The 119,336-nt window shown below is 44.1% G+C and overlaps 1 protein-coding gene across 1 annotated transcript; it reads left to right on the forward strand.

The window, feature by feature from the left end:
* Positions 1-38,780: 38,780 nt before the first annotated feature.
* Positions 38,781-115,392, forward strand: LOC115192276 (tensin-3-like). The gene is made up of 16 exons (XM_029750589.1): positions 38,781-38,815; positions 56,091-57,164; positions 70,556-70,677; positions 71,133-71,250; positions 71,337-71,408; positions 96,836-96,995; positions 97,397-97,896; positions 107,826-107,912; positions 108,316-108,447; positions 108,844-108,942; positions 109,222-109,299; positions 109,392-109,469; positions 109,686-109,854; positions 112,583-112,651; positions 112,731-112,760; positions 113,124-115,392. The coding sequence occupies exons 2-16, from the start codon at positions 56,168-56,170 to the stop codon at positions 113,263-113,265; spliced, it is 2,853 nt and encodes a 950-aa protein (XP_029606449.1). The 5' UTR covers positions 38,781-38,815; positions 56,091-56,167; the 3' UTR covers positions 113,266-115,392.
* Positions 115,393-119,336: the final 3,944 nt, after the last annotated feature.

Consider the following 119,336-nt stretch of genomic DNA (forward strand, 5'->3'; position numbering starts at 1 on the left):
CAATACCTCTCACAAAGACAAGTAGTGATGCAGTCAATCTCCCCTCCGCTTTGAGCCGGGGGAGACATGCATATTTAAGGGCCAGCCGTGCTGCGCCTATCTGGGCCAACTGTAATTTGCCTATGTCCTTCTTTGTGGCACATGACTGGGCAGTAGCCCAGGCGCAACATAACTAGGGCCTGTAGGACTTGTTTTGTTGATAGAAATGTCAAGAAAGGAAATTAGTGCTTTATTACAGACAGAGCTCTCCCCATCTTGGCTACCGTTACATAAGTATGTTTTGACCATGACAGTTTACAATCCAGGGTTACACCAAGCAGTTTAGTCTCCTCAACTTGCTCAATTTCCACGTGATTCATTACAAGATTTAGTTGAGGTTTAGGGTTTAGTGAATGATTTTGTCCTGAATCCAATGCTTTTATTTGGTGTGGCCACTTGGAGACACCAGTATTGGTCCTCTTACTCAAACCCTTGTAATTTTCTGGTCTTATCCCACCTGTCCCACAATTTCCAGGAAATGTCCTATCATGTTCCTGAATGTATCCAGAGTATTTTCAGTTATCAACAAATGATGAAAAAGTACAATAAATGTGAAATGCACATAAAATCAACAGCGTAATGTTTGGAATCAGGTGAACAGTCAGGTGAACAATTTTTCCATAATCTCTAAACTGCTCCCTTTCAATTGTGACCATGGTTAAGCATATGCTTTTCACATTTCTTCATTATGTCATGCCCTTCTTGACTCTAGCTCACCATACTGTTCTGTTACAACCCCTTTACAGCACATTAGACAGGGCCTGTGAAGATTCCCTGCTATGGTTATTACAGAATGTCTGGAGAGGAGTTACAGTATGGTTGTGCTCCAAATGACAACCTATTCAATAAAATGCCAATTTTGACGCAAACAATGAATGAGATCAGAGATAGAGGAGTTACTGAGTCACTATTGGTGTGTGTACATGCACAGCCCCTCCCAAAACACACCCACCCTGACTGTCTGACTGTCCTCAAGATGCCTCATACCTGCTACCTGCTACAGACCATCAAGACTGTTGTTTTATTATTTTATTCTTTATATTATTTTATATTCCTTACTTCATGACCCCAGCCAGGAAATACAATGCATTTTTATCAACAGAAATTTGGTTTCGGGTCTTATTTACTGTATTATCTGTGTTTTTGCATTTACATTGATTGGTTAATACAGTTTATGCTACAGAAAATAAAAACAATTGTTTTTTAAACTAATCCAATGTGTTGGATGTATTGCACCTGTTACTGAGATGGTTGTTCCAGTTTAGTTGGTTGAGGTAGTCTCAGTATTCAATCTTCTCTACCCTGGCAGTCATTCTGAATGCAGGTTGCAGGTGATTAACAATTCCACTTGTTGGCTATCCTAACTCAGGCTGTGTAACGACTGCCGTGAGAGAGAGTGGACCAAAACGCAGCGGAGTTAGTGTTCATCATATTTAATTCTTAAACGGAACACTATACAATTACAAAACAAGAAACTGAAAGCCAAACAGTCCTGTCAGGTGAAACACAATGACAGAAACAATTACCCACAAAACCCCAATGGAAAAACATGCACTTATGTGTGACTCCCAATCAACAACAACAAACTTCAGCTGTGCCTGATTGGGAGCCACACATGGCCCAAAACAAAGAAATACAAAAACATAGAAACAGAACATAGAACGCCCACCCAATGTAACACCCTGGCCTAACCAAAATAAAGAACAAAAAACCCCTTGTCAGGTTTTGCTGCCGGAGTCCGCACCTTGGGGGGAGGACTGTAACCCCCCCCCCCCCCCAGTACCCTCCCCCCCCCAAGGTGCAGACTCCGGCTGCAAAACCTGACACTGAAGGGGAGGGTCTGGGTGGGCCTTCTTACGGTGGCGGCTCAGGTGCGGGACGTGGCCTCTGCCCCACCCTTGGCGTCGCCCTCTTAGGTGGCGCACCTGGCCACGCCGAAGGTCTGGTGGGCGACCCTGACTTCGCCCGGCTGGCGGACGACCCTTGTTGTGCCCGGCTGGCGGACGACCCTGGCTGCGCCCGGCTGGCGGACGGCGATGGCTGTGCCCGGCTGGCGGGTGTCCCTTGCTGTGCCCGGCTGGTGGGCGGCGATGGCTGCGGATGACCCTGGCTGCGCCCGGCTGGCGGGCGGCGATGGTTGCGCCCGGCTGGCGGGCGGCGATGGCTACGCCCGGCTGGAGGGTCTTTGAAGAACCGCACATAGAGGGTTCTAGATAGAACACTCTGCAAAGGGTTCTACCCAGCACCAAAAATGTTTCCCCTATGGGGACAAACCAAAGAACCCTGTAGAGGTCTACTTAGCACCTTTTTTTCTAAGAATGTAGGGTCAGTAGGAATCAGCCTTTCCTGACCTGTCATGGCATGTAGGACATTGGTCACCATCCCTGTTCTTGAAGAGACACGGGGTGTGCAGGCTTCTGTCCCAGCTAATACTATGAGAACTATTAGTACAATGGAGGGTTTGTGACCCCACTGCATATCCCACATCTCCACATGGTTGCAGGTAGGCATGCTAGAGTATGTAATTACTCTAACATAGCTACAGGTATAAGAGCAGGTATTGTAAGGAGACTAGGCCTACTTATTATAGGCACGGTTGGATGATGACCACTTCGTACCCGCAGGGCAGGTCATAAGTTACCTTGGCTTTAAAGTAAATTATAAACATGGTGGGTCGAGCCATGAATGCCGATTGGCTGAAAGCAGCCTGGCTATCAGACCATATACCACGGGTATGACAAAACATTTATTTTTACTGCTCTAATTACGTTGGTAACCAGTTTATAATAGCAGTAAGGAACCTCTGGGGTTTGTGGTATATTGCCAATACTCCATGGCTAAGGGCTGTGTCCAGGCACTCGTGTCGTGCATAAGAACAGCCCTTAGCCGTGATATATTGGCCATATACCACACCCCCCTTGTGACTTGTTGCTTAAGTAGCCTTGCACGAGCCTTGGCTTGTGCGAGCTTGAACGGCTCATAGGAGCGGGAGCCTATCTCTGTTTTCTGTAGCGTGATGCAGCTTGATGTACAAGTACACCCCCTGGACAGGATGCTAGTTTATCGCCAGTGGTGGAAAAAGTACCCAATAGTCATACTTGAGTAAAAGTAAAGATACTTTATCAAAAGTCAAAGTATTTAAAATGTCTTATATTAAGCAAATCAGACGGCACAATTTTCCTGTTCTTTCAATTTATAGGTAGCCAGGGGCACACTCCAACACTCAGACATACTTTACAGATGAAGCATTTGTGTTTAGTGAGATCAGAAGTAGTAGGGATTACCAGGGTTGTTCTCTTGATAAGTGTGTGAATTGTACCACTTTCCTTACCTGCTAAGCAATCAAAATGTAACAAGTACTTTTCGGTTTTAGGGAAAATGTATGGAGTAAAAAGTATATTATTTCCTTTAGGAATGTAGTGAAGTAAAAGTAAAACTTGTGAAAAATATAAATAGTAAAGTAAAGTACAGATGCCCCCCAAAACTACTTAAGTTGTAATTTAAAGTATTATCGCAGGGCCTTGGCTTTAAGGGGAGGGCAATATCTGCACTTGCAACGTCATCGTAAAATTAACAACAAAAGGAACATACATGCAGCATACGTTTAGGGAACTATTGTTGTTGATGTTGTCGTGTCTTTGGGGTACCATTAAACTGAAGACATGTTTATCTATTAACTCCCTGTAATTATTATCACGCGATTAAACTGATTAATCGTTTAATTGTAATTAACTAGGAGATCGGGGCACCAAGAAAAATATTCAGATTACAAAGTTATAATTTTCCTAATATAACTTTCCTATATTATAATATAGGCCGATTATCTTCTGGTTTAAATGATGTATTTTACCTCGAGTCCAGTCTCATTCCAAACGTCGTAAATTGTTGTATCTGCACGAACCCAGTCTTTACTAAAATCATCCATACATCAATTGTCTTAAAATCATTTATTTACTGCACTAAGTAATTAACAGAAAACATACAAACAGTAATTATCGTCACAAAGGATTGGTATAGTAATGTGCCCTAATGGCTAACAGGCATGGCTGGTCTGTTAGACAATGGGTCATAAACGGTCAGCTGAGAAGGTACACAGAGTTCATTAATATTAACAATTGACAATTGAAGGCTCACTCATTCGGGAACAATTGCAATCAATATATATTTACGCTCATGTGTCGTCGGGATCCTTGTTCGAGCGTCGTTCTGATGGAGAGTTCTCTCTCTCTCTCTCTCTCTCAGTTAGAATGGATCTTTCAAAGCGACATTCATTAATGTCGTTATAGAATGGATGTTTCGTTGGTCTTCGCATTCGATGATATAATTTACTTAGCTGCAGACTAATAATTAATATCAAAGACTTGTTCTTATTCTGTCGGTCTCGATAGTCTAAAAGTTAACCACGTGGTGTAGTTCACTTTCAGTAGAGGAATTGGATGGTAAAACCTATTGGCCATGGAGTGGAGCCTGGTCTGGAGAAATGTAAATCAGGGTATAGTTTTATAGTGACCCTAGAACAGGCTTGTCAAATGACGCCTGGTCCTGTCTGTGTCCCTGGGGGGGGCGTGCCGATGGCTGAGTGAAGCTTGGTACAGAAATCCAATTCTATCACATTAACATCAGTACATAGCATCTCAATGTATTACAAATAGCTTTATCCTTATTAATACATTTTATACAACCATTATGATGCAAGTCTCATCGCTGAGGCTATTATATAAACAGTTTTATGGTAATATGGCTATATTGTCTCTTCTGAGTATCACAAAATTGTACCAAGCGGACCAGTTCGTAGCTGGATTCTTCACCAATCTTCCATACCTTCTCCAGAACACACATGTCGCTCGGTTCTCCAATTCTATGAGTTGGAAGAATTTCCTTTGTCTCTCTATGAAACATGTGGTAGGAGATTCTCCTCTTAGAGGTTTTACAACCCTTTCACACAGGGCCTGGGTTGGGGGGGAAGGTAGGTTGGGGGATGGTACAAAGGGGAGGGGGCCAACTGTCCTCCCTGTACCCAAAGAGGCCAACGTCATGACAATGTTATGATTTGTTATTCAATAATTGAGTCATGTAGGGGGTGGATGATCTTTGAGATCATTCAGTTCTTGTTCTGACAGGTCTGAGTATGTGTGGTGTAGATGGTGACTAGGCCGGGTTTGGGAATGGAACCCACCATCCCGGCGTTGCATGCCTCATGGGCATGTTCTACCAACTAAGACACAGAGAACCACAAAGAGTTTCTGGTTACCATTTTCCACTTGCTGGTCCACCTCATGTCATCCTGGAACCCATCATTTTAATATCAGATGTTGTTTGCAGAATGTGTCTGTTTAGGTACAGGGGTTACAAAGGGGGTGGATTGTTGATAAAGCAAACATGCAGGAGTTTGCATTTGTTTGGGTTGAACTGCATGGAGTGCTCATCCACCTAGGAGCACAAATTTTCTAGACCATGTTGAAGGCTGGAGAGCTGGCCCATCCTAATGCCCTCTGCAATGAACATGTCGTCAATGAATTTCCACCTGTGATTGAACTTCTGAAGTGTGTGGTCGATGAGGGCCAGGAAGATAAGGGTCAGATGTTGCCATGGTGAAAGGGAGCCTTAGTAACTCACCCTCTGCTTCCTTTTGAAGATAAAGGTACAGACCTAGGTGATAAGGGACTCTCTGACTCCGAGCTGAATCAGGCACTTTGTCACCGCTGTAAGGTCTTTGTGGAAGACTTTGGCAAAATCTGCTGTTATTAAAGTGCAATGGTCTTACTTGCATAAGTGGATTTTACATCATGTCTAGGAGGCTGACCAATAAATCTGTGGTCAACTTGCCCATTTTGCATCCAAGCTGTCTTGGGTCAAGCTTGTGACCGATATCTTCCAGCATCCATTCGGTGGCAAAACTGTCAGCCACCAGAATTGTTCCAGTGTTCTACAGATGTAATATCTGTAGAACCATTCAGATTGTGTTCATGACGTTTCTTAATTATGTTTCTTAATTATATTGACTTCTGTCTCTAAAAAACCCAATTTCAATTGAAAAAAAGTAAATGTCATTATGACCATTACAATTCCACAGTAGTCTGTTAAGTACAATGTTATTTTGTTTTTTTGACAGATATAGTGACAATATAGGTCTGTAAAGAATTATAAATTAAGGATAACAGATCATTTTACTTTATCTAACTAAGAATATGTTCAAATTGAATAAAGCCTATATTTGTGACTTTCTAAGTGTATTTTGATCACTTCGATAAAAGGACAGGATATCTTGTGGTTCACTGAGCGGTGTCATGTATTGTATGTTACCTAGATAACTGTATGGTGTAGGGAAAGTGAGGAGAGGTATGGCCATTCACCTCTTGCACACATTCATTTTAATAACAATCATTAGATACACATTTCATATGGAAAGTCAAATCAACATAACATGTTGCCCAAATAGTATACTTTTAAAAGAAATAAGTGCTGTAATAAATTAGGTTTTATTTCCTTGGGAAATTACTTTCTTTTGCAGTTGTTCATACTGCAATGTTTAATCTGTTTGTGTTATTTGTTAATCCAGGCATTGTTCATGATAAACAGGGTCTTTGAAGGACATTTTTTACCCTTTTTGGTAATGTAGAATGGAAAAGCATTCACAAATTTCTCCAAATTCTCCAAATTAAGGCATGATCATTGTTGGGGTGAGGGTTTAGGGTGTAATAATGTAGAATATACTACAACATTTGCATTACATTTTGCCTTCATTTTAGCTACCTCTCTTTGTTGCCCCTAGGCTTGTTGAGTTGTTCTCGTTCCACAACCTTTTCTGCCAAATTTTATGATTTAGCTTTTTACCCCAAACCATATTGCCAGGTGCAGAGTGCCTGCAATCTTTCTGGACTTGCGAGAGGAAGAGCGACCTGAAAAGGGTGTTCCGCAACCAGAAAAGACTGTGCTTATCTGCTATGATTGCCTCATCCAAGATCAGCAATCTCTATAAGGTTTATCAACACCCCCAGCACAAAGAAAATGTAACCCTACTGGAACTGGAGTATTACCCATTCAGGTATGGAATGGTTTAAGCATCAAGGAGTAAAACTGTGGGTTAAGGCACTGCATCTCAGTGCAAGAGGCGTCACTACAGTCCCTGGTTCGAATCCAGTCTGAATCACATCCAGCTGTCATTGGGAGTCCCATAAAGCGGCGCACAATTGGCCCAGTGTCATCTGGGTTTGGCCGGGGTAGGCCGTCATGGTAAATAAGAATTTGTTCTTAACTGACATGCCTAGTTAAATAAAGGTTAAATATGAAAATGTTTATCTGCTCCTAGTAAAAGTGCTTTAGCTTCCTACTGTTCTTAGCTTTCGGTTGAGGAGTTCTATTTCAACTCATGTCACTTGAATTGCCTATTGCTTTCCCCCATGAGAAATCCATTCATTTTGTGTAATAGCAAGTGAAATTGAGATGGAATTGATCCAAACCGTGTTTCTAAATTGATAGAGAGAAGAACAGGCTATGGGACAGTCTTACTACCAACTTGTGCTATCCAGGGGCGGCATTCAGTCTGAATCAGAGGCGGTGATTCAGTCTGATTTCATCATCACAGGACACATGATATCATTGGCTCTGTAGGGTCCTCAGCACTGTAGGGTACTCAGTTTGTCTGAGGTCCAAGGACAGCCAGCGAACTAGCCTAGCACAGGCCACAGCTGGTTATGTTGCTTCTAGAGACGTTTTTAAAACGACCTTTATTAACACAATTGAACTGTATAACATACAAGAGAAACACAATTAAACCCACACATAGAAGAGAAACAAATCAAATCAAATGTTATTTGTCACATGCGCCAAATACAGCAGTGAAATGCTAACTTACAAGGCCTGAACCAACAATGCTATTTTAAGAAACAAGTGTTAAAGTATTTACAAAAATGAACTGAAGTAAAAAATAAATAAAATAAAAATAAAAAATTGAAAAATATCAAAAAATTAAAGGAGCAACAATAAAATAACAGTAGCAAGACTATATACAAGGGTACCGGTACAGAGTCAACGTGCACCGGGGGCACCGGTTAGTCGAGATAATTGCAGTAATATGTGTATGTAGGTAGAGGTAAAGTGATAATGCATGGATAATAAACAGAGTTGCAGCAGTGTAAAAATGGGGGTGGGGGGGGGGACAATGCAAATAGTCCGGATACACATTTGATTAGCTGTTCAGGAGTCTTATGGCTTGGAGGTAGGAGCTGTTAAAAAGACTTTTGGACCTAGACTTGGCGCTCCGGTACCACTTGCCTTGCAGTAGCAGAGAGAACAGTCTATGACTAGGGTGGCTGGAGTCTTTGGCAATTTTGTGAGCCTTCCACAGACAATGCCTGGTATAAAGGTCCTGGAAGGCAGGAAGCTTGGCCAAAGTGATGTACTGGGCCGTAAGTACTAACCTCTGTAGTGCCTTGTGGTCGGAGGCTGAGCAGTTGTCATACGGTGGTGATGCAACCAGTCAGGATGCTCTTGATGGTGTAGCTGTATAACTTTTTGAGGATCTGAGGACCCATGCCAAATCTTTACAGTCTCCTGAGGGGGAATAGGCTTTGTCGTGCCCTCTTTACAACTGTCTTGGTTTGTTTGGACCATGATAGTGTGTTGGTGATGTGGACACCAAGGAACTTGAAGCTCTCAACCTGTTCCACTACAGCCCCGTCGATGTTAATGGGGGCCTGTTCAGCCCGGCTTTTTCTGTAGTCCATGATCAGCTCCTTTGTCTTGATCACATTGAGGGAGAGGTTGTTGTCCTGGCACCACACTGCCTGTTCTCTGACCTCCTCCTTATAGGCTGTCTCATCGTTGTCGGTGATCAGGCCTACCACTGTTGTACCATCTGCAAACTTAATGATGGTGTTGGAGTTGTGTTTGACCACGCAGTCATGGGTGAACAGGGAGTACGGGAGGGGACTAAGTACACACCCTTGAGAGGCCACAGTGTTGAGGATCAGTGTGGCAGATGTGTTATTACCTACCCTTACCACCTGGGGGTGGCCGGTCAGGAAGTCCGGGATCCAGTTGCAGAGGGAGGTGTTTAGTCCCAGGGTCCTTAGCTTAGTAATGAGCTTTGAGGGCACCATGGTGTTGAACGCTGAACTGTAGTCAATGAATAGCATTCTCATGTAGGTGTTCCTTTTGTCCAGGTGGGAAAGGCCAGTGTGGAATGCAACAGAGATTGCATCATCTGTGGATCTGTTGGGGCGGTATTCAAATTGGAGTGAGTCCAGGGTTTCTTGGATAATGGTGTTGTGAGCCATGAATCTACTTTCAAAGCACTTCATGGCTACAGACATGAGTGCTTCGGGTCGGTAGTCATTTTAGGCAGGTTACCTTGGTGTTCTTGGGCATAGGGACTATGGTGGTCTGCTTGAAACATGTTGGTATTACAGACTTGGTCAGGGAGAGGTTGAAAATGTCAGTGAGTACACTTGCAAGTTGGTCAGCACATGTTTGGAGTATACGTCCTGGTAATCCGTCTGGCTTTGCGGCTTCGTGAATGTTGACCTGTTAAAAGGTCTTACTCACATCGGCTATGGAGAGCGTGATCACACAGTCGTCCGGAACAGCTGATGCTCTCATGCATGCTTCAGAGTTGCTTGCTTCAAAGCGAACATTGAAGTTACATAGCTCGTCTGGTAGGCTTGTGTCACTGGGCAGCTCACGGCTGTGCTTCCCTTTGTAGTCCGTAATAGTTTGCAAGCCCTCCCACATCCGACAAGTGTCAAAGCTGGTGTAGCACGATTCAGTCTTAATCCTGTGTTGACGCTTTGCCTGTTTCATGGTTCGTCGGAGGGCATAGCGGGATTTCTTATAAGCATCCGGGTTAGAGTCCTGCGCCTTGAAAGCGGCAGCCTTAACCTTTAGCTCAGTGCAGATGTTGCCTGTAATTCATGGCTTCTGGTTGGGGTATGTACGTATGGTCACTGTGGGGACGACGTCATCAATGTACTTATTGATGAAGCCAGTGAGTGATGTGGTGTACTCAATGCCATCGGAATAATCCTGGAACATTTTCCAGTCTGTGCTAGCAAAACAGTCTTGTAGCTTAGCATCTGCCTCATCTGACTACTTTCTTATTGCCCGAGTCACTGGTGCTTCCTGCTTTAGTTTTTGTTTGTAAGCAGGAATCAGGAGGGTACGCATCTCTGTGTGTGGGTGGAGTAAAGGTGGTCTTGAGTTTTTTTTCCCATGTGGTTGCACATTTAACATGCTTGTAGAAGTTAGATAAACGTATTTGAGTTTTCCTGTATTAAAGTCCCCGGCCACTAGGAGCGCTGACTCTGGGTGAGCGTTTTCTGTTTACTAATGGCTGTATACAGCTCATTGAGTGTGTTCTTAGTGCCAATATCAGTTTGTGGTTGTATTTAGACAGCTATGAAAGAAGAAAAAAAAAGGTAAATAGTATGGTCTACAGCTTATCATGAGATACTCTACCTCAGGCGAGCAAAACCTCGAGACTTCCTTAGATTTCATTGACCAGCTGTTGTTTACAAATATACATCGACCACCACCCCTTGTCTTACCAGAGGCCGCTGTTCTATCCTGCCGAAAAAGCTTAAAACCTACCAGCTGTATCTTATCCATGTTGTCATTCAGCCTCGACTCTGTGGCTAACTCTCATCATCACCCTTCCAGACACAGCCTCATCCGCATCTGCCTCAACTGACTGGAGGTGTGTGTGTGTGTGTGTGTGTGTGTGTGTGTGTGTGTGTGTGTGTGTGTGTGTGTGTGTGTGTGTGTGTGTGTGTGTGTGTGTGTGTGTGTGTGCGTGTGTGCGTGTGTGTGTGTGTGTGTGACTGTGTGTGCGTGTGAGTGTGTGTGCATGCATGCGTTATTGAATTAGTGAATAAGTAAATGAGAGAGGGAAAGGGTGAGTGAGGGGATGTCGAGGGTTATGACTAAGCTGTTACAGTAACACTAATCTTTTCCTTTTTAAGCCCCCAATTCCGCATTCATTGAACATCACTGTCCTTCAAAGGATTTAGGACTAAAGAATTAGCTAATACGCATGGCTGGATTTGAACTCAAATATCTCTGTGAGGACAAAAACATAACTTCCCGCAAGCATTGAGTTTCTGAGGGCATAATTCATGTGTCAAGCCTCAAATAATCTGGGTGTAGTGAACTTTTTATGAGGCTTCAATGCATATTTAAGTTTTTTATTTAACCTTTATTTAACTAGGCAAGTCAGTTAAAAATAGATCAGATCTTGCTACCATAGAAAGGAAAATACCTGTCTATTTGTGGAAAAATCACCCTGATTAACTCTTTAGTCATATCACAATTTACCTATTTGCTTATGGTTTTGCTACACCTAGTGACCTGCTTTTTAAATTATATGAACAAAAAATATTACATTTTTATTTGGAATGGCAAGCCAGACAAAATTAAATGGGCCTATTTATATAACAAATATGAATTCGGAGGGCAGAAAAATTAATATTAAAGCATTAGACCTCTCACTAAAGACATCAGTCAGTCAAAAGTTATACTTAAATCCGAAATGGTTCTCTAGTAAATTAGTAAGAATGTCTCACCCCATGTTGAAGAATGGCCTTTTTCCCTTTATTCAGATTACAACTGCTCACTTTCAGATTTTTTAAAACAAAATAATCTCCAAAATATTGTTATTTTTTTAAACAAGCCTTAGAAAGTTGTTTCAATTTCAGTTTAATCCACCTGAAAAGACAGAACAAATAATACAACCAATACTTTGATTAAACTCAAATATACTAATTGATTAAAAAAAGAAATACTTTTCGAAAAGAATTATAATAAAGATATCATTTTTGTAAATTATATCATAAATAGGACTGGTGGAGTTTTGTCACAATTGCAATTAACAGACATATGGAAATGTCTGCTCTACCCAAAATTACAACCAACTAATTGCAGCATTACCACAAAAATGGAAGAGGCAAGTGGAAGGGAGAAAAAGTAATAAACTTGTCTGTCAACCCTGCATTACAGACCAAAAATGGTTAAAGAAAATTGTGATAAATAAAATATATACCAATTTCATTTAAGGACCAAAAAAATGACAGCTGTGCCATATAAATTGCAAAATAGTTGGGAAGAGATTTTTGATGTACCGATTCCATGGCACATGATTTATGATTTGACATGTATAACAACATCAGATTCAAAACGTCAAATTATTAAATTTCAATTATTACACAAAATGCCTGCAACCAATAGAATGTTATATATATTAGGATACAATCTTCCCAGCTCTGCAGATTCTGCTGCGAGGAGGCAGAGTCATTAGATTAATTATTTTGGTACTGTCCATATGTAGCTCGTTTTGGTCACAGATCCAGGAATGGCTGAAGAATTGCAACATTTGCCTGGAACTAACGCTGCAGATAGCAATACTGGGTGATTTGAAAAGTCATAGTCAATCGATCAATAATATAATAATTATTTTAGCAAAAATGTTTATCTTTAATTTACAATCTGTAGAAGCTATGAGAATAGAAAGGTTCAGTACTTTTGTGAAGCATCACAGCACAGTTGAAGAATATATGGCAAATAGAAATCCAAAATGGATGGTGTTAAGAAATAGATGGGAGGGGTTGAATGGAGCTGAAGGGTGGGACTAATAACAACAAGATAACCAATGTAAAAAATACAGGGTCTGTAAAATGTATATAGGTTCAGACATTTTGTGAAATAGCACAGTTAACAGGATGGACATCAGAAATAGAGGAAGGACTAAAAACAAACTAAATATAACTATTGTAAAATAGATTGTGTCTGTAAAATGTGAATAGTATGTATAAACTGAAGGTAGAAGCTTAAGTGTTGTTTTTTATTAGTTTAGTCCAATTGGGGGAGGACTGGTAAGGCATGCGGGAAATAATAAAGGTATATTCTAAAAAAAGTGTTTATATGTATGTAGTATATACAGTTGAAGTCAGAAGTTTACATATACTTAGGTTGGAGTCACTAAAACGTGTTTTTCAACCACTCCACACATTTCTTGTCAACAAACTATAGTTTTGGCAAGTCGGTTAGCACATTAACTTTGTGCATGACACAAGTCATTTTTCCAACAATTGTTTACAGACAGATTATTTCACTTATAATTCATTGTATCACTATTCCAGAAAAATTATGGAAAATTCCAGAAAATTATGTCATGGCTTTAGAAGCTTCTGATAGGCTAATTGACATCATTTGAGTCAATTGGAGGTGTACCTGTTGATGTATTTCAAGACCTACCTTCAAACTCAGTGCCTCTTTGCTTGACATCATGGGAAAATCAAAAGAAATCAGCCAAGACCTCAGAAAGAAATTTGTAGACCTCCACAAGTCTGATTCATCCTTGGGAGCAATTTCCAAATGCCTGAGGGTACCACGTTCATCTGTACAAACAATAATACGCAAGTATAAACACCATAGGACCACACAGCCGTCATACCACTCAGGAAGGAGACACGTTCTGTCTCCTAGAGATTAACTTACTTTGGTGCGAAAAGTACAAATCAATCCCAGAACAACAGCAAAGGACCTTGTGAAGATGCTGGAGGATACAGGCACAAAAGTATCTATATCCACAGTAAAACCAGTCCTATATCGACATAACCTGAAAGGACGCTCAGCAACGAAGAAGCCGCTTCTCCAAAACCGCCATAAAAAAAGACAGACTACGGTTTGCAACTGCACAGGGGACAAAGATCGTACTTTTTGGAGAAATGTCCTCTGGTCTGTTGAAACAAAAATAGAACTGTTTGGCCATAATGACCATCGTTATGTTTGGAGGATAAAGGGGGATGCTTGCAAGCCGAAGAACACCATCCCAGCCGTGAAGCACGGGGGTGGCAGCATCATGTTGTGAGGGTACTTTGCTGCAGGAGGGACTGATGCACTTCACAAAATAGATGGCATCACGAGGAAGGGCATTTATGTGGATATATTGAAGCAACATCTCAAGACACTAGTCAAGAAGTTAAAGCTTGGTCGCAAATGGGTCTTCCAAATAGACAATGACCCCAAGCATACTTCCAATGTTGTGGCAAAATGGCTTAAGGACAACAAAGTCAAGGTGTTGGAGTGGCCATCACAAAGCCCTGACCTCAATCCGATAGAAAATTTGTGGGCAGAACTGAAAAAGCGTGTGCGAGCAAGAAGGCCTACAAGGCTACCCAAAAAGTTTGACTCAAGTTAAACAATTTAAATGAAATGCTACCAAATACTTATTGAGTTTATGTAAACTTCTGACCACCTGGGAATGTGTTGAATGAAATAAAAGCTGAAATAAATCATTCTCTCTTCTATTATTCTGACATTTCACATTCTTAAAATAAAGTGGTGATACTAACTGACCTAAGACAGGGACTTTTTACTAGGATTAAATGTCAGGAATTGTGAAAAACTGAGTTCAAATGTGCATAAGGTGTATGTAAACCTTCAACTTCAACTGTATATGTATATGGGTATGTGTATGTATGTATGTCTATATACAGTGCCTTGCGAAAGTATTCGGCCCCCTTGAACTTTTCGACCTTTTGCCACATTTCAGGCTTCAAACATAAAGATATAAAACTGTAATTTATTGTGAAGAATCAACAACAAGTGGGACACAATCATGAAGTGGAACGAAATTTATTGGATATTTCAAACTTTTTTAACAAATAAAAAACTGAAAAATTGGGCGTGCAAAATTATTCAGCCCCCTTAAGTTAATACTTTGTAGCGCCACCTTTTGCTGTGATTACAGCTGTAAGTCGCTTGGGGTATGTCTCTATCAGTTTTGCACATCGAGAGACTGAAATGTTTGCGCATTCCTCCTTGCAAAACAGCTCGAGCTCAGTGAGGTTGGATGGAGAGCGTTTGTGAACACCAGTTTTCAGTTCTTTCCACAGATTCTCGATTGGATTCAGGTCTGGACTTTGACTTGGCCATTCTAACACCTGGATATGTTTATTTGTGAACCATTCCATTGTAGATTTTGCTTTACGTTTTGGATCATTGTCTTGTTGGAAGACAAATCTCCATGCCAGTCTCAGGTCTTTTGCAGACTCCATCAGGTTTTCTTCCAGAATGGTCCTGTATTTGGCTCCATCCATCTTCCCATCAATTTTAACCATCTTCCCTGCCCCTGCTGAAGAAAAGCAGGCCTAAACCATGATGCTGCCACCACCATGTTTGACAGTGGGGATGGTGTGTTCAGGGTGATGAGCTGTGTTGCTTTTACGCCAAACATAACGTTTTGCATTGTTGCCAAAAAGTTCGATTTTGGTTTCATCTGACCAGAGCACCTTCTTCCACATGTTTGGTGTGTCTCCCAGGTGGCTAGTGGCAAACTTTAAACGACACTTTTTATGGATATCTTTAAGAAATGGCTTTCTTCTTGCCACTCTTCCATAAAGGCCAGATTTGTGCAGTATACGACTGATTGTTGTCCTATGGACAGAGTCTCCCACCTCAGCTGTAGATCTCTGCAGTTCATCCAGAGTGATCATGGGCCTCTTGGCTGCATCTCTGATCAGTCTTCTCCTTGTATGAGGTGAAGGTTTAGAGGGACGGCCGGGTCTTCGTAGATTTGCAGTGGTCTGATACTCCTTCCATTTCAATATTATCGCTTGCACAGTGCTCCTTGGGATGTTTAAAGCTTGGGAAATATTTTTGTATCCAAATCCGGCTTTAAACTTCTCCACAACAGTATCTCGGACCTGCCTGGTGTGTTCCTTGTTCTTCATGATGCTCTCTGCGCTTTAATTGGACCTCTGAGACTATCACAGAGCAGGTGCATTTATACGGAGACTTGATTACACACAGGTGGATTCTATTTATCATCATTAGTCATTTAGGTCAACATTGGATCATTCAGAGATCCTCACTGAACTTCTGGAGAGAGTTTGCTGCACTGAAACGTAAGGGGCTGAATAATTTTGCACGGCCAATTTTTCAGTTTTTTATTTGTTAAAAAAGTTTGAAATATCCAATAAATGTCGTTCCACTTCATAATTGTGTCCCACTTGTTGTTGATTCTTCACAAAAAAATACAGTTTTATATCTTTATGTTTGAAGCCTGAAATGTGGCAAAAGGTCGAAAAGTTCAAGGGGGCCGAATACTTTCGCAAGGCACTGTATATATATACACTGCTCAAAAAAATAAAGGGAACACTTAAACAACACAATGTAACTCCAAGTCAATCACACTTCTGTGAAATCAAACTGTCCAGTTAGGAAGCAACACTGATTGACAATAAATTTCACATGCTGTTGTGCAAATGGAATAGACAACAGGTGGAAATTATAGGCAATTAGCAAGACACCCCCAATAAAGGAGTGGTTCTGCAGGTGGGGACCACAGACCACTTCTCAGTTCGTATGCTTCCTGGCTGATGTTTTGGTCACTTTTGAATGCTGGCGGTGCTTTCACTCTAGTGGTAGCATGAGACGGAGTCTACAACCCACACAAGTGGCTCAGGTAGTGCAGCTCATCCAGGATGGCACATCAATGCGAGCTGTGGCAAGAAGGTTTGCTGTGTCTGTCAGCGTAGTGTCCAGAGCATGGAGGCGCTACCAGGAGACAGGCCAGTACATCAGGAGATGTGGAGGAGGCCGTAGGAGGGCAACAACCCAGCAGCAGGACCGCTACCTCCGCCTTTGTGCAAGGAGGAGCAGGAGGAGCACTGCCAGAGCCCTGCAAAATGACCTCCAGCAGGCCTCAAACGGTCAGATACAGACTCCATGAGGGTGGTATGAGGGCCCGACGTCCACAGGTGGGGGTTGTGCTTACAGCCCAACACCGTGCAGGACGTTTGGCATTTGCCAGAGAACAACAAGATTGGCAAATTCGCCACTGGCGCCCTGTGCTCTTCACAGATGAAAGCAGGTTCACACTGAGCACGTGACAGACGTGACAGAGTCTGGAGACGCCGTGGAAAACGTTCTGCTGCCTGCAACATCCTCCAGCATGACCGGTTTGGCGGTGGGTCAGTCATGGTGTGGGGTGGCATTTCTTTGGGGGGCCGCACAGCCCTCCATGTGCTCGCCAGAGGTAGCCTGACTGCCATTAGGTACAGAGATGAGATCCTCAGACCCCTTGTGAGACCATATGCTGGTGCGGTTGGCCCTGGGTTCCTCCTAATGCAAGACAATGCTAGACCTCATGTGGCTGGAGTGTGTCAGCAGTTCCTGCAAGAGGAAGGCATTGATGCTGTGGACTGGCCCGCCCATTCCCCAGACCTGAATCCAATTGAGCACATCTGGGACATCATGTCTCGCTCCATCCACCAATGCCACGTTGCTCCACAGACTGTCCAGGAGTTGGCGGATGCTTTAGTCCAGGTCTGGGAGGAGATCCCCCAGGAGACCATCCACCACCTCATCAGGAGCATGCCCAGGCGTTGTAGGGAGGTCATACAGGCACGTGGAGGCCACACACACTACTGAGCCTCATTTTGACTTGTTTTAAGGACATTACATCAAAGTTGGATCAGCCTGTAGTGTGGTTTTCCACTTTAATTTTGAGTGTGACTCCAAATCCAGACCTCCATGGGTTGATAAATTGGATTTCCATTGATTATTTTTGTGTGATTTTGTTGTCAACACATTCAACTATGTAAAGAAAAAAGTATTTAATAAGATTATTTCTTTCATTCAGATCTAGGATGTGTTGTTTAAGTGTTCCCTTTATTTTTTTGAGCAGTATATATATATTGAAAGGACTACAAGCACCAGAATTCTCACTTCCTGGTTAGATTTTTCTCTGGTGTTTGCCTGCCATATGAGTTCTGTTATACTCACAGACATCATTCAAACAGTTCTAGAAACTTCAGAGTGTTTTCTATCCGAATCTACTAATAATATGCATATTCTAGTTTCTGGGCCCGATTAGTAGGCCGTTTAATTTCGGTACGTTTTTCATCCGGCCATGAAAATACTGCCCCCTACCCTAGAGAGGTTAAAGGTCATTTACCACCTTCACAAGTGCAGTCTCAGTGATATGATGGGGTCTAAAACCAGACTGAAGCGTTTTGTATACATTGTTTGTCTTCAGGAAGGCAGTGAGTTGCTGCGCAACAGCTTTTTCAAAATGTTTTGAGAGGAATGGGAGATTCGATTTAGGCCGATAGTTTTTTATATTTTCTGGGTCAAGGTTTGGCTATTGCAAGAGAGGCTTTATTACTGCCACTTTTAGTGAGTTTGGTACACATCCGGTGGATAGAGAGCCATTTATTATGTTCAGCATATTTTTTTATTTTTTTATTTTACCGTTATTTTACAGCAACGACCTGGGGAATAGTTTCAGGGGAGAGGAGGGGGATGCATAGGAGGTCCAAGCACAGGAAGCAGCTCTTTCAGTAGTTTAGTTGGAATAGGGTCCAGTATGCAGCTTGAAGATTTAGAAGCCATGATTATTATTATGTGTCAAGAAATATAATATTGAAAAACTTGAGTGTCTCCCTTGATCCTAGGTCCTAGCAGTGTTGTGCAAACTCAGGACAACAGAGCTTTGGAGGAATACACAGATTTAAAGAGGGGTCTGTAATTGGCTTTCTAATTTTATTTAACTAGGCGCATCAGTGAAGAACAAATTCTTATTTTCAATGATGGCCTAGGAACAGTGGGTTAACTGCCTTGTTCAAGGGCAGAATGACAGATTTTTACCTTGTCAGCTCTAGTGATTCAATCTTGCAACCTTTCGGTTACTAGTCCAACGCTCTAACCACTAGGCTACCTGCAGCCCCTAATGATCATGATCTTTTCATCAAAGAAGTTCATGAATTTATCACTGCTGAAGTGAAAGCCATCCTCTCATGGGGAATGCTGCTTTTTAGTTAGCTTTACGACAGTATCAAAAATACATTTTGGATTGTTCTTATTTTTCTCAATGAAGTTGGAAAAATAGGATGATCGAGTAGCAGTGAGGGCTCTTTGATACTGCACGGTACTGTCTTTCCAAGCTCGTCGGAAGACTTCCAGTTTGGTGTAGCGCCATTTCCATTCCAATTTTCTGGAAGCTTGCTTCGGAGCTCTGTTTTTTTCTGTATACCAGGGAGCTAGTTTCTTATGACAAATGTTTTTTGTTTTTAGAGGTGCGACTGCATATAGGGTATTACCCACGGTTAAATTGAGTTCCTTAGGTGGTTAACTGATTTTTGTAGGGTAGGTGGAGGAAGTCTGGAAGGGCATCTAGGAATCTTTGGGTTGTCTGAGAATTTATAGCACGGCTTTTGATGATCCTTGGTTGGGGTCTGAGCAGATTATTTGTTGCGATTGCAAATGTAATAAAATGGTGGTCCGATAGTCCAGGATTATGAGGAAAAACATTAAGATCCACAACATTTCTTTCACAGGGCAAAACTAGGTCCAGAATATGACTGTGGCAGTGAGTAGGTCCGGAGACATGTTGGACAAAACCCCAAAGCTTCCTTCAGTACTTCCCACTTGGTAAACAGTTCGACCACATCATTAAAAAACACTGGTACATCTTGAGCACTGGAAAAGCTGTTTAAAGAACCCCCGCGGGTAGTCTTCAGACGTGCCCCCAACATCAGTCAAACGGTGATGAGGTTTGATCTTCCACCATTGCCACGCAGTACTTTTCTAGACAATGTGCCGGACAGTAACTATAGATGTGGCGGATGCACCCAGTGTAACTTCACAAACAAATGCACAATGTTCAATCACCCTGTTATGGGCAAAGCCATTAAGATTAAGGGCATCATTACATGTTCCACAAAAAATGTGATATACCTGATCAAATGTATTTGTGTTCTATGCTATGTAGGAAAATCAAAACAAGCTCTGAAAACAAGGATAGCGGAACACATGAGTAATATCAGGACCTTTGACCAGAGAAACCCTGTGGCTGCGCATTTCATGGAGACTCATCACAACATTAGCTCTTTGAGATACATTGGCATGGAACATGTTAAGACTCATAGGAGGGGTGGAGATACTGATAATCTGTTATTAAGAGAATTGTATTGGATTCCCCGTTTGTGTACCATGTCTCCTAGAGGTCTAAAATCAAGAATTTGATATCAGTCCATTTCTTACCGGAATATGTTACTTTACTTTGAGTTGTCTTGCCTTCCAGGTTACCCACTTGGTCATTTTTTAAATATATATTATGTTTTGGAACCATTACATGCACCCATCTCATTGTTATTTAATTATTAGAGATATACAAAAGTTTTTTTACCCACCATGCGTCATGTCGGTGTCATGACGTTGGCATGTGGGTAAGGTTTATGACGGTTGTCATCTGAGACATTATGACTGATGACAGGACGACATAAACTGTGTCCGGGAAAGTCTACACATTCTAGTTATCAGATTCACATGGAATTGTTGTGTAATTTAAATGTTTGATATTGAAAATATTTGTGAGAAGTTTAAATTTAATTTTAGCTTCCAAAGGAGAGAATTGGGTTTTCATAAGAAAGAGCCCTGCTCAATCAGTGGCCCGCCCCTGTGAAGAGCCATGGGTTATAAACTATGAAACACACCCTTCTCCCCCTCCGCTACATAAGCCCTTGACGAAAATGTAACCTTCTGTTCCGGGTACGTGAGGTCTGCAGCCTCTGTGTTAAAAAGGACTAACATGTCAAGTACAGAACTAAGCCAACCTCAGCGTGAGCTTTGGTTGTGAATGGTATGAACTTTGAACTCTTATTCACTACAAAAGTGATACCTCCTAGCCGTTGAGTTAGCAGCGGCCGCTGTAAACGTGGGCTAGGAAAGGACGGACGATGTATCCAGTCTAACACACAACGGAGATACTACAACGTATTCAATTTACCACCAGAGACATTCTTCCGAGACATGGCCAGCATCTACGACCAACCTACTGAAGTGCAGCTCAGAGTAAATATTTATTGCATTTTCCTTTTCCATATGGGAGGTAATTTAGAATACATAAGATACTGTATTTACGATAGCATAGCTGCTTCCTTTGTTCCTCAGTCTTCCAGCTCTTTCATTCAAGCCCAACCCCCTCTCTTTGTGTAACAAGCCTCATACAGGTTCCGTCCACCAGGGACGTTTTCTGTATGACATAATTTGTATTCTGTGTATATGTAATTCTGTGTGATTAGTTAGGTATTTGGTAAATAAATAATTAAACCCAATTTTTGTATTGCTGTTTCAACATGTTAGCCAGGGTTCGTGAAGATAACCAAGAATTTACAACTTTCAGATGAGACTGAATAAGGTGTTGATTAATATTGACTGCTATTGATGTCAAATATTACTAGGTCTTTAAGAGTTTATTCAGAAGATAACAGCTCTATAAACACTCTTCCGTGGTGCCCCGACTTTCTAGTTAATTACATTTACATGATTAGCTCAATCAGGTAATATTAATTACAGAGAAAGGATTTTATAGAATAGCATGTCATATCACTTAATCCGGCATAGCCAAAGACACGACATCGGCAATGGTCATGTGAGGTGAAATGTGTATATTTCGGGATGTGAACACTCAGTGTGTTTGACCTGAGGAAGTTCCTTGTCGGATCGAAACATTGTCAATAAAGTGGTGAATTGGGAGCTTTAACAGTGTGCGGGCCTTCTTGTTCTATACTAGCTTAACCATCTATTCCAAAAGCCTGGGCATCTGATGGAGACTGTAGAACTGTCATCAAAGCGTGCTTCAGTATTCCCTCTTCTCTATGAGCATTTGTGTGCCCAAGCCTCATAGGCGTATCGAAAGGGTCCCACCCTGGTCACCAATGTAGCTGACCGATGTAGAGAGAGACAATTGCCTTTGCAGAATGTTTGTGTGGTCTAAAGCTTATGTGGTCCAGAGATGAAAACCCGACCATTTATGGGGAAAGCCTAGACTACTGACCGGGACAATGGATTTCTCATCACTGAATGTTACAATAATCTTTATTTTTTTACCTGTTAAACAGATTCTGCATTCATTTTAGTCTTTAAGATTTCTCAAACAAGCATGTGAATCTGTAGTTGGTGTTTTTCAACTCTAAAATGCACTAAACGGTGCAAGACAAAACCCATGAAGAAAAGACAACAGGCAAATGCGTACAGTATATGGTCTCATTGTCTAATAGTAACAGCAGGGCTAGTTAAAACTGCAGGACTTGGTGAATAGATCATGGGAGACAAAAGTGAGAGACAATAATGAAGTTGTTAAACAAGCACGTGTATCTGAAATGGGTGTTTTTCAACTCTAAAATGCACTTAACTGTGTAAGACAAAATCCACAAAGAGACAACACGCAAATGCCTATGTGGTCCCACTGTCTAAATAGAGGCGGCAGGGCTAGTTCACAATGCAGTAGGATGGTTCTCCTCATAGGTGATTGAATCAGCTCATGCTTGATGAGTAGCACTTGGTTGATCGCTGGGAGCAGGACACAGGGGAGCTGAAAAGATCATGCGATACGAAGGTGAGAGACAACAATTAATAAAATAAATCACAGCAAAGGAATGTAGTTTGTGAGCTAGAAAATGAACATCTCAACCGTCTGAGGCAGGGTGCTCTGCAATCATCCTACTCCAACTATTGACAGGAATGTTGAGCATCTCCCAAAACACATACCTCCAGCATTTTCTGCCTGTGCGTACAACATTGTAATTGCTCCTTAAATTGGTCAAGATGGTCAACCATGCCCATTTTCTTGTTGTAATCCATTACAAGCTCTGGAACAGATAAGTTCCTACCACTTTTAAAAACAACTCCAAAACCTCTGTGGTAAACCGTGGGGTTTTGGGTTGAGCGTGCAGAGATTGACACAGAGACAGCTGGTTGTCTGTATGGCTGGCTGGTGAAAGTGATAGATCAGGTTTACGCTTTGTGAGCGCAGCCCAAATTCACAGGTACACACAACTTTCCTTGCCTGACAGACTAACTAGTTAGCAAGCAGCTTGGGACGTTTCCATATGAATTACATCGGTAAAAACAAGACAAAACAACCAACTAGTTAGCTGACTATATACAAATAAACACTACAACTATTTCCATCATACAGAGAGCAATCATTTGAGCTCAACAGCTGATGTGCTCGACTGTACCAACCAAGTCATCATGACATGACAGGACTTGATAATCTATAAACTATTCCCCAAGTTTCACAGCATCAAACATCGACAACATTAAACATATATGTTTATTTTTTATTTAACCTTTATTTAACTAGGCAATTCAGTTAAGAACAAATTCTTATTTACAATGACGGCCTACCGGGGAACAGTGGGTTAACTGCCTTATCTGCTGTTTCTGTATTTCACTCACCTCGACATCATCGGTTTTCAAAGTGCAAGGATGTGTGCGAATCCGTATCACCAACTAAAATAGATAAAGCCTCTTTCACAGTGAAAAGTTGTCTACTTCGGCGCTGTCATTTTGAGTAATGAAGTAAAAAAAAAACATACTCTGTTTCTGGTTTCTGGTTGATGACAACAGCCATGTGAATACTACAACAGGTTGTTAGCAAGTAAATGTTGCGATATTGACACAGATAATAATGTTAGAAAAACAGGGCTGTTCTCTGTCGCTATTGTAATTTAAAGAAAGACTGTCGATGGCTGCTATGGGTTCTAAAGGGTTAAATTATTACTTGGAATAAACTGATACCTAAAACACTGCTTGTCCCGGAATGACATGTTAGGTAGTGATTAAAGCTATCTGCTCCTGCTAGCTAGCAACAGATCTACTTGTTGTAACTAGCTAGCTAACTAGCAAGCTAGAGAGATAGAAATGGTTTACTGTCCAGCTAGCGAACGTAAAAATAAGTATTTGGAAAAAAATGGCAAGAATTAACATTGCCAATAAACGGAAAGGTCTTCAGAAGAAATACATATACACAATATGTAAAAAAAACTGCTTCTCCTCAACAGAGATAAATCATCTCGAAAACTAAAGCAGATAGCTTTCTACGGCCCACCACCTATCTGACTTGTTTGGATTCAAAGTCTGAGTTGTTGACCCGTACTGTAAAGTTAACCTCCAATCAGATATCAGACCTTCAGGATGTAAAGAGAACTGCAACTCTGCTTCACAGAGGTGTGACAGAATGAGGAACACAACACAGAGAAGGTTGAATTCATGAGAAGACAATAAAACCATTCGCATTGAGTGTTGATAAAAGAGAGGCCGGGGTGCGGGCTGACCTGTGATTGGGCCATAGATATGGTGTTGAAATGTGTGTGTGTGTGTCTCTCTCAGTGAAGGCCTGGGTCTAGACTAAATGTGTGTGCCTCGCTCAGTGCAGACCTGGGTCTAGACTGAATATGTATGTGTCGCTCTCAGTGAAGACCTGGCTCTAGACCCCTTTGCCATGAGAAGGTTTTTCCAATGACAAAGTGTCTTCGTTAATGACTCCCTCGCAGAAACAGTAGGAATCTGGTTGGTTGACCTCGATCTGCAAAAGCTCCTCTGCACAACAGGTCAATATATTTCAAAGGCCAACTCTCAGGTCAACAGTGAGATTCAGATGTTTTCAGGTTGAGGGGTTTCTTATTCTGAAGTTTTACCTGAGATTACACGGTCAGGGGTCAGACTTGGGAGGTCAATCACTTGACATACTTTTGTCACACGGAGCGGAACAGGTGAACCCAAGAGCAGACTCAGACGAGGAGACTGGGATGAGGTAACCAAGGTATTTATTGAAACACAGGGGGAAGATTGATTGCAGGCCAGGGGAAGCTCGGGCGGGTTGCCGGAAACCAAATGCAGAGGCTGAGGCTGGAGCGAGTGGTGTTAGGACAGGGTAAGCAGGTCGGGAGGGGAATCCAAGGGAGCGTAGAGTGGGGAATCCAGGACAGAGTAGCAGGACTGACGAGAAGTCGGACTGGAGACAGGGACCAGAGTCAGAGCGGGCAGATCTGTAGCGGAGAGGAAAACAGCGTCAGGCAAGGGAAAACAGGACAACAGGAACAAACGGCTAGAAACATGGACTGACAGAGCAGAGATTACGATCTGGCAGTGTGGAAGTGGCAGGACTGAGTATTTGTAGAGGTCTTGATTATGGAACAGGTTGCAACTGGTGGGGATCTGCTCTGACTCCAGCACACCTGTCTCTCGTCCACACAATCACACACACACACACACACACACATACACACACACACACACACACACACACACACACACACACACACACACACACACACACACACACACACACACACACACACACTGGGGGAGTGGCGGCAGGTCAAGTAGACACAGGATGAGCACTAGAGGGCGTGGCAGGAGCAGATGTGACACTTCTTCCCTCTCTCTCTCTTTCTTGCTTTCTCTTTCTCTCTCCCTCCCTGTCTCTCGCTCTCTGTCCCACTCTCTCTTTCTCTCTTTATCCCCTCCCTCTCTATTCCCTCTTTCTCTCTCTTTCTCCTCTCCCCCTCTCTCTCCCCACATCAGGTATGTGTGGATGTTCAGCAGTCCGCTAAAGGGAGTGATGAAGAGGAATCCCTCTCTTCCTCATCTGTGTTGTTCTTCAAGGCATGCTCAACATCAAGCCTGAGGGAGGTTAGAAATACTGACAGAAACACCCTACTACACATCTCACATCAAAATTATACACATTGTTCTCAGATATACAATTTATGATGCACTGCTGAATTTGCGCTGTATATTTCATTTTTGTGTTGTGTGCAGGATGTCATCTGTTCCTGAGAGTGTACCGGAGCCTGCAGGCTGTCTGCACCTCAGCAGTATAGTGAGATATAATACTTCAGCTGTTATACATTTATATTATATACACTGAGTGTACAAAGCACTAGGAACAACCTTCCTAATATTAAGTTGCACCCCCTTTGCCCTAAGAACAGGCTCAATTCGTCGGGACATGCACTCTACAAGGTGTCGAAAGCATTCCATAGAGATGCTGGCCCATGTTGACTCCAATGCTTCCCACAGTTGTGTCAAGTTGGCTGGATGTCTTCTGGGTGGTGGACCGTTCTTGTGGTGGACCGTTCACGCAAAACTGTTGAGTGTGAAAAACCCAGCAGTGCTGCAGTTCTTGACACACTCAAACCGGTACCCCTGGCACCTAATACCATATCCAGTTCAAAGGCACTTAAATATTTAGTTTTGCCCATTCACCCTCTGAATGGCACACATACGCAATCCATGTCTCAATTGTCTCAAGGCTTACAAATCCTTCTTTAACCTGTCTCCTCCCCTTCATCTACACTGATCGAAGTGGATTTAACAGGTGACATCAATTAGGGATCATCAACTTTCACCTGGATTCACAAGGTCAGTGTATGTCATGGAAAGAGCAAGTGTTCCTAATGTTTTGTCCACTAGCATAATGATGTAAAACCAACAATGGTAATACAATTATATGTGTGTTTACTTTGTCTGTTTATATCTGTCACAGTCACGTGCAACCAGTAAAGACAGACAGGGTTTACTTTGTACTGCAACCAGCTCAACTGCTGAAGGGGGACACAATGGTAAGGTTTTTCCAATTGCATTCATCTCTCTACTCCGCCTGTCTGCCTCGCTCTCTCTGTCTTGAGCTTTCGTGAGTGAACTTGCAACATTGCATCGACTGTGTCCAGCCCAAATGGCGGGTGCATAGTGCACTCTTTGGATGAGTGCAAAGGTTGCAGGTAGCTGTCACGATCGTGTGTAGAGACGGACCAAGGCGCAGCGTGCTCTGAGTTCCACATATTTATTATAGTGAAACTTTGAACAAAACAAATAAAGAAACAACGAAACGTGACTAACTGGTGCACATGCACTAACTCAAAGCACAAAATAATATCCCACAAACACAGGTGGGAAAAATGATACCTAAATATGATCCTCAATTAGAGACAACGATTCCCAGCTGCCTCTAATTGGGAATCATACAAATCACCAACATAGAAATAATAAAGTAGAACCCCACATAGAAATAATAAACTAGAATACCACCCCAGTCACGCCCTGACCTACTACACCATAGAGAAACAAGGGCTCTCTATGGTCAGGGCATGACAGTAGCCTACTTTTTGAAGTGATTTGTTTGGCATTTAAATGAACTTAATGACTGGTTGTGTTCATGCCACATTAAAAGGAAATACATTTGTACCGTTAAAATACATATTTTACTATTAGGCCTATAAAAATGTTGAAAGAAATTTGCAAATAGGAATTTTTGTGAAAAAAATGTATTCTCCCCAAATGTCACAATACAATTCACATTCTCCCAAAACTTTTGAACTCTGAAATCCTGAAACCCACATGGGACATGTTGTACAAACATTAGTGGACTGGGATGACTCTATGAACCTGTATAGACAGCTAGGTGAGGTAACTCTCTGTCTCTACTGTCTGTGGTTCAGGTGGAACGCGATGATAAAAATCCTCAGCCAGCCAGCCGAGAGGTCATCTTCAGGCTCCAATTTCACACTGGCATTATCCACAGACAGCCCCTCCTTTTCCCCAAGGTAGACCTTGACACAGCCAATACAGGTACAGCAGTATGCCTACTGTGAAGCCTAATTAAATTACCTACTCTCCCTCTCTCACACACACCCACCTCTCTCTCTTTCTTTCTCGGTCTCTCACTTTCTCTCACACATACCCTCCCTACTCTCTCGCTCTCTCTCTGTAAATATTGTCATGGGCTAACCTTGGTCCAATCACCAGGTGATGAGTACAGGTGTGAAATACACACGAAAGCAAAGACGCACACACACACACACACACACACACACACACACACACACACACACACACACACACACACACACACACACACACACACACACACACACACACACACACACACAGATAGATTTTCAACTTCCCTCCCTTTTCCAGATCCCAGATTTACAGACGATGGGAAGGTTGTGTTGATGTTCTCTGAGAGTCCTGAGAAGATGCCGGGTAATTCCCAGCCATCATCGTATTTAGACATAATCCTAAACTCTCAAACCCCCTCAAACCACCATGGTCCAACGAACACACACCTAGGCCACGACTACAGCTGGTGTGGCTGACTAACAGCCCCTATCAACCCCTGTCACCACGCAGTCACACATCCTGTCAGTCGTCGTCTCAGACTGTCAAGATTGTCGTATGAACGAGACCAAGGCGCAGCATGCGTATCGTTCCACATCTTTATTTATATGTGAAACTATGCAATACATACAATAAACTATAAAAAACAACAAACCGTGACGAAGAGGTACAACATGCACTAACTCAAAATAATCTCCCACAAACACTAGTGGGAAAAACAACAACTTAAATATGATCCCCAATTAGAGACAACGATGACTAGCTGCCTCTAATTGGGAATCATACGAAAACCCCAACCTAAAAAAAAGAACCTAGAACACAACATAGAAAATGTTAACTAGACAAAAACCCCAACATAAAAAAAATAAACTACAACCAAACATAGAAATAAATACACTAGACAAAACCCCCCAGTCACGCACTGACCTACTCTACCATAGACAAATACGAGCTCTCTATGGTTAGGACGTGACAGTACCTCCCCCAAAGGTGCGGACTCCGGCCGCAAAACCTGAAACCAAAAGGAAGGGTTAGGGGGGTGTCTAGTGTTGGTGACGGCTTTGGTGCAGCACGAAGAATCTTCTCATCCCGCGGATCCTCCCGCATTGGAGGCAGTTCTGGTGCGGGACGAAGAACCCTCTCATCCTGCGAACCCGCCAGCATAGGAGGCGGCTCTGGTGCAGGACGAAGAACCCTCTCATCCTGCGAACCCGCCAGCATCGGTGGAGGCTCCGGGCTGCGGACCGTCGCTGGAGACTCCGGACTGCAGACCATCGCTGGAGGCTCCGGACTGCGGACTGTCGCTGGCGGCTCCGGGCTGTGGGCCATCTCAGGAGGCTCCGGGCTGTGGGCCATCTCAGGAGGCTCCGGGCTGTGGGCCGTCTCAGGAGGCTCCGGGCTGGCCAAGCAGAGCAGAGCAGAGGTAACACACATCATGACTCGGTCACAAATCAAATAATTTCTTCTGGGACCAGTGCATCAGAATTGTTCACCTGTTCAGTCAGAGTCTGAACAGATACACAGGCACGTCTGTTTTCACAATACGTGTGTTTGAGCAGAAATTGTGCATAAAGGTTTGATTTATTCTGGGCCTGCTTGACCAAAGTGAAGAGTCCAGCCTACCTGTGCCTCCTTGCTCTGGCCAGAAGGGGACAGTATTCAGCAGAATGCAGAGCCTGAAAATGTTATTGGTCACATACATGTGTTTAGCAGATGTTATTGCGGGTGTAGCGAAATGCTTGTGCTCCTACCTCTGACAGTGCAGTAATATCTAACAAGTAATATCTAACAGTTTCACAACATATACCCAAAATACACGTAAATCTAAGTATGGAATGGATTAAGAATATATATACATATATGTCAGAGCGGCATTGGACTAAGATACAGTGGCATAGTTTAGAGTACAGTATGTACATATGAGATGGGCGATGCAATATTTACAAACAATTAAAGTGACTAAGATACCATAGAATAGTATAGAGCACAGTTTACACATATGAGATGAGTAATGAAAGATACGGAGACATTATTCAAGTGGCTAGTGTTTCATTTCCTTAAAGTGGCCAGCGATTCCTAATCTATGTCTATAGGCAGCAGCATCTGATGTGCTGGGAGCTAGTATACAGTGCATTTGGAAAGTATTCAGACCCCTTGACTTTGTTACATTACGGCCTTATTCTACAATTGAATAAATGTTTTTTTGCCAACATCAATCTATACACAATAACCCATAATGACAAAGCAAAAACAGGTTTTAAGAAATTTGTGCAAATGTATTAAAAATAAAAAAACTGATATCACATTTACATAAGTATTCAGACCCTTTACTCAGTAAAGGTCAGGTATTCTGCCACTGTGTACTCTCTGTTAAGGGCCAAATAGCATTCTATTATGCTCAGATTTTTTGTAAATTCCTTCCAATGTGTCAAGTAATTATCTTTTTGTTTTCTCATGATTTGGTTATGTCTAATTGGGTTGCTGTCCTGGGGCTCTGCGGGGTCTGTTTGTGTTTGTGAACAGAGGCCCAGGAACAGCTTGCTTAGGGGGCTCTTCTCCAGGTTAATTTATCTGTAGGTAATGGCTTTCTTTTGGAAGGTTTGGGAATCACTTCCTTCTAGGTGGTTGTAGAATTTAGCAGCTCTTTTCTGGATGTTGATAATTTGCGGGTATCGGCCTAATTCTGCTCTGCATGCATTATTTGGTGTTTTACATTGTACACAGAGGATATTTCTGGAGAATTCTGCATGCAGAGTCTCAATTTGGTGTTTGTCCCATTTTGTGAATTCTTGATTGGTGAGCAGACCCCGACCTCACAACCGTTAAGGGCAATGGGTTCTATAACGGATTCAAGTATTTTTAGCCAGATCCTAATTGGTATATCGAATTTTATGTTCCTTTTGATGGCATAGAAGGCCCTTCTTGCCTTGTCTCTCAGATTTCTCACAGCTTTGTGGACATTACCTGTGGTGCTGATGTTTAGGCTGAGGTATGTATAGTTTTTTGTGTGGTCTAAGATTACAGTGTCTAGATGGAATTTGTATTCGTGGTCCTGGCAACTGAACCTTTTTTTGGAACACCATTATTTTTGTCTTACTGAGATTAACCTCTCTGGGGTATGTGGGACACTAGCGCCAACAGCCAGTGAAATAGCAGAGCGCCAAATTCAAAACAACAAAAATCTCATAATTCAAATTTCTCAAACATACAAGTACACCATTTTAAAGATAAACTTCTCGTTAATCCAACCACAGTGTCCGATTTCAAAAAGGCTTTACGGCGAAAGCATACCATTAGATTATGTTAGGACAGCACATAGACAAGAAAAACCACACAGCCATTTTCCAAGCAAGGAGAGGCGTCACAAAAAACAGAAATACAGCTAAAATGAATCACTAACCATTGACGATCTTCTTCAGATGACAGTCCCAGGACTCAGTGTTACACAATACATGTATGTTTTGCTCGAAAAGTTTTATATTTATATCCAAAAACCCCATTTTACATTGGCATGTAATGTTCAGAAATGTTTTGCCTCCAAAACTTCCGGTGAATGAGCACATCTATTTACAGAAATACACATCATAAACGTTGATAAAATATACAACTGCTATGCATAGAATTATAGATAAACTTCTCCTTAATGCAACCGCTGTGTCAGATTTCATAAAGCTTTACAGCAAAAGCACATTTTGCAATAATCTGAGTACAGCGCTCAGTCACCAAAACAAGCCATACAGATACCCGCCATGTTGTGGAGTCAACAAAAGTCAGAAATAGCATTATAAATATTCACTTACCTTTGATGATCTTCATCGGAATTCACTCCCAGGAATCCCACTTCTACAATAAATGTTCGTTTTGTTTTGATAAAGTCCATATTTATGTCCAAATACCTCCTTTTTGTTCACGCGTTCAGTTCACTATTCCAAATGAAAAATGCGCGAGCACTAAGTTCAGACAAAAAGTCAAGTTCTATTACAGTTCATTGAAACATGTCAAACGATGTATAGAATCAATCTTTAGGATGTTTTTATCATAAATCTTCAATAATATTCCAACCGGACAATTCCTTTGTCTTCAGAAATGAAAGGAACTCAGCTCGCTCTCACGGCTGCGCACTTGACTGAGCTCATGCCATTCTGCAAGACACCTGGTTCAAATAGCTCTTATTCTCTCCCCATTCACAGTAGAAGCCTGAAACAACATTCTAAAGACTGTTGACATCTAGTGGAAGCCTTGGGAAGTGCAATATGACCCCACAGACACTGTATGTATATTGGATAGGCAATCACTTGAAAAACTACAAACCTCAGGTTTCCCACTTCCTGGTTGGATTTTTCTCAGGTTTTCGCCTGCCATATGAGTTCTGTTATACTCACAGACATCATTTAAACAGTGCATATCCTAGCTTCTGGGCCTGAGTAGCATGCAGTTTACTCTGGGCACGCTTTTCATCTGGACATGAAAATACTGCCCCCTACCATAGTGAGGTTAACTATCAGGGCCCAGGTCTGACAGAATCTGTGCAGAAGATATAGTTGCTGCTGTAGGCCCTCCTTGGTTGGGGACAGAAGCACCAGATCATCAGCAAACAGTGGACATTTGACTTCAGATTCTAATAGGGTGAGGCCGGGTGCCGCAGACTGTTCAAGTATATATGATATATATGTTGAAGAGGGTGGGGCTTAAGCTGCATCCCTGTCTCACCCCCCGGCCCTGTGTAAAGCAATGTGTGTGTTTTTAGCCAATTTTAAACGCACACTTGTTGTTTGTGTACATGGATTTCATAATGTCGTATGTTTTCCCCCCAACACCACTTTCCATCACTTTGTATAGCAGTCCCTCATGCCAAATTAAGTCGAAAGCTTTTTTGAAATCAACAAAGCATTAGAAGACTTTGCCTTTGTTTTGCTTTGTTTGTTTGTCAATGAGGGTGTGCAGAGTGAATACGTAGTCGGTCATACAGTAATTTGGTAAAAAGCCAATTTCACATTTGCTCAGTACATTGTTTTCACTGAGGAGTCTGCTGTTAATAATAATGCAGAGGATTTCCCTGATGTTTCTCTACTTTTGTGCATTGGGGTGATCAGTCCTTGGTTCTAAATATTGGGGAATATGCCAGAGCTGAGGATGATGTTAAAGAGTTTAAGTATAGCCAGTTGGAATTTGTGTTCTGTATATTTTATCATTTATTAACTTAGGATTCCATCAACCCCACAGGCCTTTTTGGGATGAAGGGTTTGTATTTTGTCCTGTAGCTCATTCAAGGTAATTGGAGAATCCAGTGGGTTCTGGTTGTCTTTAATAGTTGATTCTAAGATTTGTATTTGATCATGTATATGTTTTTACTCTTTATTCTTTGTTATAGAGACAAAAAGATTGGAGAAGTGGTTTATTCATACATCTCTGTTTTGGATAGATAACTTCGTGCTGTTGTTTGTTTAGAGTTTTCCAATGTACCCAGAAGTGGTTCGATTCTGTGGATTCTTCAATTACAATGAGCTGATTTCTGACGTGCTGTTACTACTTTTTCCGTAGTGTATTTCTGTATTGTTTTAGTGATTCACCATAGGCTCAGGTTCTCTGGGTCTCTATGTTTTTGATTAGATAAGTTTCTTTCTTCAGGTTTTTGCATTTTTAGTCAAACCATTTGTCAATGTTCTTCATTTTCTTAGGTTGTCTGCTTGAAATGTTTAGATTTGATAGGGAAGCTGTGAGGTCAAATATACTGTATTTTTTCAACTGACAAGTTTTCACCTTCACTATTACAGTGACACATTTTGTTCAGGAAATTGTCTAGAAGGGATTTCATTTGTTGTTGCCTAATAGTTTTTTTTTGTAGATTTCCACACTGCTTTCCTTCTATCTATGGCATTTCTTAATATTATTCACTTCCTGTTGAGATAATTTTCTTCATAATTTCTAGCCAGATGTACAATGTTCCTGTTTTGACCAATTTAATAGAGTGGGTTTGGTCTGCTCTATACCAAATTAGCATAACCCCCTCTCTCTCACTCACTCCTTCTCTCTCCTCTTGCTCATCCTATTCTTTCCTCTGTCATTCCTAGTCTCTTACTGATTATTGCACTGTACTCCCCGCCTGCTCTGTTGCTCCAAAAGTTTCTGTTTTGCTCCTTTTCTCTCTTCTCTCCTCTCTCCTCTTTCCTCTCTCCTCTCTCCCTCCCTTCCTCCCTCCATCTCCTGCTCTCTCAGTACCTCCAGACCCAGGTAACAGTGTTGCGTATCTTCATGTGTATCTTCATGTGTATCTGTGGTGAAAGGGTGAAGGAGGATCATTCTACTGCTAGCATCCATAAACACACACAAGATTAAGATGTGTATTCCTTACACACACACACTCACTCACACTCATACCAACACGCACATGCACACACACAGAAAACCTTGAGCTGCCCATATATGGAGAGGGGAATGTAAACATGGGGGTGGGGTCTCAAGGGAGTTGTGTGTGTTGGAGAGGGGGGTGGGGGGCAGTGGGTAGATCAACGGATGGAAACCTGCAACCTGAACCTGACAAAGTAGAGAGGGGGGAGAGGAGAGAGAGGGAGAGAAGGGAGAGGTAGAAGGGAAAGGTAGAGAAAAAGAGAGGTGATACGTAGAGAGTAGAAGAGAGGTGAAATGTAGAGAGAGAGAGAGAGAGAGAGAGAGAGAGAGGATAAGATATAGAGGGAGAAAGAAGAGGGGTTAAAACAGAACCATCTGCGGTTTTTCTTCTCACAAGCTGGCACCCTCATGTCTTTGCGTGAGCGCGTGTTTACCTGTTAATGTACGGTGTGTGTGTGTGTGCATGTGTATGTGTGTGTTTGAATATGCTTGTATAACTGTTTGCATGGTGCTTGGCCACATTGCTTTCCCAACGCGTGGTCTGTCTAAATTACATGGCTGCCCGGCTGTGCCAATTTAGACCTGGTATAAAACAGCTGGAATTCAAACATCAATCACCAGCTATAGTGATTGTTACAGCTGTCTGGGGTTGTGTTTGTGTGTGTGTGTGTGTGTTTGTGCGTGCTTGTGTTTTGATCCATTCTAAATGAAAAACCTGTCGAAAAAGAAGCAGCTTTAAATACCTTGCTGTGGAATGTCTGACCTCTCTACTACGCCCATCCATTCCCTGGAAACACTAAAGTGCTCATATAACAACAGAACTCCAGCCATTCTTCATATACATCATTGTCTCAGTATCGTCAGAAAACAAGAAGTGTATCAACCAAAACAACAAGCAGTCATAGATCAGCCAAAGACAGTAGTGGTCATAGAGTGGTCATAAAGTGGTTATTAGAAGGTCATTGGGTAGATATTGGGGTCAAGGTTAAGGGTTAGATCCAGAGTCTATTACCAGGGTCTCCCAGAACCCCCTTTCAAACCTAACCTGTGACATCATGTCTAATAATTAAGTGCTATGCAAACAGAGACAAAGAGAGAGGGAGCAGTTACCCCAAAACAAATACATTTCCTTAATATGACTGGCGAGAAGCTGCATAAATGGTCTTGCAGTGAGCTGCTTCCTCAAATGCTAACTTTCTCTCTGAATAAGTCTGAATGGGTCATGTTACAATACCTAGTCTCTCTGGAGAGATGTCCTCATAGGAGTCCCGTCAAACTAGGGGGTCCAAGGTATCATTGTCCAGATGACAGAGGGTCCACTTTGCCAACCAGGACTCAGGGGTAGACCTAACATAGTAAGCAAAAATTATTATATGTTACGTTTGGTATGTATTAATCTGAGGCTGTCCATAATATATCTGGTATGATATGTTACGAATTCCATTTTTGTGGTTAACGTTTGCAAGGTGGCTAGGTGGCTAATGCTAACATTAGCTAGTTGGCTAACGTTAGCTAGGCTAGGCTAGGTTAGGGGTTAAGTTCAGGGTTAGGAGTTAGGTTAAAGGGTTAAAGGGTTAAGGTTAGGGTTAGGGGAAAGGTTAGCTAGCATGCTAAGTACTCATATCATATTAATTTTAGTGTCCTGGATTTTCATTTACTATGTTACGTCTAGCCTATGAGACCAGCGTGGTTTTGCAAGTGGCTGCTGCCTTCACATGACAAGAATCATATAGAGCACATGAGAAAGAGAGACTGAGTAAGACAGAGGCAGTGTCGGTCATGGGTTTGTTTCACAACAGCCCAGCATTGTCAAGGAACACACACATACAGTGCCATGCAAAAGTTTTCATCCCATTTGCGTTTTTCCTATTTTGTTGCATTACAATCTGTAATTTAAATTAATTTTTATTTGGATTTCATGCAATGGACATACACAAAATAGTCCAAATTGGTGAAGTGAAATTTAAAAAAATTACTTATTACAACAACAACAAAAAAACAGAAAAGTGGTGCGTGCATATGTAGTCACCCCCTTTGCTATGAAGCCCCTAAAAAAGATCTGGTGCAGCCAATTACCTTCAGAAGTCACATAATTAGTTAAATAAAGTCCACCAGTGTGCAATCTAAGTGTCACATGATCTGTCACATGATCTCAGTATATATACACCTGTTCTGAAAAGGCCCCAGAGTCTGCAACACCACTAAGCAAGGGGCACCACCAAGCAAGTGGCACCATGAAGACCAAGGAGCTCTCCAAACAGGTCAGGGACAAAGTTGTGGAGAAGTACGGATCAGGTTTGGGTTATAAAAAAATATCAGAAACTTTGAACATCCCACGGAGCACCATTAAATCCATTATTAAAAAATTGAAAGAATATGGCATCGCAACAAACCTGCCAAGAGAGGGCCGCCCACAAAAACTCACGGACCAGGCAAGGAACCACATTGTCCGATTTCAAAAAAGCTTTACGGCGAAAGCATAACATTAGATTATGTTAGGACAGCGCCTAAACAAGAAAAACCACACAGCCATTTTCCAAGCAAGGAGAGGCGTCACAAAAACCAGAAATACAGCTAAAATGAATCACTAACCTTTGATGATCTTCATCAGATGACACTCCCAGGACTCAATGTTACACAATACATGTATGTTTTGTTCGATAAAGTTATTATTTATATCCATAAACCCCATTTTACATTGGTGCGTGATGTTCAGAAAATGGATTGCCTCCAAAACTTCCGGTGAATGAGCACATCAATTTACAAAAATACTCATCATAAACATTGATAAAATTTACAACAGTTATTGAAAGAATTATAGATACACTTCTCCTTAATGCAACCGCTGTGTCAGATTTCAAAATAGCTTTACGGCGAAAGCACATTGTTCAATATTCTGTGTACAGAGCTCAGCCATCAAAGCAAGCTATACAGTTACCCGCCAAGTTCTGGAGTCAACTAATCTCAGAAATAGTATTATAAATCTTCACTTACTTTTGCTGATCTTCATCGGAATGCACTCCCAGGACTCCCACTTCCACAAGAAATGTTTGTTTTGTTCGATAAAGTCCATATTTATGTCCAAATACCTCTGTTTTGTTTGCGCGATCAGATCACTAATCCAAAGGCATAATGCGTGAGCGCAAAACCCAAGACGAAAAATCAAATCATTCCATTACCGTTCGTAGAAACATGTCAAACGATGTTTACAATCAATCCTTTTTAACATAAATCTTTGATAATATTCCAACCTGACAATAGCGTATTCATTACAGAGGAAAAAGAAGGAACACGCGCCTGCGTACCTGCGCAGAAAACAACTTGTTGGTCCCAGGCTTGAGACAGCTCTTATTACATTTACATTACATTTAAGTCATTTAGCAGACGCTCTTATCCAGAGCGACTTACAAATTGGTGCATTCACCTTATGATATCCAGTGGAACAACCACTTTACAATAGTGCATCTAAATCTTTTAAGGGGGGGGTTAGAAGGATTACTTTATCCTATCCCAGGTATTCCTTAAAGAGGTGGGGTTTCAGGTGTCTCCGGAAGGTGGTGATTGACTCCGCTGTCCTGGCGTCGTGAGGGAGCTTGTTCCACCATTGGGGTGCCAGAGCAGCGAACAGTTTTGACTGGGCTGAGCGGGAACTGTGCTTCCTCAGAGGTAGGGAGGCGAGCAGGCCAGAGGTGGATGAACGCAGTGCCCTTGTTTGGGTGTAGGGCCTGATCAGAGCCTGAAGGTACGGAGGTGCCGTTCCCCTCACAGCTCCGTAGGCAAGCACCATGGTCTTGTAGCGGATGCGAGCTTCAACTGGAAGCCAGTGGAGAGAGCGGAGGAGCGGGGTGACGTGAGAGAACTTGGGAAGGTTGAACACCAGACGGGCTGCGGCGTTCTGGATGAGTTGTAGGGGTTTAATGGCACAGGCAGGGAGCCCAGCCAACAGCGAGTTGCAGTAATCCAGACGGGAGATGACAAGTGCCTGGATTAGGACCTGTGCCGCTTCCTGTGTGAGGCAGGGTTGTACTCTGCGAATGTTGTAGAGCATGAACCTACAGGATCGGGTCACCGCCTTGATGTTAGTGGAGAACAGGGTGTTGTCCAGGATCACGCCAAGGTTCTTAGCACATTATTCTCTTCCCAGTATCAGTAGAAGCATGAAACAATGTTCTAAAGACTATTGACATCTAGTGGAAGCCTTAGGAAGTGCAAAATGACCCCACAGACACTGTAGTTTGGAAAGGCAATCAGTTGAAAAACTACAAACCACTTCCTGGTTGGATTTTTTCTCAGGTTTTTGCCTGCCATATGAGTTCTGTTATACTCACAGACATCATTCAAACAATCTACTAATAATATGCATATCCGACCTTCTGGGCCCGGGTAGCAGGCAGTTTAATTTGGGCACGTTATTCATCTGAATTTCTGAATAACTAACTATTGGGTGAAATACCAGTGTGCAATCACAGCAGCAAGATGTGTGACCTGTTGCCAGAAGAAAAGGGCAACCAGTGAAGAACAAAACACCATTGTAAATACAACCTATATTTATATTAATTTATTTTCCCTTTCGTACTTTAACTATTTGAACATCATTACAACACTGTATATAGAAATAATATGACATTTGAAATGTCTTTATTCTTCTGGAACTTTTGTGAGTCTGTTAACTGTTAATTTCTTATTGTTTATTTCAGTTTTCTTTATTATCTATTTCACTTGTTTTGGTAATGTAAACATATGTTTCCCATGCCAATAAAGCCCCTTAAATTGAAATTGAATTGAGAAGGGAGAGTGAGAGAGAGCAGAGACGGAGAGAGAGAGGGCGTGGGGGGACCCAGGGGGGCAGTTAGCACCTATAGAGTAAGAGAGAAAGAATGTTACTCTCTGCTAGTCATCCTTTAGCTGCCTGGGAGAAAGAGAGACGACAGGAGAGGAGAGGAACTCTGCGCAAAACCTGGTCTGAATGGTTACCACTCTTTTCCTTCTCTTTCCCCTCTCTTTCTCTTCTCTTCTTCCCCTCTCCTTTTAATTTAGTATTTTATTTATCTTTCTTGTTTCACTCATGTGTTTGTCATCTGGGTTCTCTCCTACTCTCCGTCGCATTTTGAAGGGACTTGTGGAATAAGGCGTTTCTTGCATGTTGTTTCCAGATGTAGTGATGATGTAAGCTTGTTACAGTGTTATGTTGTTGCTGTAAGTTGTTGTAGTACTGTTTGTATTAGTGAATGCATGTGGCGTTAATGATGATAGTGAATGTTTTTGGTGGGAGAGGAGTTGGTGTAAGTTACAAGGGTATAGTTTTTGTCTGTGTTGCAGCTTGTTCAATATGTGTGCGACATTGATGAGTGGGAAGGGATGTTTGCGTGCTGGTGTGTGTGTTTGTGTGTGTGCTCTGTGGGAGGGAGTGGAGTGGAGTGGAGTGTGTGTGTGTGTGTGTGTGTGTGTGTGTGTGTGTGTGTGTGTGTGTGTGTGTGTGTGTGTGTGTGTGTGTGTTTGTGTGTGTGTGTGTGACTTGAGGTTGAGAGAGGCTTTACTATGCCAGTCTGGTTTTGAGTTTCATAGTCTCGCTGGACTGAGGAGGCTACACTGGGTATTTATCATTCCGTGTGTATGCGTGCGTGTTTGTGTGCGCGCATGTATGTGTGTGTTTTTGAATTTGTGCGTGTGTATGTAGCTTTGTTATGATGGATTTTTGTCCATCTGGATAACATATTGGGTTCAAAACCACCATTACGGAAAAACACATGAATTTCATAGGAATCTGATCTTGCATGATCTCATGTGACCACGTGTAATTTTATGTAAAGTTCATGTGATAGCATGCGACAACATGTGAGTACATGTGAAACATGATCTCATGTGAAATAAATGTGACAACATTGGGATTCAAAATGTCAACGTGATAACTTGGAACTACACGTGATAACATGATCTGCTACACCACCAGAATACATTCCTGCACTTTGCTAAAAGCTGCCTAGATTCAAGTCAATAATGGTCCAATTATCACCACTAACGTTACAGCAACATAAAACTAGCAGTGCTCAAGGGTACTTGACATAGAGTATACATGAGTGCTTCGAGGATTTGAACTTGCAACCTCTTGAGTGCATCAATGTTTCTGCAGTGCCACCAGGTTCATACTTTTTCAGAATGGTGTAAGTGCAGACCACAATTAAAGGTGTTTTCTGGTAGAGGCGTTTCTTGATATGAAGTTACACCCATTGATGCTTGCCATTGGTCCGTGGCAGGTTCATTCGCGTCTGGAACAACAGTTGTTTACAACTGTTGCATTGTAGCTAAGTCTAACCCTAATCCTTTTCCTAAACTTAACCTCAGTCTATTATCCTGCCATGCTAATTCACCAAACCTGACAAGGCAGCAGCTACTCTTCCTGGGGTCCAGCAAAACTAAGGCAGTTATATACAATTAAAAACACTACATTACATTTCACAACAGATTTCACAACACATTAAGTGTGTGCCCTCCCTTATATGACCTAGATAGTTTGTGTGTATGCATTGGTATGTAGGCTACATGTGCCTTTTTAAAAATGTATGTAGTTCTGTCCTTGAGCTGTTGTCTAATTATGTTCTGTATTATGTCATTCTGTATTATGTTTCATGTATTGTGTGGCCCACAGGAAGAATAGCTGCTGCTTTTGCAACAGGTAATGGTGCCATGGATCATCACTGGAGGCTTCGTGCCATGGATCATCACTGCAGGCATCGTGCCATGGATCATCAATGCAGGCTTCGGGCCATGGATCATCACTGGAGGCTTCGTGCCATGGATCATCACTGGAGGCTTCGGGCCGTGGACCGTCTCAGGAGGTTCCGGACCATGGGCCATCACAGGAAGTTCCGGACTGTGGGCCGTCTCAGGAGGTTCCGGACCGTGGGCCGTCTCGGAGGTTCCGGACCGTGGGCCGTCTCAGGAGGTTCCGGACCGTGGGCCGTCTCTGGAGGTTCCGGACCGTGGGCCGTCTCTGGAGGTTCCGGACCGTGGGCCGTCTCTGGAGGTTCCGGACCGTGGGCCGTCTCTGGAGGTTCCGGACCGTGGACCGTCTCTGGAGGTTCCAGACTGTGGACCGTCTCCAGAGGTTCCGGACCGTGAAACGTCGCCGGAAGCTCTGGCCCGGGAACTGTCGCCGGAAGTTCTGGACCGGGAACTGTCGCCGGAAGCTCTGGACTGGGAACTGTCGCCGGAAGCTCTGGACTGGGAACTGTCGCCGGAAGCTCTGGACTGGGAAGGCGCACTGGAGGCCTGGTGCGTGGAGCCGGGACAGGTGGCACCAGACTGGTGACACACATCTCAGGGCGAGTGTGGGGAGCAGGCACAGGACGTACCTGACTGGGGACACGCACTTCAGGAAGAGTGTGAGGAGCAGGCACAGGATGTACTGGGCTGTGGAGGCGCACTGGAGACCTGGTGCGTAGAACCGGTGCAGGATATACTGGACCATGGAGGCACACTGGAGGTCTGGAGCGTAAAGCTGGCACAACCCGTCCTGGCTGGATACTCACTTTAGCCCGGCAAGTGCGGGGCGCTGGCATAGGACGCACTGGGCTGTGAAGGCGCACTGGCGATACAGTGCGTAGAGCTGGCGCAGGATATCCTGGACCGAGGAGGCGTAATGGAGACCAGGAGCGCTGAGCCGGCACAACCCGTCCTGGCTGAATGCTCACTTTCGCACGGCAAGTGCGAGGAGCACCGGGCTGTGGATGCGCACTGGAGACACATTGCGTATCTCCGCATAACATGGTGCCTGAACGGTCACATGCTCCTTAAAGCGAGTGCGGGGAGTTGGCTCTGGTCTGAAACCTGGCTCCGCCAACCACCCCGTGTGCCCCCGCCAAAATGATTTTTGGGGCTGCCTCTTGGGCTTCCGTCGTGGTTGTGAACTTCGGAGTCGGAAGGTCTGGACTGGGAACTGGATCAACACTGGAGGCTTTGGGCCAAGGATCAACACTGGAGGCTTCGTGCCATGGATCATCACTGGAGGCTTCGTGCCATGGATCATCACTGCAGGCTTCGGGCCATGGATCATCACTGGAGGCTTCGTGCCATGGATCATCACACTGCATATCTCCGCATAACATGGTGCCTGAACGGTCCCACGCTCCTTAAAGCGAGTGCGGGGAGTTGGCTCTGGTCTGAAACCTGGCTCCGCCAACCACCCCGTGTGCCCCTGCCAAAATGGTTTTTGGGGCTGACTCTTGGGCTTCCGTCGTGGTCGTGAACTTCGGAGTCGCTGTTGATCCTCCCTCGCTGCCTCCGTCTGCTCCCATGGAAGGCGATCCATTCCTGCCTGGATCTCTTCCCACGTCCAGGAACCCATTCCGTCCAATATATCCTCCCATGTACAGGATGTCTGCTCCTCCTGGCCACGCTGCTTGGTCCGTTTGTGGTGGGATCTTCTGTTACGTTTTTCGATGGAATGATCGAACCAAGGTGCAGCGTGGTAAGCGTACATCTTTCTTTTATTAGATGAACACCGACAAAACAAAGAAAATACAAAACGAACGTAAAGTTCTGCAGGCTTCACAGCAGCTATACAAAAACAAGATACCACAAACAAAGGTGGGAAAAATGCTGCCTAAGTATGATCCCCAATCAGAGACAACAATAAACAGCTGCCTCTGATTGGGAACCATACTAGGCCAACAAAGAAATAGAAACATAGATATGCCCACCCAAGTCACACCCTGACCCAACCAAATAGAGAATAAAAAAGGCACTCTAAGGTCAGGGCGTGACAAATGGGGATCCTAAAAAATACCAAATTCCAAATACACTCAGGCTACTTGTCATGCCCACCCAAGTCACACCCTGACCCAACCAAATAGAGAATAAAAAAGGCACTCTAAGGTCAGGGCGTGACAAATGGGGATCCTAAAAAATACCAAATTCCAAATACACTCAGGCTACTTGTCATGACTTCCGCCGAAGTCGGTCTCTCTCGTTGTTCGGGCGACATTCGGAGGTCGACGTCACCGGCCTTCTAGCCATCGCCGATCCACTTTTCATTTTCCATTTGTTTTGTCCTTGTCTTACACACCTGGTTTCACTCCCCCAATTACTTGTTCATTATTTAACCCTCTGTTCCCCCATGTTTGTTTGTGAGTGATTGTTTGTTTGTAATACGGTCCGTTATTGTGGGCTAGATTATTGCGTTGTATTATTGATTCTTAGAGTAAATTACGTTTATTACTCATATCTGCTGTCCTGCACCTGACTCCTCTACACCAGCTACACACAGGCTTATTACACTACTACTCTACTCCCACATATCTACAACACAACATTCATGTGTATGTGTTTGTATAGTGCATATGTTATCATGTGTGTGTATGTGTGTGTCTTTACTTGTGTGTGTGTGTCTCATCACAGTCCCCGCTGTTCCATAAGGTGTATTTTTAAGTCCAATTTCACTGATTGCATGATGGTGCAATGTTTCTGCTGGTATGATGGTGCATTGATCAGGCATACAGTTTAAAGACTTTATTTTAGCAGTGCACAAATGTATTCTTGCCAATAAATTCATAGCCGATCTCTATCATGGTCACAGACCTGGTGGTGTAGCAGGAAATTCAGATTGCTGGCATCACCCTTACGGAAAAAAATACATTATATCACGGGACATTTCACATGTGAAAACATGATCACGTGATTTTCATGTGTTTTTTCTGTAAAGGTGAGAACCATGTTAGGATGTTTGTAAGAGTTTGTCACGCTCTGACCTAGGAGAGCTGTGTTTTCTCTGTTTAGCTAGGCCAGGGTGTGATAGGTGGGTGGGCATTCTATGTTTTTGTTTCTATGTTTTGGCCGGGTATGGTTTCCAATCAGAGGCAGCTGTCTATCGTTGTCTCTGATTGGAAGCCATACTTAGGCAGCCTGTTTTTCCCTGTGTTTTCGTGGGATCTTGTTTTTGTGCAGCTGTGTTTGTGCAGCTCCAGAATGTCACGTTTGTTTCAGTTTCACCTGTTTATTGTTTTGTTCGGGTTCACTAATAAAATATGTGGAACTACCGGCACGCTGTGCCTTGGCTAATTTATGACAGGGAATTCGAAGACAGCACTCGTGACAGAGTTTCTCAAGACATTTGTTTTACCAGTCATCAGGACATCACATGATGGTCCAACATGATTTTAAACCATCCCAAACCCTTGTAATAAATTACTGTAATGAAATGGTAGTTTTAAAGTCAGTGGTACGCTGTTCAGCCTAAGTATGACTCCACCTGGGATTTGAACTCACCACTTTTGGGGTGCACCAATTTTTTGTGCTGTGCCACAAAGTCTGTAGCATTCTCATACACATTCATTACCTATAATACATCTCTTCACTTAGCAAAAGACTGCCATCTGCATTGCTTTTTGAGTTATCAATTATTGTGACTATTCTCTCATTATTATTTCATTGACTTATTTTAGCAATTTGAGGGTTTTCTGTATAGTTCAATGTTACTCCTGAATCACTACGATAAATATAATAGTTTTTCATGAGTTTACTTTTAACAAAGCTGAGATTAACACCTAAGAAAGAGCACAGGTGAAATCAGTTATTAACACAGGCGTGGGGGCGTAGAAGAAAGATCAGAATGCCATGAACCAAGAGGTTGTGAGTTTAAATCCCTGGTGACAACATGTTGAAAAGTATTTACTGAAAAAATAAACATACACAATGTAGTCATGTATGTGAAAGTGTGTCAAATATGTAAGTTGAAAACATTGTATGTTAAAAGCACTGTGTGTATCATAACAACACATTCTTGTTTTCACATGTGCAGTGTTCCAGAACCACATGTTTCCACATGTGAAATGTTAAGTGAAGTGTTCCAAAACCACATGTTTTCACATGTGAAATTTCATGTGAAATCATGTGATTTTCCACGTGAAATCAAGTGGTTTTTCCTATAAGGGGCACCCACACAATGTTTCAGGTTAGTGTGTCATACTGGTAGCTATATGAATCTATAATATGTTTATTTTACTGCTCTGTGGGTTCAGCAGTCTGTCTGCTGAGATTGTTTTATGAATGAGACAAGATGTGCGCAATATAGTGTCCCATATGGCTCTGGTCAAAAGTAATGCATTATATACGGAATAGGGTGTCATTTGGAATGCACACACTGTTTCATTTATGAAAAGTCTGGATGGAAGGAGAACCCAGATGTTCTACATTTACATTTACGTCATTTAGCAGACGCTCTTATCCAGAGCGACTTACAAATTGGTGCATTCACCTTATGATATCCAGTGGAACAACCACTTTGCAATAGTACATCTATATCTTTATTTGGGGGGGGGGGGGTGGGGGGGTTAGAAGGATTACTTTATCCTATCCCAGGTATTCCTTAAAGAGGTGGGGTTTCAGGTGTCTCCAGAAGGTGGTGATTGACTCCGCTGTCCTGGCGTCGTGAGGGAGCTTGTTCCACCATTGGGGTGCCAGAGCAGCTAACAGTTTTGACTGGGCTGAGCGGGAACTGTGCTTCCACAGAGGTAGGGAGGCGAGCAGGCCAGAGGTGGATGAACGCAGTGACCTTCTTTGGGTGTAGGGACTGATCAGAGCCTGAAGGTATGGAGGTGCCGTTCCCCTCACAGCTCCGTAGGCAAGCACCATGGTCTTGTAGCAGATGCGAGCTTCAACTGGAAGCCAGTGGAGTGTGCGGAGGAGTGGGGTGACGTGAGAGAACTTGGGAAGGTTGAACACCAGACGGGCTGCGGCGTTCTGGATGAGTTGTAAGGGTTTAATGGCACAGGCAGAGAGCCCCGCCAGCAGCGAGTTGCAGTAATCCAGACGGGAGATGACAAGTGCCTGGATTAGGACCTGCGCCGCTTCCTGTGTAAGGCAGGGTCGTACTCTGCGAATGTTGTAGAGCATGAACCTACAGGATCGGGTCACCGCCTTGATGTTAGCGGAGAACGACAGGGTGTTGTCCAGGGTCACGCCAAGGCTCTTAGCACTCTGGGAGGAGGACACAAGGGAGTTTTCAACCGTGATGGCGAGATCATGGAACGGGCAGTCCTTCCCCGGGAGGAAGAGCAGCTTCGTCTTGCCGAGGTTCAGCTTGAGGTGGTGATCCGTCATCCACACTGATATGTCTGCCAGACATGCAGAGATGCGATTCGCCACCTGGTTATCAGAAGGGGGAAAGGAGAAGATTAATTGTGTGTCGTCTGCGTAGCAATGATAGGAGAGACCATGTGAGGATATGACAGAGCCAAGTTACTTGGTGTATAGTGAGAATAGGAGAGGGCCTAGAACTGAGCCCTGGGGGACACCAGTGGTGAGAGCACGTGGTGCGGAGACGGATTCTCGCCACGCCACCTGGTAGGAGCGACCTGTCAGGTAGGACGCAATCCAAGAGTGAGCCGCGCCAGAGATGCCCAACTCGGAGAGGGTGGAGAGGAGGATCTGATGGTTCACAGTATCAAAGGCAGCAGATAGGTCTAGAAGGATGAGAGCAGAGGAGAGAGAGTTAGCTTTAGCAGTGCGGAGAGCCTCCGTGACACAGAGAAGAGCAGTCTCAGTTGAATAACCAGTCTTTAAACCTGACTGATTTGGATCAAGAAGGTAATTCTGAGAGAGATAGCAAGAGAGCTGGCCAAGGACGGCACGCTCAAGAGTTTTGGAGAGAAAAGAAAGAAAAGATACTGGTCTGTAGTTGTTGACATCAGAGGGATCGAGTGTAGGTTTTTTGAGAAGGGGTGCAACTCTCGCTCTCTTGAAGAAGGGACGTAGCCAGCGATCAAGGATGAGTTGGTGAGGTAGGGGAGAAGGTCTCCGGAAATGTTCTGGAGAAGAGAGGATGGAATAGGGTCAAGCGGGCAGGTTGTTGGGCGGCCGGCCGTCACAAGTCGCAAGATTTCATCTGGAGAGAGAGGGGAGAAAGAGGTCAAAGCAATGTGAGCAGGACCAGCAGTGTCGTTTGACTTAACAAACGAGGATCGGATGTCGTCAACCTTCTTTTCAAAATGGTTGACGAAGTCATCCGCAGAGAGGGATGTCTTTAGCTAAGATGTCTTTAGGGAATGTGATACCTAATATCAACATCTAGTGCAATTTTGTGGCACAAACTTTATAGTTACGGTAGCTATATACTGTGTATGTTATGCATGCATTGTTACAGTGAGTATGTTATTATTGCTCTTCAAGATGAAAATGTCTGTCTAAACAGCTTCCATCAGATAGAGGAATTTGTGTGTTATCTAATATTGTCACGTCCTGACCAGTAGAGGGGGTAGTTGGGTCAGGACGTGGCAGAAGGGAGTGTGTGTTTGTTATTGTTTCATTGATTTTGGCCGTGTGACTTCCAATCAAGCACAGCTGTAGAGGGTTGTGGTTGATTGGGAGTCACACATAAGGTGCCTACTTTGCCTTGTGGGGTTGTGGGTGGTTGTTTTTTGCACTGCTTTTATAGCCTGCAGAACTGTCACTGGTGTCACCCTTTTGTGTTGTTCCTGTGGATGCTCTACTCCTTTTGTTTTGGTAATAAAAAGATGAGTATTCACATACCTGCTGCGCCTTGGTCTTCTCTCCATGACAACTGTTGTTACAGAACCACCCACCAAACCAGGACCAAGCAGCAGAAGAGGAGGAAGCCACAGGAGAGAAAAAAGGAGGAATGGACCTGGCGAGACGAGAGACAATTCTGGGAGGACAAGTTAAGGGAGCTAAGGGAACCCGAGAGGCAGCCCCAAGATTTTTTTTGGGGGGGGCACACGGGTAGTTTGGCCAGGCCAGGGAAGAGCCGTAAGCCAGCTACCCGTGACTACAGGGAGGTGCGTATGAGGTGGAGGGCGCCATGTTACGCTGAGGTACGCACCATCTCGCCGATACGGACGCACAGCCCAGTGCGCCCGGTACCAGCCCCACGCATCAGGAGTCTGGTGCGTCGGCCCAGCCTCGCCAGTCAACAGTCACCAGAGCTGCCCGCCAGTCAACAGTCAGAGCTGCCCGCCAGTCAACCATCACCAGAGCTGCCCGCCAGTCAACAGTCGTCAGAGCTGTCCGCCAGTCAACAGTCACCAGAGCTGCCCGCCAGTCAACAGTCAGAGCTGCCCGCCAGTCAACCATCACCAGAGCTGCCCGCCAGTCAACAGTCGTCAGAGCTGTCCGCCAGTCAACAGTCGTCGGAGCTGTCCGCCAGTCAACAGTCGTCGGAGCTGCCCGCCAGTCAACAGTCGTCGGAGCTGCCCGCCAGTCAACAGTCGTCGGAGCTGCCCGCCAGTCAACAGTCGTCGGAGCTGCCCGCCAGTCAACAGTCGCCGGAGTGGTCAGACTGCGCTGAACTGCCGGAGTGGCCAGACTGCGCTGAACTGCCGGAGTGGCCAGACTGCGCTGAACTGCCGGAGTGGCCAGACTGCGCTGAACTGCCGGAGTGGCCAGAGTGGCCAGACTGCCCTGTTCTGCCAGAGTGGCCAGACTGCCCTGTTCTGCCAGAGTGGCCAGACTGCCCTGTTCTGCCAGAGTGGCCAGACTGCCCTGTTCTGCCAGACTGCCCTGTTCTGCCAGAGTGGCCAGACTGCCCTGTTCTGCCAGAGGTGCCCGCCTGCCTTGATCTGCCAGGGTGCCCGGCCTGTCCGGTCCAGCCCGAGTGGTCCTCCTGCCCTCCGGTCCAGCCCGAGTGTCCCTCCTGCCTTCCGGTCCAGCCCGAGTGGCCCTCCTGCCTTCCGGTCCAGCCCGAGTGGCCCTCCTGCCCTCCGGTCCAGCCCGAGTGGCCCTCCTGCCCTCCGGTCCAGCCCGAGTGGCCCTCCTGCCCTCCGGTCCAGCCCGAGTGGCCCTCCTGCCCTCCGGTCCAGCCCGAGTGGCCCTCCTGCCCTCCGGCCCAGCCCGAGTGTCCCTCCTGCCTTCCGGCCCAGCCCGAGTGTCCCTCCTGCCTTCCGGCCCAGCCCGAGTGGCCCTCCTGCCTTCCGGCCCAGCCCGAGTGGCCCTCCTGCCCTCCGGCCCAGCCCGAGTGGCCCTCCTGCCCTCCGGCCCAGCCCGAGTGGCCCTCCTGCCTTCCGGCCCAGCCCGAGTGGCCCTCCTGCCTTCCGGCCCAGCCCGAGTGGCCCTCCTGCCTTCCGGCCCAGCCCGAGTGGCCCGCATGCCTTCCGGCCCAGCCCGAGTGGCCCGCATGCCTTCCGGCCCAGCCCGAGTGGCCCGCATGCCTTCCGGCCCAGCCCGAGTGGCCCGCATGCCTTCCGGCCCAGCCCGAGTGGCCCGCATGCCTTCCGGCCCAGCCCGAGTTTGGTAATAAAAAGATGAGTATTCACATACCTGCTGCGCCTTGGTCTTCTCTCCATGACAACTGCTGTTACAAATATCAACATCTGGTGCATTATTGTAGTTTTGTAGAACAGAGTGGCTAGTCAGCTGGAACCACTCTCTAGTTCATTCTACAATCCTTTTTGTCTTTCCTGGTTTAATCTGATATTAGAGGTCACTTTGTGTGTGGTGTGCATGTGTGTGTGTGTGAGAGAGAGCTTGCCATCTGTGTCCTCTCACAGCAGGGCCGGCACCAGAACAAATCAGTTGGAGGGGCCTTTGATTTCCATAAGTGGGCACGTTTTTTTTTAACGGGTGTAATAGTAAAAACATAGGAAGCTTGTGAGTTTCAAGTTTGGGGAAGCTTACGATTTATCCTACCATTTATACTGATCTGCATGCCAATTATGATTATTTTTAAATGTGCATTTTCATGGAACAGTTTCATTTCAATAATAATCATTGTCAGATGGTTAATCATAAAAATCTGAAGTAAAATTATAAAAATCTTAAAGTAAAAATTCAACTATGGCAAGAGGACCAGCCTCTGCCATATGGACACATTGGTAAACTGTGATCCATTGGCGGCTAAAGAAATGAGAGCATAGGACTCTGAGATAGCCTTTAGGCCAATTCAGAAGTAGGCCTATAACTTCCATCGTCAACTAAGTAAAATACATATGTCTAAAGCCAACAAATAAAACAGTAGAAAACATTCCGTTTTTTTCTATTCTGCCTCCCTTTCTAACTGTCTTGACTTGATCTGTTGCTAGTGAAGTGCAACATTGTATCAAATCATCACTGGTTCCGGCCTGAAGCAGTAGCTAGCGAACTTACAACATTGTATCAACTAGCCTATTCCGTGCCCTCAGAGTTTCCTGCTCCAGTGATGTTTCTACAAGATATATGGGATCACCAGATCATGACATTTGGTTCTTTCACACCGAAGCGTTGGTGATTATCGAGGCTGGGAGTGTTGAAAATATTTTTTAAGTACTGAGGAACTATTATTTGCAATGGATGTTAAAAAACAGACTTTGTTGACTTGTGTGAGATGAACAAAAAATAACTGAGAAGCTCAGCTTATTAGTTGTGTACGCGGTTAAGAAATCAGACAGATGGGCACTTTCATACAGTTGAGGTCGGAAGTTTACATACACCTTAGACAAATCCATTTAAACTCAGTTTTTCACAATTTCTGACATTTAATCCATGTAAAAATTCCCTGTCTTAGGTCAGTTAGGATCACCACTTTATTTTAAGAATGTGAAATGTCAGAATAATAGTAGAGAGAATGATTTATTTCAGCTTTTATTTCTTTCATCACATTCCCAGTGGGTCAGAAGTTTACATACACTCAATTAGTATTTGGTAGCATTGCCTTTAAATTGTTTAACTTGGGTTAAACGTTTTGGGTAGCCTTCCACAAGTTTCCCACAATAAGTTGGGTGAATTTTGTCCCATTCCTCCTGGCAGAGCTGGTGTAACTGAGTCAGGTTTGTAGGCCTTCTTACTCGCACACGCTTTTTCAGTTCTGCCCACAAATTTTCTATAGGTTTGAGGTCAGGGCTTTGTGATGGCCACTCCAATACCTTGACTTTGTTGTCCTTAGGCCATTTTGCCACAACTTTGGAAGTATGCTTGGGGTCATTTTCCATTTGGAAGACCCATTTGCGACCAAGCTGAATATAATTGAATATATCCACATAATTTTCTATCCTCATGATGCCATCTATTTTGTGAAGTGCACCAGTCCCTCCTGCAGCAAAGCACCCCCACAAAATGATGCTGCCACCCCCGTGCTTCACGGTTGGGATGGTGTTCTTCAGCTTGCAAGCGTCCCCCTTTTTCCTCCAAACATAACGATGGTCATTATGGCCAAACAGTTCTATTTTTGTTTCATCATACCAAAGGACATTTCTCCAAAAAGTACGATCTTTGTCCCCATGTGCAGTTGCAAACCACATTCAGGCTTTTTTATGGCGGTTTTGGAGTGGTGGCTTCTTCCTTGCTGAGCGGCCTTTCAGATTATGTCGATATAGGACTTGTTTTACCTTAGATATAGATACTTTTGTACCTGTTTCCTCCAGCATCTTCACAAGGTCCTTTGCTGTTGTTCTGGGATTGATTTGCACTTTTCGCACCAAAGTACGTTAATCTCTAGGAGAAAGAACGTGACTCCTTCCTGAGCGGTATGAAGGCTGCGTGGTCCCATGGTGTTTATACTTGCGTACTATTGTTTGGACTGATGAACGTGGTACCTTCAGGCGTTTGTAATTGCTCCCAAGTATGAACCAGACTTGTGGAGGTCTACAATTTTTTTCTGTTGTCTTGGCTGATTTCTTTTGATTTTCCCATGATGTCAAGCAAAGAGGCACTGAGTTTGAAGGTAGGCCTTGAAATACATCCACAGGTACACCTCCAATTGACTCAAATTATGTCAATTAGCCTATCAAAAAAAAAGCCATGACATCATTTTCTGGAATTCTCCAAGCTGTTTAAAAGCACAGTCAACTTAGTGTATGTAAACTTCTGACCCACTGGAATTGTGATACAGTGAGTTATAAGTGAAATAATCTGTCTGTAAACAATTGTTGGAAAAATGACTTGTGTCATGCACGAAGTAGATGTCCTAACCGACTTGCCAAAACTATAGTTTGTTAACAAGAAATAAGTGTATTGGTTGAAAAACGAGATTTAATGACTCCAACCTAAGTGTATGTAAACTTCCGACTTCAACTGTACATATGCATGCATTCTGGAGAGAGACGCACCATGTGTTCGCCACACACCCCTCCCCTTCTTCATGACGCAACATTTTAAATTATTCTTAAGACACATTCTCTTCACAAATATTTTTTATGCTTTTCACTGACAGACGCAACTCAATCAGCTAGAACTATTCTGCACTTCCAAGTAAAAAGGCAGTAACTGCTCATTTGGTCAAAAATGAGTTAATATCATTTTTTGCTACATTAAATATATGCTTAATCATGTGTACAAGTATCCTGCCTCTATTGTATTGTGTTTTGGAGAAAATGGGGGTCATGTTAGCAGTAACTGCATAAAGTTACTGTGAAACCAAGGTAAATATAAGACATTTCTCCCAGTTTCACGCTATGAGCAGTTACTAGCTTTATGCTTGGTAGGGCAGTATTGCTAGGTGCACTACCCAAATTGCAGGCACCCCAAATAGGTATAGGCCTACACACTTGTGTGTCACGGCTGTCAAAAGGATCGGACCAAAATGCAGCGTGTTCGTAGTTCCACATATTTTATTTAACGTGAAACTGAAATGCAATACACTAATACTTGAAACACAAAAACAACAAACCGTCACACAGAGAGAAAACACACTACTCAAAATATAATCACCCACAACCACAGATGGGACAAACATCAACATAAATATGACCTCCAATTAGAGGTAACGAGGATCTGCTGCCTCCAATTGGAGATCAACCCAAACAACACCAACATAGAAATACAAAACTAGAAACTGAACATAGAAATACAAAAACAGACAAACACCCCCTGTCATGCCCTGACCTACTCTACCATAGAAAATAACTTCTTACTATGGTCAGGACGTGACATTGTGATTAAGTGATAATGCCCGAAAAGCTGGTGACTGGAGCATATATTGCACGGGTGATGTTAGGGCCGAGACAATGTTGAGGGCCGGCAAACTGTGCCAATATATCCTCAAAACACTGGCTTTGAGGGAATTATCACTTTTATACAACGGGTTACCAACATATTCAAATTATTATTATTTTAATTAAAAACATTATTTTTATGAATTTATTCATACTATTTAATCCTTCCACGAGATATAGTCCTGACACAAATCGATGATTTGCTACCCAAGCTGGCTGGTCGTTAGTTCTATCGGTTCGGTTGCCGGAGACGTGACCCAGTCATTAAGTATTTTTGTTCTAAATCTATGGATATTCAAATAGAACAGTCGTTCATTCTAAATGTGCCATTAGCATGATGGCTGTGAATGTTCTTATCCCTTGCTTGCTAGTCTTAAGGATCAGTGTCCCGCTAGCGGGACAACTTCCTGTGAAACTGGAGGGCGCACAATTCAACTAAATAATCATAAATATTATGGATTTTAAACATTTAGGTACATATAAATGTCTTATATCGTCTGAAAGCTTACATTCTTTTTAATCTAACTGCACTGTCTGATTTACAGTAGCTATTACAGTGAAAACATGCCATGAGATTGTTTGAGGATGGCGCCCCACATCAAAATATTTTTCCACCGGCACAGGTTTCATACTTTCACATATAACGATTAAATATTCACTTACTTTTTAAAAATGTTCCTCTGATTTGTCATCCAAAGGGTCCCAGCTATAACATGTAGTGTCGTTTTGTTAGATAAAATCTTTCTTTATATAACAAAAAGTATGTTTAGTTGGTGCCATCGATTTGAGTAATCCACTTGTTCAGCTTGCATAGAAAGGAATCATAAAATCTACCCCTTAACTTTGTTTCAACACGTCAAAATACATTTCTATTTACTCCTCAGATACCCTAAAATGTAATCAACCTATAATATTTCTTTCAGAAAGAAGTATGTTCAATAGGAAACCTATTTTAGCAGTAATTTCTTCATGGCGCACGCAAACACAAATTTCCAAGACTTGTCTTTCTACTAAAACTGTTATTTCTTATTCTTTTTTTAAAAGTTAAAAGCCTGAAACCTTGAACATAGACTGCTGCCACCTTGTGGAGGCCATAGGAATTGCATCCAGCGAGCTAATTTCAATATGACATTTCTCTTGCATTTAAGTGTTTTCTTTACAATGGTACCTGTCAAGGGGTACTCAAGGAAGCAGGAGGGGTGAAGTCAGGCGCAGGAGACAAATGTCCGTGAACACACGTTTAATTGACACAAACCTCAAAGAGCCAAAAAACAGGCAAGGCAGGGCAACAATACAAAATAGACAGAATGAGCCCGAAATCAAAGTAGGGGCGCAGCTCAAAACTCGCAGCCTTACTAATACACAGGCAGAGGGAAAACACCTAACCCCAGCCTAACAAACCTGACGAAAACAATCACGCACAAACAAAACCCTACACAGAAAGACTAAATAACCCCCCCACTAATGAACTAACACAACACAGGTGCAACCTAAACTAGACCTAACAAAAAGAAAGTTAACAGAGGATCGGTGGCAGCTAGTAGGCCGGCGACGACGACCGCCGAGGGCCGCCCGAACGGGGAGAGGCGCCACCTTCAGTCGACGTTGTGACAGTGCCAATTATATGCATATCCTGGCTTCAGGGCCAGAGCTACATGCAGTTTACTTTGGGCACGTCATTCAGACAGGAAATGGATAAAAAAGGGGCCTATCCCTAAGAAGCTCTAGCTTGCCACCTTTGGCTAACACAGTCACTTCTAACTGTGCAGCCAGAATAACAGCAAAGTCCCGACTCTCAACATGTTTTTTACCATAGGACAGCTGGATATCGAATTTCACTACTAAAACAATGTTGCAAATCTCGGAGAGACAGCAAGGTTATTACAAATCTCCGCTGTGGAAAACCAAATGCTAGTCTAAAAGAAATGGGGGATAATGTCTAAATGCTTTTTACAGTGTAGATCTAGTATATAAATTACCTGGCTGTTCTGATGAGACAATGGATTGAGGAGTCAGAGTAAATAGGCATTTGAACGTCATAGATTTGGTGGTAACTTGTGGAATAGACACCGGCTCAAATGTAGTTTTAACCAATCAACATCCAGGATTAGAACTAATGATCCTCTGTGGCTAAGTCATGCTCAGTGGTGAAGTATTTTAAATAATTTTATTTAGACATAATTTTGCCAAAATATCAATTTACTTTAGGGCATCCTAACAGTGCACTGTGCACCCGCCAATTTCCTTTCCTATTTGCAAGAGGCTGAACCCAGAGATCTGATATAATGATGAGATGCTCATGTCTCCGCCATAACAACGGGAGTCTTTGTCCCAAAGATGGGAAGGCAGGTGACAAGCTTAGGTCTGCATATTATTCCCATAGAAACACATTGGGCTTATAATGGACAGATTTTGACGAGTGAACCCTCTCGCTTAGCCTCTTCCTCTCTGCTGAAACTACACTGACTGCACAAAACATTAAGGACACTCTTTCCATGATATAGACTGACTAGGTGAATCCATATGAAAGCTTTGATCCCTTATTGACGTCACTTGTTAAATCCCCTTCAATCAGTGTAGATGAGACATGAGACAATTGAGACATGGATTGTATATGAGTGCCATTCAGACGGTGAAGGGGCAAGACAAAAGATGTAAGTGCCTTTGACCGGGGTATGGTAGTAGGTGCCAGGCACACCGGTTTGTGTCAAGAACTGCAGCACTGATGGGTTTTTCAAGCTCAACAGTTTCCCGTGGGTATCAAGAATGGTCCACCACCCAAAGGACATTCAGCCAACTTGACACAACTGTGGGAAGCATTTGGAGTCAACATGGGCCAGTATCCCTGTGGAACTTTTTCCACACCTTGTAGAGTCCATGCCTTGACGAATTGAGGCTGTTCTGAGGGCAAAGGGGAGGTTCAACTGAGATTGAAATGTAATAACAATAACGAGGCTATACACAGGGGGATCAAGTACTGAGTCAATAGGCAGAGGTTAATTGAGGTAATTCAGGTAATATGTACATGTAGGTAGGGGTAAAGTAGCTATGCATAGATAATAAACAGCGAGTAAAAGCAGCATAAAAAAAAGGTGGGGTCAATGCAAGGCCTGGGGGTAGAAGCTGTTAAGAAGCCTTTTGGACCTACACTTCGCACTGTGCGTGTGTGTGTGTCCAGTGCACCAGGCCTCTGTGTGTGTGTCGAAGGATGATTAAAAGAGATTGAGGGTTCTAAGTTGTTAAGCGTGTCATACTTTTTGTCTCTGTGTGTCTAAGTGTTATTGCTGTCTGTTTTACACATCTTCTCTGCCTCTTCCTCAGCTCTGCCTCATAGCCCTGGCCCTGCCGATGGCAGCCTCTACGCCAGAGTGAGGAAGAGAGTAGTGACAAAGGAGGTGATGTTTCCCCTGACAAGCAGCGGCCCTATCCCCAGTGACCTCGCCCTGTCAGCCAACAGCGATTCAGGCCTCTCTATTGCCTCCCAGTGGACTGGGGTTATTACTGCAGTGAGCCCCGGGAGAGGGCCCAGTGAGGACGAAGGTAACCAGCAAAGGAGGCTTCTATCTGGGGTTGGGCTGGAGAAGGCTCAGCCTCCTCTGGAAAACATGACAAAGCTCCTAGACTCCAGTAATGGAGAGGGGAAGTTGGACGGGGACAAGGAAGGCTTAGGGCAGCCTGTCAATGGGGAGGCCTTGCCCAGCGAGAGGGAGACAGACATCCTGGATGATGACGAGGTTATCCCTGAGGCTAGCCCCACCTTGGACAGGCATAGCTCGGCTAGCATTGGCTCATTGTCCTCTGAGATCCTGCCTGAAGCCCAGCAATTGGTCCAGAGTGGAAGTGGATACTCCACACCATCCACCCACAACACCCAATCATGGGTGCAGCAGCAGCAGATGGTCGACGCCCCAGAGGGGGAGGAACAAACAGACAGGTGGTGGGACAGCCCTGTGGATACACCTCCTCTGATTGGTCCAGACACCCTGTCAGTTCCAGACATGCCCAATACGGGGACCAGCAGAAGAGAGGCGGTGCAGAGACGAGTGGAGGAAGGGGTAGGGGTTGAGAGGTCGCCTGTGCAGATGGACAGTGACAAACATTCCACACACACCACATATGCCACACACACCACACATGTCCAACACACTACACATGCCACACACCACACACACACACCCTCACCCTCAGGGGAACCCTGTGGGCAGGAGGAGCTTGCCTCGTTAGCAACAGACATGGATGAGTCCATCGAGCAGCTCAACCAGTTGATCCTAGACCTGGACCCCACCTTCATACCAGTCCCCACCCGACATCCCGCCCTCCCCCTGTCCCGCTCCGCCTCCCTTCACACCAATGGGATAAGTCAAACGACAACCGAAGCCAACGCCAGCCAATCAGGTGAGAACATGTTAACCAGAGCGGGGTACCATCCTTCTCATTCAAATAACATCATACTGACGAGCTAGCAATGACTTCAAATTGAACATCTGTTTGTCTAATTTGAGATACAGTAGAATCACAATAGAATCACAAGGAAAGGCGCTGTCCCTCTGTTACAGTTATAATATTTCAATATTCATCTTAAAAATGTATATTAAAAAGTGATTTTATTCATTTTATTTTCAAAATTCTTACAGGTAAAACATTCAATCAGTTACAATGAGAATCAATCACTCAATCGATCGTCAATAAAACAATTCAAAAGAATAAACAATTCAAACAATAACCAAATGGTCATCCAATCAAAAAATAAATAAATAAAAGCGATCAAAAAAGAATCAGAAGAATTAGTCTGTCAATCTGTCAGTTAATCCATAAAGTGTCTGTGTGTTGGGGGAGGGGTGGGGTCTGGGCTGGCAATTGCTGGATGGAGGCGACAGTTGTGGTTATATCCTCTGCCGTCTATGGATGAATTCCCTAGTGGGGAGGCAACCATGAACAGCCATCTGGAGTGTGTATTTCTGTTCTGATGGTAATGTCAGGGTCATGGTTTCTGGGATGACTTGGGTGGTGGTGGGGGCTGTTTCTGGGACGTTTTGGGTGGTGGGTTGGGCGTTGCATGTGGAAAGTTCTGGGTTCTGGGACTGGTTCTGGCTTCTTCATTGTTGTTGTCTGGTGGATGGGGTAGGGGTTAGTGGGGTTGGGTTTTTTGCTCTTACCCTGCCTGTGTGGGAACTGGGGCAGGTTCTGAAGAAGTGGCTGCCGTTCCTACACAGGTTACAGGGTGCAGTCCAAAGTGGGAAGGTTGTCTTTACAGCTCTGGCTGTGCAGGCTGCGGCCAGATGGCCTAGTTGGCTACAGTTTATGCACAGTTTGGGCATTTATACACAGTACCAGTCAAAAGATTGGACACTCATTCAAGGGTTTTTCTTAATTTGTACTATTTTCTACATTGCATAATAGTGAAGACATCGAAACTGTGAAATAACACATATGGAATTAAGAAGTAACCAAAAAAGTTTGAAACAAATCAAAATATATTTTATTTTTGTGATTCTTCAAAGTAGCCACACTTTGCCTTGATGACAGCTTTGCATACACTTGGCATTCTCTCAACCAGCTTCATCAGCTAGTCACCTGGAATGCATTTAAATTAACAGGTGTGCCTTGTTAAAAGTTAATTTGTGGAATTTCTTTCCTTCTTTATCCATTTTAGCCAATCAGTTGTGTTGTGACAAGGTAGGGGTGGTTTACAGAAGATAGCCCTATTTGGTAAAAGACCAAGTCCATATTATGTCAAGAAAAGCTCAAATAAGTAAAGAGAATTTCAAGAACTTTTAAAGTTTCTTCAAGTGCAGTCGCAAAAATCGTCTCTCATGAGGGCTGCCACAGGAAAGAAGACCCAGAGTTACCTCTTCTGCAGAGGATAAGTTCATTAGAGTTACCAGTCTGTCACGTCCTGGCCAGTATATAAGGTTAATTGTTTTGTAGTTTGGTCAGGGCGTGACAGAGGGTATTTGTTTTATGTGGTTCAGGGTGGTGTGTTTGATTAAGGGTGTTTGATTTAGTATTTCCGGGGTTTTGGTTTATAGTCTGTTTATGTATTTCTATGTCTAGTCTGGTGAGTGTGTTTCTATGTTGGTTAATTGGGATTGGGACTCTCAGTTGAAGGCAGGTGTTGTCTATCTGCCTTTGATTGAGAGTCTCATATCTAAGGGTGTGTCTGTGTTTGTGATTTGTGGGTGATTGTTCTGTGTTCAGCCCTAGGCTTTGCCAGACTGTTTGTTGTCGTTCGTTTCTCGTGTTTGTTATTTTTGTACGGTCATTTGTTTGAAGTTAATAAATCATCAAAATGAGCATACACGTACCTGCTGCATATTGGTCTACCTTTTCTGATGACGATTTAGCACTATCGTCGGAAGACGAAGACAAGCGTGACAGAATCACCCACCACCAAAGGACCAAGCAGCAGAGGAAGGAGCAGACGGCGTTCGAGGAGGACAAACGAGAGAAGTGGACTTGGGAGGAAGTTCTGGACGGGGCCGGACCTTGGCATCAGGCTGGGGAGTATCGCCGCCCGCAGTGGGAAATAGAAGCAGCCAAGGCAGAGAGGCGGTGGTACGAGGCCAGAGACGCGCTGAGGGAGAAGCACGAGAGGCACCCCCAAGACATTTTTTTGGGGGGGCACACGGGTAGTTTGGCTAGGCGAGGGAAGAGCCGGAAGCCAGCTACCCGTGGTTATATGGAGGAGCGTATGAGGTGGGGAGCGCCATGTTTCGCTGAGAAGCGCAATATCTCACCCATACGCACGCACAGTCCGGTGCGAGTTATTCCAGCCCCTCGCAGGTGCCGTGCTAGAGCGGGCATCCAGCCTGGTAGGAGGATGCCTGCGCAGCGCATCTGGTCGCCGGTACGCCTCCGAGGACCAGGCTACCCAACTCCCGCTCTACGCACGGCTACCATCAAGCCCCTGCACAGCCCAGTCTGCCCTGTACGAGCACTCCGCTCGTGCAGGGCTACTAGTTCCATCGAGCCAAGGCGGGTTGTGCAGGAGGTAAGATCTAGACCGGCTGTGCGCCTCCATAGCCCTGGGTTTCCAGCTCCTGTCTCGCGTGCGGACCCGGAAGTGCGTCCAACCAGTCCGACTCGTCCTGTTCCCGCTCCCCGCACTAAACTGAAAGTGCGTAAACCCAGCCTCGTCAGTCAACAGTCGTCGGAGCTGCCCGTCAGTCAACAGTCGTCGGAGCTGCCCGTCAGTCAACAGTCGTCGGAGCTGCCCGTCAGTCAACAGTCGTCGGAGCTGCCCGTCAGTCAACAGTCGTCGGAGCTGCCCGTCAGTCAACAGTCGTCGGAGCTGCCCGTCAGTCAACAGTCGTCGGAGCTGCCCGTCAGTCAACAGTCGTCGGAGCTGCCCGTCAGTCAACAGTCGTCGGAGCTGCCCGTCAGTCAACAGTCGTCGGAGCTGCCCGTCAGTCAACAGTCGCCGGAGCTGCCCGTCAGTCAACAGTCGCCGGAGTGGCCAGACTGCGCTGAACTGCCGGAGTGGCCAGACTGCGCTGAACTGCCGGAGTGGCCAGACTGCGCTGAACTGCCGGAGTGGCCAGACTGCGCTGAACTGCCGGAGCGGCCAGACTGCGCTGAACTGCCGGAGCGGCCAGACTGCCCTGACCTGCCGGAGCGGCCAGACTGCCCTGACCTGCCGGAGCGGCCATACTGCCCTGACCTGCCGGAGCGGCCAGACTGCCCTGACCTGCCGGAGCGGCCAGACTGCCCTGACCTGCCGGAGCGGCCAGACTGCCCTGACCTGCCGGAGCGGCCAGACTGCCCTGACCTGCCGGAGCGGCCAGACTGCCCTGACCTGCCGGAACGGCCAGACTGCCCTGACCGCCCCGAGCTGACAGACTGCCCTGACCGCCCCGAGCTGACAGACTGCCCAGACCGCCCCGAGCTGACAGACTGCCCAGACCGCCCCGAGCCACCAGACTGCCCCGAGCCACCAGACTGCCCCGAGCCACCAGACTGCCCCGAACTGCCAGACTGCCCAGACTGCCTGGAACGGCCAGAACCTGAGCCGCCTCCAATATAGGTGGGTTGGGGAGGGGGGGTGTAGCACAGTGCCGTCGTTGACGGCAGCCACCCTCCCTTCCCTCCCTTTAGTAAGGGGGAATTTTTCTTTTGGGTATTGTTTGGGGGTAATTTTTTTTTTGTTAAGGTGCTTCTGGGGTAGTACCTTTAAGGGGGGGGTACTGTCACGTCCTGGCCAGTATATAAGGTTAATTGTTTTGTAGTTTGGTCAGGGCGTGACAGAGGGTATTTGTTTTATGTGGTTCAGGGTGGTGTGTTTGATTAAGGGTGTTTGATTTAGTATTTCCGGGGTTTTGGTTTATAGTCTGTTTATGTATTTCTATGTCTAGTCTGGTGAGTGTGTTTCTATGTTGGTTAATTGGGATTGGGACTCTCAGTTGAAGGCAGGTGTTGTCTATCTGCCTTTGATTGAGAGTCTCATATATAAGGGTGTGTCTGTGTTTGTGATTTGTGGGTGATTGTTCTGTGTTCAGCCCTAGGCTTTGCCAGACTGTTTGTTGTCGTTCGTTTCTCGTGTTTGTTATTTTTGTACGGTCATTTGTTTGAAGTTAATAAATCATCAAAATGAGCATACACGTACCTGCTGCATATTGGTCTACCTTTTCTGATGACGATTTCGCACTATCGTCGGAAGACGAAGACAAGCGTGACACAGTCTCAGAAATTGCATCCCAAATAAATGCTTCACAGAGTTCAAGTAACAGACATTTCTCAACATCAATTGTTGAGAGCAGACTATGTGAATCAAATTCTAATCAAATCTAATTTTATTTGTCACATGTGCCGAATACAACAGGTGTAGACCTTACCGTGAAATGTTTACTTAAAACTCGTAACTAACAACGCAGTTCAAGAAATAGAGTTAAGAAAATATTTACAAAAGAAATAAAATCAAAAAGTAACACAAGAAAAATACATAACAATAACGAGGCTACTGTATATACAGGGGCTACCAGTCCAAAGTCAATGTGCGGGGGTACAGGTTAGTTGAGGTAATTTGTAAAGTGACTATGCATGGATAATAAACAGTGAGTAGCAGCAGTGTAAAAACAAAAGGGGTGTCAATGTAAATAGTCCGGATCGATTAATTGTTCATCAGTCTTATGGCTTGGGGGCAGAAGCTATTAAGGGGTCTTCTGGTCCTAGACTGGGCGCTCTGGTACAGCTTGCCATGCGGTAGCAGATATAACAGTCTATGACTTGAGTGACTGGATGTAGTCTTTGACCTATTTTTGGGCCTTCCTCTGACCCCTCCTAGTATATAGGTCCTGGATGTCAGGAAGCTTGGCCCCAGTGATGTACTGGGCCATACGCACTACCCACTGTAGCGCCTTACGGTCAGATGCGGAGCAGTTTCCATACCAGGCTGTCATGCATCCGGGCAGGATGCTCTTGATGGTGCAGCTGTAGAACATTTTGAGGATCTCAGGACCCATGCCAAATCCTTTCAGTCTCATGAGGGGGAAAAGGTTTTGTTGTGCACTCTTCACAGCTGTCTTGGTGTGTTTAGACCATGATAGTTCATTGGTGATGTGGACACCAAGGAACTTGAAACCCTCGAACCACTCCACTTCAGCCCCGTCGATGTTAATTGGGGCCTGTTTGGCCCGCCTTTTCCTATAGTCCACAATCAGCTCCTTTGTCTTGATCACATTGAGGGAGATGTTGTTGTCCTGGCACCACACTGCCAGGTTTCTGACCTCTTCCCTATAGTCTCATCATTGTCGGTGATCAGGCCTACCACTGTTGTGTCGTCAGCAAACTTAATGATGGTGTTGGAGTCATGCTTTGCCACGCAGTCATGAGTGAACAGGGGACTAAACACACACCCCTGAGGGGCCCCAGTGTTGAGGATCAGCGTGGCAGATGTGTTATTGCCTACCCTCACCACCTGGGGACAGCCCATCAGGAAGTCCAGGATCCAGTTTCAGAGGGAGGTGTGTAGTCTCAGGGTCCTTAGCTTAGTGATGAGCACTGTGGGCACTATGGTGTTGAATGCTGAGCTGTAGTCAATGAACAACAGTCTCATGTAGGAATTCCTTTTGTCCAGGTGGGAAAGGGCAGTGTGGAGTGCGACTGAGATTGCATCACCTGTGGATCTGTTGGGGTGGTATGCGATTTGGAGTGGGTCTAGGGTTTCCTGCATTATGGTGTTGATGTGAGCCATGACCAGCCTTTCAAAGCACTTCATGGCTACCGATGTGAGTGCTTCGGGGCGGTAATCATTTAGGCAGGTTACCTTCACTTTCTTGGGCACAGGGACTATGGTTGTCTGTTTGAAACATGTAGGAATTACAGATTCAGTCAGGGAGAGGTTGAAAATGTCAGTGAAGACACTTGCCAGTTGGTCCGCGCATGCTTTGAGTACACGTCCTGGTAATTCGTCTGGCTCCGCGGCTTTGTAAATTTTGACCTGTTTAAAAGTCTTGCTCACATCGGCTATGGAGAGCGTAAGCACACAGTCGTCCGGAACATCTGGTGCTCTCGTGCATGCCTCAGTGTTGCTTGCCTCGAAGCGAGGATAAAAGGCATTTAGCTCATCTGGTAGGCCTTCATGGTCCAATTGCTGAAAATAAACCACCACTAACGGACACCAATAATAAGAAGAGACTTGCTTGGGCCAAGAAATACGAGCAATGGACATTAGATCGGTGGAAATCTGTCCTTTGGTCTGATGAGTCCAAATTTGATATTTTTGGTTTCAACCGCCGTGTCTTTCTGAGACGCAGAGTAGGTGAACGGATGATCTCCGCATGTGTGGTTCCCACCGTGAAGCATGTATGAGGAGGGTGCTTTTCTGGTGACACTGTCTATGATTTATTTAGTATTCAAGGTGCACTTGAAGGAAAAGCAGCCAACAAGTGCTCAGCATATGTGGGAACTCCTTCTTGACTGTTGTAAAATCATTCCTCATGAAGCTGGTTGAGAGAAGGCCAAGAGTGTGCAAAGCTGTCATCAACTCAAAGAGTGGCTATCTTCAGTATACCACCCCTACCTTATCACAATTGATTGCCTCAATCTGATTAAGAAGGAAAGAGATTCCACAAATGTACTTTTAAGGCACACCTGTTAATTGAAATGCATTCTAGGTGACTACCTCATGAAGCTGGTTGAGAGAATGCCAAGAGTGTGCAAAGCTGTCATCAAGGCAAAGGGTGGCTAATTTGAAGAATTTCAAATATAAAATACATTTTGGTTTGTTTAACACTTTATTGGTTACTACATGATTCCATATGTGTTATTTCATTGTTTTGATGTCTTCACTATTATTCTTCAATGTATAAAAAAGTACAAATTAAGAAAAACCCTGGAATGAGTAGGCGTGTCCAAACTTTTGACTGGTATTGTATATGGCACATCTGTCCATTTTTTGGTCCTTAAATGAAACTGGTATATTTTTTATTCATCACAAATTTCTTTAACGTATTTTGGTCTTTAACGCAAGGCCGACAGACAAGTTCCTTACTTTTCCCCCCTTGCACTTGCCTCTTCCATTTTTATGTTAATGCTGCAATAAATTGTTTGTAATTTTGGGTAGAGCAGTCATTTCCATATATTTTTGTTAGCTGCATGTGTGACATAACTCCACCAGTCCTATTTATGATATAATTTACAAAGATTATACCTTTTTTAAACAAAATGCTTCCTTATGGGCCCTTCCCATCAATAAAGAGAGAAATAGAAAACATTTTCACATAAATGAGCTATATAGATATTAATATTAAGTGATATCCGTATCGCCCTTAGACTACACCACTGCTGTTGTCCTTGCGTCCAAGTGTTTATTCAAGTTGGATGTATAATCTTTGGATGCCGATAACAGTCACACCGTTGGAAGACATAGCTTGGACTATTGCCTACAAAAACCTATTCCTGCTCGTTTCCCACGATCCAGCCAACGCATTTGGTGTGTCATCGTAGTGGTCTCTGACTTGTGTTCAGACACGCTCAGGCGGAACAAACTTAAACTTAAACTGTTTTTAATGCTGATTTGAATGTCATTGAGAAAACAGAATTGTGTCCCCAAATTTTTTTCTCAAACATCCTTTTTTAATTTATAAGTAATCCTAGAAGTGTTCATCTAGTTTTTCAATAGTATCTGTAATCAAATTACTATATTTTTGCTGGTAACGTAACGGATTACAGTTAGTTTTATGTAACAGATTACATGTAATCCATTACTCCCCAACCCTGACAGTACAGCTCCTCAGTTACAGTACACATTTACATTGGAATCCCTCAGAAACATACTGTACAACAGTCCTCTGTCTGTCTGTCTGGCATGAGGACTCAGTGACATGATGCCAGAGGCCAGTCTAAAGAAAATAAAGCTTTGCCAGCTTTCAGCTGTTTAGACAGAGAGCTGAACCGCAGGTAGTTGAGTTAATCAGTGTCACGAATATCTTCGTCTTCAGACGATATAACGAAATCATCGTCGGAAAAGGTAGACCAATACGCAGCAGAGTCGATAGAGTTCATCTTGAACATTTAATGAAATTCAACACGAATACAAAAACAACAAACAAGAAAACAAACGATACACTGACAGTCAGCAAAGCAAAGCAAAGCAAAGCAAAGCAAAGCAAAGCAAAGCAAAGCAAAGCAAAGCAAAGCAAAGCAAAGCAAAGCAAAGCAAAGCAAAGCAAAGCAAAGCAAAGCAAAGCAAAGCAAAGCAAAGCAAAGCAAAGCTCAACACAGCACAATCACCCACAACAACAAACACACCCTCATATATGGGACTCTCAATCAAAGGCAGATAGACAACACCTGCCTTCAACTGAGAGTCCCAAACCCAATTAACCAGACATAGAAACAGACATACTAGACTAGACATAGAATACCAGAACACCAAACAGTACCCAAAAACCCCGGAATACTTAAACCAAATGCCCTTCAACAAAAACACACCACCCCGAACCACATAAAACAAATACCCTCTGTCACGTCCTGACCAAACTACAATACTAATTAACCCTATACTGGCCAGGACGTGACACATAGTTTGGTTTGGTTTGGGTATGTTCTCCTAGCAGAGTTCACTGCTTCCAACACAGACACGCTTTATTCACCTTTGTCCGCTATGTTTGCTGAGTGGGTGCAAAAGTTTGGAACTTTTATATAAGCACTGTAAAATCAGGTCCTCATAGGTACAGTACAGTAACTGACTTAAACATATCTTTTGAAGTGACTGGAAGAAATGTCTTCACAGCTAGGATTATATGTAACAGTGCCTAAGCAAACATAGCTGTATTCGTTGCAGTTGGAACTGTACTTTATGTATCAGGACAAGGGGATAATGTGACAAACAAACTGGTGTAATGACAATTAACTAGATGTGAACGTAGTGTGTGTGTGTGTGTGTTTACTGTATGTGTGTTTGTGCGTGCATGTGTGTGTGTGTATATGAGTCCTGCCTTAGTTCCTAAGATACCAGAATTTTGCAACCCTACTTTGCAGGCCTTTTTCTGGCCACTGTATTAGGGTAAAGCTAGGCATCAAAATAAGGCCTTATGAGACATGTAATGTATTGTCATAAATAGTTTGTCATTTGTTTTTTCCAAAAATCTTTACAGGTAAAATGTAAAATAAGTTAAAATTCAGTCATCATTCATTTCAAATTCTAAATAATAAATCCAAACAATAAGCAATCAATTCAAATTAGGCAAACCAAATGGTCATCCAATCAAACAAAAGCAAAAACAAAAGCAGTCAATCAAACACAAAAGAATCGGGAGAATCAGTCCATCAGTCAATCAGCACATCACTCAGTCCACAATGTTTATTTGTGTTAGGGGAGGGGAAGGGGTGGAGTCTGAGCTGGCAGTTACTGGATGAAGGGGACATTTGTGGTTGGCCGGTGCTGTGTCCAGGGTTGGTGCTGGTGTTGAGGCTGGGACTGGAAGTTGTGTTGGTGCTGATGGATGAGTTAAATGAGTGAAAAAGGAAAATGGTTGCAAAAGCCAGAGCCAATTTGTGTCTGCAGGAAAGAGTTGTGACAGAGAGAGAGTTTTACATATTGTATAGATATCTCCCAATTCTTGCTCAATTCTCAAACAGCTACAACTGTAGACGCATTCACACATCAAGTCTCCTCTTGAGTTGGGCTTGGGGTTGGAACAACTGTTGAACATCTGAGCTTGTGATTGTTTGTGGGGGAGGGGTGGAGAGAGAGCGTGTGTATCCCACATATGTTGCTATGGGGTAATGATCTTAGGGACAGGGTAGGATGAATCACAATAATTGTTTTTGCAAAATAATAATTGCTTGCTGTAAATGTAATTTTTGTAATGTCAGTCCTAGTTATTGGTAACAATCCTTCATAGGAAGGGCCTACATTATTACACATACTATTCGTTAATTGTGGAAACAAATTAAGATATGCAATCATTTTTTACATAACATATATATCATTTTTATAACTACATACAGTATATTTGAGGTGTGGGCATTGGAAATGCTTTTGGCTGTTGATCTGCTTCTTTTCTCTAGGTTGCATAGTGTGCTCTTTTCAAAGGATGGGTCCCAGTCTCTGGGGGCCCCTGGTACCCAGGTGGGCAGGGGTGGTCTGCCAGTCAATGGGATGACAACCCAACTTGGGATGGGTGGAGGTTTTAGCGGGTAGTGGAGAAGAATTGGAGGTTTACTCAGTCGCAGTGAAAATATAGCTATAGGGACACTCAATCATCATGGTACTTTTTAATGATAAGTTTACAAACATTATGATAAATGGAATTGAAACTTGTATTTCATTATGGCAAATGGTGAAATTAGTATAGCCAGTTATAATTGTAATGGCTTAGCGGATAATAAGAAAACACGATCAGTTTACCTGGCTAAAAGAGAAGGAATATAGTATCTACTCCAACGGGCAAAGAAACTCAAAAGGGGTGATGATATTAGTTAACGATAATTTTATCCGAATGTGTAAGTGTTCTACATGACTTATTGGATGACAAGAAAAGACAACTTTTGCATTACCATGTAGTTTACCAATAAAATGGTCTGACGGTGAAGTGGACTAAATAGGTATTTATATCCTAAAGAAATAAATTATCTCACTACAATACATTTGAATAGAAAGTTAGCAAAAATAGTTAACATCTTGACCATGGAAAGGAAAATACCTGTCTGTTTGTGGAAAAATCACCCTGATTAACTCTTTAGTCATATACTAGTTTACCTAGTTGCTTATGGCCCTGCCTACAACTAACAACTTGTTTTTTAAATTATATGACAGCTGTGCATTGCAGGTTGCAAAATAGTTGGGAAGAGATTTTCATTGTACCAATTCTATGGCACATGGTTTATGAACTGAAAAACAAAATGACGCTGGATTGAAAGCTTAGAGTTTTTCAATTTAAATTTTTATACAAAATTATTAAAACAAATATAATGTCAAATATATATATATATATATATATATATATATATATATATATATATATACATATGGAGGATACAACCATCCCAGCTCTGCAGATTTTTTATTTGAAGGGACGGAATCATTAGATCACTTGTTTTGGTACTGCCCATATGTAGTTTATTTTTGGTCGCATGTTCAGGAATGGTTGAAGAATTGTAACATTTACTTGGAGCTAAGTCTGCAAATAGCACTGCTGGGTGATTTGGGAAGTCATAGTCAATCGAGAAATAATATAATAATACTCTTAGCAAAAAAAAAAAAAAGTACAATCTGTAGAGAATATGAGAATATACATTTTTTGAACTTTTGTGAAACATCACAACAGAATTGAACAATATATGGGGGACTAAAACGAACAAAAAACAAGATAATTAATGTAAATTATACTGTAAATAAAATGTATACAGTGTGTATAAGCCTGAAGCAGAAGCCTAAGTAGTGTTGTCAATTAATTCACTCCAATCAGAGAGGGATGATAGGGTTGGGGAAAAAAATAAAGAAGGAAATACATAAAAAATATGTGCAATACCAGTCAAAAGTTGGGACACACCTACTCATTCATATTTTTATTATACATTGTAGAATAATAGTGAAGACATCAAAACTATGAAATAAAAAATATGGAATCATGTAGTAACAAAAAGTGTTAAACAAATTCAAATATATTTTTGATTTTAGAATTTTAAAAGTAGCCACCCTTTGCCTTGATGACAGCTTTGAATACTCTTGGCATTCTCTCAACCAGCTTCACCTGGAATGCTTTTCCAAAAGTCTTGAAGGAGTTCCCACATATGCTGAGCACTTATTGGCTGCTTTTCCTTCACTCTGCAGTCCAACTCATCTCAAACCATCTCAATTGGGTTGAGATCGTGGAGGCCAGGTTATCTAATGCAGCAATCCATCACTCTCCTTCTTGGTCAAATAGCCCTTACACAGCCTGGAGGTGTGTTGAGTCATTGTCCTGTTGAAAAAAAATTATAGTCCTACTAAGCGCAAACCATATAGAACCAAACCATATCGCTGCAGAATGCTGTGGTAACCATGCAGGTTAAGTGTGCCTTGAATTCTAAATAAATCACTGACAGTGTCACCAGCAAAGCACCCCCAGACCATCGTATTTCCTCCTCCATGCTTCACGGTGGGAACCACACATGCGGAGATCATCTGTTCACATACATGGCGGTTGGAACCATAAATCTCAAATTTGGACTCATCAGACCAAAGGACCCATTTCCACCGGTCTAATGTCCATTGCTCGTATTTCTTGGCCCAAGCAAGTCTATTTTTCTGATTGGTGTCCTTTAGTAGTGTTTTTTTTGTGCAGCAATTCGACCATGAAGGCCTGATTCATGCAGTCTCCTCTGAACAGTTGATGTTGAGATGTGTCTGTTACTTGAACTCTGTGAAGCATTTACTTGGGATGCAATTTCTGAGGCTGGTGACTCTAATGAACTTGTCCTCTGCAGCAGAGATAACTCTGGATTTTCCTTTCCTGTGGCGGTCCTCATGAGAGCCAGTTTCATCATAGCGCTTGATGGTTTTTGCGACTGCACTTGAAGAAACTTTAAAAGTTCTATAAATGTTCCATATTGACTGACCTTCATGTCTTAAAGTAATGATGGACTGTCGTTTCTCTTTGCTTATTTGAGCTGTTCTTGCCATAATATGGACTTGATCTTTTTCCAAATAGGTCTATTTTCTGTAAACCACCCCTATCTTGTCAAAACACAACTGATTGGCTCAAAGGCGTTAAGAAGAAAATAAATTCCACAAATTAACTTTTAACAAGGCACACCTGTTAATAGAAAAGCATTTTAGGTGACTAGCTGATGAAGCTGGTTGAGAGAATGCCAAGAGTGTGCAAAGCTGTCATCAAGGCCAAGGGTGGCTATAAAGAATCTCAAATCTAAAATATATTTTGATTTGTTTAACACATTTTTGGTTACTACATGTTTCCATATGGGTTATTTCATAGTTTTGATGTCTTCACTATTATTCTACAATGTAGAAAATTGTACAAATGAAGAAAAACCCTGGAATGTTAGGTGTGTCCAAACGTTTTATTGGTACTGTATGTGACAATATGCTTTGCATATTCTACAGTGGTGTCGTGGCGAGTGTAGTGAGCTATGCCATTGCGTGCTTTAAAGGGAATTTATCCAAGGAGGACTTAAACAAGCTTGACAAAATCATCAAGAAAGCCAGTGCTACAATTGTCTGCAGCCTGGAGTTAATGCAGGACATGTTCATAAAAAGGCTGCAAGCAAACACACATGATCTATTCTCTCTGTCTCGCTCTCTCTCTGTGTGTCTCTGTCTCTATCTGTCTTTCTGTCTTCAGGCTGGAAGCACAGACAGGCCAGTGATGTCACAGATTACCCAGGGTTCCATAGTCCGGGTTGGAGCGGAGCCCAGACGTTCCAAAACTCTCTGATCTTCAGGCCCAACCTCTTTCCCTCCCAGGTACACACACACACACACAACACCTCAACTTACCAACCTCCCAGTTAAACACACCACCCCCTACTGGTTACACACCTGTTATACACCATTATACACCTTGGTCATGATCATGCGGTTAGTAAAAACACCTGTCTATGTCCATGGTTAATCTATGTTGAATTCCATTTAAACTACAGTAGTTCATGTTTGTGTTGGTGTGAAGCAGAAGAACTGTGGTGGTCAGGCTGTTTTGTCTGAATTGCTGAGATTCCTGGTCTGTGTCCCAAATGGCACCCTATTCCATATAAAGTGCGCTATTTTAACCAGCATGCCCTGGGAAAAGTAGTGCACTATAATGGGAATAAGGTGCCATTTGGGATGCACTCTCACACCTATTCTCATGGCAGGGCAGCATGAATAGCAAGAACAGCCACACACACATATCACAAGTCTGCCCGGCATGTGTGTGTTCACAGCGTGGCCGTCTCTACAGGATGAACAGTGTGGACTATGAAGGACAGACTCCAGTGACGGAGAGCTGTGACATAGTCCCATCCACACCAGCATTTCCTGTTTCTCCTCCAACGCCCTATGGTAAGAGACAGTCAATAAAACAAAATAAGATGTGTGTGTGTGTGTTCTTCTATCATATCTGATTAGACATCTTCTCTCTTCCCCAGTGAAAAGTTTTCCACCAATCTCTTATCTGAGGCATAGCAAGGGACAGTGGGAGATGAGCAGAACATCACAAGGTACATTTATACTCTGTTACTATGTGTGTTTGTGTGTGTGTATTTGTATGCTTTTTGTGTGTGTCTATGTGTGAGCGAGCGAGAGAGAGAGAGAGAGAGAGATGTTCCTGCTTGGTTGGAAAGAACACCCAGCGTGAACCCAAACCTTTGAGCTGTGATTAGTGCTGGACAAGGTTCAGAGGCAGGGTGGAATCCTTAAGTGGTACGCATAAGCCATTATACTTTAACTATTATGCCCCCAGTATGCCCTCTGAACCTGGCCTCTCCACTGCTGATGTGCACATGGTTGCATTTTGTAATACCGAATGATGGGCATGAGGGATTTGTCTAGGGTCACCTACCTGTGGGGCGGCAGGTAGCCTAGCGGTTAAGAGCGTTGGGTCAGTACACAAAAGGTTTCTGGTCTGACTCCCCGAGCCGACTAGGTGAACAATCTGTTGATGTGCCCTTGAGCTAGGCACGTAACCCTAATTGTTCCTGTAAGTCGCTCTGGTTAAGAGTTTCTGCTAAATGACTCAAATGTGACTGTAGATAGGGGTTTTGTGAGATGCATTGGTGTTCATTGTCCTGTTTAGGATATTTTAGTCTGGGACAAACCGGAGGTAACAGGGAAATAAAGACATCATTCTCATTCTATCCCATTGACAGAAGCCAGTTCAGCTGATACTGTAAATAATGATATAATTAGCCCACTGTACAGAGATTAAGTGACTTCTGTTGGCAGGATGCCCACATACAAAAAAACTACAGTTGAGTGGCCACACATGACTCCAACAACATCATTAAGTTTGCCAACGGCACAACGGTGGTGGGCCTGATCACTGACAACAGTTAGACATCCTGTAGGGAGGAGGTCAGAGACCTGGCATTGTGGTACCAGGACAACAACCTCTCCCTCAATGTTGGTAAGACTAAGGAGCTGATCTTGCACCACAGGAAACAGAGGGCCGAGCACGACCCTTTTCACATTGATGGGGCTGTAGTGGAGCGTTTCGAAATTTTGAAGTTCCTTCACTAAGGATCAATCACATCCAAACACATCAACACAATTGTGAAGATGGCACAACAAAGCCTCTTCCCCCTCAGCAGGCTGAAAAGACAAAAAAAGTTAAACAGCTGCACCATCGAGAGCATCTTGACTGGCTACATTACTGCTTGGTATGACAACTGCTTGGTATGACAACTGCTTGGCATCTGACCGCAAGGCGCTACAGAGTGTAGTACGTACAGCCCAGTACATCACTGGGACCGAGCTCCCTGCCATCCAGGACCTCTATACCAGGCGGTGTCAGAGGAAGGACCAAAAAATTGTCAAAGACTCCAGCCACCCAAGCCACAGACTGTTCTCTCTGCACACACACACACACACACACACACACACACACACACACACACACACACACACACACACACACACACACACACACACACACACACACACACACACACACACACACACACACACACACACACATATGCTGCTGCTAGTCAGTTTAACCCTACCTATATGTACAGTACGTAGCTACCTCAATGACCTCGTACCCCTGCACATCGACTCGATACTAGTACTCCCTGTCTATAGCCATGTTATTTTCTGCTCCCTATCTACAGCCTTGTTATTTTACTCTTCATTTGTATTCATTATTCATAGAACCCTTAGCTGGACCCCCTCCATAGCCATAAAAGTAAATATGCGACCCCTGACCTTCAAGAATGCCTTTTGATTGGAGGAAACAGATTGCAGAGGCTCTGTAGAAGACAATGCAGAGTGGTCAGTGAGAGGAAGGGGAGGGCAGGGGGCCTAACCTATATAGACAGAGGGAATACTCTCTCTCTCTCTCTCTCTCTCTCTCTCTCTCTCTCCCTCTATAAAATGCATACTTAAGCAGTGTCACAACAAGTCAGTAGCGAACAAAGAACTATTTTCCAATAAGGAATGGAGTGGAGTGGAGTGGAGTAGAGTGCAGTGTAGCATAGGAATGGGACATGGTTAGTCTTTGTGTTATGTTCCAGTTCCTAAATGACTTCACTCACGACCACCGAAGTTTAACCAGAGCACATACTGCTGCCTTACAACAGAGTAAATAGACAGAGAGATGGAATATAGAGGAGAGAGTGAGTGAAAGGGGACAGAGGGGCAGTGAGAGAGTAAAAGTGGGAGAAGAGGGAGAGAACAGACAGTTCTCTCATTTTAATTACTCCCTTATTTGTGCCGGGAGGCAGACAAACATTCTTCAGCCCCATGGAAAAGACCAGCTGAGCCAGGAGAGACAGAAAGGAAAAGAGTGATAGAGGATTCAGTAAAAAGAAAAAGAGAAAAGTTCCGAGTTTTAGAAAGAGAAAGCAGCAGAGGAGGGGAGAGAGAGGAGTGAGAGCAAGAGAGATGAGATCTGTTTAGCTGACAGAGCTGTGGAAGTGGCAGTGTGCAGCTCCAGTTTCCTCCAGATAGACACAGTGGGATAGTCCTCTGAACGTCTCTCCATCATGACTGCTTCTCTCGGTATGTACTGTTACTGGACACATAGCTTGTGTGTGTGTGTGTGTGTGTGTGTGTGTGTGTGTGTGTGTGTGTGTGTGTGTGTGTGTGTGTGTGTGTGTGTGTGTGTGTGTGTGTGTGAGTGTATTTGTTTTTATTATGGATCCCTGTCAGCTGCCAAGGCAGCAGCTTCACCTCCTGGGGTCTGGCAAAATTAAGGCAGTTCATTTAAGGCAGAGCTGTGGCAGTGTGCAGCTCCAGTTTCCTCCAGATAGACACAGTGGGATAGTCCTCTGAACGTCTCTCGATCATGACTGCTTCTCTCGGTATGTACTGTTACTGGACACATAGCTTGTGTGTGTGCGTGTGGGCGTGTGTGTGTGTTTATTTGTTTTTATTATGGATCCCTGTTAGCTGCCAAGGCAGCAGCTTCACCTCCTGGGGTCTGGCAAAATTAAGGCAGTTATATACAATAAAAAAGCATTATATTACAATTCACAACAGATTTCACAATACACGAAGTGTGTGCCCTCAGGCCACTACTCTACTACCACATACACTACATGACAAAAAGTATGTGGACACCTGCTCGTCGAACACTTCATTCCAAAATCATGGGCATTAATATGGGTTTGGTGCCCCCTTTGCTGCTATAACAGCCTCCATTCTTCTGTGAAGGCTTTCCACTATATGTTGGAACATTGCAGCGGGGACTTCTACCATTCAGCAACAAGAGCATTAGTGAGGTCGGGCACTGATGTTGGGCGATTAAGCCTGGCTCACAGTCAACGTTCCAGTTCATCCCAAAGGTTTTCGATGGGGTTGAGGTCAGGGCTCTGTGCAGGCCAGTCAAGTTCTTCCACACTGATCTTGACAAAGCATTTTTGTATGGACCTTTCTTTGTGCACGGGGGCATTGTCATGCTGAAACAGGAAAGGGCCTTCCCCAAACTGTTGCCACAAAGACTCTCTCCAGATATACTGTCCCCATCCATACAGCCAGCTGGGTTCTCGGTACATCACGCAGACAGGAATAAAGAACTCTCCGGGAAAAAGAAAGGTGGTAGTGTATGTTTCATGATTAACTACTCATGGTTTGATTCTATTAACGTACAAGTCATTTTGTTCACCCAACCTAGAATACCTCATAATCAAATGCCTACCGTATAACTTATAGTAGTAGTCACAGTTACATATATTGCCCCTCAAGCCGATACCATGACAGTCCTCAAGGAACTACACTGGACTTTGTGCAAACTGGAAAACACATATCCTGAGGCCGCATTTATTGTAGCTGGGGATTTAAACAAAGCAAATTTGAGGAAAACGCTACTGAAGTTCAACCAACACATTGACTGTAGTTCTTGAGCTGCTAAAATGCTCAACCACTGTTACTCCCTCTTCCGGGATGCCTACAAGGCCCTCCCCCGCCCTCCCTTTGGCAAATCAAATCACGACTCCGATAGGCAGAATCTCAAACAGGAAGTACCCGTGCTAAGATCTATTCAATGCTGGTCTGACCAATCGGAATCCAAGCTTCAAGATTATTTCGATCACGCGGACTGGGATATGTTCCGGGTAGCCTCTAAGAATAACATGGACGTATACACAGACACAGTGACTGAGTTCATCAGGAAGTGTATAGAAGATGGTGTTCCCGCTGTGAATATTAAAACCTACCCAAACCAGAAACCGTGGATAGATGGCAGCATTTGTGCAAAACTGAAAGCTCGAACAACAGCATTTAACCATGGCAAGGTGACTGGGATTATGGATGAATACAAACAGTGTAGTTATTCCTCGGTAAGGCAATCAAACAGGCAAACCATCAGTACAGAGACAAAGGGGAGTCGCAATTCAGTGGCTCAGACACGAGACGTATGTGGCAGGGTCTACAGACATCCATGGATTACAAAGGGAAAACCAGCCACGTCGTGAACACTGATGTCTTCCTCCCAGACAAGCTAAACACCTTCTTTTCACGCTTTGAGGATAACACAGTGCCACTAACGCAGCTCGCTCACAAGGACTGTGGGCTCTCGTTCTCCGTGGCTGACGTGAGTAAGACATTTAAGCGTCACCTCTACCTCTACCTTACCTGACACCCTAGACACACTTCAACTTGCTTACCGACCCAATAGATCCACAGACGATGCATTCGCCATTGCACTGCACAGTGGCCTATCCCATCTGGACAAGAGGAATACCTATGTAAGAATGCTGTTCATTGACTATCGCTCAGCCTTCAACAGCAGAGTACACTTCAAGCTCATCATTAAGCTCGGGGCCCTGGGTCTGAAACCCGCCCTGTGCAACTGGGTCCTGGACTTTCTGACGGGCTGCCTCAGGTGGTGACGGTAGGAAACAACACCTCTACTTAGTTTATTCTCAACACAGGGGCCCCACAAGGGTGCGTGCTCAACCCCCTCCTGTACACCCAGTTCACCCATGACTGCGTGGCCTTGCACGCCTCCAACTCAATCATCAAATTTGCAGACGACTCAATAGTAGTAGGCCTGATTACCAACAATGACAAGACAGCCTACAGGGAGGAGGTGAGGGCCCTGGGGGAGTGGTGCCATGAAAATAAACTCAACGTCAACTAAACAAAGGAGCTGACTGTGGACAGCAGAGGGAGCATGCCCCTATCCACATTGATGGGTGTCACGCCCTAACCATAGAGATCCCTCTGGGTTCTCTATGGTGTATAGGTCAGAGCGTGACTCGGGGGTGTTTTAGTCATTATATTTCTATGTTGGTGTTTTAGTATGGTTCCCAATTAGAGGCAGCTGTTTATCGTTGTCTCTAATTGGGGATCATACTTAAGTTGTCATTTGTTCCCACCTGCTTTATGGGATATTGTTTTGTGTGAGCGCATTCAGCACCACGTAGTTCACGTTCGTTGTATGTTTATTGTTTTTTGTTTAAGTTTTCACTGCAAATAAAGATGTGGAACTCAACACACGCTGCGCCTTGGTCCGTCCATTATCACGACCGTGACAATGGGGCCGCAGTGGAGAAGATAAAAAGCTTCAAGTTTCTCGGCGTACACGTCATTGTCAGTCTGAAATGGTCCACCCACACAGATAGCGGGTAAAAAGGTGCAACAGCGCCTCTTCAAACTCAGGAGGCTGAAGAAATATGGCTTGGCCCCTAAGACCCCCATAAACTTTTACAGATGCACAATTGAGAGCATCCTATTGGGCTGTATCGCCGCCTGGTATGGTACCTGCACCGCCTGCAACCATAGGGCTCTCCAGAGGGTGGTGCAGTCTGCACAATGCATCACCGGGGGCACAATGTCTGCCCTACAGGACACCTACAGCACCCGATGTCATAGGAAGGCCAAAAAGATAATCAAGGACATGAACCACCCGAGCCACTGCCTGTTCCCTCTTCTACCATCCAGAATGCAAGGTCAGTACAGTTGCATCAAAGCTGGGACAGAGAAACTGAAAAACATCTATCTCAAGGCCATCAGACTGTTAAACAGCCATGACTAACATAGAGAGGATGCTGCCAACATACAGACTCAAATCTCTGGCCACTTTAATAAATACACTTAATAAAGGTATCACTAGTCACTTTAAATAACGGCACTTTAATAATGCTTACATATCCTACATTACTCATCTCACATGCATATACTGTATTCTATACCATCTACTGCATCTTGCCTATGCCGCACGGCCATCCCTCATCCATATATTTATATGTACATATTCTTATTCATCCGTTTACATTTGTGTGTATAAGGTAGTTGTTGTGAATTTGTTAGATTACTTGTTAGATATTATTGCATTGTCAGAACTAGAAGCACAAGCATTTCGCTACACTCGCATTAAAATCTGCTAACCATGTGTATGTGACCAATCAAATTTAATTTGATTTGGATGTCAAGAAGCTTGGCCCCAGTGATGCACTGGGCCGTACGCACTAAAAATCGAATCAAATACATTTGTATTTGTCACATGCGCCGAATAAAACAGGTGTAGACCTTTCAGTGAAATGCTTACTTACAAGGCCTTAACCAACAATGCAGTTAAAAAAATTTAAAATACCTAAAAAAATAAGAATAATAAATAAAAGTAACAAATAATTAAATAGCAGCAGTAAAATAACAATAGCGAAACATAAGTTATTACAATTTTTAATGTTCCGTTGGTAGTTTAATCTTGCTCGTAGGATATCGATTTTATTATTCAATGAGTGCACATTGGCCAATAGAACGGATGGCAGTGGGGGTATACTTACTCGCCTACGAATTCTCAGAAGGCAGCCCGACCTCCGCCCCTTTTTCTCTTCACGCAAATTACGGGGATTTGGGCCTGGTCCCGGGAAAGCAGTATATCCTTCACGTCGGACTCGTCGGCGGTCATGAGAGACGGTAGCAGCAACATTATGTACAAAATAAGTGATCAAATAAGTTACAAATAACGCAAAAAACTCCGTAGCGACGTTCAGTCAGATGCCAAGCAGTTGCCATACCAGGCGGTGGTGCAACCGGTCAGGATGGTCTCGGTGGTGCAGTCATACAACCTTTTGAGGATCTGCTGACCCATGCAAAATATTTTCAGTCTCCTGAGAGGGAAAAGGTGCTGTCGTGCCCTCTTTTCAACTGTCTTGGTGTGTTTGGACCATGATATTTCATTGGATATGTGGACACCAAGGAACTTCAAACTCTCGACCCGCTCCACTTCAGCCCTGTCAATGTTAATGGTGGCCTGTTCAGCCTTCCTTTTCCTATAGTCCATGATTAGCTCCTCTGTCTTGCTCACATTGAGGGAGAGGTTGTTTTCCTGGCACCACACTGCCAGGTCTCTGACCTCCTCCCAAACTTAGTGATTGCCACACAGTCGTGGGTGAACATTGAGTACAGGAGAGGACTAAGCACACACTCCTGAGGGGAACCAGTGTTGAGGATCACCGTTACAGATGTGTTGTTGCCTACCCTTACCACCAGGGGACGGCCCGTCAGGAAGTCCAGGATCCAGTTGCAGAGGGAGGTGTTTAGTCCCAGGGTCCTTAGCTTAGTGATGAGCTTTATGGGTACTGTGGAGTTGAACGCTGAGCTGCGTTCTCACATAGGTGTTCCTTTTGTCCAGGTGTGAAAGGGCAGTGTGGAGGGGAGTTGAGATTGCTTCATCTGTGGATCTGTTGAGGCGGTATGCAAATTGAAGTGGGTCTAGGGTTTCCGGGTTGACGGGGTTGATGTGAGCCATGACCAAACTTTTAAACACTTCATGGCTACCAACGTGAGTACTATGGGTTGGTAGATATTTAGTCAGGTTACCTTCGCTTTCTTGGGCACAGGGACTATGGTGGTCTGCTTGAAACATGTAGGTATTACAGACTCAGTCAGGGAGAGGTTGAAAATGTTTGTGATGACACTTGCCAGTTGGTCCACGCATGCTTTGAGCACACGTCCTGGTAATCCGTCTGGCCCCACGGCTTTGTGAATGTTGACCTGTTTAATGTGATTAGCATGACGTTGTAAGTAACAAAAAAAAATCCCAGTACATAGACATATTTTATATGGGCAGAAAGCTTAAATTCTTGTTAAAGAACACCCTCTCTGTGCTGTTGGACAGGTAACTCTCGATCCACAACATAGCAGGGAATGTAAAGTCCTAACACAAGTTTTTCCAGCAGCAGATTGTGATCGAAAATGTCAAAAGCTACACTGAAGTCTAACAAAACTGCTCCAATAATCTTTTTATTATCAATTTCTCTCAGCTAGTCATCAGTCATTTGTTCAAGTATTGTCCGTTCATGTTGAATACCCTTCCCTATAAGCGTACAGAAAATCTGTTGTTAATTTGTTTACTGTAAAAGAGCTTTACTAAGGGTCGGTAACAACCTGATTGGTCGGCTGTTTGAGCCAGTAAAGAGTGTTGGCTATTCTTAGGTAGCAGGAATGAGTTTTGTTTCCGTCCAGGAACACACTTTCCTCTAGGCTTAGATTAAAGAGATAATAGGAGTGGCAATATCGTCCGCTATCATCCATAGTAATTTCCCATCCAATTTGTCAGACCTAGATGGCTTATCATTGTTGATAGACAACAACAATTTGTTCATCTCTTCCACACTCCTTTTATGGAATTCAAAATTACAATGCTTGTCTTTCATAATTTGGTCAGTTATGCATGGAGGTGAAGGTACATAATTTGTTGTTGGCATGTCATGCCTAAATTTACTAATCTTGCCAATGAAAAAATCATTAAATTAGTTGGCAACAGCAGTGGGTTTTGTGATGAATGAGGCATGTGATTCAATGAATGATGGAGTCGAGTTTGTCTTTTTTGCCCAAAACTTCATTTAATGTGCTCCAAAGCTTTTTACTATCATGCTTTATAGAATTTATATTGGTTTCATAGTATAGTTTCTTCTGTACGGGTGGGTGTTGCTATGGTGACCAGTGAGCTGAGATAAGGTGGGGCTTTAGTTAGAAAAGACTTATAGATGACCTGGAGCCAGTGGGTTTGGCGACAGATATGTAGTGAGGGTCAGCCAACAAGAGCATACAGGTCGCAGTGGTGGGTAGTATATGGGGCTTTGGTGACAAAACAGATGGCACTGTGATAGACTACATCCAGTTTGCTGAGTTCAGTGTTGGGGCTATTTTGTAAATGACATCGCCAAAGTCAAGGATAGGTAGGATAGTCAGTTTTACGAAGGTATGTTTGGCGGAATGAGTGAAGGAGGCTTTGTTGCGAAATAGGACGCCGAACCTAGATTTAATTTTGGATTGGAGATGCTTAAAATGTGAGTCTGGAAGGAGAGTTTACAGTCTAACCAGGCACCTAGGTATTTGTAGTTGTCCTCATATTCTAGGTCAGAACCGCCCAGAGTAGTGATGTTAGTCGTGCAAGAGGGTGTGGGCAGCAATCGGTTGAAGAGCACGCACATAGTTTTACTAGCATTTAAAAGCAGTTGGAGGCCACGGAAGGAGCGTTGTATGGCGCACAGTGTCCAAAGAAGGGCCAGATGTATACAGAATGGTGTCGTCTGCGTAGAGGTGGATCAGAGAATCACCAGCAGCGAGAGCAACATTATTGATATATACAGAGAAAAGAGTTGGCCCGAGAATTGAACCCCGTGGCACCCCCATAGAGACTGTCAGAGGTCCGGACAATAGACCCTCCGATTTGACACACTGAACTCTTTCTGAGAGGTAGTTGGTGAACCAGGCGAGGCAGTCATTTGAGAAGCCAAAGCTATTGAGTCTGCCGATAAGAAATCGGTGATTGACAGAGTCGAAAGCCTTGGCCAGGTCGATGAAGACAGCTGCACAGTACGTTCTTTTATCGATGACGGTTATGATATTGTTTAGGACCTTGAGCGGGGCTGAAGTGCACCCATGAATAGCTGAGAAACCAGATTGCATAGTGGAGAAGGTACGGTGGGATTCTAAATGGTCGGTGATCTGTTTATCAACTTGGCTTTCAAAGATTTTAGAAAGGCAGGGCAGGATGGATATAGGTCTATAACAGTTTGTGTCTAGGGTGTCTTCCCCTTTGAAGAGGGAGATGACCACGGCAGCGTTCCAATCTTTGGGGATCTCAGACGATACTAAAGAGAGGTTGAATAGGCTAGTAATAGGGGTTGCAACAATTTTGGCTGATCATTTTAGAAAGAGAGGGTCCAGATTGTCTAGCCCAGCTGATTTGTAGGGATTTTGCAGTTCTTTCAGGACATCAGCTGTCTGGATTTGGGTGAAAGAGAAGCGGGGGAGGGGAGTTTAGGAAAGTTACTGGAGGTGGCTGAGATGTTGGCCAGGGTAGGGGAGCCAGGTGGAAAGCATGGCCAGCTGTGGAAAAATGCTTATTGAAATGATCGATTATCATTTATTTATCGGTGAGGACAGTGTTTCCTGTCCTCAGTGCAGTGGGCAGCTGGGAGGAGGTGCTCTTATTCTCCATGGACTTTACAGTGTCCCAAAATGTTTTGGAATTAGTGCTACAGGAAGCAAATTTCTGTTTGAAAAAGCTAGCCTTAGCTTTCCTAACTGACTGAGTGTATTGGTTCCTGACTACCCTGAAAAGTTGCATTTTGCGGGGGCTGTTTGATGCTAACGTAGAATGCCACAGGATGTTTTCATGCTGGTCAAGGGCAGTCAAGTCTGGGGTGAACCAAGGGCTATATCTGTTCTTAGTTCTACATTTTTTGAATGGGGCACGTTTATTTAATATGTAGAGGAAAGCACTTTTGAAGAGCAACCAGGCATCCTCTATTGACGGGATGAGGTCAATATCCTTCCAGGATACCTGGGGCAGGTCGATTAGAAAGGCCTGCTCGCTGAAGTGTTTTAGGGAGCGTTTGATAGTGATGAGGGGTGGTCGTTTGACCGCGGACACAGTACGCACACAGGCAATGAGGCAGTGATCGCTGAGATCCTGGTTGAAGACCGCAGAGGTGTATTTAGAGGGCAAGTTGGTCAGGATGATATGTAAGAGTGTGCCCATGGTTACGGATTTAGGGTTGTACCTGGTAGGTTCCTTGATGATGTGTGTGAGATTGAGGGCATCTAGCTTAGAATGTAGGACGGCCGGGGTGTTAAGCATGTCCCAGTTTAGGTCACCTAACAGTACGATCTCTGAAGATAGATATGGGTGAACAATTCACATATGGTGTCCAGGGTACAACTGGGGGCTGAGGGGGGTCTATAATAAGCGGCAACAGTGAGAGACTTGTTTCTGGAAAGGTGTATTTTTAAAAGTAGAATCTCTAATTGTTTGGGCACAGACCTGGATAATATGGCAGAACTCTGCAGGCTATCTCTGCAGTAGATTGCAACTCCGCCCCCTTGGCAGTTCTATCTTGTCAGAAAATGTTTTTGTTAGGGATGGACATCTCAGGATTTTTGGTCGCCTTCCTAAGCCAGGATTCAGACACGGCTAGGACATCCGGGTTGGCGGAGTGTGCTAAAGCAGTGAATAAAACAAACTTAATGTTAACATGCATGAACATGCATGAAACCAATGCTTTTACGTTACAAAAGTCAACAAATGAGAGCGCCTAGGGAATGGGAGTGAAGCTAGGCACTGCAGGGCCTGGATTAACCTCTACATCACCAGAGGAACAGAAGAGGAGTAGGCTAAGAGTATGGCTAAAGGCTAAAATAACTGGTCGTCTAGTGAGTTCGGAATAGAGAGTAAAAGGAGCAGGTTTCGGGGCGCGGAAGAATAGATTCAAGGCATAATGTACAGACAAGGGTATGGTAGGATGTGAGTACAGTGGAGGTAAGCCTAGGCATTGAGTGACGATGAGAGAGGTTTTGTCTCTTGAGGCACCATTTAAGCCAGGTGCGGTCACCGCATGTGTGGGGGATGGAACATAAGAGCTAGCTAAGGCATATTAAGTAGGACTGGAGGCTCTACAGTGAAATAAGAGAAACATGACTAACCAAAACAGCAATAGACAAGGCATATTGACATTAGAGAGAGGCATATGTAGCCGAGTGATCATAGGGTCCAGTGAGTAGCTAGGTGAGCTGGAGGCATGGCGATTCAGACAGCTAGCAGGCCGGGGCTAGAAGCAGGCTAGCAGATGGGCCTCAGGGGGACGTCGCAACGGGAGAGTCTGTTGAAACCCCCTCGGACGGTTACGTCGGCAGACCAGTTGTGATGGATTGGCGGGGCTGCGTGTCGGCGGCAAAGGGTCTAGGCCAATTGGCAGAAGAGGTATTAAAGCCCAGGAATTATCTGATGGAATTCTTCGGCTAGCCAGGATAAGGGCCTAGCTCGAGGCTAGCTCCAGGTTAACTGGTGCTTGCTCTGGGACAGAAACCCCCTCGGACGGTTACGTCGGTAGACCATTCGTGATGGATCGGCTTGGCTCCGTGTCGGCAGCAAGGGTCCAGGCAGATTGGCAAAAGAGTTAATTGAAGCCCAGGGATTGCTTGATGGAATCTCTTCGGCTAGCCGGGAGATGGGCCTAGTTCAAGGCTAGCTCCAGGCTAACTACTAGTTAGTTGCTAGTTAGCTGGCTAGCTGCTGAAGGGGGTTCCAGTTCAAAAGTGTAAAAATAGCAGATCCATACCACATTGGGTGAGGCGGGTTGGACGAGAGTATGTTCAGTCCGTAGATGGAAAATTAGATAAAAAAATGAATACAAATATATACGAAGAAAAACAATATATACAAGGGATGGGACAAGACAATCAAAACAGACATCACCACTGCTACGCTATCTTGGAAGAGGGTGTAGTGGTTTCTTTGCAGCAATTCGACCATGAAGGCCTGATTCACGCATTCTCCTGAACAGTTGATGTTGAGATGTGTCTGTTACTTGAACTCTGTGAAGAATTTATTCGGGCTGCAATTTCTGAAGCTGGTAACCCTAATGAACATACGCTGCACAGAGGTAACTCTGGATCTTCCTTTCCTGTGGTGGTCATCATGAGAGCCAGTTTCATCATAGCGCTTGATGATTTTTGCGACTGCACTTGAAAAAAACTTTAAAAGTTCTTCAAATTTTTCGGATTGACTGACCTTCATGTCTTAAAGTAATGATGGACTGTTTTTTCTCTTTGCTTATTTGAGCTATTCTTGCTATTAATGCTCATATGCATTAAGAAGGAAAGAAATTCCACAAATATTTTTTTTTATCAAGGCACACCTGTTAATTGAAATGCATTCAAGGTGACTGGTGTGGCAGGTAGCCTTGCGGGTAGGAGCGTTGTTCCAGTAACCGAAGGTTTGCTGGATCGAATCTCTGACCCAACCTGACAAGGTAAAAATCTGTCCTTCTGCCCCTGAGCAAGGCAGTTAACCCACTGTTCCCCGGGCACCGATGATGTGGATGTCGATTAAGGCAGCCCCCTGCACCTCTCTGAAGAATCGCAAATATACAGTATATTTTAATTTGTTTAACACTTTTTTTGGCTACTACATGATTCCATATGTGTTATTTCATAGTTTTGATGTCTTCACTATTATTCTACAATGTAGAACATAGTAAAAAATAAAGAAAAACCCTGGAATGAGTAGGTGTGTCCAAACTTTTGACTGGTATTGTATGTTTGAGCTGATAGTGCAGGGTGAGCTGCACACAGTAGACTTCCTACTGGGCCAAACCACCTCAGTGCCAACAGTATATCTCAGGTGTGTGTGTGTGTGTGTGTGTGTGTGTGTGTGTGTGTGTGTGCCTGCATGCATGCATGCATGCATGCATGCATGTCTCAGTAAATGTTGTTGTCAATATGTGTTTATCTGTGCTCTCTTTTTCTTTCTTTTGGTTTCTGTAGTTTTTCTGTTTTATTCTTTCTCTTTTTCTCTGTCTTTTCCCGTTCCTTCTCTCGGTGCTTATATTGTGTTATCTCCCTCCATTCTGAGGTTCTGTGAGAGCACCCTTCCCTCTCTCTCCCCCTCTCTCTTGCAGACCCCTGGTATTTACACATGGCTTCTGGAATGTTTCTTGTGTGGTTGGCCTTACTCTCTCTCTCTCCCATCTCCCTCTCTTTTTTCCTTCTCTCTCTCTCTGTTACTCTCTCTCGCTCCCTCTCTCTGTTACTCTCTCCCTTGCTCCCTCTCTCTGTTACTCTCTCTCTCACTCCCTCTCTGTTACTCTCCTCCCTTGCTCCCTCTCTCTGTTACTCTCCCTCTCCCTCTCTCTCACTCCCTCTCTCTGTTACTCTCTCCCTTGCTCCCTCTCTCTGTTACTCTCTCTCTCACTCCCTCTCTGTTACTCTCCTCTCTTGCTCCCTCCCTCTGTTACTCTCCCTCTCTCTGACACCCTCTCTCTGTTACTCTCTCCTGTTTGCGTTAGTGTTATTATCTACTCTACTCTTCAGTCTGCCCATAACTCTCTCTGGTCTCTCCCATTCCAGTGAGTAGGTAAAGCTTTCAGGCCAAATAAAACAGAGGGGGACAGGGGAAGCTGATTTAAAACACAGCAGAGAAGAGGATAGGGGGAGTTGATTTAAAGGGACGCACCTGCTAGTTTGTCTTCTGTGCAGGTGAATGCTTTAGAGTCTAGCTAGCCCCTGAGAGGTCCAGAGAGGAACAATGGGGGCGGAGGTGCTATAGGAGGTAGTGTGCACTATTAATTTTGATGAATAACTTCCAGATAGGATGAGAATAATAAGGTGTTTCCAGATAGAATCCTTGTGGAAAGGGTTCTAAATGGAACCCAAAAGGGCTCTTGGTGATGTGAATTATTGGTTACTTGCAGTTGGCGATATGATTGGTTGTTGAAACCAGAATTTTTTTTTGACACCATTGTCAGGGGGAGCTATCCGGGCTCTGCAATGCGCTCTCTCTCTCTCTCTCTCTCTCTCTCTCTCTCTCTCTCTCTCTCTCTCTCTCTCTCTCTCTCTCTCTCTCTCTCTCTCTCTCTCTCTCTCTCTCTCTCTCATCCAGTGAATAGCTGTCAGACTGGGCCTCTCAGTGTGTGTGTAGGGGAGCGAGCGAGAGCACATTCCTGTGGTCAATAGGGAGTTTGTGGATGCTAGGGCCTTCGTTCCTGCGTAGTGTGAGTGTATGTTTGAGAGAGGGAGAGAGAGACAGCAAGAGAGAGAGGTATGTGTGAATGTTTGCTTGCTTTTTACCATGCGTGTGTGTATGTATGCTTGCCTGAATATGTGTGTATGCGTGCAGGAATGTGTGTGTGTGTGTGTTTGGGGTTCGGCAAGAATCATGCCCATGTTTCGTTGCCATCTGGAAGTGGTACTACATGGTTCTGTCCTAACTGAGGAGTCTTTGTCCTCTGTGTGTCAGACTGTCAGGGCCAGACAGCAGAGAGAGAGGAGGAACACACACCAGGGGAAAAAGGAGAGTAAAATACTAGGAGTAGAGAAAAGAGGAGAGGAAAAGACTAACAGTCAGTTTCCCAGACAGAGATTAAAACTAGTCCTGGACTAAGAAGTCCCTAAAAGAAACTATGATTTGAATACACCAATGGTAACATCTTACTCTCTTACCTAGTTTAAATAAGTACCGCCTTGTAACCATTATTACAGACGGCGGGTTCATGGAAGGGAGTGGTTTACAGGCCCCCAGTGTCTGGTCTGGAGATTGAAGTCACAAGCTCTGCTGGGAAAAGTTCTGGTCTGCCCTAGAAAGCCTATGTACAACAATATTTTTGGACGTTTGGGCTCTAAAATGTGTTTATTATGATCAAGTTCAATCCCCACAGTGAATTCTTTTCAAGTTTACTACAAATAAACATATTTAATTAAATAGTGATCTATTCTGACTACTATGTTGGTCGTTTGTCTGTCCAGCAGGCTAGGATCGGAGGTTCCCTGTTGACTCTCTTAGGCAGGTGTCACGACTTCCGCCGAAGTCGGCTCCTCTCCTTGTTCGGGCGGCGTTCGGTGGTCGACGTCACCGGCTTTCTAGCCATTGCTGCTCCATTTTTTATGTATCCATTTGTTTTGTCTTGTTCCCTGCAAACCTGGTTTTCATTCCCCAATCAATCTACATGTATTTATTCTTCTGTTCCCCATCATGTCTTTGTGTAGGATTGTTTGTGTTTGTTGTTGACGCGCCAGACTGGTTTGTTTTATCCGTGGTATTTCACGAAGATGTTTACTGTTAAACATAATTCTTGGGACTGTTATGCGCGTTTTGCACTTTTGCCTCAATAAAGTGTGCACCTGTTCACAAATCTCTGCTCTCCTGCACCTGACTTTGCTACCAGTACGCACACACCTGACAGAATCCTACACCTACCATGGAGTCAGCAGGAGCAGGTACCCCGGTCAGAGGAGTCGAGGAACACGTCCAGGAACACATGGCAATGCTACATCATCTCGGTGCCATGATGGATCACGTTGTCCAGACCATGGACCACTGGGAGAGTCAGGAAGTCTCTCCATCGCCTCGACCAGCGCAGGGTTACCTCTACTCGTCCCGTCCGGATCCAGCTCCAGTAGGATGCATCTCTATGATGGGACGGGTGCACAGTGCCAGGGGTTCCTTTTACAACTGGACCTATACCTGGCCACCGTTCACCCAACTCCCTCAGGAAGGGAGAGAGTATCCGCCCTCATCTCATGCCTCTCGGGGAGAGCTCTGGAGTGGGCAAACACCGTGTGGGGAGAGGAAGACGCGGCGTTGGACCACTTCGAGGAGTTCACCCGCCGCTTCTGGGCCGACTCTTCCATTTGAGGCAGGGGACGATTTTGCGCTGGAGTTCAGGACCTTGGCCGCCGGAGCAGGCTGGAACGACAGGGCCCTCATCGACCACTATCAATGCAGCCTACGTGAAGAAGTCCGATGGGAGTTGGCCTGCAAGGATGCCACCATCACCTTTGACCAACTGGTGGATCTGTCCATCCGGTTGGATAACCTGCTGGTCATCCGTGGATGTCCTGAGGGGGCTCTGTCGGTTCTATCTCCCAGCACTCCCGCTCCGGTGCCCATGGAGTTGGGAGGGGCTGCACATAGGGAGGCTGGAGGAGGGGCCTTCACGTGCACCATCTGTGGCCGCAGAGGACACACTGCCGGTCGGTGCCGGCAGACCTTTCCCGGTGGATAGACCTTTCCCGGTTCATGCTCTGGATAGTCGACCATTAGGGTCCAGGCTAATCAGGGAAGCCACCATCTCCCTGGCTATGGAGACGCAAGGGGGTCACGAGGAGAGAATAAGTCTCTTTCTCATTGACTCTCCTGCGTTTCCCATGGTACTAGGCCTTCCTTGGTTGGCTCGTCATAACCCCACCATTTCCTGGCAACAGAGGGCTCTCACGGGGTGGTCGCGAGAGTGCTCGGGGAGGTGTGTAGGGGCTTCCGTTGGTGCTACCACGGTGGAAAGTCCAGACCAGGTCTCCACCGTGCGCATTCCCCCAGAATATGCCGATTTGGCTTTCACCTTCAGTAAAAAGAAGGCGACTCAATTACCACCCCCATTGGGGTGGAGATGAAGAGTGACCGCATAGCAGCCGTGCGTAATTGGTCGGCTCCCACCACGGTAAAGGAGGTGCAGCAATTTTTAGGGTTTGCCAATTACTACCGGAGATTTATCTGGGGTTTTGGCCAGGTGGCTGCTCCCTCCTCACTGCTGAAGGGGGGTCCTGTAGGTCTGCAGTGGTCAGTTGAGGCGGACAGGGCTTTTGGGCACCTAAGAGCTCTGTTTACCTCGGCTCCCATGCTGGCCCATCTGGATCCTTCTTTGGCATTCATAGTGGAGCTGGACGTGTCCGAGGCTGGGATTGGAGCCGTGCTCTCTCAGCGCTGTGCTTTCTTTTCGAAGAAGCTCAGCCCAGCGGAGCGAAACTATGATGTGGGGGACCGGGAGCTGTTGGCTATGGTTAAGGCTTTGAAGGCATGGAGACATTGGCTTCAGGGGGCTAAACACCCTTTCCTCATCTGGACTGACCACCGCAACCTGGAGTACATCCAGGCAGCTAGGAGACTGAATCCTCCTCAGGCAAGGTGGGCCATGTTCTTTACCTGTTTTGCGTTTACCCTGTCCTACCGACCAGGTTCCCAGAATGTGAAGGCAGATGCACTGTCCCGGCTATAGTCCCGGCTATATGACACAGAGGAGCGGCCCATGGCTCAGACTCCCATTCTCCGGCCTCCTGCCTGGTAGCGCAGGTCGTGTGGGAGCTGGACACGGAAATTGAGCAGGTGTTGCGTACAGAGCCATCTCCACTCCACTGTCCAGTCGGGCGTCAGTACGTTCCGTCTGGTGTCCGTGACCAGATGATCTATTGGGCCCACACATCACCCTCTTCTTGTCATCCGGGGATCGGTCGGACGGTGCACTGTCTGTCTGGGAGGTACTGGTGGCCCACCTTGGCTCGGGATGTGAGGGTTTATGTTTCCTCCTGCTCAGTATGCGCCCAGTGTAAGGCTCCTAGGCACCTGCCCAGAGATAAGATACATCCCTTACCCGTTCCACAACGGCCTTGGTCACACCTGTCGGTGGATTTTCTAACGGATCTTCCTCCCTCACAGGGAAACACCATGATCCTGGTCGTTGTGGATCGTTTCTCTAAGTCCTGTCGTCTCCTCCCTCTGCCCGGTCTCCCTACAGCCCTACAAACTGCAAAGGCCCTGTTTACACACATCTTCTGGCACTACGGGGTGCCTGAGGATATAGTGTCTGATCGAGGTCCCCAGTTCACTTCGAGAGTCTGGAGGGCGTTCATGGAACGTTTGGGGGTCTCGATCAGCCTCACCTCGGGTTTCCACCCCGAGAGTAATGGGCAGGTGGAGAGAGTGAACCAGGATGTGGGCAGGTTTCTGCGGTCCTATTGCCAGGACCGGGTGGGGGAGTGGGCGGCGTTTGTGCCCTGGGCAGAGATGGCGCAGAACTTGCTCCGCTACTCCTCCACTAACCTCTCCCCCTTTCCGTGTGTATTGGGGGACCAGCCGGTTCTGGCACCGTGGCACAGTCAGACCGAGGCTCCTGCGGTGGACGATCGGTTCAGACGCGTGGAGGAGACCTGGGAAGCCACCCATGGTCACCTCCAGCAGACCGCACTACGCCAAAAGACCAGCGCGGACCGTCACCGCAGTGAGGCCCCGGTGTTCGCACCGGGGGACAGAGACTGGCTCTCGACCCTAAACCTGCCCCTCCACCTGCCCTGCCGGAAGCTGGGCCCGTGGTTTGTGGTGCCATTCAAAGTCCTGAGGAGAGTGAACGAGGTATGTTACAGGTTACAGCTTCCCGCCGATTACCATATTAACCCCTCATTCCATGTGTCTCTCCTCAGGCCGGTGGTGGCTGGTCCGCTCCAGGATTCTGAGGTACGGGAGGTTCCTCCGCCCTCTCTGGACATTGAGGGGGCCCCGGCGTACTCCGTCCGTTCCATCCTGGACTCGAGGTGTCGGGCAAGGGGCCTTCAGTACTTCGTGGAGTGGGAGGGGTACGGTCCGGAGAAGAGGTCCTGGGTTCCGGTGGCTGATGTATTGGACCCTGAACTGCTGCGTGAGTTCCACCATTGCCGGCCGGATCGCCCTGCGCCTCGCCCTCCGGGTCATCGCCGAGGCCAGCGTCGATGCACCGCTGGAGCCGTGCGTCAGGGGGGGTACTGTCATGACTTCCGCCGAAGTCGGCTCCTCCTTGTTCGGGCGGCATTCGGCAGTCGACATCACCGGCTTTCTAGCCATCGCCGCTCCATTTTTTATGTATCCATCTGTTTTGTCTTGTTCCATGCACACCTGGTTTTCATTCCCCAATCAATCTACATGTATTTATTCTTCTGTTCCCCATCATGTCTTTGTGTAGGATTGTTTGTGTTTCGTGTTAGTTGTTGACGCGCCAGACTGGCTTGTTTTTTCTGTGGTATTTCACGAAGATGTTTATTGTTAAACATAATTCTTGTGACTGTTTTGCGAGTTTTGCACTTTTGTCTCAATAAAGTGCGCCTGTTCACAAATCTCTGCTCTCCTGCACCTGACTTCGCTACCAGTACGCACACACCTGACAGCAGGATGAAAGCGACTACATTGACCGTAATCCTTTCACCATAATCCTTAGCAATCTTTTGGTGCCATTCAGCCCCATTCACCAATATCGCGTGTTTCAAATTCAAATGCTTCTGACTTCATGCGCCATCTGGAATTTTCAGTGGATTACGGCAGCGCTATAACTATCTACTGGTGATAGCTAGTAACTGGCTAGCTACAATGTAAAAAATGTCCTGTAATTTTTGGGGTAAATTACTGGCAGCACAGTAAATTACTGTAGAGTTTCAGGACCTTTACTATAACACACATGTACAGCTTATTACTTGAACACCTAACTACAGTAACATGCTGAATTTACAATGCATTACTGGAAGGACATTGGTTAGTAAACTGTTGCAGATTTACAGTCGTCAGGATGTCATGTGATGGTCCCAGATAGTCCTAAACCTTCCCAAACCATTCTATGTAAAAACCCACCCCACTGGGTAGCACAGAGCAACACTTTAAGGGGCATTGCACTAATAATGGCACTGACTAGGGAAACGTTCCCGCTGTTCTTAGTGCCGGTCTGCATGTTCAAACTTAAATTTTGTAACTAATAATGGCGTGAAAAATGCCTCTTTGATATTAATTCGGAGGGCAGATATTATTAAATATTAAAACATTAGACCTCTCACTAAAGGCGTCAGTCAAAAGTTATACTTGAATCCAAACTGGATTTAACAAAAAATGACATGAAAAGCACACATTTATAAATCCCAAACTCTAAACGTAGTTGGAAAGGTAGATACAAATTATGATGTAAACAATATGCTGTGTAATGAAGGTGCACATGGATCAGATTCAAACTTTGAAGACCGATATCGAGTCATTGAAGGCAGACCAGCAGAAAAATAAACATTATCTGAGGGCAGCGTTACCTGCGACAGCTGATGCATTGGTCCAGAGCCAGGCGGCATTGGCAGAGAGTCAGGCGGAGAATGACGCGTTGAAGAGGGCGAGTTACGAGATGGAGTCACAATCCATGCCAGGCACACCTGTGAGCTCTGGAACTCCACCTCCGACAGGCAGATTCAACATACCTGGCAAGTTCGTCAGGTCGTCGGTTCACCCTGACATTTCCATTCCTCTTCAGACAACAGAACTTGACCAACTGCTCACCAGGCACAGCAAGAGCCATCCTGACCATTATGCTGTTTTGCTGTTCCAAGGATGTGTAACCAAAGAGAGATAGCATGAGTGGGCACAGAATACCAACTGGGATGGATCCAGAGGAAAATGTGGCTTACTAGTGAACCTCCGTGTGTTCATCATTAATACTGTGTCTCAGAAGTTTCTGTCCATGACTGACACAACCCAAAAATACTCTTTCAAACACACACGGTCACGTTGTACAGAGCCATTATGGCTATTAGCAGGTAGCTGGACAATAGACTTGCCTAGAAGGAGGGTAGTGGGAGAATTCTATTGCCAAATGTATTTCTTAGTTAGGTTGGCTGTGTCACAACTGGCCATGATTGGTTGCAATTTCAGTTTAATACACCAGAAAAGACAAAACAAATAATAGAACAAAAATTATTATTACTTTTATGTATCACATCCGACCGTGATTGGGAGTCCCATAGGGTGGCACACAATTGGCCCAGTGTCTCTCTCCCTCTAAAAACATAAATAAATGTTTTGGCCTTTTGGCCGTCCAAAATATCGTTGTATATTATCAATTTGTTGGCATAGTCATATAGCCCGGCACCTACATAAAACTGAATGACTCACTCATTCATGGCTTTGGATTAAAAAAAATAAGTACCAACATTCTTTCTGATTAGTCTTTAATAAAGAAATGTTTTGGTTATCCTGACCTGGAAGCCATGTACAGTGTTATAATAGCCCATTATGGGCTGTTAGCAGGACAATACCTTTACCAACACCTCTCTGTATTTTGATACTTTGTGGATGGGGCCTCCAGATTGGTGCAGCGGTCTAAGACACTGCCACGCAGTGCAAAATGCGTTGCTACAGATGCAGGTTCGATACCCCCACCAGGAGACCCATATGTAATTATTGGCGGTCATGTCATTGAAAAAAATATTTTCTGATATACCGTAGGCGACATGAGTCTCAGTAATGTGCTGTTAAAAGTGGTGTAGGTCTTATTTATATAAAGAGCATAATGAAGTTAGAAGCAATAGGATTTGAAGCAATAGCCTAAACGACCTGGTCAACTATTTTAGCACCGTTTTGCGCTGCTCTAAGAAAAGCATGGGGACTGGTCTTGATAAATCAATGAGATTTTATTTTCACTGAATCTCCGTTTGGGTATTGACTACAATTAGGGTGTGGAAATGTTATGCTCTTAGTACTGTAGCAAACTCCCAACCATGATGTTGTACAGCGCCATCTTTTACGTTCCATCCTAACAGAAACCCTGAGGGTTTTTTGTTTTTCTTGGAATAGAAACACCATAATATTAATCAAATGAATTAAGCAACATTTCTTAAAATCAGTCCCATATACTATGTTCTTACAAAAAAAGGTTTTAATTTCTCTAGTACAGCCATTATTGAAGGCTATCAAATGCTTCTCAAAGATGCCCTCTGGTGGTCAAACTAGCACTAACTAACGTTAATGGCTACAATGGCTGACATTTAAATAACCTGCCATAGAATTCTGAGGCACAATTCAAGCTGTGCCTCTGTGGACATCCAGTTGAAGTCAGAAGTTTACATACACTTAGGTTGGAGTAATTAAAACTTGTTTTTCAACCACTCCACATATTTCTTGACACAAGTGATTTTTCCAACAATTGTTTACAGACATATTATTTCACTTACAATTCACTGTTTCACAATTCCAGTGGGTCAGATGTTTACATACAATAAGTTGACTGTGCCTTTAAACAGCTTGGAAAATTCCAGAAAATTATGTCATGGCTTTAGAAACTTCTGATAGGCTGATAGGCTAATTGACATCATCCACAGCTCCAAAACCGCCATATAAAAGACAAACTACGATTTGCAACTGCACACAAAGATCGTACTTGTTGGAGGAATGTCCTCTGGTCTGATGAAACAAAAATAGAACTGTTTGGCCATAATGACCATCGTTATGTTTGGAGGAAAAAGGGGGAGGCTTGCAAGCCGAAGAACAGCATCCCAACCATGAAGCAAGGGGGTAGCAGCATCATGCTGTGGGGGTGCTTTGCCGCAGGAGGGACTGGTGCACTTCATAAAATAGATGGCATCATGAGGTAGGAAAATTATGTGGATATATTGAAGCAACATCTCAAAACATCAGTCAGGAAGTTAAAGCTTGGTCGCAAATGTGTCTTCCAAATGGACAATGACCCCAAGCAAATTTCCAAAGTTGTGGCAAAACGGCTTACGGACCACAAAGTCAAGGTATTGGAGTGGCCATCACAAAGCCCTGACCGCAATCCAATAGAAAATATGTGGGCAGAACTGAAAAAGCATGTGTGAGCAAGGAGGCCCACAAACCTGACCAGCTCTGTCAGGAGGAATGGGCCAAAATTCACCCAACTTATTGTGGGAAGCTTGTGGAAGGCTACCCAAAACATTTGGCCCAAGTTAAACAATTTAAAGGCAATGCTACCAAATACTAATTGAGTGAATGTATACTTCTGACCCACTGGGAATGTGATGAAAGAAATTAAAGCTAAAATAAATACTTCTCTCTGCTATTATTCTGACATTTCACATTCTTAAAATAAAGTGGTGATCCTAACTGACCTAAGACAGGGGATTTTACTTGGATTAAATGTCAGGAATTCTGAAAAACTGAGTTTATTAAATGTATTTGGCTAAGGTGTATGTAAACTTCCGACTTCAACTGTACATGCACTCTCTCATACACACAGTCGGAACTCCCCAGGCCAGATTGGCACCAGCTTTTTGTTTACATTGAAGATGTAGGGTAAGGTCACCATAAACATATAGAAAGTTTGCATCCCAAATGTCCTCCTATTCCCTATATAGTGCACTACTTTTGACCAGGGTGTGTGTGTGTGTGTGTGTGTGTGTGTGTGTGTGTGTGTGTGTGTGTGTGTGTGTGTGTGTGTGTGTGTGTGTGTCCGTGTTATGTAATCTAGTACTGGAGATGACAAGAGGGGGTTCAATTCAGCCTAAATTCCTCAACATCAAGTCAATGGAGAAGAGGGAGAGAGAGAGGGATGAAAGAATAGGAGAGAAGGAATAACAAGAGAGAGAGCGCAAGAGAGAGATAGAAAGAGAGGAGAGAGAGGTGGGGAGAGTGGGAGGGGGCTGTAGTTGATACAAGGAGGTCTTTATGGTGGCTACATTTTTTCTTCATTACTCATCATTACTCACACTGCTTCTCCTGCCTGAAGGGGCTTGTTTGTGGGATCTTTGGGGAATGACATCAAATGTTCAGTTTTTATATGAAATAGGTTACCTTGCACCATGACAGTCCCAGTCTTGTAGAGGTTGATTGTTATCATGGTGCTGTCAGGGTTGTCTGTCTCTTGTACTTTCACCCATAGTGTGAGCAGACTGCTGAGCGCCATACATTTGGCTGGTCAGTGAGAAAGATGAAATTACTCACATCACCGTATTTGTACAGGTCTGTGTAAAGGGTTTCTGGCCTCCCCTTTAGTAGTTTCTGTTTAAAAGCTTTCCTTGTTGTGTAATTTTTTGGCCACTGGAGAGAATGTACTCAGTGCTGAGGGAACACATGGTGCCTGTGGGCACTGCTGCTGCTGCTCTGTTCAGCTGCTACTGCACCATTGCCATGGCAACCGTTTTTGTTTGTCTGCTTATGTTGCTAGCTTACTCTAATTTGGCTAAAAGAAATCTTCAAAAAAATCTTTACACACACAAAAAAATATATGTTTAAGGTTAGAGTCCGTGCTGCTTTTTGGTTTATTCACTCAGTTTGGTCGTTTTGATGTAGTTGTGTTAACTGCACTTGCTAGGTTTGTTCTAGCTCAATTTTTAGCTTGCTGGCTAGGTTTTTGTTGTGTAGCTAGTTAAGGAGAGTAAAAAACTACTTCATTTGAGGAGCAAAGTAAAAAAATATATATTCAGATTGAATAGAGTTGTTGTTCATCATATCTTGTCTTGAATTATTTTTAGATTGGAGATGTTCATCTCATTTTAAAAACAAAAAACATATAAATCAGGTGCTCATGCTGAGCATGTCTGTAGCTCTCGCTCTCTCGACAGAACATATGGAGCACAGAGCTAATACACAGGATTTTGGTGAGAACTCACAAAGAGCAGTGTGTAAGAAAACATCTCATGGACTGTTAATCTGAGACTTGCTACAGTAAAATAAATTAGAAGCAAACGTATTTTGGAAGTGGGGAACTGAACAGATTATGTTAAAGGATGACCTTCATACAAACCTCCAGTCACATACTGCACTGTATGCACCACAGAGTTGGATACAGGGCGCATTTGATCCAAAGCATGTTTTTGCATGGGCAGCTATTCAGCGTCTCAAAGATAAGAGATGAGCTCTCTAGTAGCATAATATGCACCTACCTGTAATGTTAAAGGGGAAGCCATGCCACAGTCTTAAAGGGATGCTGTTATTTTTATTTTCTTGCAGATTCCCGAAGTTTCCTGGACAGTAGTATGAACCAAACTCCAGCCTCGTCGAATGGAGAGCTTTTCTGCTCGGAAGTGTCCTTCACTCCCGCCACCTGTCAGAGAATGTTCGGATCCATGCACTCTGTATCGTCAAGGAGCACCCTCCCACACACAAACAGGTACTGCCTTTCTTTCACACTGCAGTGTTTTTGTGAGTGTGTTTACTGTAGCTACATTTTGTCACGCCTGCTCCCGCTCCCCCTTTCTGGTGCTCGAGGACGCCAGGTTGCCCATCATTATGCACACCTGTCAACATCATTACGCGCATCAGCGCTTCATTGGACTCACCTGGACTCCGTCACTTCGTTGATTGCCCCTTCTATATCTGTCTGTTCCTCAGTTTGATCCCCGTGTCAGCATTATTGTTGTCATGTTTCCCTTGTTCAGACGCTGTCCTTGTTTGTTTCATGTCCGTTTATGCATTAAATATTCACTCCCAGTACTTGCTTCTCGTCTCCCAGCTGCTGTTCTTACATATTTGTACTTATACTTGATCATCCCCTTCTCTCTCTCTCCTCAGCCAAACCCCACCTCCAGTGTGGCTGGACAAGACTCCTATGTCCCTGTCCTCCCCATTCCTCCCCCCTTCCTCTTCCTCTCTTTCTCCCCTCAGCCTCCTCAATGCGCACAGATCTCCCCTGGGGGCACAGAGGGACCTGGAGGGGTCTGGGGGCCAGAGCCGGGGTGAGAGGAACCAGGGTGCCCAAAGCCAGGGGGATTTAGTCTCTCTGCTGGGGAATGGACATCTTGGTCTGGAGGACAGCCTGTTGGAAGCTGTGGAGGGGCTGGGGCCCCTGGATCTAGGCCTGGGGCTTGGAGAGGGTGGACTGACAGGACTGCCACCCGTGCTGCCTGAGAAGAGGGTACCAGGGCTGGCTGGGTCCCGGTCCCCCTCTCTCAGTGGATTATCCAGCCCCCACAGTGGTAGTAGTCTCAGCATCCCCTTCCCCTCAGCCATGACCCCAGCCCCTTTCAGAGCACTCAGCCCTGGTGTTGGTGGAGGCCCTTTGCCTGGATCAGGTACACATGCACGCAGACACACACACAGGCAGACACACACACACCATCATTCCTGTTCCCCAAAAACTCTAAGGCATCCTGCTATGATTACTACCGACCTGTAATAATGAAGTGCTTTGAAAGGCTGGTCATCGCACACATCAATTCCATCATCCCAGACACCTTCGACCCACTCCAATTTGCATACCTCCCCAACAGATCCACAGATGACGCGTTCTCTATTCCACTACACACTGCCCTCTTCAACCTGATCACCAACGACTGACTATGAGACAGTCTACAGGGATATAGTCAGAGACCTAGCAGTGCGGTACAAGGACAACAGTCTCTCCCTCAACTTCAGCAAGACCAAGGAGCTGACTACAGAAAACAAGTGCGGGTGCACACCCCCATCCACATCGATTGGGCCATAGTGGAGAGGGTCCAGAGATTCAAGTTCCTTGGTGTCCACATCACTAAGGACTTAACATGGTCCTCTCACACCACCACAGTTGTGAAGTAGGCATGATTTGCCATAGACCCTGAGATCCTTAGGAACTTATAGCTGCAGCATTGAGAGCATCATGACTGGCTGCATCACTGTCTGGTATGGCAACTGCACCGCCCTTGAACAAAAGGCCCTACAGAGGGTGATATGGACGGCCCAGCACATCACTCGGGGTGAGCTCTCAGTCAATCCAAGATGTACATGCCAGGCAGTGTCTGAGAAAGGCCAGAAAAATTGCTGAAGACTACAGCCATGCTGCTGTCCGGCAGGCGGTACCGGTGCATCAAGGCTCAGACCAACAGACTCCTAAACAGCTTCTATCGCCTGGCTATAAGACTGTTAAATGGCTAACAACTCCTGCTCTCCCTCTCCCACAGATACCCACACTGACTCTATGCCCATCCACAGGACTCCACCCGCTCAGACTGTCTTACTTACACACACAGTGGTGTGGTGGGCATTGCTTATACTCACTTCTTAATCCCGATTGATACTTATCAAAGTAGTGTATTGGAGGTATGTGCCGTATCAATTAATAGGGCTGATTGAACAGATTGGAATGTTTATATTAAAATGCAGATCAACTATTATTTCTTCGCATTTTAGGCACAGCAAAATACACACGGCAGTAGGTCTATGCGTGAATGTTGCAAAATGCAATTTGCGGGAAAACACTGTTCTGAAATGCGCACCGCACATGCAAGCAATTTTGTGGACAGAGATGGGAATATCAGTTAGAAAAAGGGGGATTTAAAGATGCAACAACTATCATGGGTTGCTAATATGATTAGGATAAAGCCTTTGGCTGCTAGACAATGAAAGAAAACTGAAAGAAAACCGATAGAACAGGAGAATGCATATGAGTTAGTCTTTATAAAAATAATTGCCCCCACAATTCTAAGGTGGGAATTTGTCAATAGGCTACTTTGAAGCAAGGTAAGACATGCCTCAAAATATGAAGGATTCAAACAATTAAGGAACAGGAAAAATATAGCAATGCTAATTATAGGTCTTTAGCTAAATGGAAATGCTTTCCCAAAAACCTTCTCTATTAAATGTTAAATAGCTACAAAGTAGCCTATACCTACCTTTCAGAATGATATCATGAGTATTTGCATCAATCCAGTGCCCATTCCAATGTAAACTCCATCTCATGTGCTACAGAAACACTGTTAATCAAGCAATAGTGCTAGCTGCCTGCACACTTGAATTAAAGGGTAACTACTCTCAAAAACATACATTTCTTAGATTTTTTCCAGACATCAAAAGTTGTCTCCTGATGTGGGTTAAGCATTGTTATGGACTTAAAACATACAATGTTGTTGTTTTTCTATAAAAAAAAAAAGTGTGACTCGGAGAACGAAAACCTGAAAAAAATGTGTAGCCCTACTATTAACCTACTGCACAGCACAGCTTGGGTAGCCTGAATGTGAAAGACCAATATGGGATTCATTATTTTAGGTCATTCAGCGTGTATGTCACTGTTTCTCATAGAATCTTTCACACAGGGCGCCATTCATTAGCTGGGAGGGCCGTTTGGAAACATTTTGGCAAAATTCGAGTATACCCACTTCTCCAGGCACCACATGCTCACTCACACACTCATTATTGACGCCATACACTTACACCTAATGGCACACACGACCTCACAACTACGCTGCTGCTAAAATTATTATTGATTAGATGTATTACTATCACTACGCTGCTGTTAATTGATTATTGATTGCCATTACCATTAGTATCTATTTATTTATCCTGCTATTACTCCTGTTTACATGTACACTATATATACAAAACTATGTGGACACAATTTAACATTTTTGGATTCAGCTATTTCAGTTGCTGACAGGTGTATAAAATCGAGCATACAGTCATGCAATCTCCATAGACAAACATTGGCTGAAGAATTGCCTTTCTGAAGAGCTCGGTGACTTTCAACGTGGCATAGGATGCCACCTTTCCAACAAGTCAGTTAGTAAAATTTCTGCCCTACTAGAGCTGCCCCGGGCAACTGTAAGGGCTGTTATTGTGAAGTGGAAACATCTAGTTACAACAACGGCTCAGTAGTGAAGTGGAATGGGAACATAAGCTCACTAAACGGGACCGCCGAGTGCTGAAAAGCGTAGCGCGTAAAAATCGTCTGTCCTCTGTTACTGGCTTTGGTTTTCCATTTATGTTTTGAGGATGGACTTTAGCACATATAGCTTGTTAGCACGTAGGGTGCACTGATTGGTGTCACCTCGTCAGTCAGTGTGTGTTACACCTGTGCTGGTTGCCAACTCATTAGTGGGAAGGCATTTGACCTGTGTTGGCCCAGGTGCTATTTAGGAGTGGCTGTCCCAGTGCTCCAGTGGACCTTTAGAGATGTTGGGGAGAGCTACACTTCACCTCAGCTGTGGTGCCATTTTGAGCTCAACCTGATTGTGGTTTTGGTGTTTCCCCTGTTTGTTTTGCTCCATCTTTTTACTCCCTATCCTAAGCTGTTGTGGATTTTTCTTTTATTTTGTCTTTTTGGGGGCAAACCTAGTGGGCATCCATGGTGGGTGTCTTTTAGAACCCCTTACTAGTGGCTTTTCCAACTTTCAGTGGGCACCCACATGGTGCTTTTCAGAACCCCTTTTGAACCCCTTTCTGTTTTGTTTGGCTGTCAGTGATTTTCTTTGTTAGTTCCCTTTGTTGTGAGAGACATTTGAGTTTGTCTTGTGGGGAGGTAACAAAATGGGAGCTCTTCCGGGATCTAGTGTCCCATGAGTATGGTAGTTGCTCTAATCACCTACTCTGAAGCTCTCCTGTGCCCAGATATTTGAGTGTTCAAAATACACTTTTGGGTAGAGTTTCTGTCACTGACATCAACCTTGCGGGTTATAAGATTCGTGGAATCATTTTGAAAGTCCCACAAACACACAGGCTAATAAAAAAAGCCATGGATCTTAAGTTGGAAACATTTGTGAAAAACCCTACATGGGAGATGCTAGATAAATGTATCTGGCGAATCTGCTCATCACTGCAAAGCATTATGACATCAAGGTCGTGTCTGGCCATCCAAAATCAGTAGTCAAAGAGTTGATCGGTGCTGCTCTGGTGGAGGAAGAAATCCTTCCATATAGGGATGTTGGTGAAAAGGGTCCTACGGGTAGTAGGTCAATTCCCATAGACTTGTAACTGGGGGAGATAGAACTAATGGCAAAATAGGAACAACAGAAATTAGAGGTGGAGCACAGGGAAAGACAAGATGAGCATGTAGCCAGACTAGAACAAGAATGTGCACATGCCTAAAATGGCCGTGAGATATTTGGTCACAGGTCCTCCAAAGTGTTCTTGTGGGAATGGCTCAGAAGGTGTATGCCACTTTTTCTCCTTATCTCTGTTAAAGCTGCTATCCTTTGGGCATACGAGTTGGTCCCAGAGGCATACCCACAACAGTTCAACAAATTACGAAAGACAGAATCACAAAGCCACGTTGAGTTCGCAAGGGAACAACCATGTCGTTTAGATCGGTGGTGTGGTTCTCAAGAGATCAAGGACCTTGAGGATTTAATTAAAGACTCTCATACTTCTCGAGCAGTTCAAAAATTGCCTTCACGAAAGGGTTGCAACCTACATTTATGAGCACAAGGATCTCACTCTTGAGAAAGCTGCAGTTCTTGCAGATGAGTTTGTGTTGACCCATAAAACTACATTCACTAACAAAGCACCCAGTAGTTATCCCTATGCAAAAAGCAATCCAGAGAAGTCACCTCCTACTGCAAGGTTTCCGTCCATTTGTACAGTGCCCAAAGATAAAGATCGGCAGAAAACTGCTTTTTCGTATCCACCTGCCGTGAGAAAGGGCACATTGCCTCTGTGTCCTAAGTTGAAACAGAAAAATGAGAGAGAGAGAGCGAGAGAGAGAGACAAAGACAGTTCTTCTTGTGGGAGCACATTAAAGTCTCTTGGGTATCTCTTAAGATTTTGGATCAGATGTATGTGAACCCTTTGTTTCAGAAGGGTTCGTGTTTCTGCAGAGTGGCGATGCTTTTAAGCAGCCGGTGAAAATACTGCGGGACACGGGGGCAGCCCAATCCTTCATTTTGGAATGGGTTACTTTGAAAGAGATTGTGTTCTAATGATGAAATTACGTTCTTGCACCACTTCTGAACAAGAGATACTGAGGTTGGCTCACAATGGTAGTATGGCAGGCCATCTTGGGGTCAACAAGATGTATGAAAGACTGGGATGAAGTTGTCCCTCTTGTGCTGTTAGCGTCACGGGAGGTTATTCAGGTTTTAGTCTGAATGAACTCGTGTTTGGACATCATGTCAGAGGTCATTTGAGACCTCTCAAAAACAGAAGCAAATCTGTTAGAGCATGTTAGAGCTTTTTGATACAGATTACATCGAGCCTGTGAGTTTGCCAGTGAGAATTTGGAGAAGGTGCAAATGAAAATTAAAGTTTGATATGATCGAAAGGCTCGAAGCCGCACTTTCTTTTGGTTTTGTTACCCGTTCTGGGGACACCGTTGCAGGCTCGCTTTTCAGGTCCTTACCCCTTAGTGAAAACATTTGGTAGGAAAGTTACTAGGGATATCAAATCAAATCAAATTGTCAACACAGGTACAAGCCCTAAGCAACAATGCAGTTTAAAAAATAAAAATAAAAATACCTTAAAAAAATAAGAATAACAAATAAAAGTAAGAAATAATTAAAGAGCAGCAGTAAAATAACAAAAGCAATAACAAAGGCTATATTTAGGGGATACCGGTACGGAGTCAATGTGCAGGGGCACCCGGTTAGTCGAGGTAATTGAGGTAATATGTTCATGTAGGTAGAGTTATTAAAGTGACTATGCATTGATAATAACAGAGAGTAGCAGCAGTGTAAAAGGGGGGGCAATGCAAATAGTCTGGGTAGCCATTTGATTAGATGTTGCAGGAGTTTTCCCTTGAAATCTGACACGTCCGTGGTAGGGACAACTTGGTTGCTGATTGTCTTTCAAGGGTGGGCAGTTAATACGTTTAGATTTTTGTGTTTAGCCCTGCCCTTGCTAAAAAAATACATTTTTATTGAACGTTTCGTCGTTTTGGAGATTAGTTTATTTTTACACCATCCCATCTGGTTTGCTCTTGGTGGGACTATCATTTGTTTTTCAACAGGACAATGACCCAACACACCTCCAGGCTGTGTAAGGGCTATTTGACCAAGACGGAGAGTGATGGGAGGGCTGCATCAGATGACCTGGCCTCCACAATCACCCGACCTCAACCCAATTGAGATGGTTTGGGATGAGCTGGAATACAGAGTGAAGGAAAAACAGCCAACAAGTGCTCTGCATATGTGGGAACTCCTTCAAGACTGATGGAAAAGCATTCCTCATGAAGCTGATTTAGAGAATGCCAAGAGTGTGCAAAGCTGTCATCAAGGCAAAGGGTGGCTGATTTGAAGAATATATTTTGATTTGTTTAACACTTTTTTTTACAGTTTTGATATCTTAGCTATTTTTCTAAATTTGGAAAATAGTAAAAATAAAGAAAAACCCTGGAATGAGTAGGTGTGTCCAAACTTTTGACTGGTACCCACCTATATGAGAATGCTATTCATTGACTACAAATCAGTGTTCAAAACCATAGTGCCCTCAAAGCTCATCACTAAGCTAAGGACCCTGGGACTAAACACCTCCCTCTGCAACTGGATCCTGGACTTCCTGACGGGCTGCCCCCAGGTGGTAAAGGTAGGTAACAACACATCCGCCACGCTGATCCTCAACACGGGGTCTCCTCAGGGGTGCGTGCTCAGTAACATCCCGTACTCCCTGTTCACTCATGACTGCATGGCCAGGCACGGCTTCAACACCATCATTACGTTTGCTGATGACACAACAGTGGTAGGCCTGATCACCAACAACGATGAGACAGCCTATAGGGAGGAGGTCAGAGACCTGACCGTGTGGTGCAAGGACAACAACCTTTCCCTCAACATGATCAAGACAAAGTAGATGATTGTGGACTACAGGAAAAGGAGGACCTAGCACGCCCCATTCTCATCGACAAGGCTGTAGTGGAGCAGGTTGACAGCTTCAAGTTCCTTGGCGTCCACATCACCAACAAACTAACATGGTCCAAGCACACCAAGACAGTCGTGAAGAGGGCATGACAAAACCTATTCCCCCTCAGGAAACTGAAAAGATTTGGCATAGGTCCTCAGATCCTTAAAAGGTTTTACAGCTTCACCATCGAGAGCATCCTGATGGGTTGCATCACTGCCTGGTATGGCAACTGCTCGGCCTCTGACCGCAAGATACTACAGAGGGTTGGGCGTATGGCCTAGTACATCACCGGGGCCAAGCGTCCTGCCATCCAGGACCTCTATACCTCTATACCAGAGGAAAGCCCTAAAAATTGTCAAAGGCTTCAGCCACCCTAGTCATAGACTGCTCTCTCTGCTACCACATGGCAAGCGGTACCGGAGCGCCAAGTCTAGGTGGAAGAGGCTTCTAAACAGCTTCTACCCCCAAGCCATAAGACTCCTGAACATCTAATCAAATGGCTACCCAGACTATTTGCATTGCCCCCTGTCACGTCCTGACCAGTAAAGGGGTTATTTGTTATTGTAGTTTGGTCAGGACGTGGCAGGGGGTGTTTGTTTTATGTGGTTCGGGGTTTGTTGGGATATGTATTTATGTAAGAGGGGTGTTTGTTTTATGTATTCCGGGGTTTTTGGGTATTGTTCTATGTTTTGTATTTCTATGGTTTTTCTATGTTGTGTATTTCTTTGTTGGCCTGGTATGGCTCTCAATCAGGAACAGCTATACATCGTTGTTGCTGATTGGGAGTCATACTTAGGTAGCCCTTTTTTCACCTGTCTTTTGTGGGAAGTTGTTTTTGCACTGCTAGGGTTAGCCTGCAAAACTGTTTAGCTGTCATTCGTTTTCTTGTTTTTGTTACGTGTTCAAGTTTATTAAAATAAACGTTAAAATGAGCACTCAACCCGCTGCGCCTTGGTCTACTCCCTTTGACGGCCATTACACCCCCCCCCTCCCCCTCTTCTTCGCTGCTGCTACTCTATGTTATTATCTATCACTTTAGTAACTGCACCTACATGTACATATTACTTCAATTACCTTGACACCGGTGCCCCCGCACATATACCGGTACCCCCTGTATATATCCCCGCTATTGTTATTTTACTGCTGCTCTTTAATATATATATTTTTTGGTATTTTCTTAAAACTGCATTGTTGGTTAAAACCTCTTACATCTAGATGTGCCGCTAGCGGAACGCCTCGCCAATATCCAATGATAGAGCGTGGCTCGAATTACAAACACCTCAAAAATCCAAAAACTTCAATTTTTCAAACATATTACTATTTTACACCATTTTAAAGACAAGACTCTCCTTTATCTAACCACATTGTCCGATTTCAAAAAGGCTTTACAACGAAAGCAAAACATTAGATTATGTCAGGAGAGTACCCAGCCAGAAATAATCACACACCCATTTTTCAAGCTAGCATATAATGTCACAAAAACCAAAACCACAGCTAAATGCAGCACTAACCTTTGATGATCTTCATCAGATGACACTCCTAGGACATTATGTTATACAATACATGCATGTTTTGTTCAATCGGGTTCATATTTATATCAAAAACCAGCTTTTTACATTAGCATGTGACGTTCAGAACTAGCATACCCACCGAAAACTTCCGGTGAATTTACTAAATTACTCACGATAAACGTTCACAAAAAACATAACAATTATTTTAAGAATTATAGATACAGAACTCCTTTATGCAATCGCTATGTCCGATTTTAAAATAGATTTTCGGTGAAAGCACATTTTGCAATATTCTGAGTAGATAGCCCGGCCATCATGGCTAGCTATTTTGACACCCACCAAGTTTGGCACTCACCAAATTCAGATTTACTATAAGAAAAATTGTATTACCTTTGCTGTTCTTCATCAGAATGCACTCCCAGGACTTCTACTTCAGCACCCAATGTTGTTTTGGTTCCAAATAATCCATAGTTATATCCAAATAGCTGCGTTTTGTTCTTGCGTTCAAGACACTATCCGAAGGGTGACGCGCCGGCGCGTATCGTGACACAAAATTTCAAAATATTCCATTACCGTACTTCGAAGCATGTCAAACGCTGTTTAAAATAAATTTTATGAGATTTTTCTCGTAAAATAGCGATAATATTCGAACCGGGAGACCTTGTTTTCGTTCAAACACTGAAAATAGAAAATGGAGTCTTCACATGCACGCGCGCACCAGTGTCATTGTTCTCAGAACGACCACTTTCCAAAAGCCCTACTGTTTTTTGCCCAGGGACTGCAGAGTCATCATTCCCCGTTCTAGGCGCCTTCTGAGAGCCTAAGGGAGCCTTAGAAAATGCCACGTTACAGCAGAGATCCTCTATTTTTGATAAAGAGGCTATAGAAGGCCAAGAAATGGTCAGAGAGGGCACTTCCTGTATCGAATCTTCTCAGGTTTTGGCCTGCCATATGAGTTCTGTTATACTCACAGACACCATTCAAACAGTTTTAGAAACGTTAGGGTGTTTTCTATCCAAATCAAATAATTATATGCATATTCTAGTTTCTGGGCAGGAGTAATAATCAGATTAAATTGGGTACATTTTTTATCCGGCCGTGAAAATACTGCCCCCTATCCTAAACAGGTTAAGGGCTTGTAAGTAAATATTTCACTGTAATGTTGTTGTATTCGGCGCATGAGACAAATAAAATGTGCTTTGATTTGTTTTATTCTGTATATTACCATTACTATATAACCATAAGTATTTCTGCTACCAGTCACTTTTCATCCCTGTTTACATGTACATCTGCCAATCACGCCTACACGGACACTCTGGCCCACACATTTACGTTTACATACACACATTCACCACCATGCACACATCAACCCACCACTTATGCTACTGCCATATTGTTTAATATTATTATTATTATTTTGCTTCCTACCAGTCACTTTCTCCTAATCACTGCCTACATGTACATATCTACTTCAAATACTCCACTATCCCTCCCTATTGCACATTTGGTGCTGGTACTGACCCTGTATATACAGTACCTGACATTTATCTGAAATGTAGTTGTTTTTTCCTCACTTATTTGGTGTGTTATTGTTGTGTAGTTTATTAGTTGTAATATTTTGATACTCAATATCGCACTGTTGGGTAGGGCTTGTAAGTTCAGCATTTCACTGTGCTTGTGCATGTGAAAAATGAAACCTGTCCCATGTTGTAAACATGTATAGACAGCAATATGTTGACTCTCACCCGTACATACAAAGACAATGGCATGCCTGAATTCACACTCAATCATACTGTCGTACACGATTTTCACTGTGTCTCAAAAATATGTTTATATACTATAGTGCTCTATTTCTCTCTCTCTCTCTCTTCACACCAAATGGTTGTCTCTGTCTGTGTGTTGTGTTGCAGACCCGTTTTCCAGTAAGCAGGACAGTGTGAAGTTTGTTCAGGACACGTCCAAATTCTGGTACAAGCCTGACATCTCCAGAGATCAAGGTAAATATTGTTTCCAGATATTAGACGGGTGCTGCAAGAACTCTTTCTCTCTCTGTGTGTGTGTGTGTGTGTCTGTGTGTGTGTGTGTGTGTGTGTGTGTGTGTGTGTGTGTGTGTGTGTGTGTGTGTGTGTGTGTGTGTGTGTGTGTGTGTGTGTGTGTGTGTGTGTGTGTGTGTGTTGGCTTGGATATTTTCTTTTCACACTGTGGTTTCCAGCACAGTTCCAGCCATTATGCTAGATGTGCATTACACATTGTGCAACCAGGCCAGAGCAGTACAGTTCGGCTTGGCTTGGCTCTGTTTGTCTCAGAAGTCTGAAAAGGGCATCAAGGTCACTACTGACTATGACATGGGTGTTGTGACTGTGTTAAACTTTATTTTTTGACTCCTGTGGTGCTCTGTAGCCATCGGTGTGCTGAAGGACAGAGAACCAGGATCCTTCATCGTCAGGGACAGTCACTCGTTCCAAGGAGCCTACGGATTGGCTATGAAGGTGGCCACACCCCCTCCCTCTGTCCTGACACAGAGCAAGAAAGGTGGATGTGATAGGCTACAAATCACTGCGTTCCAAATGGCATGATATTCCCTATAAAGTGCACTTCATTTGACCAGAGCCCTATGGGAATAGGATGCCATTTGGGATGCAGGCTGAGAGAGGTCCATAAGTTCCAACATGGTGTCATTAGAATATGTCATAACATTTTACCATTGTAGTTATATGTCACTTCTGACTTTCTTCTAATGAGATATATCTGTCAGTCCACGGCAGTGTAGGATGAAGTTGCCGCTAGATGCTGATCCTGTGTCAGTTTAGCATTTTTTCCACTAATGGTAAAGGTTAGGATTAGGGGAGGGGAAGCTGATCCTAGATCTGTACCTAGGGCATTTGCCAGTTCCCCAATCCGCTCTGATGTCACTTCCTATCTCCATAGTGGGTGGCGACCTATCCAATGAGCTGGTGAGGCACTTCCTGATTGAGTGCACACAGAAAGGGGTGCAGCTTAAGGGCTGTCCCAATGAACCCTACTTTGGTGAGGACATATTCCTGTGTGTTGTGCTATGTGCTTATGTATGTGTGTTCTGTTCTGTTCTTTTGTGCTGTTTTGTGTTGTAATCTGTGCATATGTGTACTGTATGGGTGCATATGTTCAGTTTTGTGAAGTAATACAATGTATTCCTCTGGTGGACATACTCAGTAGTGCATCTTAACAGGTCCACAAAATCTGGTCCAAAAAATATTCTTGGTTGACCAATGACTTGATGGAACGGTATATGAAAGCATCTGAGACAGTGTTTTCTGTTCTTCACAGGAAGTCTGACTGCGTTGGTCTGTCAACATTCCATTACCCCCTTGGCCCTGCCCTGTAAACTCATCATCCCCGAAAGAGGTAAGAATGTGTGTGTGTGTCTTTCCTTGTGTTTTTATAAATACAATTATATCAGTTCCCACTAAACTTCCCTTTTCTTCCTGTGTTGTCAGACCCTCTGGAAGAGACAAGTGATCCATCAACACAGTCCGTAACCAACTCTGCTGCTGAGCTACTCAAACAGGGAGCAGGTACTTTATAGTCTCAGCTCTCCTCTTCTCTGACATTGGGTGTGTGTTTGTGTGTATGTGTGTGTCAACTTTTATTGTGTAACATGTATGCTTCTCCGTGTAGTTCATGGGCTCAGTAGAGCTGCAGTCTCTGACTGGGTACCAGGCTGTGTGTGTGTTACAGTGTATAACGTGTGTGTGTTACAATGTGTAATGGATGTGTGTCTCTCTCCCTAGCTTGCAATGTGTGGTTCCTGGGCTCAGTAGAGCTGGAGTCTTTGACAGGGTACCAGGCTGTGCAAAAGGCAGCCAGTCTGACTCTGGCCATGGACCCTCCTCCAACCTCCACTGTGGTTAATTTCAAAGTCTCAGCACAGGGCATCACTCTCACCGACAATCAGAGGAAGTGAGTCATACACACACTTGCATGATCACACATGCACGCGGCATGCCATGCATTCATGTGAGCACACACACACACACACACACACACACAAACACTTGAGCATGCATATGTATGCATGCACACACATATAATATAAAGAACCTCCTACAAAATAAGGGTATGGTATTGTTCCCTGGGGAACACAAATATCTAAATACAGATAATGTACCTTCAGAGGTACACATAATGATATCCCATGGTATTGTTCGTTATCCTTTTGGTACATGTGCGGATAAAGAGTATGAGGGTCCATTTTTGTACCCAATATTTTGAATATTAAGGCAATCATCACACTCTAGTTCTCGACGTACGGTGAAGGTAGATTTCTGTGTCCCAATACATTGCAGAAAAGCAATGTATTGAAGGAAGGTACATATTTGTACCCACCATAAGGCGCAATTATTAATTCATGCCACTTAAAAGGAACTAACGGCTCTGTCACTGGGGTGGTACACTAAAAAGGCACATTTGTACCGCCTTCATTATCATCAGTGGTGTAAAGTACTTAAGTAGTTTTTGGGGGTATCTGTACTTTACTATTTATATTTTTGTCAACTTTTACTTTTACCTCACTACATTCCAAAAGAGAATAATGTCCTTTTAACTCAAATCAAATGTTATTGGTCACATACACGTGTTTAGCAGATGTTATTGTGGGATTAGCAAAATGCTTGAACTCCATACGTTTTCCCTCACACCCAAAAGTACTCGTTACATTTTGAATTCTTAGCAGGACAGGAAAATGGCCAAATTCATGCACTTATCAAGAAAACATCCCTACTGCCTCTGATCTGGTGGACTCACTAAACACAAATGCTCTGTTTGTAAATATGTATGTGTTGGAGCGTGCCCCTGGCTATCCATAAAAAAAGAAAATGGTGCCGTCTGGTTTGCTTAATATGAGGTATTTGAAATGATTTATACTTTTACTTTTGATGCTTAAGGAAATTTTAGCAAATACATTTACTTTTGATACATAAGTATATTTAAAACCAAATACTTTTAGACTTTTACTCAAGTAGTATTTTACTGGTTGACTTTCACTTTTACTTGTCATTTTCTATTAAGGAATCTTTACTTTTACTCAAGTATGACAATTGGGTACTTTTTCCACCACTGATTATCATATTTCCTTGCAATTCCCCCACGAGTTCAAGTCCGAGCTCTTGCTGGGCCACTCAAGGACATTCAGAGACTTGTCCCGAAGCCACTTCTGCGTTGTCTTGGCTGTGTACTTAGGGTTGTTGACCTGTTGGAAGGTGAGGCCCTGAGAGCTCTGGAGCAGGTTTTCATCAAGGATCTCTCTGTACTTTGCTCTGTTCATCTTCCTTTGATCCTTACTAGTCTCCCAGTCCCTGCTGCTGAAAAACAGCATGATGCTGCCACACCCATGCTTCACCGTAGGGATGGTGTCAGGTTTCCTCCAGACATGACGCTTGGTATTCAGGCCAAAGAGTTAAATCTTGGTTTCATCAGACCAGAGAATCCTGTTTCACATGGTCTGAGAGTCTTTAGGTGCCTTTTGGCAAACTTCAAGTGGGCTGTCATGTGCCTTTTACTGAGGAGTTGCTTCTGTCTGGCCACTCTACCATAAAGGCCTGATTGATGGAGTGCTGCAGAAATTGTTGTCCGTCTGGAATGTTCTCCCATCGCTGCAGAGGAACTCTGGAGCTCTGTCAGAGTGACCATTGGGTTCTTGGTCACCTCCCTGACCATGGCCCTTCTCCCCCGATTGCTCAGTTTGGCCGGGATGCCAGCTCTAGGAAGAGTCTTGGTGGTTCCAAACTTCTTCCATTTAAGAATGATTGTGGCCATTGTGTTCTCGGGGACCTTCAATGTTGCAGATATTTTTTGGTACCCTTCCCCAGATCTGTGCCTCGACACAATCCTGTCTTGGAGCTCTACAGACAATTCCTTTGACCTCATGGCTATTTTTTTTCACTGACAATCAATGTCAATTGTGGGACCTTATATAGACAGGTGTGTGCCTTTCCAAATCATGTCCAATCAATTGAATTTCTCACAGGTGGACTCCAATCAAGTTCTAGAAACATCTCAAAGATGATTAATGGAAACAGGGTGCAATTTTGAGTCTCATAGCAAAGGGACTGAATACTTATGTTAATAAGGTATTTAAATGTTTTATTTTTAATACATTCGCAAAAAAAATCTAAAAACCTGTTTTCACTTTGTCATTATGGGCTATTTTTATTTAATCCATTTTAGAATAAGGCTGTAAGGTAGCAAAATGTCAAAAAAGCCAATGGGTCTGAATACTTTCCAAATGCAATGTATCTCATGAGGCCTTATTCTGAGGCCTAATTTTACCCTAATACAGTATGCCACAGAGACTTTGAATACCGTATGTGAAAATGTAAATGTGACTAACTTTCCAGTTTTATGTATTGCATGTAGTATATTGTGTTGTGATTGTGTATTTGTATGCTTGCGTCACAAAATGAATTTCCATGGAAAATTAAAGTATATCGTATTGTATCTGAAGTATGAACTGGGGTAGAATTATGCACCTGTAACTAAAGGTTCACCTTACATGGTACCACCCCATTAACAAGCATTGGTACCCATTTAGGAACATATCTAAACCTTTTTTCCAATAGTGTAGTTACGACAGATATTGTATACTTACATTACAATGTACTCACCCCTCACTGTCTCTCTCTGTCTGTAGGCTGTTCTTCAGGAGACACTACACCGTCAATACCGTCATATTCTGTGCCCTTGACCCACAGGACCGCAAGTGAGTACTGTGCACTCCTGTGTGGGTGTGTGTGTCTCAGATAATCATGCATGGTAACTAACTATTCTCTGCTCACAAGGTGGACAAGAGATGGCTGCTCCTCTGCTAAGTAAGTCATTCCCTCACTTCAGCTCCTGTCATTATTTTTCTCTCTCTTACTCATTGTCTTTCTCTGTCTTTCTCTCGATCCCCCTTTCTCATTGTGTTTCACAATGTGTCTTTCTATCTTTACATATCTCTCTCTATCTCACAGAGAGATATAACTTGTTTTTTCTGAAGTATTTGCTGAATAGCAACAGAAAATGTTTTGCAACTAAAAAATACTTAAAAAAAAAAAAATTCTGGTAGGTCCCTCTCCATTTTGGCCCTTATGTTTCTGTTGCATTCCTAGTGAATATGACCCTCGATTCTCCTGTTTGGCTGTTGAAGCTGAACGCTTACTGAGCTTCTCTGCTGTTTCTCCTCCTGTCAGGATCTTTGGTTTTGTGGCGAGGAAGTCGATGAGTGGGACGGAGAATGTGTGTCACCTGTTTGCTGAACACGACCCCGAACAACCTGCCAGTGCCATCGTCAACTTCGTTTCCAAGGTGATGATTGGATCACTGAAGAAATAAGACTTGTACACACACACACACACACACACACACACACACACACACACACACACACACACACACACACACACACACACACACACACACACACACACACACACACACACACACACACACAGTTTGTCATGCTGGTACATACTGCACTTAAATGCTGATGTAGAGAAGACTAATGTGTTGCATTATGGCAAACTACCAGCAGAGGGCAGCACAGTAGCAACATCGTTACACTGCCACCAGGGGTGTAGGGTGACATTTCCCCTAGACGCTGATCTTGAGTCAGTTTTTGCATTTCCCCTACTTATGGTTAAGATTAGGTGAGGGGAAATCTGAACTGATCATAGGTCTGTTCCTAAAGGAAACTTGACCCTGAAGTGCATCGAGGACTTAACCTTCTCAAGAAAACCAATGCTTATATTAATGAAGTCTGCTTATCAGAGGAGGCTGATGGGCAGAGATCATTGTAATGGCTGGAATGTACGGTATCAAACACATGGTTACAATGGTCCCGCCCTCCTATATTGACGCCCACCAGCCACCACTGATATATATCTATATGATCTGGATGTCATTGTAAAGGGAGGGAATCTGTCATGTACGTTAGTATTTTTAGGACATTTTTTCAAGAACTTTATTTGTTTAACTGTAATCTATATGATATTACCCTATAATCACACGGCATTACTAGTCTGGCTTTACCTGCCATGCCGAGTAAAAGGCTTTCAACAATGAAAAGGGTCACTTTCAATCACTTCAGCCAATCCTTTTGAACTCATATCATCAGTGAAACATAGGATACTCTACAATCCAGTGCTTGACTTGGGCCGGAACACACCAATATAAACTGTACCGACACCAAAAAGGATTTCAGTCAAGCACTGCTACAATCGACTGGGTTTGTTTAGCATCAACTTAATAGTTAAGCCCCACCATGGAGTAGCACTATATCATAGAGTTTAAGATTAAAGCTAGAGCACTGATGTCTTAGACAAATCAGACCACACTGATCGGTTAAAATTAGCGAGTGACCGTTCTATTGTATATGACAACAGAGTATCGTCTGCTATTTTTTATTCATCTCCTGACAATACTACATGTTGAATCGTCTCCGTTCGTCGACACCCAGCAGGTATCTTCTGCGTACAGCCCACGTTTGTTATATTAGACTAAAGCCTATATCTGGTGTCCCTTTCAACAGATATTAACAGATTTGAAAAGATGTGGTTTTGTACATTGGCTGAAATATTTATAATTGATGTGCATATGTTTTTATAAATACCTATGTCTTTGATAACATAATTGTCTGTATATTTAACATTATACATTATTTTTGAAAGATGAACAACTCTGAGGAGATATGAAACAGTGCAACATATTGTTGTAAGGAGTACTATGATTACTGTCTTGTTCTTGACAATGGCATGGTGTAGCACTGGTAACTGTGTGAGGAAATTTGGGTCCCAAATGGCATATGTAGTGCACGGAAGTAGTGCTGGTCTGGTCAAAAGTAGTGCACTATATTGGAAATAAGCTCCCATTTGGGATGTACCCGAAGTCTCTTCCTTGTCATATTGTTGGAGAGTTGATGGGCTTAGGGAACTGTTTTCCATACTCACATGTTTCTGTGATCCATGTCTCCTACTTCTGTGTTTTCCTGAGTTTTCTAGCCCAAGAGCATAACTTGAGTACTCTATTGCACATGAGGTTGGTGGCACCTTTTAATTGGGGAGGACAGGCTACTGGTAATGGCTGGAGTGGAATTGTATCAAATACATCAAACACATGGTTTCCATTCTGTTTACTTCATTTCAGCCATTACCGCGAGGCTGTCCTCCCGTCAGCAGCCTCCACTGCTCTATTGTAAGAATTTGTAAATTCATGTTACTTCACTCACACGTGGAAAATAGAAAAACAATAACTCATATATTACATTCCTACATTTGTCATTTAGGCTACAGCCACATAGATATGTTGTGTCCAAAACCTCCGGATTGAGCAAATGGTTTTTCATTATCCGTTGATGATTGTCAGACAAAAACTGCACAAATCGTCTGTCTTTTTACATATGCAACTTGTCCTAAAATAGTTTCATTGAGTTAAACTTTTGATGGACAATAAACAGATAACTGATGAATGCATATACTGTTTCATCTGCATTCATGCATCTCTGTGTGGCCGCAGCCTTATGAAAATGTCAATCGGAGTATTTTTTCCAGTAGATGGCACAGATCAATCACAAAAGAAAGAAATGTAGGATGACGTTTGTGTGTGTGTGTGGTACAGTATTTGTATAACTGTCAGTGCGTGGGTCTTTGACTTAGCCTTCAGGAGAGGAATGCCAGTCTGACCAATTCTGCTATTTTGTGTTTCCACCATCGTTTCCTATGACCGAAAAGAGCTTCTTGGACATCAGAACAGCAATCGCTAACCTCGATTTTGATGATGATTTCCAATTCAACGAGTCGGCAGCGCAAGACATACTGCTCACCCGGACCAGCCCTTAATCCCTGAGATTCGGGAAAAGAATAAGTGAGGCCGACACCCGGGCACCCTGATGAATCTACATAAATAAACCACCTCCACCCTGTGCTCTATTGGCGAACGTACAATCACTGGAGAACAAAGTGTTTCGTTGGAGTTCCGTTGGAGACTATCCTATCAACGGGACCTGAAGAACTGTAATACCTTGTGTTTCTTGGAGTCCTGGTGGAACAAGAACATGGATAATATAGTGCCTTCGGAAAGTATTCAGACCTCTTGACTTTTTCCCCAAAAAATTACGTCACAGCCTTATTCTAAAATCGATTTAAAAAAACACACACACAATACCCCATAATGACAAAGCGAAAACCGTTTTTTACGTTTTTTTGCTAATGTATTAAAAACACAAACAGAAATACCTTATTTACATAAGTATTACGACTCTTTGCTCTGAGACACGAAAAATTTAGTCCAGGTGCATCCTGTTTCCATTGATCATCCTTGAGATGTTTCTACAACTTGATTGGAGTCCACCTGTGGTAAATTCAATTTATTGGACATGATTTGGAAAGGCACACACCTGTCTATATAAGGTCCCACAGTTGACAATGCATTTCAGAGCAAAAACCAAGCCTTGAGGTCAAAGGAATTGTCCGTAGAGCTACGAGACAGGATTGTGTCAAGGCACAGATCGGGGGAAGGATACCAAAAAATGTCTGCAGCGCTGAAGGTCCCCAAGAACACAGTGGCCACCATCATTCTTAAATGGAAGAAGTTTGGAACCACCAAGACTCTTCCTAGAGCTGGCCGCCTGGGCCAAACTGAGCAATCAGGGGAGAAGGGCCTTGGTCAGGGAGGGGACCACGAACCCGATGGTCACTCTGACAGAGCTATAGAGTTCATCTGTGGAGATGGGAGAACCTACCAGAAGGACAACCATCTCTGCATCCCTCCACTAATCAGGCCTTTATGGTAGAGTGGCCAGACGGAATCCACTCCTCAGTAAAAAGGCACATGAAGCCTGCTTGGAGTTTGCCAAAAGGCACCTAAAGACTCTCAGACCATGAGAACAAGATTCTCTGGTCTGATGAAACCAAGAATGAACTATTTGTCCTGAATGCCAAGTGCCCCTTCTAGAGGAAACCTGGCACCATCCCTACGGTGAAGCATGGTGGTGGCAGCATCATGCTGTTGGGGTGTATTTCAGCGGCAGGGACTGGGAGACAAGTCAGGATTGAGGATAAAGTACAGAGAGATCCTTGATGAAAACCTGCTCCAGAGCCATCAGGACCTTAGACTGGGGCAAAGGTTCACCTTCCAACAGCACACAGCCAAGACAACGCAGCAGTGGCTTCGGGATAGGACTCAATGTCCTTGAGTGGCCCAGCCAGAGCCCGGACTTGAACCCGATCAAACAACTCTGGAGAGACCTGAAAATAGCTGTGCAGCAACGCTCCCCATCCAAGAGAAGAATGAGAGAAACTCCCCAAAAGCTTGTAGCGTCATACCCAAGAAGACTCTAGGCTGTAATCGCTGCCAAAAGTGCTTCCACAATTTACTGAGTAAAGGGTCTGAATACCTATGTAAATGTGATTTTTCCGTTTTTGTATTGTTTATAAATTCGCAAAATTTTCTGAAAACCAGTTTTGTCTTTGTCATTATGGGGTATTGTGTGTAGATTGATGAGGGGAAAAACAATTTAATACATTTTAGAATAAGGCTGTTACATTACAAAATGTGGAAAAAGTCAAGGGGTCTGAATACTTTCTGAAGGTACTAGCGGATTTTTCCATGCATCGGCAGGACAGAGCAGCAGCTTCGGGTAAGCTCAAGGTTAGAATACCTAATTATAAGCTTTAGACCATATTATTTACCAAGAGAGTTTATCTATACAAAGTTAACATATTGAATATACGAAAGCTCAGGAAATATTTCTCGTTTTTATATGCATATTTAACCCCTTATTTTTGTTGGCACAAAACTACCTGCATACTTCAATTTGTTGCAATGGGTTACTTTCAGACGAGTTCCGTGACACTTATGGGGGTGGTAGAGCAAAACGGAGAACACCATCGTGTTTATGAGTCTCCCTTTCCATAGTGGTAGGCCAAACCGGTTGGACGCTACAGATGTTTTAGTGAGAAGACCGATTTTCGAGAAGTCTTATGGTCTAACAAACACCACTGTAGCTCGGCCACCTTCCCCGGCAGATGTGGAAGTCCGACATAGGCGGATGTGGTGGATTGAGACGCAGCCCATGCAAAAAAAATTATATCTGAAGCTAAAACTGATGGATTTTGATGAGGATTTTTTAAATTATGTTACTTAGATTGACGCACAGGTGATGAATTTACTATTTAGCAGTCTGGCTATTTAGCAGTCTTATGGATTTGGGGTAGAAGCTGTCTCTGAGAGCCAATGCTCCGGTACCATTTGCCGGACGGTGGCAGAGTGAACAGTCTATTGCTTGGGTGACTGGAGTCTTTGGCAATTCTTCGGGCCTTCCTCTGACACCCCTTGATATACAGGTCCTGCATGGAAGGGACCTCGGCCCCAGTTATGTACTGGTATTCCATCTGGCCTGGCAGCCTTATGATTGTTAACCTGTTTAATCATTTTGCTCACATCGGCAACGAAGAGCGAGATCACACAATCATCCTGAAAAACAGTCTGTCTTAATAGCCAGACCTCTCACATGACCCAGCTCCTCTGTAAGCTCAGTGTAGGCCAACGCCAGGTTCAAACTGCACAGGAGGAACAATAGTTGATAATCTTTCAATGTTAGGGTTGCGTTCCAAATGGAACCCTATTCCTTAGACGGGGCGTCAGTGTAGACATCTTTGATAGGCACCAGTAAAGGTAACTATGTCCGCAATGATTCCCCTGCGATGTATAAACGCTTGCCCTCGCATTCAGGTGCTACACAAACAAACCACGTACTATTCTCCTTTCTATCTTTCCTGTAATAAAGCTTACGATTTCTAGAGGAGTCCTCCAGTACATTAAAGTTTCACTCTTTCTGTTCTGAAAAATGTTAGCGTGGTCGTCTACCAGATTGTGCCATATAACCAACTCCTATGAATAGCCAACTTCTATGGTAACGTGGCATGAAAATACAATAGGAGTTGGCAAGACAGCATAATCAGATCTGGCACCAGGCTAGCCAAATGTTGATTCTCTGCCAGTCAATGTTCACCTGCTGGTCATGTGTATATATTAGTGTGTGTCCTGTTACCCTGCCTTATCATATTGTGCTCACCTGGGCTGTGAGGGTGTGTCCTTTGAAGGTGTATTTGTCCCTCAGCCCTTTCTGCAGCCTCAGGAGCATGTTGTCCAGTCTTTCCAGTCCTTGCCTGTCCTTGTCACCGTGGGGACAGCATCTACACCATGGGGACAGCGACCTCATGAAGGTCTGAGAGCCGACAGTCGACCACACTCTCCTACAGACAGAGAGATAAAGACTTGAGCACCACCCTCTTTAACATATATATCAATGAATTGTCAAGGACACTAGAACAGTCTGCAGCAACCGGCCTCACCATACTGGACTCTGAAGTCAAATATCTACTTGTCGCTGATGATCTGGTGCTTCT

This window comes from Salmo trutta, chromosome 4 (assembly GCF_901001165.1).
Source record: "Salmo trutta chromosome 4, fSalTru1.1, whole genome shotgun sequence".
NCBI classification, from domain to species: domain Eukaryota; kingdom Metazoa; phylum Chordata; class Actinopteri; order Salmoniformes; family Salmonidae; genus Salmo; species Salmo trutta.

Excerpts from the sequence above, each read along its gene's own strand:
- LOC115192276 (XM_029750589.1), top strand. The coding sequence starts at position 56,168 with ATGTTTCCCCTGACAAGCAGCGGCCCTATCCCCAGTGACCTCGCCCTG. Across the intron at positions 71,409-96,835 it reads GATGAGCAGAACATCACAAG|ATTCCCGAAGTTTCCTGGAC; the intron begins GTACATTTATAC and ends ATTTTCTTGCAG. Across the intron at positions 107,913-108,315 it reads TGACATCTCCAGAGATCAAG|CCATCGGTGTGCTGAAGGAC; the intron begins GTAAATATTGTT and ends GGTGCTCTGTAG.